Source organism: Salvelinus alpinus, chromosome 1 (genome assembly GCF_045679555.1).
Source record: "Salvelinus alpinus chromosome 1, SLU_Salpinus.1, whole genome shotgun sequence".
Classification (NCBI taxonomy): Eukaryota; Metazoa; Chordata; class Actinopteri; order Salmoniformes; family Salmonidae; genus Salvelinus; species Salvelinus alpinus.
The window spans coordinates 37,827,728-37,963,784 of NC_092086.1; the positions used below are offsets into that span (position 1 = coordinate 37,827,728).

Consider the following 136,057-nt stretch of genomic DNA (forward strand, 5'->3'; position numbering starts at 1 on the left):
CTGTTCTGAGTGCTGAGATTATGATGAACATATAACTAAGCACATTACTCATCTGTGATATGATGTGATATGATGTAACATAAACTAATATGACAAGTCCCTATGGCTAGCTCTGGTCCAGGGATACATGTGGACTATCTGCTCCGTCAGTCTGTTGGAGACTAGCTCTGGTCCAGTGCTACATGTGGACTGTCTTCCCTTTCAGTCTGTTGGAGGCTAGCTCTGGTCCAGAGCTACATGTGGACTTTCTTCCCTGTTGGTCTATTGGAAGCTAGCTCTGGTCCAGAGCTACATGTGGACTTTCTTCCCTGTTCGTCTATTGGAGGCTAGCTCTGGTCCAGAGCTACATGTGGACTTTCTTCCCTATTCGTCTATTGGAGGCTAGCTCTATTCCAGGGTTACATGTGGACTATCTTCCCTGTTTGTCTATTGTAGGCTAGCTCTATTCCAGGGTTACATGTGGACTATCTTCCGTGTTGGTCTGTTGGAGCCTTGGAGGCTAGCTCCCAATCCCACTGTTCAGGCCATTCCTACATTTCCTAGAGACGGAAAATAATCCCTTAGTCTAGGGAAGAAAAAGGATTTGCAACACGGCTACAGCAGGCTACAGGTCGCTGAGCATGTCACTGCAATTTATGCACTGTTCAATCTTCAGGATATATCCTCATTACATGATGCAGGATGCATCCTGACGTTTGGTAGGACAGTGGGTCGGGCATAGAGATCTTATTAAATTCCTACTGTATATGTCATTCTATGGGGTCGGGTCCTCTGTCTGACCTCCTCCAAGGTCTTAATACCCATCCTAAGAGCTGTAGACCTGGGCTGTAGACCTGGGCTGTAGACCTGGCACTACCATCCTACTGAACAAAGTATTGGCAATGAGATCTGTGTCCCAAAAGACACCCTTTCCCTTTATAGTGTACTACTTTTGGCCAGAGCCCTATGGGCCTGGGTCAATTGTACACTATATAGAGAAAAGATTGCTATTTGGGATGCACATAAACACTCTGTGTGTTCATTGGTCTACTCTGTGTTTTCTGAAGGTACAGTGATTCTACAGTTCATCAGATCATGGTGGGGTTTCTGACTCACACTCCAACAATAGGACTGCTGGGTAATTGGAGTACAGTACATTGTCTCCTGGATGTTTGTAAATTGTTCTTAATGTTAAGAATGAAATGAATTTTGCAAAGAGGATTGGTACAGTAACAGAAACAGGGAGCCCCTCCCCTTCCCCCCACCGCACAGTTCACACGGGATTATATCGGTCTGCTATCGAAACTTGGCAAGAGATTCCCCTCCCCCCAATTTTTTGTTGTTGCATTTGCTGGCAATCCCTCTTTATGCCCGGGCAGCAACTGTTGTTGGACTTTAAACGACAGATGAAGACAAGCTGATGAACAGAGCAGGGAAAGAGAGCACGATGGAGAGAAGCGAGGTCAAAGGGTGAGGTCCATAGAGAGTGGAGGAGGTAAAGAAGGAAGGAGAGAGGTAATAGAAGGAGGTTAGACTAGACTGGTCTACGTGCATTTTGGTGAGTGTTTTCTCTATTCTTCCTTATGTAGAAATGCCATCTGCATGGCTGATGAATTATAATCATGTGCGATTGTCCAGCGGAGGCGGTCTGTTTGTAAATGTGCCACTCAGGTTCCTGACGCTGACTTCACACACCGCCATGTTGCTCTCCAGATGTGTTTATCTCTGATGGGAGGGGGATTCATCATCCCTCTCTACACTCTGTTGGAGCTGGTGCTGCTGGTCACTGCATTGGAATACTGGAACAGACAGACTAGGCAGACTGAGTAGTTATTAGTTGAATATTATTATAATGTATCAAACCTGATCAGATTTACATTGCTTACATAATATTGGTGCTTTTATTTGGATTGCACGTCCACCTATTGTTTTGACTATGTTTGAACCTGTCTAGTCTGATATCTGATGTTAGGCTGGATGTTCCTTCTCTGGCAGAAGTGGGGGGTTTAGTTTAGGTTGTGATGTGGGGGTGACTTCAGTGATTCTCTGGTTGACTTGAATAGAATTGTGCACCATCACTCACATTGTCAGATTATCGTTGATCATTCCCATGACATGACTCTCAGATGATTGTCAGAGTGCTTTGTTACTCCGCCTCTCTCCGTCTCTCTCCCAATTGTTTTCCATCCACCTTTCTCCACCTCCATATCCTGTATTATTCAGGTTGTGAGTACATTCCTTCTCAATGTAATGACATTTATCAGACCATAACCTGACTGGTCTGTCAGATCTATGTTACTCATCTTAGTCAACAGCACCCAACGGTTTCGGTCTTTCCTTGGTATGGTGATGGTGTTAAACTGGTCTGAAAACAACTCCTCGCCTCTTCCCCCTCTGTCTTTGCAGATCTCAAGGAACCAGGTGTAAGACAACAATATGGTGTACGTTTCCCCAAGCCAATAGAAAGGCTAAGGGGAGCCACTGTAATGCTTACACCAGAGGAAGAGGCATGGGGCTGTTTTCTGACCAGGCAGATGTGTGCTCTCACAGTACACCTCCCTCTCTCACTGTCTCCCTCTCTACCACAGACAGGATGACGAATCAGCAGCCGGTCCACCAGTCTAACAAGGCCCATTATGATGAGGCACTGCCACCCATTGTTGGCGCTGGAGTGTTGGACTTGTTGGAACCCAAACTTCCCAATAGTTTCTTGGGAACCTACTGTGGCTTCCTCATCCGAAACTCACTGCTCGTCCTCACTATACTGGGTAGGTGCCTACCTCGCTTCATGGTGGTCAACTGTCAGGAAATCAATTATTTCATCGCCTTCAGTGGTTATAAAGTGTTACGCTGCATTTCAGCTCTCTGTATTACCTGCGCTATATATATATAAACATTTTATTAAAAGTTTTATTAGCCCATACCCCTCTTCGGACGACAATAATAAACTTTCTCTCCTATTTTTTTTACAGCTTTCACACACACATTTTACACACATGGCACTTCTCTCTAAGGTTTCTTCACCGTAGTTACATATCAAGAATATAGTTAGTACATACAGTGCATTCGGAAGTATAAAGACCCCTTCAATTTTTTCCACATTTTGTTAAGTTAGAGCCTTATTCTAAAATTGATAAAATAAAATAAAATTCTCATCAATCTACACATAAAACCCCATAATGACAAAGCAAACACACATTTTTAGACATTTTTGCAAATGTAGGAAACCCCAAAAATAGAAATATCACATTTACATAAGTATTCAGATACTTTACTCAGTACTTTGTTGAGGCACCTTTGGCAGCGATTACAGCCTTGAGTCTTCTTGGGTATGACGCTAAGCTTTGCACACCTGTATTTGGGGAGTTTCTCCCATTCTTCTCTGCAGATCCTCTCAAGTTCTGTCAGGTTGGATGGTAGCGTCGCTTCACAGCAATTTTCAGGTCTCCCTAGAGATGTTCAGTCGGGTTCAAGTCCGGGCTCTGGCTGGGCCACTCAAGGACATTCAGAAACGTGTCCCAAAGCCACTAGTGTGTTGTCTTGGCTGTGTGCTTAGGGTTGTTGTCCTGTTGGAAGGTGAACTTTCGCCCCAGTCTGAGGTCCTGAGCGCTCTGGAACAGGTTTTCATCAAGGATCTTTCTGTACTTTGCTCCGTTCATCTTTCCCTCATTCCTGACTAGTCTCCCAGTCCCTGCCGCTGAAAAACATCCCCACAGCATTATGCTGCCACCACCATGCTTCACTGTAGGGATGGTGCCAGGTTTCCTACAGACGTGACTCTTGGCATTCAGGCCAAAGGGTTCAATCTTGGTTTAATCAGAACAGAGAATCTTGTTTCTTATGGTCTGAGAGTCCTTTAGGTGCCTTTTGGCAAACTCCAAGCAGTCTGTCATGTGCCTTTTACTGAGGAGTGGCTTCCGTCTGGCCAGTCTACCATAAAGGCCTGATTGGTGGAGTGCTGCAGAGATGGTTGTCCTTCTGGAAGGTTCTACCATCTCCACAGAGGAACTCTGGAGCTTTGTCAGAGTGACCATCGGGTTCTTGGTCACCTCCCTGACCAAGGCCCTTCTCCCCCGATTGCTCAGTTTGGCCAGACGGACAGTTCTAGGAAGAGTCTTAGTGGTTTCAAACTTCTTCCATTTAATAATGATGGAGGCCACTGTGGTCTTGGGGACCTTCAATGCTGCAGAAATGTTTTGGTACCCTTCCCCAGATCTGTGCCTCGACACAGTCCTGTCTCGGAGCTCTACGGAAAATTCCTTCAACCTCATGGCTTGGTTTTTGCTCTGACATGCACTGTCAACCTGAATTTACCACAGGTGGACTCCAATCTAGTTGTAGAAACATCTCAAGGATGATCAATGGAAACAGGATTCGACCTGAGCCCAATTTCGAGTTTCATAGCAAAGGGTCTGAATACTTGTAGTTATGTTTTCGCTTTGTCATTATGGGGTATTGTGTGTAGATTAATGAGGATTTTTATTTTTAGTCCATTTTAGAAAAAGGCTGTAACGCAACAAAGTGTGGAAAAGGTAAAGGGGTCTGACTACTTTCCGAATGCACTGTACACATCACAAACTTGTAAATCCCCCTGGAATGGAAATGAAATCCAATGAGTCAGACGCTGTGATTATAAACCCTCTCGAAATGCTCTTCTGAAGCGTTTCACTGGAATCTCTTCTCTCTGCGCTCTCACGGAAGCTACAAGGGTGACAGAGGCAACCATTGTGTAACTGTTGTGCTTACTCCTCTCCTCTGTGAACTGTAACAGGTGTAATAGCGGGGTCGCTGTTTGGGATGCTGCTGCGGTATGTTTCTGTTACAGACCCCAACACCCTGATGCTGGTGTCCTTTCCTGGAGACATCCTCATGAGGATGCTGAAGATGCTCATCTTGCCCCTCATCATCTCCAGCCTCATCACAGGTACACTGTTGTAACACACACACACACACACACACACACACACACACACACACACACACACACACACACACACACACACACACACACACACACACACACACACACACACACACACACACACACACACACACACACACACACACACACACAGTCTTATACAGCTAACCTTGTGGGGACACACAATTCCATCCCATTCAAAATCCAATTTTCCCTAACCCCTAACTCTAAACCTAACCCAACCCTAACCCGTACTCTTACCCTTACCCTAACCATAACCCTAACCTTAACCTTAACCCTAACCCTAACCCTAACCCTAACCCTAACCCTAACCCTAACCTTAACCCAAAAACCTTAACCTTAAACCCTACCCTAACTCCTAATTCTAACCCTAAAACTAACCCTAGCCCCAAACCCTTAATGTAGTTCTAACCGTAGCACTAATTCTAACCTTAACCCTAAACCCCCTAGAAATAGCATTTGACCTCGTGCAGACTAACACCTGAATGTCCCCAGGTGGTCAAATTTGTTTTTGTTTACTATTCCTGTTGGGACTTCTGGTTCCCACAAGAATAGTTAAACACGTCCACACACACACACACACACGTGCGCGCGCGCACGCACGCACGCACGCACGCACACACAGACACGCACACACACACACACACACGCGCGCGCGCGCACGCACGCACGCACGCACGCACACACATACACGCACACACACACACACACACACACACACACACACACACACACACACACACACACACACACACACACACACACACACACACACACACACACACACACACACACACACACACACACACACACACACAGACACACACACACACACACACACACATACACACACACACACACACAATCACACACACACACACACACACACACACACACACACACACACACACACACACACACACACACACACACACACACACACACACACACACACACACACACACACACACAGACACACACACACACACACACACACACAGGTGCCCTGCTCATCAACCTGTCTCTCTCCCTCCCAGGTCTGGCTGGTCTGGATGCTCGTTCCAGTGGGAGGATGGGCTCCAGGGCCATGGTCTACTACATGTCCACTACGGTCATAGCTGCCATCCTGGGGGTCATCCTGGTCCTGGGGATCCACCCGGGAAACCCCAAACTCAGGAGCAGTCAGGAGCAGAACACGGCCCCCAAGAACCAGGAGGTCAGCAGTCTGGACGCCTTCCTGGACCTCATCAGGAACCTGTTCCCTGAAAACCTGGTGCAGGCCTGCTTCCAACAGGTAGGACCCAGACCCAGAACTAGAACTGGACCCAGACGCAGAACTAAACCCTGACCCCATCAAACAATGGATGATCAGTTGTTATTGTGAGATTTGGACCCTATCAAAGCCTGACTTTAATGACCAGCATTGGGAATGTGTGGCTTATGGGGCAATTGTGTCCAATTCGCAATTGATTGTTACAGTGCCTTCAGAAAGTATTACACCCCTTTACTTTTCCCACATTTTGTTGTGTTAAAAAGTGGGATTAAAATTGATTTAATTGTCTTTTTTTGGCAACGATCTACACTAAATACTCTGTAATGTCAAACTGGAAGAAAAATTTTAACATTTGTAAAATATTTGTGAAAAACAAAACAGTAATATATCTTGATTAGAAAAGTACTCAACCCCATTACATGTTAGTGTCACCGTTGGCAGTGATTACAGGTCAGAGTCTTTCTGGGTAAGTCTGTAAGAGCTTTGGATTGTACAATATTTGCACATTATTCTTTTTTAAATTCTTCAAGCTCTGTCAAAACTGTAACCAGGCCACTCAGGAACATTCAACGTCATCTTGGTAAGCAACTCCAGTGTTTATTTGGCCTTGTGTTTTAGGTTATTGTCCTGCTGAAAGGTGAATTTGTCTCCCAGTGTCTGTTGGAAAGAAGACTGAACCAGGTTTTCCTCTAGGATTTTGCCTGTGCTTAGCTCTATTCCGTTTCTTTTTATCCTAAAAAAAAAAACCTTAGTCATTGCCGATCACAAGCATACCCATAACATGATGCAGCCACCGCCATGCTTGAAAATATGAAGAGTGATTCTCAGTGATCTGTTCTGTTGGATTTGCCCCAAACATAAAACTTTGTATTCAGGACATAAAGGTAATTTCTTTGCCCCATTTTTTTGTAGTTTTACTTTAGTGCCTTACTGCAAACATGATGCATATTTTGGAATATTTGTATTCTGTCAGGCTTTCTTCTTTTCACTCTGTTGATTAGGTTAGTATTGTGGTGTAACTACAATGTTGTTGATCCATCCTCAGTTTTCTCCTATCACAGCTCATAAACTCTTGTCACGTTCTGACCTTAGTTCTTTTGTATTTTCTTTGTTTTAGTATGGTCAGGGCGTGGTTGGGTGGGTTATCTATGTTTTGTGTTTCTATGTTGTTGTTTTTCGTTTGGCCTGATATGGTTCTCAATCACAGGCAGGTGTTAGTCATTGTCTCTGATTGGGAACCATATTTAGGTAGCCTGTTTTCTGTTGTGTTTTGTGGGTGGGTGTCTTCTGTGTCAGTGTTTGTTCACGTTACGGGACTGTTTCGGTTTTCCTTATCTATGCACTTTGTTATTTTTGTATTGTTGTTGTGTTCAGTATTATTAAATAATATGGACACTTACCACGCTGCACATTGGTCTGACATTTCTTACTCCTCGTCAGATGAGGAGGACGAATTCCGTTACAGAACCACCCACCAACAAAGGACCAAGCAGCGTGGTATCGGGCAGCAGCGAGATCTGGACGATACAACTTGGGACGAAATAGAAAGGTGGTCGGTCGACCCAGGGAGAGTGCCGGAGCCCGCCTGGGATTCTCTGAAGCAGTGCGAGGAGGGTTACAGGAGAATGGAGTTGGCGACACGCACACGGCAACGCAACAGGCATGAGAGGCAGCCCCAAAAATGTATTGGGGGAAAAACACGGGGAGTGTAGCTAAGTCAGGTAGGAGACCTGAGCCAGCTCCCTGTGCTTACCGTGGAGAGCGAGCGTACGGGCTGACACCGTGTTATGCGGAAGAGCGCACGGTGTCTCCAGTACGTGTGCATAGCCCGGTGCGGTACATAGCAGCGCCTCGTATCGGCCGGGCTAGAGTGGGCATCGAGCCAGGTGCCATGAAGCCGGCTCTACGCATCTGGTCTCCAGTGCGTCTCCTCGGGCCGGGGTACATGGCACCAGCCCTACGCATGGTGTCTCCTGTACGTGTGCATAGCCCAGTGCGGCCTATTCCACCTCGCCGCACTAGCATGGCTACGGTGAGCATTCAGCCAGGTAGAGTTGGGCAGGCTCGGTGCTCGAGACCTGTAGTGCGCCTCCACGGTCCGGTCTATCCGGTGCCTTCTCCAAGCACCAGTCCTCCTGTGGAAGCCCCACGTACCAGGCCTCCAGTTCCAGCACCCCGCACTCGCCCTGGGTGTGTGTTCCCAGCCCGGTACCACCAGTTCCGGCACCACGCACCAGGCCTACTGTGCGCCTCAGCAGGCCTGAGTCTCCCGTCTGTCCAGCGCCGTCTGAGTCTCCCGTCTGTCCAGCGCCGCCTGGGTCTCCCATCTGTCCAGCGCCGCCGGAGTCTCCCGTCTGTCCAGCGCCGCCTGAGTCTCCCGTCTGTCCAGCGCCGCCTGAGCCGCCCGTCTGTCCAGCGCCGCCTGAGCCGCCCGTCTGTCCAGCGCCGCCTGAGCCGCCCGTCTGTCCAGCGCCGCCTGAGCCGCCCGTCTGTCCAGCGCCGCCTGAGCCGCCCGTCTGTCCAGCGCCGCCTGAGCCGCCCGCCAGTCAGGAGCCGCCAGAGCCGCCCACCAGTCAGGAGCTGCCAGAGCCGCCCGCCAGTCAGGAGCCGCCAGAGCCGCCCGCCAGTCAGGAGCCGCCAGAGCCGCCCGCCAGTCAGGAGCCGCCAGAGCCGCCCGCCAGTCAGGAGCCGCCAGAGCCGCCCGCCAATCAGGAGCTGCACCTCGGTCCGGAGCTGCCCTTCGGTCCGGAGCTGCCCTTCGGTCCGGAACTGCCCTTCGGTCCGGAGCTGCCCTTCGGTCCGGAGCTGCCCCTCGGTCCGGAGCTGCCCCTCGGTCCGGAGCTGCCCCTCGGTCCGGAGCTGCCCCTCGGTCCGGAGCTGCCCCTCAGTCCAGTGGGGCCCTTTTAGTAGGGTTGCCAGTCCTAGGTTGGTGGCGAGGGTCGCCACTCAAAGGACGCTACTAAAGCGGAATAAGACTATGGTGGAGTGGGGTCCACGTCCAGCGCTAGAGCCGCCACCGCGGACAGATGCCCACCCAGACCCTCCCCTATAGGTTCAGGTTTTGCGGCCGGAGTCCGCACCTTTGGGGGAGGATTACTGTCACGTTCTGACCTTAGTTCTTTTGTATTTTCTTTATTTTAGTATGGTCAGGGCGTGAGTTGGGTGGGTTATCTATGTTTTGTGTTTCTATGTTGGGTTTTTCGTTTGGCCTCATATGGTTCTCAATCAGAGGCAGGTGTCAGTCATTGTCTCTGATTGGGAACCATATTTAGGTAGCCTGTTTTCTGTTGTGTTTTGTGGGTGGGTGTCTTCCGTGTCAGTGTTTGTTCACGTTACGGGACTGTTTCGGTTTTCCTTATCTATGCACTTTGTTATTTTTGTATTGTTGTCGTGTTCAGTATTATTAAATAATATGGACACTTACCACGCTGCGCATTGGTCTGACATTTCTTATTCCTCGTCAGATGAGGAGGACGAATTCCGTTACAACTCTGTAACTGTTTTAAATAGGTGCCCCTCTTTGCGAGGCATTGGAAAGCCTGATCTTTGAGTCCATTGTGTGACTTATTAAGCTAATTTTGACTTTTTAATTTATTTAGGCTTGCCATAACAAAGGGGTTGAATACTTATTGACTCAACACATTTCAGCTTTTCATTTGTAATTAATATGTAAAAAATCTTAAAATATAATTCCACTTTGACATTATGGGGTATTGTTTGTAGGCCAGTGATCAACAATCTCTATTTAATCCATTTTAAATTCAGGCTGTAACACAACAAAATGTGGAAGAAGTTAAGGGGAGCAAATACTTTCGAAGGGACTGTATATGCACAAACTAGTTCATAAAAAGGAATGGCTTATGTCATCATGGAAGTAGAGTGTTGCTTTAGAGTAGAGAAGACAGTAGTACTATATACTGTAGGTAGAGAACATTGAACAGAACAACATGAATTGGGGTATTTACAGTACTATATAGGTAGAGAACATTTTGACAGAAATGCAGCTAGAACCTTAAAGTCCCAGGCGCTCCAAATTATGATCCTTCCATTTCCCAGAAAATGACGACTTTGCAGACCAACACATATGTGAGTGGTGTTAGCAGTGCAGATCCTAATTCCCTCTCTTTATTCCAAGCTTTTGTTGTTGCATTGGACATTTGATGTCTCCCTCTGAACATCTTTCCCCTTGCATTGACCAATAGCTGTTCTTGTGTTGACATTTTCACTTGACATTTTAGGAATTTATCAGAGGCTGTTATCCAGCGCGACTTACAGTTAATGTATTTATCTTAAGATAGCTAGGTGAGACAACCACACATCGTAGTCGTAGTGAGAACAGTTTTCCTCTGGAGAAGTTATCAGCAAAGTCAGTGCTAGTAGGAAAAGACAAGTGCAGGTTTGAATATTAAATTTTTAGGGGCGAGGAGGGAGGGAATGAGACGGAGTTGTCTTATTTAAGATACTCTTTGAAGAGGTAGGGTTTCAGACGTTTTTGGAAGATGAGCAGGGACTCTACTGTCCCAGCATCAAGGGGACATGATCCTGTACCTAGGTGGCTGACCACAGGACAGAACAGGAGAGGACAGGAGACTGCAGGACAGGATAGGACAGGAGACTGCAGGACAGGAGACTGCAGGACAGGATAGGACAGGAGACTGCAGGACAGGATAGGGCAGGACAAGACTGTGTGATTTGCAAGCAACGCTGCCTGGCAGATATGATTGCTGTTAATCCAAGCAGGCGGATCATTTTTAAGCGATAATCCAGGCCTCAATCATGTCGCAGCAGTTGCCTTCTTTTGTCCAAATCCTGTGTTTTTTCTCTCTCCTTATCGCTCTCATTCTCTCTCTCTCCTTATCGCTCTCATTCTCTCTCTCTCCTTATCGCTGTCATTCTCTCTCTCTCCTTATCGCTCTCATTCTCTCTCTCTCTTTATCGCTCTCATTCTCTCTCTCTCTTTCATGCGTGTGTGTCTGAATGATTAGAAATACTCTGTGTTAGACTGGGTGAGGGTCAGACCTTCTGTTGGTGCTAATCTCTTTACAGCTCCGTTGGGTTGTCTTCATTTACTACAGTAAGGCATCTGCCTAGTGTGACTGTGTGTGTGTGCGTGTGTGTGTGTGTGTGTGTGTGTGTGTGTGTGTGTGTGTGTGTGTGTGTGTGTGTGTGTGTGTGTGTGTGTGTGTGTGTGTGTGTGTGTGTGTGTGTGTGTGTGTGTGTGTGTGTGTGTGTGTGTGTGTGTGTGTGTGTGTGTGTGTGTGTGTGTGTGTGTGTGTGTGTGTGTGTGTGTGTGTGTATGTGTGTGTGCTTGTGTGCCTGTGAGTGTGTGTGCGTGTGCATGTGTGTGTGTGTGTGTGCTGTTCAGCCCTGGGCTTATAAGGATCCTTTCTCTCGTTGTGTGCTGTCACTGCGTTTGTCTTCATCAGAGATTAATTGATATTGTAATTGCTTTTGCAGATCAGCCAAGAAATTGCATGACGATCCCCAGCCCCCTTTTCCATATTTCCTCTTCTCTCTCCCTCTCTTTCTTTCTCTCTCTCTCTCTCCCCCTCTCTCTCTCCCTCCCCCTCTCTTCTTCTCTGTCTGCATAAAAATCTCTCTCATCTTTCTGGTGGTTGCTCTCGCTCTCTCTATTCTCCACCCCCCTCTCCACCCCACCTCTCTCTCTCTCTCTATTCTCCACCCCCCTCTCCACCCCACCTCTCTCTCTATTCTCCACCCCCTCTCCACCGCACCTCTCACTCTCTCTCTCTTCAGGTTCAAACAGTAGCAAAGAAAGTGTCAGTGATGCCCCCGAACCAGACAGAACCTGTCATAGTCAGCAAGAAGAAACTGGAGTTCAAATGGGGCATGAATGTTCTGGGTGAGAGAATGCTATGGTTCTTTCCTCTCTATTCACTGAGGGGGCAACAATGTCCTGTTCGGTTCAACTCTCTTTCTGTTGATTGGACGGAATACTATTATGTCAATTTCCTGTTGTTTCATTGGTTTAATTATATTCATCATATATTCATCATTCATATTGAGAGAGCACATTGGTTATTTATGAACAGATGATTTAATGTTGTAATGATGTTTTCTGAAGGTTTAATTGGGTTCTTCATCACATTTGGAATGTGCATGGGGAAGATGGGAGAGAAGGGGAAGCTCATGTCAGAGTTCTTCAACATCCTCAACGAGATCATCATGAAGATGGTGGGCATGATCATGTGGTACGTGTCTCTCTGTGACTTCCTGTCTGTGTCTTCCTGTCTGTGTCCTTGTCTGTGTCTCTCTCTGTGTCTTCCTGTCTGTGTTCCTGTCTGTGTCCTTGTCTGTGTCTCTCTCTGTGTCCATGTCTTGTCCCTGTCTGTGTCCTCCTGTCTGTGTCCCTATCTGTGTCCCTGTCTGTGTCCCTGTCTGTGTCCGTGTCTGTGTCCTCCTGTCTGTGTCCTCCTGTCTGTGTCTTCCCGTCTGTGTCCTCCTGTCTGTGTCTACCTGTCTGTGTCACTGTCTGTGTCTATCTGTCTGGTTCCCTGTCTGTGTCTTCCTGTCTGTGTCCCTGTCTGTGTCCCTATCTGTGTCCCTGTCTGTGTCTCTGTATGGGTAGGTTTTCCTCCAGTGGAATGCCATTCCTCCAATGGCTGCAATGCTGAAAAACATTCTATAGACAGTGATGAATTCACTGACAGTGATGAATAAGGGGAGGACTGCATACATGAGAAGAATGGTGGGAACTGGGACCAGGGGCAGAGAGAGGATTGGAAAGGGGAGAAATTTAGGGAGAAGAATTCCCTAAGACATGAAAGTGTGTGGAATGCTGAGGACTAGCAGGAGTAGGAGCAGAGCAGAAGCCTTTCTGGTTCCCAGGGAGGAGAGGGTGGAACAGGTCCAGAACGTAATGAATCCACAGACAGGAAAGGAGCCACTAGCTGCTCAGCAGGCCAGCACAAATCGGAGCGCAGACAGACTGATGCAGGGCGGGACAGAGGGACGTGGTGAGATCCATGTCCTTGGAGAGCGATGAAAGCCTTGATGCTTTGCAGGACAGTAGCAGACAGTCCAGTAGCACTGAAAGAGCGAGGGAAAAGAGAGAGAAAGGGGGAGAGACAGAGAGACTTCACACGACACTGGCCAATACCTCTGAGAGAGAGAAAAACACACATCCCCATCTCTCTCTCTCTCTCTCTCTCTCTCTATCTATCTCTCTCTCTCTCTCTCTCTCTCTCTCTCTCTCTCTCTCTCTCTCTCTCTCTCTCTCTCTCTCTCTCTCTCTCTTTCTCTTTCTCTTTCTCTTTCTCTAACTCTTTCTCTCTCTCTCTCCCTCTCCACCAAAAAGAAGCACATAGTCAGGGAACATCTTGATGTGCAGCACATTTTCCAAGGGAGCTGTGTTCTCCATACCACAAACCCAACGTAAATCACCCATTTTACACACTAAACACATGACTCACTACTAGGCCTACAGAGCTGGCCAAACAAACCGGCATGTATATACAAATGACATGTCATACACAGTACACTAAACACACTGGTCACACATAGTATACTACTTACTCTACCAAACAACTCTGGCTAAATGCCATCTTCCTCACAGATCAACACATAGTACACTAAACACACTGGTAATACACAGTATACTAACTACTCTACCAGACAACTCTGGCTAAATGACATCTTCCTAACAGATCAACACACAGTACATCCCTTACACCTCAGATGCTAAGCTTGTGTTGCTATGACCTATGACCCGCCCAGCTGTTGTTCCTTATCACCTAGTCCCACTGCCTCTTCAGTATTGATGCCATCGGTGGAGTGTGTCTCAATAGTCTAAAGTGGCTTCCTCTCCCCATATATTTTCCTACACCTGGAGAATTCTGGAAGAAGCCTCCTCATTAGCAATGTTGTGTCTCCAGGTACTCTCCAGTTGGTATCGCCTCTCTGATCTCAGGGAAGATAGCAGCCATCGGGGACCTGGAGGTGGTGGCTAGACAGCTGGGCATGTACATGGTGACAGTCATAGTGGGCTTAATGATCCACGGGGGCATTATCCTGCCACTCATCTTCTTCTCCATCACAAGGAAGAGCCCCTTCACCTTCTACTCCGGGATCTTCCAGGCCTGGATCACTGCCCTGGGCACCGCCAGCAGGTAGGGAAGGAACACTCTAGGGGGGATTGGGTGTGTGTGTGGGGGGGTGTATATACTATGTTTAGATCATTTGTGCTGGTGTGTATTTTCCTTAATAGCACTGCATGGTACTGTATGGCATCAGGTACCGTAGTAAATGTGATGGAGGGGTGTTATGTCACTGTGCATTGGTTGCTGGGCTATTTAGGTTAACCCAGAATAAGAGGGCTGACAAACCAGAGCTGCAGAGCCAACTGTGCATGAATCTGGGTGATCACAGACCAGCTCTGTCTGACAGACAGACAGACAGACAGACAGACAGACAGACAGACAGACAGACAGACAGACAGACAGACAGACAGACAGACAGACAGACAGACAGACAGACAGACAGACAGACAGACAGACAGACAGACAGACAGACAGACAGACAGACAGACAGACAGACAGACCCTGCGTTGTAAATGTCTGGGGCTCTGGATAAGGTTGTATGGGCCAAACTGGCCATGTTTCCGCTGCTTCTGAATCTGTCGTGCTGCTCAAACCAACTGTCATTTTGACGCATTAGGGAGGCTTTACAAAATAAGAGTAATCCTATCAACTTTCTCTAATTATATTATGACCTGGGCTTAGCTTAGGCTCAAATCAAATTCCTGCAATTCACATGTTGGATTGTAAAATACACTTGCTGTTATGATAATGCTGTTAGATTTCACCCCTTCTCTCACCCTCTCTGTCCCCCTCCCCTCTTTTTTAACTCTCACTTTGTACTCTCACCCTCCCTCTCCCTCACTCTCCCTCACAATTTCTGTCATTATTTTCTTTCTCAATACTTCTCTCTCTCTATAACATCTTTACACCCTCTCTCCCTATTTTTATTTTCTTCCCTTTATCTCTCTCTACCTGTCTATATCCCTTTCTTACCCACTCTCTCCTTCTCTCAGTGCGGGAACGTTACCTGTCACATTCCGCTGTCTGGAGGAGAATCTGAAGATCGATAAGCGCGTGACGCGTTTCGTGCTGCCCATCGGAGCCACCATCAACATGGACGGCACAGCCCTGTACGAGGCGGTGGCAGCCATCTTCATCGCTCAGATGAATGACATCAACCTGGACGCAGGACAGATCGTTACCGTCAGGTAGGCCTCTTCTTTACCACTAACAACCCTGGCCCAGGGGGTTTCTTAGGATACTTTTGTGTTGAGGTGTGTTACCTGGGTGTAATATATTATGCTTTAAGGTACAGTACTAAAGTGAAGTGATTGTTTTAAGGTTGTCATGCTCTGTATGTATGTAAGAGAAAGCTGTGTCACTTCCTCCATGGGTGTTTGTACCTTGAAATAGTCATCTAACTGTAGGTTTACTGTATGTATCAGTTGTGGTTGCTGATGACTTTTATGAGTCACATGCTAATGCATTCTGTGGTGACAATGTCTTGGAATGAGAAACGTATGTGTAACGTCAATTCCCTCTTCTCCTTCCTCTCCCTCACTCCTGCCCCTCCTCTCCTCTCAGTATGACAGCCACCCTGGCCAGTGTGGGAGCGGCCAGTATTCCCAGCGCAGGCCTGGTCACCATGCTGTTGATCCTTACAGCTGTGGGCCTGCCCACCCAGGACATCAGCCTGCTCATCGCTGTCGACTGGCTGCTGTGAGTCACATACACACAATGTGATGTTACACTTCAGATACTCTGGTCTTTGTTTTCAACAACATGATGACATTAGACTACAATGATTCAATGTTGCTGATTATCTCTATGAAAGAAAAGTAGGGTACGTCAAGCTCTGTCAAAATGCAACGCATATTGTCAACTGTAAAGGGCAGAGTGGTACTTAGCTGTAGATGGCATTGGTATTGTTGGCATCTACTCATCCATGAGAGCTCCTGTCTTGTAGTGTACCTGTAACACAGTGATCAGTCATGGCTGACTCTAGCATTGTCTGTCTGTTGGGTCAGTGACAGATTGCGTACCTCAATCAACGTGGTGGGCGACTCGTTTGGTGCTGGGATTGTGGACCACCTGTCCAGGGCAGAGCTAGCTGAGATTGATGCGGAGCTCCTCTCCCCTGAGGATGAGGAGTTCATCCCCCCGCCCCCTGTCCTCACCGAGATAGACCTGGTGGACCCCAAGAGACCCCCCGAGTTACCCCCCCGCTCCCCCCGCCCGCCCAAACTCAACCACCACGGCCACTCCAACCTGTCACAGATCTACTCCATCACAAACTCTCCCCGCTCCGTCCGCTCTCCGTCCCCCCGTTCTGTCCGCTCTCCCTCCCCACGCTCCAACTGTTCCCACTCCCACTCCCCACGACCCTCTGCCTTCCGTACCCACTCCCCACGCATCCTCCGCAGAACAGAGCCTGGCTACTGCGCCCTGCCAAGCCACGACAACCAGGTAGGCTTGCTTCCCATTGACTTACTGCAGGGTTACAGCTAGCACTAGTCCTAGGGCTCAATCCTAACTTCTTGTTTATCATGTATTGATATCAATGGAATATTTGTGTGAACGTTTGAGTTGGATGGTCCTTTGATGGCCTGTCTCTGACTATATTTCGCTTTGTCTTCCCAGATCCCCACACTCCCTCGCTCCCACAGAGAGAGAGACAGAGGGGATAGAGACAGAAGGGAAAGAGACAGGGAAAGAGACAGGGAAAGAGACAGGGAAAGAGACAGAGAGAGAGATAGAGGAAGAGAGAGGGAGAGACTGCGGGGGCGAGACAGCGACCGATATCAGAGCGAGACAGAGGAAGAGGAGGAGAGGGATAGGGTGCTGGATGAGGGGAGTGAAGGAGAAGAGAGTGACGACACTGCTTACGACCGCAGGAACACCATCCTGCCCTGCGACCTGCCCTGATTGGGACGCCTCTATGAAAACACTTCTGTTTTACTACACTTCCCCCAACTTACTGCACTCTACCACCTAGTACCACTGTGGTGTTTTTGATAGAGGTCTGGGTTGGTGGATGCAGTGCTCTACAAATGGTTACTATTTAGCAGTTGTCTGATTTGAGTGTTCTTGTGTGATTTGAGTCCTGTTTGACATGATCAGGGATCAATAAGCTTGCTTTGAGCGATGACGATATTTCTGTTGCTATGGCAACACCCTTTAATAATCTTTTAAAATAGAGCCCATGCCCTAACTTTTGCGCTTCAGTATGCTGCAGAAGGGAGCTTTTATTTAGTGTTGTGTCCTCTGTCAACCCAGCTCTATTCTCTGATAATCACTGTCTTGTTCTAATCATTTCAGCCAGCCAGTTCCTCAACCTAACCTCTACCCTCTAGCGTGGCTGAGAGAGATGCTGTACTGAGATCTTGGTGTTCAGTGTCAGTTAACGCACAATCAGAAATGTTCTCTTCTCAACTTCCAAAAGGTCATCTGTAGAACGTCATCCATCTCCAGCTGTACTGCATAGAATGATTCAACAAATAAATACTAATTCTACTTATATGTAAGTTAAAATGTAAGATAAACTTGCTAGCAACTATATGTAATTAAAGGTAACAAACACACTGTAGTCAAACTATTTTTATACTTTTCTACCTCCTCTCTCCCTCTTCTGTTCCTCTCATTGTCCTCTACAAACTCAACACTTCCCTCAACTTGTACCTCAACTTGTACCTCAACTTCTCCTGAAATGACAATCCTAATACGGTTGTTGTTGTTAATATTGTTATTTCTCAGTATTTATGTATATGGTTAGTCATTTTTTGTCATTGTCTGGTGTCTGAAATGATGGTTGTTAGTATTTTTATACATTTTTTCCAGCACCACAGTCTTCAGTCTGTGTAGCACAGCAGTCTGTTTTCATTTTGATTCATGTATTAATTTACTTGTTGTTTCATTACTCTTGTACTTTAATTATTTATTGGTTAATTAAGAGATATTCTTATTGGTTCTGTCATATTGATTTGTTTTCCTCTGTCCCTCTGAAATGCCTTTCGTTGAAGGTCATTACTGCCTACCCAAATCCTTCGTCTTAATGCAGGTTTGCAGATCCAGGTTGTGTGTATATTGTATGTAATAAAATCTTAGAGATTTATTTAAATTACAATGACAAAGATTTGGTTATTTCTGTACCTTGTGTAAAAACTGTGTACAGATTATTACTACAAAAAGGGGACACACGTCAATATTTTGTGACTAAAGACAGGGATGAAATCCAGTGGACAAGGATATTACTGGACGTTCAAGTTGCAACTGACACACCAAACCTCGAACACGCACACGCACACGCACACGCACACGCACACGCACACGCACACGCACACACACACACACACACACACACACACACACACACACACACACACACACACACACACACACACACACAGCATCACATTTACACATTGATGAGACAAAGACACACAGAGATATCAACACACTTAATCCTCCCAAAGAAGAGTTGGGGAGGGAGGGAGGGAGGGAGGGAGGGAGGGAGGGAGGGAGGGAGGGAGGGAGGGAGGGAGGGAGGGAGGGAGGGAGAGGAATAGAAGAATAGAAGAACGGCAGATGGCCAGAAAGACGTCAATCCAACTCATTCTTCCAGACAGCATAGGGCACTGTGGGTAATTGCAAACAGGACTGACGTTAGTGTTGGGACCCTGCACGTCACGGAGAGAGGAGGAGAGGATGAGAGAAACAGGTAGATAATAAGGGAAAGCTTCAGGCCACAACAGGCCACCACCACCTAGTGAAGCCAGTGAACAGGGACAGACATGCCTCGACTCTCTGGGTGAAGGTATTCAACAAAACAGACACACTATGATTACTTTCTTTTCGGCTCACATACAGGAATTCCTTACACAACAAGATTGCCACTTGTATTTTTTGTCAATTCAATGAATAGCAACCAAAAACAAGCATAAATCACTCAAAACCACAAAATGAGTTGTCCATATATTACACTAGAAACCTCGAACCCACAACACGACATCGGAATGTCAGCCTACCCGGGGGAGAGAGGGGTCAGGGTATGTAATCATTGGGACAGTCATCAAGCAGTGAGGGCATGAAGAGACTCATCGGCTCAAACCGTCAGTGTTGCTGAAAACCCATTAATTTCAACTTCACTTCAGTCTGGCTTTTCTCCAGTTTTATTTAGAAGCATTTAATTCTCTCTTTTAGCAACAGTCACTGAGTTTCCTCAGTCCTCCCTGGCAGAGTAGAGGGCATGGAACTGGTTGATGTTATTTCTATGTAGAGGATGGTAATTGATATCATTACATTAGTGTCACAGTTATCGCATGTTTATTTAATCCCACTTGCACAATTCACCATTTCTGCCAACTAGGCTTTTTTTCCCAGTAGCGCGGAGGGTGAAGAATGTTGCAGAAAGAAATGCATTACAGACATGAATCACTGTACTTATGGGAATGTTTTGTATGGTTGTCCCATAAAATGTATGTTGTTTGTATAATTCGTTATTGTTTACATAATTATTTCAATCTGCAAAATACACAGTACATGTTTCTTCTGGCTTCATGGCTCAGAAGAAGCAACCACAGAGTCATCAGTATGATGTCCCTGAGCTGGGATGACTGGGAGGATTTGCACTGAGTGCTTTGACCTCTAGAGACTAAAGAGATCGTTGCAAGGAGGGAAATCAACTCAATCCTTTGGGGTGCGTGTGAAGTGGGAACTCAAATGATCCAATCTGCTCTCTTACCAAATTAAACAGATGGTATCTAAATCTACCAAAAATATCAGACATTTAACATATTATGTCAACATTTTCAAAGACTTGACATTTTGGTTGTTGTTTTTTAGATAATTGTTTTGTGGTGAAGTGGGCATCTGTTAACAAAACAGGGACTCATTTAGATAACTGATAAAATACCATCTTTATTAAATACAACAAATATAAACAGGGTTCACAGTCATAGAACACATACTGGTAACCACACACATGTGCATACACACATACACGCACGCACACACACACACATATAAACAGGGCTCACAGTCATAGAACACATACTGGTAACCACACACACAGACACACAGACACACACACACACACACACATATAAACAGGGCTCACAGTCATAGAACACATACTGGTAACCACACACACAGACACACAGACACACACATATAAACAGGGCTCACAGTCATAGAACACATAATGGTAACCGCACACACGTGCATACACAGTCATAGAACACATACTGGTAAACACACACACACACACACACACACACACACACACACACACACACACACACACACACACACACACACACACACACACACACACACACACACACACACACACACACACACACACACACACACACACATACACACAGTCATAGAATACATACTGGTAATCACACACACACATATACATATACACATACACACACACACACACAACCTACTCTCTTATACAATCTGTGCAGCTCACAATCTCTGATCATAAGAACATATTTATAAAGCACAGTATAAACACTGTGCAAAGCATTTTGTTCAGACACATTCTAAGTAGGCAAGGTAATTGAGGCACCATGGTAACATGAACAGGGGCAGGGATGTGTCTTTGGATGACCAGTAAAGTACTTCTACCCAGTCGGGTGAGTATGGATTAAGGCCAGTGGTATCTACTAGTGTTAGCCCTGCACAGCCATTGGGAGGAAGGGTCAGCTGGAAGCCTGACAGGTCCAGGATCAGATTTCCCTGCCGCCCAGCCTAGCTGTCTCCATTACACACTGAAAACTCTCCACTGGCCCAGGACCAACACTTAGGGCTGCTCTCTGTTTGCACCACAGCCTCCAACCTGATTTCTTTGTGTTCCACGTCAACACAATATCACTGCAGAGCATTTCTGCCATAGCTTTCAGAGACGGGTGCCCAGTCCCATCAGGACATTCAGAGTGTTTTTACACATAGTCCTCTTTAAAAGAACTGATCTTTGAATGAGGACTCAACTCTTTTGTCAGTTCACTTCACCTATTTTGTGGTCCGAGTCCTCTTTGCATTGGCATTGCCATGTTTAGAAAAGAACCAAGATCTTTTTCCAAAATTCAGTCAATGCACTCTGGGTTTTTACAAAGTGCAGTGCAGGACAAGCCATTCCATCAAAACGTGTTATCGGACAGCTATATATACCTGCTTACATTTTGAAAGCTAATAGACTGCATTTAGTGAAAAAAAGGGAGAAATAATCATTTTAATCAGAAGACATTATTAACATGTAAATATTATTGGTAACAGAATAAATAGCAGAAGAATAACTGCAGATTAAATAATACTGTAATTGAAAATTATACACCCAATGTAAGCTACCACCCTTTTAAGAGCTAGAATTGATTTTGGACCGTATGTTGTGATTCTCACCAAATATGTTGTTGTCTTCTCACACTATTCAAACCCCACAATCAGATAAACAGTTTATGAACCTCTCTTAGCCTATAGATCACATATGGGAAACAAATCATCTGAACTAAAAACTAAACATTTCGGTGGATTCTTGACAATTGCTAATCAATATAAAAAAACATCACGTTTTTTTCCATAAACCTGCACATCCACTTCTCTCTTTTGTGGCACCAATGTGAGTGTTTAAGGCAGGGAAACAATGCTGCAGTAGTCTAGTGTGTCTCGCGGAAATAATGACAAGTGAACCTGGGGAGCTTTGTGTTCACATTGCCCTAAAAAAGGAACCGCACCTCGGAATTCAAGAGAACCGAACTCAGACCAGCTCTCGAGATGATCTCAGTTCGGTTCTCTTAGGGGGCTCTTCTGAGGGGGTCTGAGTTCGGTTCGCTTAGGGGGCTCTTCTGAGGGGGTCTGAGTTCGGTTCTCTTAGGGGGCTCTTCTGAGGGGGTCTGAGTTCGGTTCTCTTAGGGGGCTCTTCTGAGGGGGTCTGAGTTCGGTTCTCTTAGGGGGCTCTTCTGAGGGGGTCTGAGTTCCTTTGGGAGTGTTCACACAGCACAAAAAAAATTGCAAACTGCACTGGGTTCACAAAAATGTTAAAAACGCCCTTAGTCAACCCTACACACATTAAAAATGGCCCTGTGCATTTAGCTAGCTAGCACACAATAACAAATAAAATGGCACTGCAATTCACTCATGTCTTAAAAACACCAACATTTACAATTGCTAGAGTTGTATGTGCTGTATAGATTGTTATTACAATCTGGTAAATATATAATAAATAAATATACATTCTGTTTCAGCAGTTTTTATTGTCAATATGATGGCATCATACTCGATTCTCAGTGACATTAGCAAAAAGCAAGCTGTCACAATATCTCTGCCATGGTCTCATCAGTTCTGTTTGTAGTAAACGGTGTAAGCCATTGACGGTGCAAGCGTGCAAGTAAGTCCTTGAGTAAAATAGTAATTTTTTTGTATCTCTTCTCCTTTACTTTGCCATCCTCCTTGATCTTTCTCTCTATTTAACTTAGAGGCAAAGTACCAGGGTTGTATTCAGCAGATCCTCTGTCTATCTATCCATCCTGTCTCACACCTGAGTGACCAGGGGTTCCCTGAGGTACACGTTGCCTTTGTTCTCCCACCCGTCCTGCCCCGCACACAGTCCTGACAGCAGTGTCCTATTGAGGGGGTTACAGATTCCCTTGCAGTCGCCCACATACAGGGGAGTGTAATCTCCCTCCCCCTCGTCTCTCTCCTCGTCCTCACCCTCCCAGAGAGAGGTGCTGATGTGGGTGTACTCACTGATTTTCTCGAGACACTCCGTCTCTCGGTGATAGAAGTAGCTGAAGTTGGACACAATGACGGGGACTGGCAGGGAGATGGTGAGCACGCCAGCGATGGCACACATGGAGCCCACCAGCTTGCCCCCCAGAGTCGTAGGGTACATGTCCCCGTATCCCACTGTCGTCATGGAGACCACGGCCCACCAGAAGGCCTCGGGGATGCTGGTGAACACCGTGTCGGGACTGTCCGCCTCGGCGAAGTAGACAGCGCTGGAGAAGAGGATGACTCCGATGAAGAGGAAGAAGATGAGCAGGGCCAGCTCTCTCAGGCTGGCCTTCAGAGTCTGGCCCAGGATCTGCAGGCCCTTGGAGTGACGCGACAGCTTGAAGATCCTGAACACCCTGACCAGCCTAATGACCCTGATGATGGCCAAAGACATGCCCGGGTCCTTGTTGGAGGTTTTGTCCCTGGCCAGCTCTGTGCCCAGAGTGACGAAGAAGGGAATGATGGCGAGGAAGTCGATAGTGTTCATCACGTCCTTGAAGAAGTGGAGCTTACTGGGGGAGCTGGCTAAGCGCATAATGAGCTCAAAGGAGAACCAGAAGATACATATGGTCTCCACCTGGAAGAAGGGGTCATGGAAAGCACTGCCAGTGGGAGGGACCAGGATGGTGATGTTGGGGAGGGTAGGATGGGGCTGGTAGGTGAATTTCTGGAGGGAGAGAAGGAGAGAGGGAAAGTGAGTGGTAGAAATTAAGCAGGAGAGATTGAGGGGAGGTAGAACAGTGAAGGGGGGAATGCCTGTGGTTTAGACAAGAGATAACAAACAGGGTTGTAACGTCTGCTTCCAACTCACACCCTCCAACACGTAGATCCCCTGAACGCTGCTAACTTTCCAGCCCACTTTCCAGCTCACACTCTCAAACACCTAGATCCCCTGAACGCAGCTCACTCTCCAGATCCCAATCACCTGCATTCTAATCAACTGTTCGCAGACCTGTATGTCATTATCACACACTATTTAGTTCAGTTCTTTGCACCCCATCACTGTGAGTTATTGTTTGTTTTGTGACACACGTCTTATACGTCTTTCAGAGCACTGGTTTTCCTGTGATTTACGCCTCCCGTGTATGATAGATTTTGTTTTCCTAACAACGCCTTTTGCCTATTCCCTGCCTGTACTTTAGCCTATCAGATTTCCTGTTATCTACCTATTGCCTGATCTCCCGGACTACATTACTAGCCTTTTCCCTGCCTGTACTGTTGCCCTTTTGGACCCACTGTGTATGACCTTCTACCTGTCCCTGGACCCAGCTACCTGCCTCCTCCTGTGGACCTTTGCAATAAACACCTGCTGCGCCCTGCGCTTGAAACCAGCTCTCTGTCTCCCCTCGTGTTCATTACAAGGGTAATGAAGGACATCAATTAATAAGAAATAGTAAGGAGGGAAGGTTAGACAGAGATCGGGGAGAACCATGATGACTACAGTAAACATGAGAAGAAGGAGATAGGGAGGAGAAGTGATTATTTTAAAGGTGGCAAAGTCTTTCCTCAGCACATGTGGAAAATGTATCTGTCATCACGGTCTGATTAAGACTGTGATAACTGTAATACTGTGTTAACATAAATTCACTTGTGCAATCACACTCTTTTTCTTTCCGCAGACTTTGATACAAATGTGTTTGGTCTCTATATTTAAACAGAAGAAAAACATTATAGTGCATGACTGCATGTGACAAAGGCTAATGTTACAGCACAGCGTCTGGACTGACGGAGGAATCTGACACTTAATTTCATCCTGACAATGTTTTCTAAGAAGCAGTCTTGGGGTTCAAAGAGGTTCAAAGGTTCAAAGGTTTTATGGTATGTCCAGCCATGAGACGGATTGGAGTCAAATGGCTCAGAATCTTTTTTGCCTATGATAAAATTATAGTGAAGCAAAAGTCTATGATACTCTGTTTGTGTGTTAGTGCGTGTCCGTGTGCCTGCATGAGTGTGCCTGTGTGAGGTACATGTACAGCAGTTGTTTGTTTGTGCATATACTGCATATGTTAGTCTTTATGTAGAGGCCTGGAATGCTTTTACCAACTGAAATGACAATGACATTTGCTCTCACATTTGTCACCCACTTTAGTTCCATTTCTCCTCACCTTTATGAGGTTCAAAAGCCATGATCACACTGCCCCGGCAGACATTCTCACTCTTTGTCATCCAATAAGAAAGGTATAACAACTAGCCGCTCATTCCAAATGGTCACAGAACCATACAGCATGTCTGTCAATACTGTATGCAATGTCTAGAGCTACCGGTGCAACGAGAGGTGATCGTAAAATATTTATTTTCAGTTGCTGCCACCTATGCTGCCATTTTGAGTCTGTACAGAGCACTGTGTGTCTTATGTCAGATGTTCTGATCATGTGAGTGTGTGTGAGTGACTGAGTGAGTGTGAGAGGTCGGGTGTGTGCATATGCGCTTCGGTAAGACCCACCGTATACCTTGTGTTCTGTGCTTTTGCATGATCCCTCAGAATCCAAAGGCAGCTAAGCCAACCTTGTCGGTAAGCCACTTGGCGTGTGGGGTTCATTTCATTTTGTGCGAGTCATCAAATAGGTGTTCTGTACTACTCTTTCCATGCCTCTTTCAGTGGGTATGAGTCAGTGTGTTTATTAATGGGAACCAACGTTTACGTGTTGATGTGCTCTTAGGGTTGTCCTTACGCTATATATAGCTCCTTTAGATCTCTAAGGAGTAACGTGAGACACGCTCCTCTCCACTCTCCTCTGCATTCCACTCTTACTTACCCTCTTTCCCTCTCTCCCTCTCTCTCCCTCTCTCTCTCCCTCTCCCTCCCTCTCTCCCTCTCTCTCTCTCCCTCCCTCTCTCTCTCAGTTTATATGTTCCTATCAACTCCATCTATTCCCGTACGGAGTCGTCTTGGCAGTGATCCTGGATCACCAGTCAAAGTGAGACACAGATGGACAGTGATCTGGAGATACCATCAATAAAGCATAATGTTCTTTGTGCAGTCCATATTTACCCCTCCCTTCCTGCCCCTCATCTCTCTCTGTCCCACCCCTTTTTCTCTCCCGCTCTTACCTGCAACCTCCCTCTTTCTCTAGTTCCCTAACTGTGATTTTCTCTCTCCTCCAACCTATTTCTCTTGTCTTCCTACCACACTTTCGTTCCCCCTCTCCTCACCACGCTCTCTTCCCATTCCTTTCCCTCAATTTTAACGACATGACTAAAATATTCTCAGAAATGTCTATGTCTTGTGTGTGTGTGTGTGTGTGTGTGTGTGTGTGTGTGTGTGTGTGTGTGTGTGTGTGTGTGTGTGTGTGTGTGTGTGTGTGTGTGTGTGTGTGTGTGTGTGTGTGTGTGTGTGTGTGTGTGTGTGTGTGTGTGTGTGTGTGTGTGTGTGTGTGTGTGTGTGTGTGGCATGTTGTGTTTAACCCTGTAAGGGGCCTGTGTCGTCACACATGTAGTATTTATGTTCCACAGGGTGACATCTGTCATTGACTTTCACCAACTGTCATCCACTAACTGTCATCCTTCACTAACTGTCATCCTTTATTAATTGTCATTCTTCACTGACTGTTGACGATCACCCCATCATCAGTCTCCCAAAGTGCTAACCTCTGTTCTCTTAGCACCCTGTCGAGATGCATTCCTTACTCTTTCATCCTCTCTTCATTCCTCTCCTTCCTCTATCTGTGCTTTATGCACATCTCCCGCAGCCTCTCCTTTCTCCTGGTCCCTTTGTTTGTTTCCTTTTCTACTATTCTCTGTTTCTCTCTCATTCTCTCTCTCCTGTGTGTCATTTCTGTTTGGCCCTTAGGCCCCTGGCCCCACATCGGTCCCCTCTCACCTCTCGGAGCTCCTTCTCATTCCTGAAGTCAGGCAGCGTCTCCAAGCAGAAGATGGCGATGGACACCACAATGACCATGACGCTGATGATGGCGATGATGCGTGCGCCCGAGGAGGATTCTGGATGCTCAAAAAGCATCCAAACCTTCCTCTGCATCTCGTTCTCAGGCAGCGCAGGCACCTCCTCCTTGGGGAAGCCCTCATCCTCCTTGAAGCGTTCCATGATCTCCTCACCAAGCTCATAGAAGCGCAGCTCATCCAAGAACACATCCAGGGGCACGTTGGCAGGCCGCCGCAGCCGCCCGCCAGACTGGTAGAAGTAGAGGATGGCGTCGAAGCAGTTCCGGTTCCGGTCCAGGAACAGCTCATTGCGCAGAGGGTCAAAGTAGCGAATTCTGCGGTTAGGGTCCCCCAGGAGGGAGTCAGGGAACTGGGCCAGAGTGCGGAGCTGTGTCTCGTAGCGCATCCCCGACACGTTGATGGCTAGCCGCTCCGTCAGGGCCCAGCCCCCCCTCCACAGGGAGCCTGAGCGACGGCAGCTTTCCCTTTTCCCCTCAACCCTCTCCTTTTCACTGCCGTTGTTCTCTGTCTCCTTCTCTCCCTTCTCCGCCTTGTTGCGCTGGTCCTTGGTCTCCTTGTCGCTCTCGCTCACCTCCTCTGGGAGATGTTTCTTGTCTCCTTCTCCTCCTCCTTCACCTCCACCCTTGTCATGGTTCTCCATTCCTTGGTCTGTCATTCAACTTCTATTTAGTTCTTTGTGAGGACAGTTTGTCCCCTTATTCTAGAGAGAAATGCATAACGCTGCTGAAGTTATCAAGAAACATATCAGGTACTGCAGAAGAAGAGACATATCAGGTACTGCAGAAGAAGAGACATATCAGGTAATGGCAGATAAAGAAGTGGGAGGAGAAACAAACTCACATTATTGGCAATTTTAATACTCATAATTATTTAACAGAAATGTAAGCTTTAAGTAATTTACGCCAATTCACCCGCAAATACACTACCGGTCAAGAATTTTAGAACACCTACTCATTCAGGGGTTTTTCTTTATTTTTACTATTTTCTACATTGTAGAATAACAGCTTTGCACACTCTTGGCATTCTCTCAACCAGCTTCACATGGAATACTTTTCCAACAGTCTTTAAGGAGTTCCCACATATGCTGAGCAATTGTTGGCTGCTTTTCCTTCACTCTGCGGTCTGACTCATCCCAAACCATCTCAATTTGGTTGAGGTCGGGGGATTGTGGAGGCCAGATCATCTGATGCAGCACTCCATCACTCTCCTTCTTGGTCAAATAGCCCTTACACAGCCTGGAGGTGTGTTGGGTCATTGTAACTGACTTGCCTGGTTAAATGAAGGTTACATTTAAAAAAATAAAATAAAAATGTCCTGTTGAAAAACCAAATGATAGTCCCACGAAGCCCAAACCAGATGGGATGGTGTATCGCTACAGAATGCTGTAGTAGCCATGCTGGTTAAGTGTGCCTTACATTCTAAATAAATCACAGACAGTGTCACCAGGAAAGCACCCCCACACCATAACACCTCCTCCTCCATGCTTTATGGTGGGAAATACACATGCGGAGATCATCCGTTCACCCACACAGCGTCTCACAAAGACACGGCAGTTGGAACCAAAAATCGCCAATTTGGACTCCAGACCAAAGGACAATTTCCACCTGTCTAACGTCCATTGCTCGTGTTTCTTGGCCCAAGCAACCCTCTTCTTATTATTGGTGTCCTTTAGTCGTGGTTTCTTTGCAGTAATTTGACCATGAAGGCCTGATTCACGCAGTCTCCTCTGAACAGTTGATGTTGAGATGTGTCTGTTACTTGAACTCTGTGAAGCATTTATTTGGGCTGCAATTTCTGAGGCTGGTAACTCTAATGAACTTATCCTCTGCAGCAGAGGTAACTCTGGGTCTTCCATTCCTGTGGCGGTCCTCATGAGAGCCAGTTTCATCATAGCGCTTGATGGTTTTTGCGACTGCACTTGAAGAAACTTTCAAAATTCTTGAAATGTTCCGTATTGAGTGGCCTTCATGTCTTAAAGTAATGATGGACTGTCATTTCCCTTTGCTTATTTGAGCTGATCTTGCCATAATATGGACTTGGTCTTTTACCAAATAGGGCAATATTCTGTACACCCCGCCTACCTTGTCACAACACAACTGATTGGCTCACACACATTAAGAAAGATAGAAATTCCACAAAATAACTTTTAAGAAGGCACACCTGTTAATTGAAATGCATTCCAGGTAACTACCTTGTGAAGCTGGTGAGAGAATGTCAATAGTTTGCAAAGCTGTCAACAAGGCAAAGGGTGGCTATTTGAAGAAACTCAAATACAAAATATATTTTGATTTGTTTAACACTTTTTTGGTTACTACATGATTCCATATGTGTTATGTCATAATTGTGATGTGTTCACTATTATTCTACAATGTAGAAAATAGTTAAAATAAAGAAAAACCCTTGAATGAGTAGATGTTCTAAAATTCTTGACCGGTAGTATGCAAGACACATTTTACAACTACAGTACAGAATAACAAATAAAAGCATGAACTAGACAGGTGTTATTTCAATCAGAACCTATAACCTTTATGTTCGGTCAGAATTACTATTTCTTTAATCAGAAGGTTAGTCTTTACAGTCAACACAGCCATTATTAGAATAACACAGAGTCCTACTCATAAACATCCTAGTTACAAGCCATGCCCAAGCATGCTGCTGTGAAGTAAGAACCATATTATTGGTGTTATTTACAAGAAGCAGCCTGGACTGTTCCACTCACCCCTCTGTCAGTCAGCTACTGTTGATAGAGACTAATTACTCAAGAGAATCACGGTGCCTCCACTACTGTACCTCCACCACAGGGTATCTGTCTGGCTGTCTGTCTGTCTGTCTGTCTGGCCCTCCCTCTGGCCGTCTGTCTGTCCGTCCGGCCCTCCCTCTGGCCGTCTCTCTGTCTGTCTATCGCCTGTTTGATCTCTCCGTAAGTCTCTATCTCCCACCTCCCTAGCTGGGATGGGGGGGCACCATGGCTCCTTCAGGGGTAGTGTTAATCTGTCTGCTGATACCCCACCATGGGTGAAGTGAAGATAGTTAAGCTTGTTTGTAGGTCACAGCCTTCAGTCTCTCCCCTTTGCTCTCTCTCATGCCTACTATTTCTCTGGAGAATGCTGTCAGGTCGAAATTCAATCCTCTGCCTTCTCTCTACAACCTCAGCACGGTGTCCTCTTCATACCCCCACCCCCTAATGTCAGCCCCCTGCCTCTCTCTTAAAGTCTTTAATTTTCCCTCTCTCCCTGTCATAAACAAACACACAAAAACACACACACACTATCCTCAACACATGTACTGATGTCCTCACGAGACCCAAATGAACACCCATAAAACCCCAGTGAGAATGTATTTTGGAGTTCCATTCTGGCTTCAGTATTTATATTGCTCCTGACTAGGGCCCTGTGTTTTTCTGACCATGTCACCTTACCAGGAAACACACAGGGCGCTAAACGAGTTATGTAGCAGAGCCAATGCATTTCCTGGTGAGGTGTGGTCAGGAAAAATGTAGGGCCCAAGTCACATTTACAAACATGTTAACACATGTTGTGAGACCAAACAGTAAAACTGAAAGTCTACAACAAAAAACCATGACACTCCTTTTCTGATTATCCTTTCATAAGCCTTTATTCAGTTGGCTTAGTGTATAGTATAGTATAGGGTATGGTGCACACGTGTCAGACAGGTAATGACTCACAGGTGTTGTGTCAACAAAAATGTAAGTGACACATAGTGACCACTGTAAGATGTCAACAGCATTATTTCTGGGCTAGAAAAAGGTTACATGGGGCGGCATGTAGCCTAGCAGTTAAGAACTTTGAGCCAGTAACCGAAAGTTTGCTGGTTTGAATCCTGAGCCGACTAGGTAAAAAAATATGTTGATGTGCCCTTGAGCAAGGCACTTAACCCTAATTGCTCCGGTAAATCGCTCTGGATAAGATTGTAAGCTAAATGACTCAAATGTAAATGTAAAATAAGAATTGATGGTTGAGTTAACTATTTAGAGACGTGTGCCAGTTGGAAGGGGGGGGGGAAACAAGTAAAATGTATAACAGTTATAACACTGATATGAGGTGGATCTTACAGGAAAGTGAGCATTAAAGTATCTAAAGTATTTTTTTTATTATGCATTAAACAATTGCAAAAACCATCCCATTGGCTTCTTGGTTAATTGATGAATGTAATGGCTTATTTTTTCCATTTCAGAATATGCCTCATACATAGACTGAGATACCGGTATGCATGTTGACACAGCAGGTTGCAGCACCAGGATGTGCGTTAGAACTTGCATGGAGCTTAAACTACAAGTCCCACAAAGCCGCTCACCTGTCTTCACAGGCGACAACAAACCTCATGATTTTTGAGGAACTTGGAGGAGGGAAGAGAAAGTTAACGTAGAAATGTAAAAGACAAAAAGACAACGGGAGGGATGCAATTATATATTTTGCTGCATGTAAAGAAATATAATAAAAAAGTGTAGCTTGGAAAGAGGTCAAGTAACTTTGTTTGCGGCATTCGACCAACACAGTCAACCAGGTAGTGGCGGTTCTTTGCGAACGTATCATCACTGAAATTATCACCCGTGACGGGTTGGCTCTTGTGAACATGTCAGGCAGTACATTGCGTTACGGAGACAAAGTTGTCATTGTGACCGGCGGGTCCAAAGGGATTGGTAGAGGGATTGTCAGAGTATTCGGTAAGAATCAAAGTTGCTGATTTGAAGTTAGTTTGTTGAGATTTGAGCAGAGTGAGGTACTGGGGAAACAATAATATGCTATTCTGTTGTTTTTTCCCCAGTGGAGAATGGAGCCAAAGTTGTCTTCTGTGCAAGAGGGGGTGAGTGGCTGCACGTTTATTAGATATTTTTGCTCAGATTAAAGTATACCATTGCAGGTGTGGTGGAACTGGTGGCTTCTACGGTTGTGGCTAGATGGAGTACAGCTACGTACCAAAAGTTGCATGTTCGAGTTGCGTCGGTGACAACTGTAGGATTGTAGCTAAACCTAACCTTAAACTTTTTCTCCTAACTTGCTACGTTAATTCTCATAACCTGCTACTTTAATTCTCCTAACTTGCTGCATTAATTATCCTAACCTGCTGCATTAGTTCTCCTACCCATCTAGCCACAACCGTAGAAGCCATCAGTTCCAAGAAACCATCAGAATCACCACACAGGTATCAATAAAGTGTCTCAGAATCTTAATTAATCAGTAATCCATTGTTGAAGACTTTATGAATCATTTAAAAAATCCATCTGTACATCATCTTTACATTGCATATTCATAAGTTTACTGTATTCTTATTATATATATATATATATATATATATATATATATATATATATATATTTTTTTTACAGTGGCAGCAGGACAGGCTCTAGAGGCCGAGCTGAACAGGGCAGGGCCAGGGTCATGCAAATTTGTACCTTGTGACATCTCCAAAGAAGAGGACATCAAGGTAGGGCTTCTGGGCAATGACATCTTATAGGGCAGTGAAATGAGAGTCAAATGATCACTCATGTGCATAACATTTCAACAGAGTTTATATCCTCATTCCTCAATCGATCACATGACCTGTGGTTTATCAGAATGCTTACTATAACGTTTTGTATTGTAATCTACACTCCACCTATCTTTAGTCTTTGTTGGATTTTCCCTGTCTGTGAAAGGACTCTTCTCCACTGAGTTTACTCTAGCAAGCCCCTTGCTCCTCATTTGAAGGTCTGCTTATAAACTGCTTAGAAATCACTATTAAAGGCCCAGTTGGTCATTATTTGAAGCTCTCTGTGTTTCCTTTGCCCTGGTTTCCTGTTTTCTTCCCCTGTTTTTTGTGCTTGCCTCCCAGACTGAGAGTTCGCTCAGGCATTGAGGTCTGTGCTGACATACATTTATTAATTAGTATAAAAGATATATATATACACAGTTGAAGTCGGAAGTTTACATACACCATAGCCAAATACATTTAAACTCCGTTTTTCACAATTCCTGACATTTAATCCTAGTAAAACACTTTCCATAATGTTTTAAATTTACATTTAGGTCATTTAGCAGATGTTCTTATCCAGAGCGACTTCTTTTTTTTTCTACACATCCAATCATCAATCAGTGTCCAGACCCTGGTGCTTGTGAACAATAGTGACATTGCTATAACCTGTTTTGTGTGTTTGACTGAGGGATGTGTGTATGTTTCTATGTTATTTTAGTGGTATGTCTAGCTGGTTTTTCAGCTTAGGCTCTAGGTAGCAAGTTAGGTAGGTACATAGTTAATGGGATCATAGGTCCACATACCTGGAGATAGAAATTATAAACGTCTTACACAGTGTGGTGGTCAATGACAGAGTGCAGTCAACTCAACGTATGATATTCTCTCTGCAGAGGTTGATTTCAGTGACAGTGGAGCATTATGGTCAAATAGACTGTCTGGTCAACAATGCTGGGTGGCGTGAGTATCTGTTATCATTTTGTGTGCGCATTGATGTTGTTAAGGAAAGAAAGAAAGGAAATGATATATCCACAAATCAGCTGATAGTTGGTATACCAAGCCACGTCCAGGCACTTATTTTTATTGTTATATATATACTTTTTTTACCCCCTTTTTCTACCCAATTTTGTCATATCAAGCCGTACTGCTTCTTGACACAATGCACGCTTAACCCGGAAGCCAGCTGCACCAATGTGTCAGAGGAAACACCGAACAACTGTCAGTGTGCATGCACCCGGCCCGCCACAGGAGTCGCTAGAGCGCGATGTGACAAGGGCATCCCGGCCGGCCAAACCCTCCCCTAACCCGGACGGCGCTTGGCCAATTGTGCGTCGCCTCATGGGTCTCTCGGTCGCGACCGGCTGCGACTCAGCCCGGTATATAACCAGGATCTGTAGGAACACAGCTAACACTGCAATGCAGTGCCTTAGACCGCTGTGCTACTTCAGAGGCCCTGGCAAGCCATTATTTAAACAGGCATATTCAAGCATGAAAAACACATACACTGAGTGTACAAAACATTAAGAACACCTTCCTAATATTGAGTTGCACCCCTCCTTTTGCCCCCAGAACAGCCTGGACTCTACAAGGTGTCGAAAGCTTTCCACAGGAATGCTGGCCCATGTTGACTAATGCTTCCCAAAGTTGTCTGGATGTCATTTGGGTGGTGGACCATACTTTATACACACAGGAAACTATTTATGGTGAAAAACACAGCAGTGTTGCAGTTCTTGACACAAATCGGTGTGCCTGGCACCTACTACCATACCCTGTTTTAAAGGCAGTTAAATATTTTGTCTTGCCCATTCACCCTCTGAATGGCACACATACACAATCCATGTCTCAATTGTCTCAAGGCTTAAAAATACTTATTTAACCTGTCTTCTCCCCTTCATCTACACTGATTTGAAGTGACATCAATAAGGGATCATAGCTTTCACCTGTATTCACCCAGTCTGTCTGATGTGGAAAGAGCAGGTGTTCCTAATGTATTGTACTTAGTGTATACCCTTTGCAGCTTGCACCATCGAACCGATCACCTCCTGATCGTCACACCCTGACAAAGGTGCAAGTCGCAACGCGGATGTATTTTTAATGCTATACTGGTTTTCATCGTTTTTTAAGATCTGCATACGTTTTTGTACCACTTAACACTTTTTTTGTGGATATGAAATGCATGTTTTTTCCCCCTCTTCTACAATTCACATACTCCATAGACATTTGGTTAGTGTTTATGCTGTATTCATTGAGTTCCCTCACTTTCATCCCCTTTCAGACCCACCTCATAAACCCACAGATGACACTACTGCAGATGAGTTTAGAGATCTTTTGAATCTTAACCTCATCAGTTACTTCCTGGCCTCCAAAGTAAATAATTCACTCATTATATTTACTTTACTGAAAGCCTTCAGGTATAATGCTTTATTACTTGTTATAAGCATGTATGAGCCTTAATAATGGGTTATTATATAGCTTATAATATGTTTTATTCATCACGGGATCTCCCCACCTCTCTCCCCTCCTCAGTATGCCCTGCCCCACCTGCGACAGCGCCAGGGGAACATCATTAACTTGTCCAGTCTGGTGGGCTCCATTGGTCAGAAAAATGCAGCACCATATGTAGCCACTAAGGTGAACTAAAAATCGAGATAACAGTATGCATCAGTACTTTATCCCACTGTTTGGAGAAGTAGGCCTAACAGGGGTGATGTGTCTTTTTTCCTCCACAAGGGGGCGATCATTGCCATGACGAAAGCCATGGCTGTGGATGAGAGTCAGTACCAAGTGAGAGTCAACTGGTGAGTAGAACTGGCATCTGTCTCCTTTTACAAACTTTTAGGATTTTCTACAAAATGTTTTCTCTTGCCCTTTTGTCTGTCCTGTTTTAAAAATACTTTTGTATTTTTCCACTTTTTCTCTTATCTCTAGCTCTGTTTGCTGCAGTCTAAATGTGTATTATCTTGTAGCATCTCCCCTGGTAATGTGATGACACCTCTGTGGGAGGAGCTGGCTGGACAGACTGCAGATACCTTAGCTACCATTAAAGAGGGAGAGAACGCTCAGGCAAGTGCTCACTGGACAGGAGCCAATACAAGATATACGATGAAATATAAGATCTGTTACAATGACATATTTCAGAATGCATTGAAAAGGGAGGGTTGGTAGAGACTTCCTAATTTCACTTGCATCTCTCGTCTTGATGAACCTGATGCCTTATCTTTAACATTCTTCCTAATCTCCAACAGCTGCTTGGTCGAATGGGGACAGAAGCTGAGAGTGGGTTGGCTGCTCTGTACCTGGCTGCTGATGCTACGTTCTGCACTGGGATCGACCTGCTGCTTAGTGGAGGGGCAGAACTCAACTACGGCTACAAGAGCCAGGTCCCATGAGCAGGCCTGTCACTCCGGGCCTTGTGCCTACCTGACCAATAACAGGACCCGTTATGTTCTATTGCCGTCTTGCTTGAGATTATTGAACCAATCACCCTGTTTTATCCATAGCCATGGGATGTAGAGGTGCTGGAGATGGTACAGCACCCCCTGGTGGTGAGATGGTAAAGCTGCATTAATTTGTGTTGTTGCAATAAAAACGATTAAACTATTTTTTCCGTTGCATTGTTGATATAAATGATAATGGGATTGGGGTAGGGGAGAGAGAGAAAAAAACATGGGATATGTATATATGGGCCCTATTTTGCACGGAGAGCTCTCAGCTCTGTTTTGTAAGCTTTGCGCTCATGATATGCTCCTATCTATTCAGTGTGGTTGGTTTGGAGTTGGACACGCTCTGCTGTACGATAGACCGTTTAGGTTAATTCGGGTCTGACCCTCTCCACTCTCCATATTCTATTCTTGATATCAAGTGATCCGGAGCAGTTTTCGCAATAGTTTTCTACTTACATTTTCTATTAGTTTACCATTCTAAACTTGGCGTAAAGGGAATGGGAACAAAATCAAATTGCGTTCTCTCGCACTTGACTCGCAGGCCTGCTGCTGCCCATGTCAAACACATAGCCGTACTAGTCAACTAGTCTAGCAAGCAACACAGTGCTGGGCGCGGCCCAGCAAGTGACGCTTTCCACCCGCTGGTGCTGGATCGTGGTGAGCAATTTTCTCCGCGATGGATCGCATAGCTGTCCATTTGTGCTCAGTTTTAATTGGCACAATCTTAATTACAACGGCCCTCTAGTTATATTTCTCTTAACCCTCCTGTGTTCCGGTCGAATTGGACCACTTTACAAGTTTTCTCTCTGAAAAATGTACACTGCTCAAAAAAATAAAGGGAACACTTAAACAACACAATGTAACTCCAAGTCAATCACACTTCTGTGAAATCAAACTGTCCACTTAGGAAGCAACACTGATTGACAATAAATTTCACATGCTGTTGTGCAAATGGAATAGACAAAAGGTGGAAATTATAGGCAATTAGCAAGACACCCTCAATAAAGGAGTGGTTCTGCAGGTGGTGACCACAGACCACTTCTCAGTTCCTATGCTTCCTGGCTGATGTTTTGGTCACTTTTGAATGCTAGCGGTGCTTTCACTCTAGTGGTAGCATGAAATGGAGTCTACAACCCACACAAGTGGCTCAGGTAGTGCAGCTCATCCAGGATGGCACATCAATGAGAGCTGTGGCAAGAAGGTTTGCTGTGTCTGTCAGCGTAGTGTCCAGAGCATGGAGGCGCTACCAGGAGACAGGCCAGTACATCAGGAGACGTGGAGGAGGCCGTAGGAGGGCAACAACCCAGCAGCAGGACCGCTACCTCCGCCTTTGTGCAAGGAGGAGTACTGCCAGAGCCCTGCAAAATGACCTCCAGCAGGCCACAAATGTGCATGTGTCTGCTCAAACGGTCAGAAACAGACTCCGTGAGGGTGGTATGAGGGCCCGACGTCCACAGGTGGGGGTTGTGCTTACAGCCCAACACCGTGCAGGACGTTTGGCATTTTCCAGAGAACACCAAGATTGGCAAATTCGCCACTGGCGCCCTGTGCTCTTCACAGATGAAAGCAGGTTCACACTGAGCACATGAGCACATGTGACAGACGTGACAGAGTCTGGAGACGCCGTGGAGAACGTTCTGCTGCCTGCAACATCCTCCAGCATGACCGGTTTGGCGGTGAGTCAGTCATGGTGTGGGGTGGCATTTCTTTGTGGTGCCGCACAGCCCTCCATGTGCTCGCCAGAGGTAGCCTGACTGCCATTAGGTACCGAGATGAGATCCTCAGACCCCTTGTGAGACCATATGCTGGTGCGGTTGGCCCTGGGTTCCTCCTAATGCAAGACAATGCTAGACCTCATGTGGCTGGAGTGTGTCAGCAGTTCCTGCAAGAGGAAGGCATTGATGCTATGGACTGGCCCGCCCGTTCCCCAGACCTGAATCCAATTGAGCACATCTGGGACATCATGTCTCGCTCCATCCACCAACGCCACGTTGCACCACAGACTGTCCAGGAGTTGGCAGATGCTTTAGTCCAGGTCTGGGAGGAGATCCCTCAGGAGACCATCCGCCACCTCATCAGGAGCATGCCCAGGCGTTGTAGGGAGGTCATACAGGCACGTGGAGGCCACACACCCGACTGAGCCTCATTTTGACTTGTTTTAAGGACATTACATCAAAGTTAGATCAGCCTGTAGTGTGGTTTTCCACTTTAATTTTGAGTGTGACTCCAAATCCAGACCTCCATGGGTTGATAAATTTGATTTCCATTGATAATTTTTGTGTGATTTTGTTGTCAGCACATTCAACTATGTAAAGAAAAAAGTATTTAATAAGAATATTTCATTCATTCAGATCTAGGATGTGTTATTTTAGTGTTCCCTTTATTTTTTTGAGCAGTGTATGATCCCCAATTAGAGGCAACGATTATCAGCTGCCAACATAGAAATATTGAACTAGAGCACCCCCTAGTCATGCCCTGACCTACTACACCATAGAGAACCAAGGGCTCTCTATGGTCAGGGTGTGACAGTACTAAAGAACAGCTGTTGAAGGTTGCTGAACACTACAAGGTTGAAATTAGTGATAAACGTCTAAAATTCTATTAGTTTAATATTGAAGGCCAATCTGATGGAGAGTGGTATTCTTGAAGTTACCACTGGGGCAGCCTCTGCTGAGGACTCACCGTCTCCCCGTAACGTTACAATGGCCACTCCATCTGTTAGTCCTAGTAGTCTTCTTTTTGAACAGCAGAAAGAACGGCTTCTGTTACAGCTAGAGCATGATCGTGAGAAGCTAGAGCATGATCGTGAGAAGCTAGAGCATGATCGTGAGAAGCTAGAGCATGATCGTGAGAAGCTAGAGCATGATTGTGAGAAGCTAGAGCATGATCGTGTAAAGTATGAAAAATAATTGGCTGCTGATCGGTTAAAATATGAAAAGGAATTGGAATTTAAACAGGATATGGAGCGTGCTAAAATCAAGCTGCGACAAGAGCGGCTAGAGCTGGTTAGGGAAGGAAAGCTCTCAGGGTAGAGTTTGCTCTGGGAAGGTGATCCAGATTTACCTAGGGGTCGTTCCTCTTCTGGTCGTGCCCCGGACACATTTGATATTGTTGGGAACTTACGGTTGTTGCCTCAATTTAATGAAAAAGACCCTGATACATTCTTTTGTTGTTTGAGCGTGTTGCTGACGCTAGGAGTTGGCCTGATTCTGACCACACTTTAATGTTGCAGTGTGTGCTGACTGGTAAAGTGCAGGAAGCATATTCAGCTCTTAGTGTAGCCGACAGTGTCAGTTATGATAAGGTTAAAACGGCTGTGTTACAGATTTACGAATTGGTTCCTGAGATTTACCGCCAACAATTTAGAACTTTAAAAAGGGATGATAAACAGACTCATGTTGAGTTTGCGTGAAAATGATCTTCACAGTTTAATCGCTGGTGTTCCGCCTCTGCAGTTATGACTTTCCAAGGGCTGTGTGATCTGATTATGTTAGAGCAATTTAAGGACCCAATCCCTGATCGTATAGCCACGCACATTAACGAACGAAAAGTAAAGACTCGCTGAAGATGCGGTTTTGGCGGACGAGTATGTTTTGACTCACAAGTGTCTTTGCAGGGCCTCATATTCGGAGTGAGTGGGGGCGTTCAGAGAGATTTGGGCCTCGCTCACCGAGATACTTTGGTTCACGGGAAAAGTTTCATTCAACTAGGGTTGAGCCTGACTCCCGTGGTAAAGCTGACTTTGGTCAAGAGTGTCACTACTGTCAAGGTTCAGGTCATTGGAAAAACGAATATCCGGTTCTCAGGGCTAGGGGGAAATTCAGTACTTACGTTAAATCTAATTCTACGGCGTTAGCTGTGCCTGTTCCACAACAGTTCACTCCTGACACATTGTCTCAGGCCCAGGCGCATGTGAAAGTCCATATTGACCCAGACTATTTACCTTTCATTATGGAGGGTTTTGTGTCTGTTAGGTAAGGACCTAGTGCCAGTGAAGATCCTGAGAGACACAGGTGCCTCTGAATTGTTTGTGTTGGAGTCTGTTACCCTTCTCTGCTGAGACTGATTCGGGAATAGTGTTCTAATTAGGGGAATAGGTTTGAACACTGTCAGTCCCATTGCATAAACTGATGTTGGATTGTGGACTGGTGAAAGGTGGGGGTGTGTCCTTCGTTGCCAATTGAGTGTATCGACGTTATCTTTGGGAATAACTTGGCTGGTGAGCGTGTATGGCCTGTCGTGTTTCCATCTCTAGTGGTTTCCACTAAGCTGTTAGTTGCAGGGAATCCAGATGAGTGCGCAGAGTTTCCCAGAGGTGTTCTCTGCGTGCGCAGTTTTATTCACTGATTTAGCATACTTCGCCAACCCTGATGTCCTAGCCATGTCTGAATCCTGGCTTAGGAAGGCCACCAAAAATTCTGAAATTTCCATCCCCAACTACAATATTTTCTGCCAAGCTAGAACTGCCAAAAGGGATGGAGTTAATCTACTGCAGAGATAGTCTGCGGAGTTCTGTCATGCTATCCAATTCTATGCCCAAACAGTTGGAGCTTCTATTTTAAAAACCCACCTTTCCAGAAATAAGTCTCTCTCACTGTTGCTGCTTGTTATAGACCTAAATCTGGACCCCTACAAATCAGCTGGGCTAGATAATCTGGACCCTCTCTTTCTAAAATTATCCGCCGCAATTGTTGCAATCCCTATTACTAGCCTCTTCAACCTCTCTTTTGTATCGTCTGAGATCCCTAAAGATTGGAAAGCTGCTACTGTCATCCCCCTCTTCAAAGGGCGAGACACTCTAGACCCAAACTGTTACAGATATCTATCCTACCCTGCCTTTCTAAAGTCTTTGAAAGCCAAGTTAACAAACAGATCACCGACCATTTCGAATCACACCGTACCTTCTCCGCTATGCAATCTGGTTTCCGAGCTGGTCATTGGCTGGCGTTGGCTGGCCCTCGCTTCATATTCGTCGCCAAACCCACTGGCTCCAGGTCATCTAAAAGTCTTTGCTTGGTAAAGCCCCTCCTTATCTCAGCTCACTGATCACCATAGCAGCACCCACCTGTAGCACGTGCTCCAGCAAGTATATTTCACTGGTCATCCCCAAAGCCAACTCCTACTTTGGCCGCCTTTCCTTCCAGTTCTCTGCTGCCAATGACTGGAACGAATTGCAAAAATTACTGAAGCTGGAGTCTTATTTCTTCCTCACTAACTTTAAGCATCAGCTGTCAGAGCAGCTTACCGATCATTGCACCTGTACACAGCCCATCTGTAAATAGCAGAGATGTGGACTCGAGTCACATGACTTGGACTCGAGTTAGACTCGAGTCACAAATATGATAACTTGCAACTCGACTTTGACTTTAACACCAATGACTCGTGACTTGACTTGGACTTGAGCCTTATGACTCGACCTGATACCCTCCCCAAGCCCAAATATAAAAATTGATGCTATTAAAAAAAGTGTGCAGCGCATCAACTCTTCATTTAACGGATTACAGTTTGAATCGGACAGCAGCCAATCAAATTGTGCCAGCTGAGAAAAAGTTGTGCGTGCCAGTGCAGAGGAATGTCGGCGAGTGAATTCAGGTGGATCCCTTGGAAAGATGATACCCAAAATTATTATTTTCAGACATAAAGACGACGCTGTATCAACAAAAAACGGATTGCAACTTGCAAAACATGCGGGAAGAAAATTACAAACTGAGGCGCAAAAATGTCCAACTTTGTTCGACATTTGAAGCTGCACAAAGAATGCTAAGTCGTGGCTAATATAGCCGACAGCTATATATTTTATTACTTTTCTGGTGTATCATGTAGGCTAACGTAATGTTAAATCAATGAGCCTCCACACAGTCAGTCAGTGCGGGAACGTGATCATCGCACCCAAGATTGAGATACAACTGGCTAGGCAGTTGGTAGCCTAAATCCTGCCTGATGTTACTGCTGTTCCTAAAACCATTGACATACGTTAGCCTACTGTAACCACACAGAGAGAGTGTGTGTGTGTGTGTGTGTGTTAAGGTTGGGCGATTGTGTACAAGCCTACATAGCCCGATTGTGCCCCATAGCGATCGTCGATAGTCGATCACTTTTGGGGGGGTGTCTTTCTCATGGCTACTCATGTGTTTCCATGGAAATATAACGTTTATTTGGAAAGTAATAAATATATAGATATTTTTTAAATCATTCATGATTTGAGTAAATGTAATATACTATTACTCTTGTTAAAAATATGAAATGGTATTACATTTGGTGAAGAGCACATTATAACTTGTTTAGGACTCGAAACTCAAAGTTTAGGACTTGATACTTGACGGTCTTGACTTGAGACTTGACTTGGACTTGCCTGTCTTGACTTGGGACTTGACTTGGGACTTGAGTGCTAAGACTTGAGACTTACTTGTGACTTGTAAAACAATGACTTGGTCCCACCTCTGGTAAATAGTCCACCCAACTACCTCATCCCCATATTGTTTTTTTGTTTTTTTGCTCCTTTGCACCCCAGTATCTCTATTCGCACATTCATCTTCTGCACATCTACCATTCCAGTGTTAATTGCTAAATTGTAATTATTTCGCCACTATGGCCTATTTATTGCCTTACCTTCCTAATCTTACTACATTTGCACACACTGTATATAGATTTTTCTATTGTGTTATTGACTGTATGTTTGTTTATCCCATGTGTAACTCTGTGTTGTTTGTGTCGCACTGATTTTCTTTATCTTGGCCAGGTCGCAGTTGTAAATGAGAACTTGTTCTCAACTGGCCTACCTGGTTAAATAAAGGTGAAATAAAAAATACATTTAAAAAATGTTTTGCATGTCAGCACTCAAGTTTTCAAGATATGTTACTTTCAAAATACAGAAATCATCCCCACATGATGCATTTTTCTGTAAAATTACATGTCTTGAAAACTTGAGTGCTGACAAGCAAAACATTTTGGGATTATGTAATCAATGGACTAATTAAACAAATACCAAAATATTGTTTTTGGGTGGAATTGTCCTTTAACCCATGCATTAACCGAATTGAATGTAACCAAATGATGCAGATTAACGGTAAATGTACTACTGGTGACATATGTAAAGGTGAATTTATAAAAAAGAACACTCAACAGTCAAACAATTAATACAAACAAGGAATACGCAAGAATTGGCGGGAGACAGCTAATCACATTCTGGAGAGCTGAGCGCATTCTGGAGAGAGATGCACCAATATCGCCACATACCCCTCCCCTTCTTCTTGTCTCAACATTTCAAATGATAGTCAAGACACATTATCTTCACACATATTTTAGATGCATTGCTTTTCACTGACAGCCGCATCTCAATAATTAGCTAGGCCTATTGCTACATGCGCTGCCGAAATTGAAATGCTTCCCAACTAGGCATAAAGGCCTACATGCTTGTGATTTTAAACAATCCACAGCTATTTTTTAAATAAGCTAATGATCCTCTGTGGCTAAGTCATGCTTTCTGGTGAAGTATTTTGAATGATTTTAATGTTCTTCACAATGCTCCAAACTCCAGAGCACAAATCTCAGTGACATGGATTTGTCATTTGTTTTGCTACAGGGTAGAACAAATCCCCAGGAGAAATCCCCAGAGTAGGCCTAATTCAACATTAAATTAAACTAGACCATAGGTGATTCAGGCTCCACAAAACACAGATGCCCACATTGATTAAACTAAGGTTACTTGGAATAGATTATACAACCTCACTTATGCCAATATTTTTTATTTACAATACACACATTTTGAATACAGTAAAATACATTTGATTAGTAACAATTAGACATATATTAGACAAAATATTTTAGCATCCACTTGCATGTAAGGTAAATTCATTATTTTCAGTCAGTAGGCTTAGCTACATAGGTTCTGTGAGTGTGATAGCCGGGGGTGCCTAGTATTTAATATACTGTATATCTCAGTGGTGCACTAGAGGAAGTTGTGAAACCCAAAGGTCATAAAAAGTGTGCAACCGGGAAATGCTTCCCGGGAATTTGCATCAGCTTTCTATATGCACACCAGAGAGGAAAATGTGACGCAAGATGTTTTACTCAGCCCAAAATCTGTCAACGAAAATAAACCCACGAAGTTAGGAGTTTTTGTATGGAGGTCAATGAGAGAGTGTAGAATTTGGTCAATAAAAAAGGTAATTGCTCATTTGCTGCAAGAGGCTTGTTTATGGAATAGAAGTTTCATAATGGTTAGGTTGTTATGAATGCACTGATATAATTGGACGCAGGTGGCATTTCGGCAACTTTGAAAAAAATTTACTCTATATCTGAGGTATGCCTGTTGTCAAAGAGATGGATAGAGGACTCATCATGGATCTAACTCGTTTTGGCATGGGCATTGCCATTGAGGAGTGGGGATTCCTTTGAGTTGGGAGCAATCAGCCAATAAAGAAGAAGAAAATGTACTACTTTGAAATGGAGATAGCCTCAATTGTGCTGCCCATGCTGTCACAGACGCTATAATGGCACAGATACAAAGATGAGTCCTCTATCTATCTCTATGGCCTGTTGTTCACACGCATATCTGCCCTTTTAAATCAAATGAAATCAAATTGTATTTATCACATGCACCAACAGGTGTAGACCTTACCGTGAAATGCTTACTTACAAGCCCTTAATTAACAATGCAATGCAGTTCAAGAAATAGAGTTAATAACAGATTGACTAAATAAAGTCAAAAAATACTACTAATAATAAATCTATCAAAAGGTACACAAGAAATGTACATAACAACAATGAGGCTATAAACAGGGGGTACCGGTACCAAGTCAATGTGCGGGGGTACAGGTTAGTTGGAATAATTTGTAATGTGACTATACATAGATAATAAACAGCAGTGGGGGGTGGGCCTTCCTCTGACAACACCAGTTAGTATTTTTATTTAACTAGAACAAATTCTTATGTATAATGATGGCCTACCCCAGGCCAATTGTGCACAACCCTATCAAACTCCCAATCACAGCGATGTAATGCAGCCTGGATTTGGTACTGCAGTGATGCCTCTTGCACAGGGATGCAGTGTCTTAGACCTCTGCGCCACTCAGGAGCCCTGAGTATATAGGTCCTGGATGGAAGGAAGCTTGGCTCCAGTGATGTACTGGGCCGTACACACTACCCTCTGTAGCGCTTTACGGTCAGATGCCGAGCAGTTGTCATACCAGGCGGGGATGCAACCGGTCAGGATGCTCTCGATGGTGCAGCTGTAGAACTTTTTGAGGATCTGGGGACCCATGCTAAATCTTTTCATTCCCCTGAGGGGGAAAAGGTGTTGTCGGCCCTCATCACAACTGTTTTGGTGTGTTTGAACAATGATAGTTTGTTAGTGATGTGGACACCAAGGAACTTGAAACTCTTGACCCACTCCACTTCAGTCCTGTTGATATTAATGCGGGCCTATTCGGCCCTCCTTTTCCTCATTGGCTAGAATGGTCCCACCTGATCTCGCCTCCTCCCGCCTATCTTCCATCTTTGAGGACATACATTTCTATTGTTAGAGCTGCCACTTGACTATCTTTCAATATAATAGACAATCTTTGTGGACACGGTATTGGACAATGCAAGTGTGCTGAATGCTGATGGACAACATTGGCATGTAAAGAAAACGACAGGGTTCAACATATTATTATTACAAAGATTTAGACAATATTACAGGAGAAATTATGCATTATATAACAAATACACATCCAAACGATGGTTACGTTGTAGTATTTAAATGCCAATCCCACCGAAAGCACGACGTCCAGTCAAATAACAAGATTGCTACAACTCCCCATTCGTAGACCAATCGTGGCCATCTCCACTCTTGGTCGTTTGAATTTGATTAACCTCGTTTATTCGAACCCATCTAACCCTGTCTGTTTTGTCCAACCAGATGGCAGAGATTCGTCACGCATATGTCATCTTCAACAACACACTGCTGTGCTGACTATTATCATCTTCCATTATAATTTGCTGTATATTTTATTAACAATGAATTCAGTATTCATACCAGCATGTCTTCAGATGACGTCTTTATTATTTCGTGTAAAGGTAAAATAGCCTACTTGAAATTCAATGGAATTTGCAAACCTATTATTGCACAATTTACAAATGAAATATATAAGAAATATATATCACATACGATTTTGGACATGGTTGGTGTTTTATTATTTTAATCTCAAGAACATTGTTGTCATTATGCCAAGGTTCAATACGGAACACAAATGACCACTGCTTATAGTATTCGCTCCCACACGGACACATTTACCATTCATTAGCTACGTAGCGGCGATGGCAGCTCTGAGGACGGTGAGTCCAAAGATCACTCTCTTATATCGCTATTGTCTCTTTATCTCGATCGTCTCTGTAAATAGTTAACAATGCGGGGCTAATGTGTTGAACAAGTAAGAGTTAATGGACCTCCACTATTTACTTGTTTAACTGATGTCCTACTAGTCCCGCGCTGCTTTACCTTCAGTCTATCAGCTACACAAGCGCAGCTACTGCTTTTGGTGACGTTATTCATGTTGGCAGTGTCGACATAAAGCGTGCAGTCACAGATTAATAGGCCTAGGGGTGTCTTTGCGCCAGTATTCGGAGCAGGGTTGATAAATAAATGTGTGGCGTAAAAATACGATCCTTAACAGATTTTCATTGTTATGCAAAATAACAATGCAGTAATGAATATTTAGGGTGGATTACATTATTCCGAATCTTTAGCCAGTCAGAAACTACAGATGTAAGCTTTAAAATGTGAAGGGTGTTTTTTACGATAAAAGCGAAATCTCAATGCATGGAAATACAGTGTCAAATTACGTTTCATTGTAAAGAGGTGGTTTTCCCTAGAAATGGCATGGCATGCCTGCTATGAGGTGTTGGCTATGTCTCCAACACACACACGCTCTCTCCGCATACCTTCATCAGACAGGCCAAAACATACAGTATCAGTCAAAAGTTTGGACACCTACTCATTCAAAGGTTTTAATTTATTTTTACTATTGTAGATTTTCTACACTGTAGATTAATAGTGAAGACATTGACTATGAAATAACACACATTATGGAATCATGTAGTAACCTAAAAAGTGTTAAATAAATCAAAATATATTTGAGATTCTTCAAAGTAACCTCCCTTTGTGCAAAGCTGTCATCATGGCATTCTTGGCATTCTATCAACCAGCTTCATGAGGTAGTCACCTGGAATGCATTTCAATTAACAGGTGTGCCTTGTTAAAAGTGAATTTGTGGAATTTCTTTCCTTCTTAATGTGTTTGAGCCAATCAGTTGTTGTGACAAGGTAGGGGTGGTATACAGAAGATTGCCCTATTTGGTAAAAGACCAAGTCCATATTATGACAAGAACAGCTCAAATAAGCAAAGAGAAACAACAGTCCATCATTACTTTAGGACATGAAGGTCAGTCAATCTGGAAAATTTCAAGATCTTTGAAAGTTTCTTCAAGTGCAGTCGCAAAAACCATCAAGCGCTATGATGAAACTGGTTCTCATGAGGACCACCACAGGAAAGGAAGACCCAGCGTTACCTCTGCTGCAGAGGATAAGTTCATTAGAGTTAACTGCACCTCCGATTGCAACCTAAATAAATGCTTCACAGAGTTCAAGAAACAGACACATCTCAACATCAACTGTTCAGAGGAGACTGCGTGAATCGGGCCTTCATGGTGGAATTGCTGCAATGAACCAACTACTAAAGGACATCAATAATAAGAAGAGACTTGATGAGACCAAATTTGAGATTTTTGGTTCCAACCGCCGTGTCTTTGTGAGACGCAGAGTAGGTGAACGGATGATCTCTGCATGCGTGGTTCCCACCGTGAAGCATGTAGGAGATGTGATGGTGTGGGGTGCTTTGCTGGTGACACTGTCGGCGATTTATTTAGAATTCAAGGCATACTTAACCAGCATGGCTACCACAGCATTATGCTGGGATACGCCATCCCATCTGGTTTGGGCTTAGTCCCACTATCCTTTGTTTTTCAACAGGACAATAACCCAAAACAAACCTCCAGGTTGTGTAAGGGCTTCCAATTCATCCCAAAGTTGTTCAATGTGGTTGAGGTCAGGGCTCTGTGCAGGCCGGTCAAGTTCTTCCACACCGATCTCAACAAACCAGTTCTGTATGGACCACACTTTGTCATGCTGAAACAGGAAAGGGCCTTCCCCAAACTGTTGCCACAAAGTTGGAAGCACATAATCGTCTACAATGTCATTGTAGGCTGTAGCATTAAGATTTCCCTTCACTGGAACTAAGGGGCCTAGCCCGAACCATGAAAAACAGCCCCAGACCATTATTATTCCTCCTCCGCCGAACTTTACAGTTGGCACTATGCATTGGGGCAGGTAGCGTTCTCCTGGCATTGGCCAAACACAGATTTGTCCGTCGGACTGCCAGATGGTGAAGCGTGATTCATCACACCAGAGAACGCGTTTCCACTGCTCCAGAGTCCAATGGCGGCAAGCTTTACACCACTCCAGGCGACGCTTGGCATTGCGCATGGTGATTTTAGGCTTGTGTGCGGCTGCTCGGCCATGGAAACCCATTTCATGAAGCTCCCGACGAACAGTTCTGTGCTGTCGTTGCTTCCAGTGGCAGGTTGGAACTCGGTAGTGAGTTTTGCAACCGAGGACAGACGATTTTTACGTGCTTCAGCACTCGGCGGTCCCGTTCTGTGAGCTTGTGTGGTCTACCACTTCGCGGCTGAGCCGTTGTTGCTCCTAGACGTTTCTACTTCACAATAAGAGCACTTACAGTTGCCCGGGGAAGCTCTAGCAGGGCAGGAATTTGAAGAACTGACTTGTTGGAAAGGGTGCATCCTATGACGGAGCCACGTTGAAAGTCACTGAGCCCTTCCGTAAGGCCATTCTACTACCAATGTTTGTCTATGGAGATTGCATGGCTGTGTGCTCGATTTTTATACACGTGTCAGCAACGGGTGTGGCTGAAATAGCCAAATCCACTAGTTTTGAAGGGGTGTCCACATACCTTTTTTTGTGTGTGTATATATATTATTAGTGTATTTACAGCCTACTGCTTTGCTCCAGCTGTCCCTTACACAGACACAGTGCAGGTACTGAACAGAATACATATATATATATAAACGTCACGCCAGACACGTGTGGTGCTTTACTGGTTTACATCTATCTAGAAGAGGGGCAACATTGTCACCTTGGTTGAGAAGGCAAGTTTCCAATGTGGGAGTAGATTGTATTACAAGGCTCTTAGTAGGTTATTTGTCATAATGTGAGTTCTGGTAGCCTATATTCTTTTAACTTTACCGGGATTATTAAATGTAATGTTTTCTCTTGTTTATTAGGCACTTCATGGACGGTTCATTCAAGCCATCCCCTACTCTTTGGGGTCGTTGCGGTTTGCCAGCTCATTCAAGGTAATATATAAAGGAGAAGTAATGACCAGACACCTGAGACAGTTTCCTGAGTCATTGTATTACTCTCTATTGTCTGAGTCATCACAACCCCCAACACAGGAGGGTTTTAGGAGCTTGGCATGACTCTAAGGCACGGCTGTTTATTAACAGAGGCCGGCTGAAGCTTGTCTACAGGCAGAAGTGTCATTTGGCACCAGTTCAGTAGCCTACCAGTCAGCCCGGGGGTCTTTTGATCTAACTTTTTCTTAGTCCACCACGTGACTCTGTTCCCTTTCTTCCCTTCTCTCACTTCCTTGTGCTTTGATTATTTAATTCAGTTTAATTGAAGTGCTTAATTGGCTCCCAAGACCACCATTAATTTACGCTCCAAGCATGCCCTTTCATTACAATAAAGAAAATCATTGTGTTCGGCCCTCGCTCTGTTCCTTTCCCCTCGTCTGTCTGTCCGTCTGTCTCTTCTGCTCCGCCCCGCTTCCTCTCTCAGGCCGCAGACCTCACTATCGAGCGCAACACTGCGGGGAAGCCCAAGCCAGACCCCGCCTCCCTGGTGTTTGGCAAGCAGTTTTCAGACCACATGCTGACCATCTATTGGTCAGAGAAAGAGGGCTGGAAGGTTCCCCAGATCAAGCCCTTTCAGAACCTGTCGCTGCACCCTGCCACCTCTGCCCTGCACTACTCCATAGAGGTGAGAGAAGGAGCCATAGTGCAGACATAGGAGACATTTGGCTATGTTAGCCTCGTAAAACCAGACAGACGTCGCAATAGTTCACATTCTGTTTCATAAAGGAAATGTGAGCGCAGCGGTCAATTTTCCTGACGAGGCTAGCACTGTCTTACTAAGACGTCGGTCCTTGATACAAGTCACCTAGCTTATTCTTTCAGAGATGGTTCATTCTGCCAGATGTATGAACAGTGTGTGTGTCTCTCAGCTGTTTGAGGGCATGAAGGCGTTCAGAGGGGTGGACAACCACATCCGTCTGTTCAGACCCAACCTGAACATGGAGAGGATGCACCGCACTGCAGACCGCAGCTGTCTCCCTGTGAGTCTCTCAGACCTGGTCCTGAAGAACCCCATGTAAGCGCTGGTTTTCCACTCAACTGAACTGAGCCAAGTAGTTACAGGTCCTCTGTCCCTCCTGTGTCTGTGTAGTTGTTTGATAAGGTGGAGCTGTTGGAGTGCATCAGGAAGCTGGTGGAGGTGGACCAGGAGTGGGTCCCCTACTCCCTAGACGCCAGCCTCTACATCAGACCCACCTTCATTGGGATTGAGGTGAGCACTGCTCCCCCTCTCACAGACACAGGAGACAGTCTCCATGGTTTCACATTTCACATTTGGGGGGGGGGGGTAGCCTAGTGGTTAGAGCGTTGGGCCAGTAACTGAAAGGTTGCTAGATCGAATCCCTGAGCTGACAAGGTAAAAATCTATCGTTCTGCCCCTGAGCAAGGCAGTTAACCCACTGTTCGTAGGCCATCATTGTAAATAAGAACTGGTTCTTAACTGACTTGCCTAGTTAAATAAAAAATGATCATATCTATTTTTTAACCATCTACACTTAGCCCTAGCTAGTGACATAGCGCTGTCACTGTTTCCTCCAGTAACACCCCTCCTTCCTCCCCTCTCTCCCTCCTGGCCTTAGCCTTCCCTGGGTGTGTCGAGGGCCAGCCAAGCCCTACTATTTTGCATCGTGGGTCCTGTAGGGCCCTACTTTACCACAGGGGCCTTCAGCCCAGTCGCTCTGCTGGCAGACCCAAGCTATGTCAGGGCCTGGAGAGGGGGGGTCGGAGCCTACAAGATGGGGGGGTGAGTATCACACTAACACACACACTTCCAAGTAGAAGTGACTCAACAATTTGCGAAAGTAACAATGGGTTGCTTTGTTGCGTTGGAATTTCCGAAAAACGAGACAGTGGTTTCTTAATAGCTTATTAGCTATATAACAACTCTTGTATAACGTCATGGAATTATGAAGATATGGTTTGACTCTGGGGCCCCAAGTTTACTTCTGAATAGAGAAAGCTTGAGGCTTATAATGTAATTGTTTAGCTATTTTAACCATGCACATTCCTCTAGATTACAACATGTTGGCTGCATGTTAGCTGAACATGAACTTAATGTCCTGTCTGTCCTCTGGTAGCCATGTTGCTTTGACCTCTCTCACAAGGTCAGCCCCTCCAGCAGGAGGAGCTGTTTATGAGGGTTGTGTGTTTCCAAGGGAGCTGCCTGCTGAAATGAAATATTCCACCACCCCTCCTCTCTCCCATGTCTATTCCGCCCTTTCACTCTCATACTTTCCATCTCTCTCCCTCTCTGTCAGTAACTATGGGCCTACTATAGCAGTGCAGAATGAGGCTATAAAGCAGGGCTGTCAGCAGGTCCTGTGGCTGTATGGAGAACAGGAGGAGATCACAGAGGTCGGCACTATGAACCTCTTCATCTACTGGACGAATGAGGGAGGAGGTCTGTTTCACTGTCTATAGTCTGTACAGCGCCTTCAGAAAGTATTCACAACCCTTGACTTTTTCCAAATGTTGTTACAACCTGAATTTAAAATGGATTCAATTGAGATTTTATCACTGGCCTTATCACACAATAGGCCAGTGATAATGTCAAATTAAAATCCGAAATGTCTTGAGTCTAAGTATTCAATCCCTGGCAAGCCTAGATAAGTTCAAGTCACATAAGTTGCATGGACTCACTGTGTGCAATAATAGTAATCAACATGATTTATTAATGATTACCTCATCTCTGTACACCACACATACAATTATCTGTAAGGTCCTTCAGTTGAGCAGTGAATTTCAAACACAGATTCAACCACAAAGACCAGGGAGGTTGTCCAATGCCTCGCAAAGAAGGGCACCTATTGGTAGATGTGTAAAAAAAAAAAAAAAAGCAGACACTGAATATCCCTTTGCGCATGGTAAAGTTAGTAATTACACTTTGGATGGTGTATCAATACACCCAGTCAAACAAAGATGCAGGTGTCCCTCCTAACTCAGTTGCCGGAGAGGAAGGAAACCGCTCCGGGATTTCAACACGAGGCCAATGGTGACTTTAAAACAGTTACAGAGTTTAATGACTGTAATTAGGAGACCACTGAGGATGAATCGACAACTATGTAGTTACTCCACAATACTAACCTAAATGACAGAGTGGGAAAAAAGGAAGCCTGTACGAATAAAAAATATTCTAAAACATTCATCTTGTTTGCAACAAGGCACTTAAGTAATAAGGCAAAATATGTGGCAAAGCAATTAACTTTTTGTCCTGAATACAAAGTGTTGTGTTTAGGGCAAATCCAATACAACACATTACTGAGTACCACTCCATATTTTAAAGCATAGTGATGGCTGCATCATGTTATGGGTATGCTTGTAATTGTTAAGGACTGGGGAGGTTTTCAGGATAAAAAATAAATGGAGCTAAGCACAGGTAAAATCCTAGAGGACAACCTAGTTGTCTGCTTTCCACCAGACACTGGGAGATGAATTCACCTTTCAGCGGGACAATAACCTACAACACAAGGCCAACTCTACCTCAAAATAAGACTGTCAATGTTTCTGAGTGGCCGAGTTACAGTTTTGACATCTACTTGAAAGTCTACGGCAGGACCTGAAAGTGGTTGTCTAGCAATGATCAACAACCAATTTGACAGAGCTTGAAGAATTTTGAAAAGAATAATGGGCAAATGTTGCACAATCCAGGTGGGGAAAGGTCATAGAGACTGACCCAGAAAGACTCATTCACAGCTGTAATAACTGGCAAAGGTGCTTCAACAAAGTATTGACTCGGGTATGTACACGTAAATGAGATTTCTGTATTTCATTTTCAATAAATTAGGAAAAATGTGGTTTTCACTTTGTAATTGTGGGGTATTGTGTGTAGATTGAGAGATTTTTCTAATATTTTTGAATTCAGGCTGTAACACACAAAAATGCAGACTAGGTCAAGGGGTATGAATACTTTCTGAAGGTACCGTATGTCTGTTTGACTGTCTCTAGTCTGTATGTTTGTGCTTGTTTGCTTAGTGTCTGCCTGGACTGTCAAAATAGGCTGTGTCAGTGCTTCCCCCTGTTGGGTGTTAATGTTTCTGTTCAACTTGAAATTGTGAATTCTGTTCAACTCCAAACAATGGTGTACAGCTTATGTATGTGAGTAAGAGTACCTGTTTGTATGCAGAGAGAGAGTTGCTGACTCCTCCTCTGGATGGCATCATTCTCCCAGGAGTCACCAGACAGTCTCTGCTAGACCTGGCCAGAGAATGGGTAAGTAGGGGAGGAAGAGGAGGTTATAATGGGAAAAGATCGAAGTTATTTGAGAACGGATAGAGAGGATTTAAGACCAGTGTAATCCTTTGACGTAGAAGAAAGAAGATGGTTAGCAGAATTATTTTATTGGAATTATAGTGATGCACAGTCATACGGACTTGTTTTGTTTCCTTCAGGGAGAGTTCAAAGTGACAGAGCGCACCATGGGCATGAAGGAGCTGCTCGGTGCTCTGGACTCAGGCAAGATTACGGAGGTGTTTGGTGCCGGGACGGCCTGTGTCGTCTGTCCCGTCGGCAGCCTGCTCTACAAAGGGAAGGTAACCATAAGTCTTGGTGTATTTACATTTTTCTGAAACCCTTTTGTTTTGCCCTCAAACAAAATGCTCCAGATGATGTTCTCTCTCCCCTCCCTCAGACCTACCAAATTCCTACAATGCAGAATGGTCCAGACCTGGCCAAGCGATTCCACAAAGAGCTGACAGACATGCAGGTAAGCAGGTCTGCCCTAATGCTTGTTTTGACCCTTAAAACAGAGTACTTCCCTCTGATATTAATTTGAGCTAAATACATTTTGTCTGCTCTAAGCAACAAAATAAAGATGATGCTCTTTTTTTTGTTTCCACTCTTCACTTCTCCTGGCGCCCTCCACTCCTCAGTATGGCCGGAAACAGAGTGAATGGGCACCACTGGTCGTTTAATTGGCAGCTTGCACATGCCAATCATATCGCGACCAGTCCCCCGCTCCATCTTCAAGACCAGCAGCTTCAGCACAACCCATAATGCACTCCTTCTGATAGGCTGGCTGACCGGCAGAGATGAACAGGTCACGTCTGTTACTCTTGGTGTTCCTGCGGGGACTTGTAAAGGGATAGGGTTAGTCTGTCATTCAAATGTTGCAACTTGCATGGAATACCGACAGTTACACAATACTGTATAAGTAATGCTGTGAAACGGCCGCAGCTTCGGTTCAACCAACCTAGTCTGTATTTCTGTATTAGGAACAAAGTCAGTCTTTTTCCTATCCAGTCCTTTATCATACTGTAGCACAGGTTACAGAAGAAATCGTCCTCCAAGCTTTTTAATAAACACTACATGAGATGGTCTATAGGGTTGTCCATGCTATTAGGCACAAGCTGATGTATTGTTGTAATAGTTTAAATATGCAATACGCACAACTATTGTAGGTGATTACTGGTATGTTATATTGGTCATTTGCAATATGGGAATAACTTTTTACAGGTACTTAATAGGAACAATTGAGTCTGTTAGACATTTTCACTGGCTGACATCAGGAATGTGTTGACTGTACTGTTATTGTTAAGTGACTGTAGGAACAGATCAGATCAAAACCATGTCACAGGATTTGTTACTTTCTAAATGTCACTATATAACCTGAGGAAGTACAATATGATTTAAAATACTTTTTGTTGCTGTAGAACCCATGTATATCAGGCCAGGAATACAAATGGTTATACATACCATGCTTTTCAACAATTTCCTAGAAATGAGTTTACACTGACCTTAGTTTGATATAAGTGTGTGACTGAGCAGAAGAAAGTCAGTCAAGTGATCGGTGTGTCTTTCTGGATTGGAAAGGTGCCACTAAGAAAGTGATGTTGAAAAGATTGAGATTAAAATGGAGAGGTCAAAGTGAACTCAAGCATGCACAAAGAGGTTAGCTATAGCTACATGATATACTTAAGCAATAAGGCCCGAGTGGGCGAGGTATATGGCCAATATACCATGACTAGGGGCTGTTCATATGCGGAGTGCCTGGATTCAGCCCTTCGTCGTGATATATTGGCCATATACCACAAACCCCAGTGGTGTCTTATTAAGCAATAAGGCACGAGGGAGTGTGGTATATGGCCAATATACCACAGCTAAGGGCTGTTCTTAGGCACAACCCTAAGCCATGGTATATGGGCCATATACCACAAACCTGAGGTGCCGTATTATTTTAAACTGGTTACCAACTTAATTAGAGCAGTAAAAATACATGTTTTGTCATACCCGTGGTATACGGTCTGATATACCACGACTGTCAGCCAATCAGCATTCAAACCACCCAGTTTATAATTGCTATTATAAACTGGTTACCAACGTAATTACAGCAGTAAAAATAGTCATACCCGTCTGTTACCATAGCTGTCAGCCAACTAGTTTATAATGTAGCCTTCAGAGTACGAGAGAGACCGTAATCATCATGTAAACTTAAGGTAACAATGAGTAGTTATTTGTCTGTGGGTTTTTCTTGTCAATTGGAACAACCGTCTTCCCAATTATTAACTGTATATCCAGGTTTATGTCCTCACCCTGCTGCTTTCCTTTCTATTAATGTATTTGACTCTTTCATATCGCTTGGTTTTCTCCATTCCTCCCAAAGTGCCTGACCGGGTGTGTGGACTGTCGTTGTCCTGTGGATCTAACTTGTTTTTAGTAGTTGCACTAGGCTATCCTGCTGGATCTTTGTGTTTTTGTTGTGGGACAGTTACTAGATTTTTACAATAAACTCCATCTGTGTTCCATTGTCTGACTGGGTGTGGTTTTGCTAAACTATTTGTACTGCTTTGATGCTCATGCACTTTACTCGATTAACTTAAATCTCACATTGTCAGTGTAGTCCCTTCTCAGTATTAATGAACGAACCACACACACCATCGTAATGTCTGACATGGTCCATTGGACAGACTTTATTACAGTAACTGATTCTACCGTACAGGATTGCTCATTCAATACTAAGAATGACAGAAAACAATAGAACACCACAATTATAGAACACTAAATAGTGACACCTTTAGAGAGCTGTAGAATACACATTCCTTCTAAATGTTAACTTAAAGATATCTAAATTAGTCATGTCAAGCATAAGTTACATTTCTTTGGCAACTTTTGTTCTGAATAATTTTTCCTTCACTAAAAACATTTCACCCAAAATGATCTGCATACATAATCAGAAATTCTATATAAATAGATGGTTCTACCAAATTCTGTTTTGAAACAGGAAAAGACAATCTCAGACAAAAGCTTTGGCACAGTGCCAACCCCTAAGATTAGCAATTGATTGAAAGATTGAACATGCTGATAGCAGGCCAGGATTAGATCCCCAGGCTGGATTTAACTGATCCTGTACTAAGATGGGATAGATGAGCGGCAATAGAAAGGTGTCTGTTGAGCTCACTAGGGGGAGTGCTATCAGTGCCTGGCCCTCTCACTGGCTCTGGTCTTCAGTGGGACAGTCCTCCTCGAACAGGGCCAGGGTGTGCTGCCCCAGGGGGTTGTAGAGGAAGGCGTCCACCTCTCCCCCACCGTTACTGGTCTTCTGGAAGTGGATCTCCAGCAGGTCCTGCAGGTTCTCCTGCTCCATGACGGCAGGGATGCCAGTCAACAGCACAGTACGCCCACACGCTGACAGCCGTGTCTGGTAGAGGGGCAAGAGGGGTCAGATTGGAGGATATTGCCTTACTGCAGATAGCTTCTAGACACTAATGGTTGGACTAGCTTGTCTGTAAGTTCCAAACAATGAGTTGAGCACCTATTATCTAGTGTATAGGGCCTTGAGTTTCCTAATTGTATAACAATCCCATTGTAGTTGTAACTTGTAACCAAACTTGAATGGGCGCACAACCACAGACTGATACTGTGTACGGTTTATAACATTACTCTCCGAATTGATGATTTCACTAGGCATAAAGGTATTTCTGCTGATAGTGTAGTTGGCCTATGATAAATTGCTTTTTTTATAGTCTGGTTATCATGGAGTTAAAGGGATAAACTCACAGCCATGAACGTGAAATCTGCTTACCTGGAAACTTGTGATCTCTCCGTTCAGAAATGGAGTCACCTTCACACTGTGCTTCCTCCCTTTCTCAAACTCCACATCGTGGTACTGCTTGTCAGTCAGGCCTTTGGCAACTGTGGTAAACAATGCATAGTATGCTCAGTTAGTCAAAAGTTGTACATTTCTCATTATATAAAGTCAGAAAGAATGGACAGAAATAACAGTATGATGAAAATTCATTACTCTGAGCTTTTTCCCTTTATGAAGAAAACTACATTTTCTGACAGGAACTTGACTTGCGTACTATTGTTTTCTATAAAAGTGATGACCACGTTGCCAGAATCATGCAGCATGTCAGACTCTTCCACCTCCCCCCCTCCATTCTTGCTCTTGGCAAAGTGGATCTCCAGTTTGTCAAGTAAGCGGTCCTCCCCGGCCTTCTTGGGCAGGTTGGAAACCAGGATACGGCGGGAACATACCTCGGTGTCCATCTGAGGTAGAGAGACAGGTGCACACACAGACACTGGTTCACACAAAGGAATGCAATGACATACATACAAATTAAATAAACTAACTGGATGTAATCCAAGTTATTCTGCACATGACGCTGTTCATAACAGAGCCACAGTTGTTCAGGCCCTTGTATTGCACTCATTACATCATCTTCCTGACACCTAAACACTAGTGAATGGAGATGGGTCTCTGTGGTTGTACCTCTACTTGACAGGGCATCAGCAGCCGTACGAGTTTGGCCTCCAGAGTGATGGCACAATCCCCGCCCAGATCCACCTTATGCTCCCTCAGGCTCAGGATCTTCTGGGCCACTGGGGAGGAAAGGCGGTATAATAACCACCTAAATAAAAAAATAAAATAGGTGCTAGACAGAGTGAAGGTTTCGGTCTTACCTTCCTCATCCTCAAAAGTGATCAGTGCAGTGCCCTCCTCCATTGGATACACTATATGTGGCTTCACATCAAAATTGAGTGTGTTTGCACCATCACCCGTTTCTCCAGTGAACACAACCTTCTTTTCAGGCACTGCAGCAGTAGACACCTAAAACCAAGCGAGACAATCTTCAATAGTCAACTAAATCTCAACACACCTACTACAGTACACAGCCACACCAAGACTAATAATACAGCTCCTTAGTTTTGGGGTTTTGCCCTACATCAGTCTGCTGCTTGAGGTGGTGGGTGCTCTCCTCCTCAAGCTGCAGTTCTTTCTCTGCTCTCTGGATCTCCCTCTTCAGTCTGCTCTCCTCATCATGCAGGGCAGCTATCTTCTTCTGCAGAGAAACATTACTCCTATCAGTCATTCAGGCAGAATCCAAAACCTCGATCAAGACCTCTCTCAACCCCGCAAAAAGCCACTAAGTATAGGAAAAGCGAAATATAGCAATATCCTAAGACAAATGTTAATTCTAGTGTTGATCTTCGGTTTAGTGGTTTGCGAGAGGTTGTCATACCCTTTCAGAGTCTACATCTCTGGCTTGGTTGTTGTCATCCTCTTCCAGAGATATCCTCAGTTTGACTACGCGCTGTCTGAACTGTTTAGCAAGGTCCTCCTGGTCATCCCTGGCGCTGGACAGGTACTGCTGCTCCTTCAGCAACTGATTGTGTTGAACCTGAGAACACAGATTCTATGAGGCCCTTGAGCCATAGGCTACACTCACAAACCAAGGAGATTAAATATGCATTAATTATTATACAGTAGACAAAGCCTCTCTTTCTCTAACTCTCTCTATATATCTATATATACACACACACAGTGGCTTGCGAAAGTATTCACCCCCTTGGCATTTTTCCTATTTTGTTGCCTTACAACCTGGAATTAAAATAGATTTTTTGGGGTGTTTGTATAATTTGATTTACACAACATGCCTACCACTTTGAAAACAAACATGAAATAAGACAAAAAAAATAGAATATTTGAGCGTGCATAACTCTTCACCCCCCACAACGTCAAAACTTTGTAGAGCCACCTTTTGCAGCAATTAAAGCTGCAAGTCTCTTGGGGTATGTCTCTATAAGCTTGGCACATTTAGCCACTGGGATTTTTGCCCATTCTTCAAGGCAAAACTGCTCCAGCTCCAGCAAAACTGCTCCTAGTTGGATGGGTTCCGCTGGTGTTCAGCAATCTTTAAGTCATACCACAGATTCTCAGTTGGATTAAGGTCTGGGCTTTGACTAGGCCATTCCAAGACACTCAAGTGTTGCTTTAGCAGTATGCTTAGGGTCATTGTCCTGCTGGAAGGTGAACCTCCATCTCGGTCTCAAATCTCTGGAAGACTGAAACAGGTTTCCCTCAAGAATATCCCTGTATTTAGCGCCATCCATCATTCCTTCAATTCTGACCAGTTTCCCAGCCCCTGCCGATGAAAAACATCCCCACAGCATGATGCTGCCACCACCATGCTTCACTGTGGGGGTAGTGTACTCAGGGTGATGAGAGGTGTTGGGTTTGCGCCAGACATAGCGTTTTCCTTGATGGCCAAAAAGCTCAATTTTAGTCTCATCTGACCAGAGTACCTTCTTTCATATTTTTGGGGAGTCTCCCACATGCCGTTCGGCAAACACCAAACGTGTTAGCTTATTTTTTTATTTAAGCAATGGCTTTTTTCTTGCTACTCTTCCGTAAAGCCCAGCTCTGTTGAGTGTATGGCTTAAAGTCGTCCTATGGACAGATACTCCAATCTCCGCTGTGTAGCTTTGCAGCTCCTTCAGGGTTATCTTTGGTCTCTTTGTTGCCTCTGATTAATGCCCTCCTTGCCAGGTCTGTGAGTTTTGGTGGGCGGCCCTCTCTTGGCAGGTTTGTTGTGGTGCCATATTCTTTACATTTTTTAATAATGGATTTAATGGTGCTCCGTGGGATGTTCAAAATGTCTGATATTTTTTTATAACCCAACCCTGATCTGTGCTTCTCCACAACTTTGTCCCTGAACTGTTTGGAGAGCTCCTTGGTCTTCATGACGCCACTTGCTTGGTGGTACCACTTGCTTAGCAGTGTTGCAGACTCTGGGGCCTTTCAGAACAGTTGTATATATATACTTAGATCGTACACAGGTGGACTTTATTTAACTAATTATGTGACTTCTGGAGGTAATTGGTTACACCAGATCTTATTTAGGGGCTTCTTAGCAAAGGGGGTGAATACATATGCACCCACCACCTTTCCGTTTTTTATTTTATTTTTTAAACAAGATATTTTTTTCATTTCACTTCACCAATTTGGACTATTTTGTGTAGGTCCAGTACATGAAATCCAAATAAAAAACATTTAAATTACAGGTTGTATTGCAACAAAATAGGAAAAATGCCAAGGGGGATGAATACTTTTGCAAGGCACTGTATATATATATATATTTTTTTTATTTATTTATTCTGCAATTCAAATCAAACTTTGTCACATGCACCGAATACAACAGATGTAGGTAGACCTTACCGTGAAATGCTTATTTAACCAACAATGAGAAAGATTTAAGAAAATATTTACCAATTATAAAAAGTAACAATAAAATAACAATATGGAGGCATTATACAGGGGGTACCGGGTCAATGTGCAGAAGCACAGGTTAGTCGAGGAAATGTGTACATGTAGGTAGGGGTAAAGTGACTATGCATAGATAAACAGCGAGTAGCAGCAGTGTAAAAACAAATGTAAATATTATGTCTTATGGCTTTTCGGTAGAAGCAGTTAAGGAGCCTTTTGGTCCTAGACTTGGCGCTCGGGCACAGCTTGCCATGCGGTAGCAGAAAGAATAGTCTATGACTTGGGTGACTGGAGTCAGATAATTTTTGGGGCTTTCCCAATCAATATCCTTTCTTTGGTCAAATATACCTTGCATTTGCTGATAGCACGTAGGATTCCATCCAAGGTGTTTTGTGATACCTGGGTGTCTGTCATTAAGGAGAAATCCTGAAAAACAATTCCATTCCATTAGGTCAGCCGCCTGTTTATAAAAATGATAGGACTCACTGAAGATGGGGTCCCCCTTACCTCATCACACATGACTGTTGGAGAAATTGACGCTAATCTGTAAAGAGTATAAAATGTCGTGGAAAATGTGTTTATAATGAAAAAGAGCTGTGATAGATCAAAAGATCAATTAGTGAAAAAAATATCAGAATTGAGCTGGCTGTCTAAACGGAGCCAACGTCTCCACTGACTGGTGTAGGCTATATTTAAAAAATGATAAGTAGTTTGAAACGATCTAGTAAAAAGCTTTCGGTATTCATATAGGCTACACATTCCTTTTTGAGTCAGCCCAACTATCAACGCGTCCAAGTACCATTGACCGTTCATTTTAAATCTTTAATTAAAAAAGTATGACTCTTAACACATATCCAATCTATTTTAAATTAAAATTAGTTTAAAATAATTTAGTTAAGACAAAGCTGAGTAAACCACTTACCGTAGTTATCTGTTGTGTAATGGTACGTCTTTTTCTTTCAGTTTCAGTTTCTTCAATCCGACACGGCAGATTTCGACAAGAGGTAGGCGCTTGGGTAGCCCTGACGCGCACTCATTAAATCCTTGATTCTGCTCCAGCACAGCACTCAATACACCAACTTTTACTGAATATATATATATATATATAAACTCAGCAAAAAAAGAAACGTCCTCTCACTGTCAACTGCATTTATTTTCAGCAAACCTAACATGTAAATATGTGTATGAATATAACAAGATTCGACAACTGAGACATAAACTGAACAAGTTCCACACATGTGACTAACAGAAATGGAATAATGTGTCCCTGAACAAGGGGGGTCAAATCAAAAGTAACAGTCAGTAGCTGGTGTGGCCACCAGCTGCATTAAGTACTGCAGTGCATCTCCTCCTCATGGACTGCACCAGATTTGCCAGTTCTTGCTGTGAGATGTTACCTCACTCTTCCACCAAGGCACCAAGTTCCAGGACATTTCTGGGGGGAATGGCCCTAGCCCTCCGATCCAACAGGTCCCAGACGTGCTCAATAGGATTGAGATCTGGGCTCTTCGCTGGCCATGGCAGAACATTGACATTCCTGTCTTGCAGGAAATCACTCACAGAACGAGCAGTATGGCTGGTGGCATTGTCATGCTGGAGGGTCATGTCAGAATGAGCCTGCAGGAAGGGTACCACATGAGGGAGGAGGATGTCTTCCCTGTAACGCAGTGTTGAGATTGCCTGCAATGACAAACTCAGTCCGATGATGCTGTGACACACCGCCCCAGACCATGACGGACTCTCCACCTCCAAATCGATCCAACTCCAGAGTACAGGCCTCGGTGTAACGCTCATTCCTTCGACGATAAACGCGAATCCGACCATCACTCAAAACCGTGACTCGTCAGTGTAGAGCATGTTTCGCCAGTCCTGTCTGGTCCAGCGACGGTGGGTTTGCGCCCATAGGCGACGTTGTTGCCGGTGATGTCTGGTGAGGACCTGCCTTACATCAGGCCTACAAGCCCTCAGTCCAGCCTCTCTCAGCCTGCACTGATGGAGAGATTGTGCGTTCCTGGTGTAACTCGGGCAGTTGTTGGCATCCTGTACCTGTCCCGCAGGTGTGCTGTTCAGATGTACCGAGCCTGTGCAGGTGTTGTTACGCGGTCTGTCACTGCGAGGACGATCAGCTGTCCGTCCTGTCTCCGTTTTAGGCATCTCACAAAGTATTGCCCTGGCCACATCTCCTTGCAGCATGACTAAGGCACATTCACAGAGACCCTGGGCATCTTTCTTTGTTTTTCAGTCAGTAGAAAGGCCTCTTTAGTGTCCCAAGTTTTCATAACTGTGACCATAGTATCCAAACAACCGTTCCACAGGTGCATGTTTATGGTTCATTGAACAAGCATGGGAAAGTGTTTAAACCCTTTACAATGATCTGTAAAGTTATTTGGATTTTTACAAATTAACTTTGAAAAACCAGGTCCTGAAAAAAATTGACTTTTTTTTTTGCTGAATAGATTTCTCAGGTGTGCTAGTGGCTGGAAAACATGCATTCAGTAGCTTGGTGACCACAGTGCCATACTGATACCATTAGACCAATATGATAGTGTGGAAATGGATATGAGCAAAATGTTAAAGAACAAGCTTGAACTTTACTGCGTTTCCAACAAATTTCCACTTATGTTTTTACTTGTCAATGCCATGTTCACACAAGTCTGGTTGGGCCAATAAGTTAATTCATGACATTATCATTAACAAGCAGCTTTTGTAAACACCTTTCTATGAGGCAATAATCAGCTGTATTGCTTAATATCCAACACATCTTACACTTGTCAATAAAACCACAAATGAAAACACCAGTCAACATTTTTTATACATTTATTAGTGAAACCAATTAACGCCTAGAATCTAAGCTTCTGGAAGAACCATTTGTTCTTGCCCGTCTTGTACCTGTGGATAGAAAGAAAAACATGTTAGAAAAGGTTTACAATGGAGCTATTTTATTATCCTATAGTAGTTAAGCTACTTGTATCATGTGTCAGATATTATCAGGACAAAGAACCTGTGCATTTCTCACAAGTCCTGGTTCCTGGTATGGGAAAAGACTCACCTCTCCTCAAACTTAATCTTGGCCTCCCGTCTGGCTTTGCGTTTCAGGGCAGGGTCTCTGAAGACATCCTTGTTGACGACAGTTTTGTCCAGAGGAATGTCCACGGAGTATCTGAGCACAGGGAAAAACACAGCAAGAGGCTTAGTAAGACACCTACGTCAAATTCCTATAAAGGACACAAACGGATAAAACTTCATCAACTACTCTGAACATTCCAAGAATCAAGAATGAAAATCAAACCAAGCCATCTATCAAGTTTACTAATGTATGCAGAGTTGAAATGTGTTGAGAAGCCAGACTTCACTAGCGTGCTGACTTAAACTGTACTTTGCTGGCTCAGATTGCTCTTTCCAGCACAGCTACTGCAACTATGGTGGATATGGATACATAACCAGGCCAGCTCACTACAACATGGCTTAGGATTGTGAAAGGGTAGTTCACCACATCCAACAGAATAGGGTCCACTCTGTACACCATCTATACATTTCTTGACATTGCATCCTACTTAATAGATCCCTGTCAGTTTGGCCACTGCTAGAATACCATAAAAATGTAGACATGTTGCATGGATGCAATACTGCTAGTCATCTACAGTTTAGTCTCACATGTCAGCAGTTAGCCACCTAAACAACCATTACTCCCATGTCCACCTGGCACTGACCTGGTGGGCATGAGGTGATTGTAGTTGTACACCTTCACGAAGGCCTTGATCTTGGACCTCTTGGCAACCTTCTTCTTGCCCATGGTTGTGGTCACTTTGCGGGGGTAGCGGTCAATACCCGAGACCAGTGCGTGGCTATAAGGGCGGTCTGAGGTGCCATCATCAATGTTCTGTAGGAAGAGAATAAATATATAGTTAGCGCTTCAGTTACCAGTGTTTATGGACCACATTGTAAGAGGATTATCAAAGCAAATAGTAACTAATCAAACTGGGAGTGAACTATGCATATTTAGCAATAACTCAGGATCAAACTTACCTTGACTATAACAGCTTTACGACCAGCGTAGCGCCCAGCAAGGACCATCACCACCTTCCCAGGTTTCATGAACTTGCCCATCTCTGGGTGACAAGTGAGTTACAAAAGAAAAGCATTATTACTAAGACAAGACGCCATGGAATGGTCAATATTTACTGCTTCTAGATATCAGTAGTATCTTTGTTATCTACGGAATACCGGTATGCTATTAGCTAAACTAGCTACGTCAGCTTGGACGTCAGATGACCAATGACTGAACGCGATTGCAGGAGCAACAACGACGTAAATTAGCGAAGTCATGCAACGAAAAACAGTATTTTATGAAAAGTTAAATTACATGTCTTAACCAACGTTCTTTTGCTGTTTTTCAGCCTTGAGTAAATTTTGACTCGTTCTATTGTACATCCCAGCTAGACAGCCATCACTGTTTATTTACCTAGCTAGCTTATTAACGATACCATTCAGGTGAGATGTTGTATACATTCATGCAATTACATTTAAATAGGCAACCGAACGCCATTAACCGAGCACATTGTGGTTATCCGATTATATAAATGACATAACCGAAGTGGTTGGTTTTGAATCGACATGAACCTCATCAAGCCAGCTGCCATGTTGAAACGCTAGCTATATGGATAGCGGACACTATATAAAAGTACACCTTTTTCCAATTTAAATGTCAAATTAAGGGAAATTATCCCCAAACCCGGATCTTAAACGTATACTTTAGGGTAAAAAACAATTAAGAAGTATGTAAACGTCAGGATTTATCAAGATGGTTGAAGATTATTGTGTTGAGAAAATCACTCACTGGTGCTATTCTGTGGCCACCGCTAGCAGGAAAGGAAGTTGAGAAGATTTTCGTGACCTTTCACATCAAATCAACGATGCGTCATTTCCGCTGAGCGGAACACCTCCATGCTCAGAACTGGCATTGGAACGATTCTTTATTTTGGAACATCATTTTTTTATTTTTAAGGCAAGTCATTTAAGGACAAATTCTTATTTACAATGACGGCCTATCCTAACCCGGACCACCCTAGGCCAATTGTGGGACTCCCAATCACAGCCGGTTGTGATATAGCCCAGGATCGAACCAGGGTCTGCAGTGATGCTTCTAGCACTGAGACGCAGTGCCTTAAACCGCTGCGCCACTCAGGAGCCATTTATGTCAAGCTTATAAAAGGGAACCTAGTCAGCCCTATATTGAGTTTCTCTGTGACATGTGGCAATCAAGGTGTCCTATTCAGTTGTTGGCACAGTTGCCAGTGTTCTCTGATGCTGCTATGCAAAGTGAAGGCCTGCAACTTGACTAAAGACAAAAGTGGCAGGCATCCTTATTACCCCTGTATTTTATATGACTTATTAATGTGCATTGACAACAAGTGTGTTGAAAGCAATGAATGGATACAAATTGTGCATGGGCTGAAATAGGATTTTGAAATAGTTTATTTTCTCACATTCATCGTTATTGAACAACAACAATAAACAGCTGTATAACTTTTTCTCAATCTGACAAGTAGGGTATGCACAAAAAAACAAAAACAAATCAGAGACAGTAACTAAGTCTCATTTTTCATACAGAAATGTACATTCCTTAGTAGTAGTATTGTGATGTGTGCGTGTCTATGTTTGTGTTAACAGTAGTTTTGACATGAGCTCAGTTTCCTTTCAAAAAGTGAAAGTAACAATGCAGGCTAAATGAAGGGGGTATTGATATTCACATTAACACCTCAGAAGTATGCAAACCAAAGTATCCCTTTCGATGTAGGACAACCTGTCCTCCCATACACTACATGGAGATGCACAACAGTAAAGCACAGACCAGATCCAAGCATAGTCTGGTAGTGGTCCGGCTGAGGCATTTGCAATTTACTATACAACAAAATAGAAATAGATCTCAATACAATACCATAAGAGAATAGAACAGAAAGTCTGGGAATAGCACTTAACCAGTAACAAAGTAGGTTATACCTTAATATGAGGAGGGTTGGAAAAACCATACCAGGGATGATAACAGTTTTCACTCATGTGGAAATGAACAGTATCTATGGTTTGTACATTCAGCTTTTCAGGATACACCCCATGTGATTCACATGTAATAGGAAGATTTCACTTCAAGTGGTTTTCATTCACCATTCAAAAAACAAATAGAAACAGATTAAACGATCACATCCCACAACCATCTTAAATATTGGACGATTAAATATATAATTACATATAAGCTAAATAGTTAAATCATAAATGTTATTATTATTATTTTTGAATCACTTCCATTTGGACCAGTAAAGAAGCAGCAGTTAATACAGGGTCTCTACGTTATCCACCTTCTTTAAGACACGTTAGGCAGGTTCTGCTTATTTCTCAACAGAGAGACACTACATGCTGCATGAGTGATCATTTTGATTTTCAGAACACTTGTGACATCTTTAGAATTTTGACCTCTCTTGTACATTCATTGGTGAGAGCATACACTGTTGCCATGTTCATTTGACCTGAGTGCATTGAATAGTGCGCGTCTTCTGTGAACACAACAGGGGAGCGATGAGTAACCACAGACAGAGAGCAATGCTCAGTGAATGTGAACTGTAGTAACCCATATTATTCTCTTCCGTAGAGAACACAGAATATACAGTTTAGTGACAGTGCAGGATACTGGTCTGTTTTTGCCCATACTACAGAGTATGGGGAGGGAATGACTATACATTTGGTCACATTGATGATCACGCATTCTATAGGTAATCATTATACAGTAGTGAATTACTGTAAAAGGCCAACCTCACGATATTATCTGCATAGGTCTGAGCTACTGTATCTCATCTCCATAGGGACAAGTCAAACAACATCACATAAAGGAAGTGTTTCCTAAGGGGAGGCAACAAGCTCCATATAATGCAATGTAACAAGTAATTAAGATCTTGATATGCTCCCTTTGAGTGGTTATGGGGGGGGGGGCATTGATAAATTAAATGTTAGTTACAGATTTGCTATATAAAAATCAGATTTGCTATATAATGCATCTCAACATTGCACACTTGATTTTTGTTGAACAGCTTTGCACGGAATTCATGCCATGTTTTTAGACAGGATGCTAACAAAAATGTTTTGACCCAATGACCCAAGATACATTTAAAGTAAAACGGATAAAGCAACATTAGCACAAATCTTTTATGCCAATTATAATTTCAGCACTTGAGGGAGACCCAAACCATGCCTTCCGGTCCTCAAAGGCCAGTTGATTGTATTATTTTTTACCCTTAAATCAGGCCTGGTAACCATGTGAGCTGAAAGCATGGTTTTAGGTGTCTCTCGACAGTCCCTTCTCAGAAGGCATCCTTGATGTTCTTGAGCTGCCTCACAGCCAGGTCCACCGGCAGGTTAAACTTGAGGTGGCTGATACGTCCCAGGATGCGCAGGGCTCCCTCGAAGCCTGTCTGGGCCATGTAGCTCCAGTGCTGGTAGTGCGGATGCACCAAGGCCCCTGACTTGCACAGCAGGTTAAGCCATGACACTAGCCTCTGCTCGTTCAGAGCCATGCATACCAGAGCCTTGAACTCTGAGTCTGCTCCTCGCTTGTAGCGATCATGCTCCAGCAACACTGAGTGAATAGCCCAGAGCAGAGACTGCTTGGGTGTGACAGTGACCGGATTGCCCACAACAGGTAGGCTGAAGGACTGCGAGAGTTGGCGGGCTGGCGACTCCACGAAAGCCTTGCCATTTTTGGAGTGGTAGTACTTGACAAAGAGCTCCCAGGGGTGGATGGTTGTTGGGCCAGGTCTGTAGGGCAGCAGGCAGGAGATAGGGGCCAGCACCAGACTCATGCCCTGGGAGGGGGAGTAGAGACCGTGGGCTAGCAGGTCTCTCAGAGCCATGGCCAGCTCCTTCCTCACTGAGGCAGTGAGCTCATCACGGGACCCCAGGGCCAAGCTGCTGTTGTAGCTGACCACGTGATCTACTGAGGGCTGTCTGCACGAGGCCTGCACTCGAACCCGGTCTACAGCCCCCTCCAGACGCTGCAGCAGAGGGCCGTAGTCCTGGCCCCCTTCCCCCTGCGACCACATGCTCTGGGGAACGTGGCCAGCAGCACAGCCAAACTGGCTCACTGCAAAGATCTGCAGCACAGCCAGGGCCCGCTGGATCAGCTGCAAGCCTGTCTGCCTCATCTTCTGGGCCTGCTCTGGGTCCACTATGAGCAGGAGAAGATAATCGTTAGAACAGATGTATTGTGAGTGATGTTGTAGAGCCTATGATAATAATGCTGGGTGATAACTGACTTTTCTTCCTCCCTCCAGGGGCTCTGGTGTTGGGCCCTGCTGTCCTCGGTTGCTGGCTGGGTTTACCATCAGACAGAAGAGGGTTCCCTACCTCATCTGTTGGGTAAAGGGAAAATACAGTAGTAAGTCAGAATATTGGTGGAATATTTCAGTAAAAAAGTGTGTATTAGTGAGCTTCCAAGACACCTAACCACAGCCAACATGGCATCCCAGGCCCACTGCCACCTACCCTGGATGAAGTTGATGAACATCTCTAGGTCCCTGATCTGGGTCTTGAGCTGGTCCACCAGCTGCTCCTTGACCCTGGCTGGGTTGACTATTTGAGCGATGGCAGCGTCCACTCTCTGTCTTAGCTCCTCAGGCGTCAGGTTCCCTATGTCCTCATTGAAGTTCACATCCAGCTTCTTGATCAACTCGTCAATGATTACCTGGCAGTGGAAGAGTGGAACCGTCATGAGTATTACCAGGACATTACACATGGGGAGGAAACAACATTGTATCGAATAGACTTTTAGGAGACTTCTGGTACATGAACGGAGCCCTACCTTCTGTCTCTCCATGACCACAGACTGGGGCAGGGAGTCGTAGCTGCCCTCCTGGTAGGCATAGCGCTCCAGGTCATCCAACTGGGTCTTCAGCTGGACGATGAGCTCCTTCTGCTTCTCCCTCTGGACCTCCAGACGCTCCCTCTTCTCCCTCTCACTCTGTGTGGAGAAGAGAGAACACAGAATACACTGTCAGTGGAGGACTGGGGTGTACAAAGGGGACAGGGAGTGATGGGGAGGGTCTATACACAGCCCTTATTCATCATGCATGTTTACTAAAGACAGACAGACGAAACAGATGCTGGAGAGGAACAGAGAGCTGTAGCCATACTCACCAGGTCCTCCTACAAGTAAAGCATGTAGACACAGAGGAAATCAGAAAAAGAAAACCTTTAATCAAAGACAGTATTACATAAGCAGGCATTATCTCGAAGGTAAATGGAGAGCTGCAGGGAGTAAACAATGGGGTTTGGTTTAGTTGTGCATACAGAAGCTATTATTACAGAGATAATGATCTTCTGGAAGATGTTAACTGAGCCTGTGAGTCACTTATTCTGTTGATGAGATACCACCCTTTTCTATCTTCCTCTGGAGATAACAGATCTCAGGGAACAGAACAGAGAGCACAGCCTTGGTGTTTCGATGCAAACCAAAGCCTTAATCAAAAGCCAGGTAGCCGCAGGATAATTTCATTTCCTGTGAGATGTTTGACAAGACGGTGGCTGCTACTGCCTGTGTGTGTGTGTGTGTGTGCACATGTTTCCGAGTGTTGCATCCCAGGGTGTGTCTGAGTCTATATGTGTCCAGTGGTCATCCTCACAGCTGTCCTACTGACACTGAATGATGACCAGCCTACGTAAGGGTAGCAACTAATGTGACCACCACAATCACCCCCATCCCATCACCAGGTATTACTGGTGGAACACTGTACCGACATTGGTGTAGGCCTAAATTGGTGTCTGTCTGTGGTCTGTTTTGTGGGGGACTAACATAACCTATTTTTCTACACGTAATGGATAGCTTATAGCTTGCATAATCACACAACCTCAAGCAATTGAGTGTTTGTGTTGACATCATTTTTCCACTTACTGAAGAGGAACCATTGTTTACATTCTTAGATCTACCAAGTCTGACCAGCCGTGGGCTAGATGGACTACTTACCGCGTTTTCAAGCTGTTGAGTATCCTGTGGCCTGCATCCCACAACGTGAGGACAGCCTTTGAAGGCAAACTCCTCGAGTTCTACCAGCATCCTCTCCTTCTCATCAGTCGGAGCGTGAACTATCTGCTTCAAGCGGAACTGCACTTGTGCAAAATGAGATGTCAACGCGAGGAGCGAGGAATTCAGCAGGCCCTGTTCGTCCTCCAGTTTCCTCAATCTTGCGGTCATCTCCGTCTCACCAGACACAGCTGAGCCTTTCCTCCTCGGCTCGACCGCGTTTCCCTTCCCGCTCTCATCCTCCGGACTGGCTACAGCGCCGACGGGCGCCCATCGCTTGCCAGCCCCAGCAACAGCAGCTTCGCTGTCCGAGGTTGACAGTTCCTCTGTCGACATGTTTGAAAGGTAATAAAGACAACGTTGTCCTCCGATGTTATTGTCAACTGGAAACGACGCTTTGTTTTATCGTTTATGTACACCGTTTTAGAAATTAAAAGAATTACCACCGATGAAGCAGGTGCATCGCCATCTTGAAAGATTCATAAGTCAAAGGGAGAGGCGGGCTTCCAGACGTCATAAACAGTGCCACGTCATCGTAAAAGCACTGATCTGGTGTGCATATGAACTGCCTGCAAGAAACAGGAATATGCCATTTTAACCTATCCGTAGCATAACTTCCAGTGGGGCACAATGACGAGAATAGTAGGAGTACGGTTTGTTGTTGTTTAATCCGGTGGTTGAGCAGAGTACCAATCTTGAAGAAACCATTTGAGTTATTCAAACTGGTGGAGAGAGTATTGGGTAAAGTGAAGGTTGTGAGGATCACGAGAGGCGGGCTTGTTTTGATTCTGCGGATCAGAAGGAACGTGCCTTAATCGATTTTCTAAGTTGCTAGCCCATCCAACTAACTCATCCCATACTGTATTTATTTATTTATCTTGCTCCTTTGCACCCCAGTATCTCTACTTGCACATTCATCTACTGCACATCAATCACCCCAGTGTTTAATTTGTATATTGTAATTACTTCGCCACCATGGCCTATTTATTGCCTTACTTCCCTTATTTTACCTCAATTGCACACACTGTATGTAGACTTTTTCTACTGCATTATTGACTGTATGTTTGTTTATTCCATGTGTAACTCTGTGTTGTTGTATGTGTCGAACTGCTTTGCTTTATTCTTGGCCAGGTCGCAGTTGTAAATGAGAACTTGTTTTCAACTAGCCTACCTGGTTAAATAAAGGTGAAATAAAATAAACAAGTTTAAAGTGTCGTGTGTGTCTTCGGAACAGGGCAACTCTCAAGGGGGTTATATCAGGCCGTCGCAGGCGTCTCGTGGGAAGTTGATTTTGAAGAGATGAAAAATATTCCTGGAGTAATTGAAGCACGTTGGATGAATCATGTGATGAATGGTGAAAAAATGAAGTCTATTTGTTCTTTTGTTTTTTTGATGTGGAGTCTCCCTACTCAAGTGCAGTTAGGGTATATTTACTACAGAGTCAGAGCATTTATACCAAGACCAATGCAGTGTGATCATTGTGAAGCTCTTGGTCATGTAGCAAGTGTTTGCAGAAGGGAGAAGCCGAGATGTCCAAGTGGAAGGGACCATATGTTTATAAAAGTGATGAAAATGTGACATATTGCAATTGCGGTGGGAACAATGAAGCCACGTCGTCCAAATGCCCCACAAGGGTGAAAGAGAATGAGGTGGCTTAGTCAGGGTTGCACAGAGTATTTCATATGCAGCAGCTATGAAAAGGTTTGAATGGTGCTCCAGAAGAGTCCAAGGTAGTGGATAGGCCTAGCCTGCAGGGGTTGCCTTTCACCAGCAGGACCCTGATGTTTTAAAGGTTAAGAAGGTGGACTTTGTGGCATTTATAGCTATGGTAATTATTGGCACTGCCAATGTGGGGAGAAGGTTCAGGAAGATAGAAATCATAGTGATTGAGGCGGAGCGGTTCCTGGGGCAGAAAGATTTCACAGCAAAGGAGTTATGGAATATTGCCCCAAGCCGTACCACCCTCTCAGGTCCTAGAGCCTAAGGGAGATATGGGGATCTAAAATAGAAGTGGGAGTTTGTTTTGTCTATATACTATTTTTTTATTAGGGTGGATTAAGTTAGTATCATTATTACGTATGGATTTATTCATTTTATTTTATTGGTTTCAAACCGTCCAGTTGGTGGCGCCAATACACCTTTTTGGGTGTAAATCAAATCAAATCAAATGTATTTATATAGCCCTTCGTACATCAGCTGATATCTCGAAGTGCTGTACAGAAACCGAGCCTAAAACCCCAAACAGCAAGCAATGCAGGTGTAGAAGCACGGTGGCTAGGAAAAACTCCCTAGAAAGGCCAAAACCTAGGAAGAAACCTAGAGAGGAACCAGGCTATGAGGGCTGGCCAGTCCTCTTCTGGCTGTGCCGGGTGGAGATTATAACAGAACATGGCCAAGATGTTCAAAATGTTCATAAATTACCAGCATGGTCAAATAATAATCAGGAATAAATGTCAGTTGGCTTTTCATAGCCGATCATTAAGAGTTGAAAACAGCAGGTCTGGGACAGGTAGCACGTCCGGTGGACAGGTCAGGGTTCCATAACCGCAGGCAGAACAGTTGAAACTGGAACAGCAGCAAGGCCAGGTGGACTGGGGACAGCAAGGAGTCATCATGCCCGGTCGTCCTGACGCATGGTCCTAGGGCTCAGGTCCTCCGAGAGAGAGAAAGAAAGAGAGAAGGAGAGAATTAGAGAGAGCATACTTAAATTCACACAGGACACTGGATAAGACAGGAGAAGTACTCCAGATATAACCAACTGACCCTAGCCCCCCGACACATAAACTACTGCAGCATAAATACTGGAGGCTGAGACAGGAGGGGTCAGGAGACACTGTGGCCCCATCCAATGATACCCCCGGACAGGGCCAAACAGGAAGGATATAACCCCACCCACTTTGCCAAAGCACAGCCACCGCACCACTAGAGGGATATCTTCAACCACCAACTTACAATCCTGAGACAAGGCCGAGTATAGCCCACAAAGATCTCCACCACAGCACAAACCAAGGGGGGGCGCCAACCCAGACAGGAAGATCACGTCAGTAACTCAACCCACTCAAGTGACGCACCCCTCCTAGGAACGGCATGAAAGAGCACCAGTAAGCCAGTGACTCAGCCCCTGTAATAGGGTTAGAGGCAGAGAATCCCAGTGGAGAGAGGGGAACCGGCCAGGCAGAGACAGCAAGGGCGGTTCGTTGCTCCAGAGCCTTTCCGTTCACCTTCACACTCCTGGGCCAGACTACACTCAATCATAAGACCTACTGAAGAGATAAGTCTTCAGTAAAGACTTAAAGGTTGAGACCGAGTCTGCGTCTCTCACATGGGTAGGCAGACCATTCCATAAAAATGGAGATCTATAGGAGAAAGCCCTGCCTCCAGCTATTTGCTTAGAAATTCTAGGGACAATTAGGAGGCCTGCGTCTTGTGACCGTAGCGTACGTGTAGGTATGTACGGCAGGACCAACTCGGAAAGATAGGTAGGAGCAAGCCCATGTAACGCTTTATAGGTTAACAGTAAAACCTTGAAATCAGCCCTTGCCTTAACAGGAAGCCAGTGTAGGGAAGCTAGCACTGGAGTAATATGATCAAATTTCTTGGTTCTAGTCAGGATTCTAGCAGCCGTATTTAGCACTAACTGAAGTTTATTTAGTGCTTTATCCGGGTAGCCGGATTCAAGTTTATTTTATATAGCCCTTCGTACATCAGCTAATATCTCGAAGTGCTGTACAGAAACCCAGCCTAAAACCCCAAACAGCAAGCAATGCAGGTGTAGAAGCACGGTGGCTGGGAAAAACTCCCTAGAAAGACCAAAACCTAGGAAGAAACCTAGAGAGGAACCAGGCTATGAGGGGTGGCCAGTCCTCTTCTGACTGTGCCGGGTGGAGATTATAACAGAACATGGCCAAGATGTTCAAAATGTTCATAAAGACCAGCATGGTCAAATAATAATCAGGAATAAATGTCAAATAATAAACAGACATTATGACAAATGTTTTTAGTTTTTAGGGGTGCAACTGCATCTAGGGTATTGCGCAAGGTTAAATTGAGTTCCTCAGTTAAGTGGTTAACTGATGTTTGGGTAGGCAGAAGGAGTCTGGAAGGGCATCAAGGAATCTTTGTGCTGTCTGAGAATTTATAGCACGACTTTTGATGCTCCTTGGTTGGGGTCTGAGCAGATTATTTGTTGCGATTGCAAACGTAATAAAATGGTGGTCCGATAGTCCAGGATTATGAGGAAAAACATTAAGAACTACAACATTTATTACATGGGACAAAACTAGGTCCAGAGTATGACTGTGGCAGTGAGTAGGTCCGCCATAAAACCCACAGAAACCTTCCCAGTGATTGTTAATTAGTATCAGACGTTGAATGTGTTTTTTCTCCAACTGTAGTCCACTCGGTACTCACCTTTATCACCTCTTGAATTTTTACCTTTTTACTTGCAAGGCCTACTATAGTTACATCCTGGGCACAGATTTGAGTGAACACTGACCACAAACCAACACATGCATAGTGTACAATTGATTTGGCAATGACTTATTTTTTATTCAAATTTTACAGAAAATTAATTCCCTTTGGTAGCAACAGCCAGAATCATTACGGACTATTTAAAATGGCATAATTTCTAAAACACAAGGAAGTGGGATAATCCATCTCTTACTTAAAACGTGGTAGCAACAAGACGGAGGGCATATGGCGCAGCAGGTAGCCTAGTGGTTAGAGTGTTGGACTAGACAGAGGGCATATGAGGCGGCAGGTAGCCTAGTGGTTAGAACGTTGGACTAGTAACCGAAAGGTTGCAAGTTCGAATCCCTGAGTTGACAAGGTACAAATCTGTCGTTCTGTCCCTGAACAAGGCAGTAAACCCACTAGACCGTCATTGAAAATAAGAATTTGTTTTTAACTGACTTTCCTAGTTAAATAAAGGTTAAAAAAAATGAGGGAGGGTCATGTTTCAAGTTTTCCCAAGTAGACAGTATCAGTTCAGCCACAGGGTGGCATATTTATTTTATTTAACCTTTATTTAGCTAGGCAAGTCAGTTAAGAACAAATTCTTATTTACAATGACAGACTAATGTAAAAGGCATTTCAAAGGTATACCTGAAACTATGAGGCACAATGCACTTCACATGGTCAACTAAAAAACACAACACTCTTCCTGTTTAAAAGGTAACATCAAACATTGTAAAACAGTACTAAGTTCTTGTCATTTATATGCTCCTCTGTGTCAATCTTGATAGTAGCTTACAACTAGTTTTATATCACATTCCAATCCTTCCCTGAGCCACAACCAAAAAAGATTGTTCAACATTGGTATCTCATTTTTGGAGTGATTTCAAATCCTTGATAGTTTCTGTTCATGAGCAAGCATGGGAATTTCTTGAAGTAAATGTAGTAACATTCCAAGCACCTACCAATGGCGCAAAATGTTACTTATTTTCACTTCCCTTTCCTATATATACACACTATTTTTCCTCTGTAAAAAACACAATTTGATATACTGTAACAGTGATATTAAGTTCCTGCGTCCCTTCATTAGTGCAATGCGTCTGGTTGGACTGATAGGTCTAGCCCAAAGTTGTCACACACGCAGGGCTCTCTTCTTGTTGGAGAAGAACACCTGCCAGTGGTCCCATTTGAAGCCAGTGGACTGGGTGCAGGACCGTCCCTCACCACAGGAGTAGCCTGTAGTGCAGCAGTGCTTCATGTCACTGCAGCACACCGCCTAGGAGGACAGGTGGAGGAAGACAGGGATAAGGTGGAAGGGAGAGTAAAAAAAGAGATCGAGGAAGCAATGAGAGAAACCATATAGGAATTTGACTATTCAATAGAAGGAGAGTAGATGCCTTAGTCTTGAACTTCACTAACATTAGTATGACATTTTCATTTCTAGAAGTGTTTGTGGTGTCTGGTGAGAGGGCAGAGGAGTATATCATACATTTGGAACGGGACAGCAGGCCCATGTAGTGGCGGAGACCTTGCAGCATGTCTCCTCATTATTGCAGACAAACGGCCCCCCACAGTGGATTTCCTTCTCCTGTGAGGTCGGGGGCTCAGGCGCAGACACCCGAGTTAGGGGTACCGTCTGGAACTGAAGAAACATTAGCTTCTGGCAAGTCCCTGAGCCCATGTTACAGCTGTAGCCCTGTGGACAGCAGTGCTCCTCATCTGCACAGCACACAGCCTATAAGACAAGACAGAGAATTATTTTTTATTTAATTTAACTAGGCAATTTACAATGACAGCCTACACTGGCCAAACCTGGACAAATGCTGGGCCAATTGTGCACTGCCCTATGGGACTCCCAATCACGGCCAGATGTGGTACAGACATGAAAGGTTCCCCATGTGAGATAGCAGAGCAAAACTGTTTCTAGGGTTCTCTATATGCATGTGCATACCAACACACACCCTCGCTCACACAAACACACACCTTGCGCAGGGGGCAGCAGCCCCACTGTCCTGTGGAAAGTTGGCAGCAGCTGGAGCCTTCAGGGCATCTGTTCTGGGTGTCACACTTCACAGAGAGGGGGGCAGTGAGGGCACTGTCATCTGGCTCAGCTGCCAGCTTGTTGTACCATGGGATCACCACCCCACCCTTAGAGCAGGAGGTCTTGCGCATATCACATATGTAGTCTTTGGGACAGCAGTGCTCTCCATCAGCACAGCACACTGCCTGGGGAAGAGGGAACAGCGAGTAGTGAGGGAAAGGGCTTTCATTCCCTAAAATCCTTCCTCACTAGTTGGGAACACCATTAATAGTGCTGAGTGATTGACCAACATTTTGGTTATCAAGCAACTAATTGACCGATGTCAGTTAAATTATTTAAATTCCATTTCGTTCAGTTTTTGTTTTATGAGCTCAATGCGCACGTTGCAGTTTCTTTAGAGATAAATCAGATCCAGCCTGAACTGTGAGATCTTGTGGGGGGTTGTTTCCAACAGGCCAATATTCTACATAGTTTAGCGCATAAAACATTGTAATTAACTACAATGACTATAATCCATTGCGCATTGACTTGTCCGGTCTGTGTTTCTTTTATGCCTGCTATAGAAGGGATATAGAGAGCGCTTGAGAAGCAGACCAGGCTGGGGTTTTAGAAGTCACTGGGACAAGTAAAAAAAGTGTCCTTACATTTTTTTTTCTTCTCCAAATCAAATAAAAAAATGTTTTCTCCAAATCTAAAGGTACAACCCAGATTCGAGCCAATGTCTTACGTAGTTGAACATGTTATTACTCCAACCTCGTGAAAGTGACAATCTTACACGTTTCAATTTTTATAAAAAATTACTATATTGAAGAAGTGCCTTTGATTTGATGGCATGAACAGGTGCAGTTTGGCACGTGATGCCCGTTAGACCCATTGGCATTTCTGCGCATGAGCTTAGCTAGCCAACGTCGCCATGACATCGTCTACAAGCGTGATTGGATATTTCTATTGGTGAAGCAGTTTCTGCCCATCTTCATACTGTACTGTCTTTGGAGCAGCTGTTGCTTCGCGAGGTATCTCTACCTGAAAATACATGATCAAAGTGATTGCTAGTTGGTAAATAAGTATGCCTTATTTATGTTGAAGAACTACAAAATAGTGATTTTGTCAGACAGCATAGGCAGCAGCTCTATAGAGATGAAATGATTAATTGGAATGAAATAACAAAGTTATAAATTAAAACAAATGTAATACACACAAAACCTAATATTTTATTAAAGTAAAGCAATGTGATAAGCAGTAAATGGGCAGTCACTTCCACCATGGGACTTTTATTGTTTTATTCTGTGCTGTTACAGCATTCAACCCAAATAATCAAAACCGAAATCCGTTATTATTTTTTTATAATCGAACCGAAACCGAACAGACCTCAAAAGCACCAATTGCTCAGCACTAACCATTACTGTAACACTCACCTGTGGCAGTGGGCAGCAGCCCCATTTCTGGGTGGATTTCATAAAGCAGCAGGTGGCGTCCTTTGGGCAGCTGGTGTGGGCGTCACACTGTGTCCTGTGCAACTCCTCGTCTTCATCACTTTCATCATCCTCTGTAGGCAGCTCCATGTCGTCCATCTGCACCCCCTGGTGGTCTGCGGGTGCCTCCTCATGATCAGGTGCCTGGGTTGTGAGGGCGGGCACCTTCCCCACCATTGGCTCTGGCCCTGAGGGGCCATCACAGGTGAGGGTAGCCAGATCACAGGTGCTGCCATGGGGGCAACAATGCTCGTGGTCCTCACAGCAAACAGCCTTAAGGAAGGGAAAGGACACACAACAAGCCTTTATAGAAATTATGTAGAAGTATTGCTGGTAGCAGAAGAGATTATGCAAGGTTAGAGAAAAGTTGTGACTCCCTATATTACCCAGTTTCCCAGTTCCACTTTTCAATGAAACATAGCCCCTCTTGCTATAAAAACAACATGTGGTTCAAGCTCCAAAACCCCTTTACAAGGCAGAAGAAAGGTTAAGATCACAAGCAGCAGCAAGCTGACAGGAGTGAAGAATGAGGATGTGATACTGGGATGTCGTAAAGACCAAAACTAAGTGCCTCTTTGTTAGCCATACAGAATCTCTCACTGCATCGCAGAGCAGTCAAGTTAAGAGGCCATTCATTAATTTGCCTATCCACAGCAGTATTAGCCACATCTCTCTGTCCCTACCTCAGGCAAGGGGCAGCAGGACCAGTCTCCTGACGCTGTCTTGCAGCAGGTGGTGTTGTCGGGACACACATGGGTGGGGTCACAGGTAACATCCCCTGGCAATTTACCCTCCCGAGGCACGGCAGGAACCTTCTTCAGCCAGGGCTCAGAGGGGGAGCCTGAGGGGTCGTCACACGTCTGGGCAGCCAGGTTGCACTTCTTACCATGAGGGCAGCAGTGGACCAAGTCACTGCAGCAAACTGCCTGGAAGGAAGAAGAGCCCAAACAAAAAGGAGAAGCTGTCACGGGACAAGCAAAAGACATGCAATCAGGTTGATCTATCTTGAAGAAATGGATTAGCTAAGAGAATGAATGGGCCCCTACAGTATGAGACATAGTATACCTGTGGCAGAGGACAGCATGCCCATCCTCCTTCCTGTGTTTTACAACATGTGGTTCCATCCGAACAGGCCGTTGACTCATCACAGGGAACGTCTGGAGAGACAGCAGGGTGTTAGCGATCAACACAACTGGACGAGCTAACAACATATTTAATAAAGCAGCAGGTGGTGTGGGCGTCATACTGTGTCCTGGGCCCCTCATCTTCATCACCTTTGTCATCTTCTGTAGGCAGCTCCATGTCATCCATCTGCACCCCTTGCTGGTCTGTGGCTGCCTCTTCATGATCAGATGCCAGGGTTGTGAGAGCTGGCACCTTCCCCACCATGGGCTCCGACCCTGAGGGACCATCACAGGTGAGGCCAGCCAGGTCACAGGTGGTGCCATGGGGGCAGCAGTGCTCGTGGTCCTCACAGCAAACAGCCTGGAGGGAGGAAGGGATAGACACACAACAAACATTTTCTGTCATTTAAGACTGTCACAAGCCTTTATAGAAATTATGTAGAGGTATTGCTGGTAGCAGAAGAGATTATGCAAGTTAGAGAAAAGTTGTGACTGCCTAGATTACCCAGTTTCCCAGTTCTACTTTTCAATGCTATAAAAACAACATGTGGTTCAAGCTCAAAATCCCCTTAACAAGGCAGAAGAAAGGTTAAGATCACAAGCAGCAGCAAGCTGACAGGAGTGAAGAATGAGGATGTGATACTGGGATGTCGTAAAGACCAAAACTAAGTGCCTCTTTGTTAGCCATACAGAATCTCTCACCGCATCGCAGAGCAGTCAATTTAAGAGGCCATTCATTAATTTGCCTATCCACAGCAGTATTAGCCACATCTCTCTGTCCCTACCTCAGGCAAGGGGCAGCAGGACCAGTCTCCTGACGCTGTCTTGCAGCAGGTGGTGTTGTCGGGACACACATGGGTGGGGTCACAGGTAACATCCCCTGGCAATTTACCCTCCCGAGGCACGGCAGGAACCTTCTTCAGCCAGGGCTCAGAGGGGGAGCCTGAGGGGTCGTCACACGTCTGGGCAGCCAGGTTGCACTTCTTACCATGAGGGCAGCAGTGGACCAAGTCACTGCAGCAAACTGCCTGGAAGGAAGAAGAGCCCAAACAAAAAGGAGAAGCTGTCACGGGACAAGCAAAAGACATGCAATCAGGTTGATCTATCTTGAAGAAATGGATTAGCTAAGAGAATGAATGGGCCCCTACAGTATGAGACATAGTATACCTGTGGCAGAGGACAGCATGCCCATCCTCCTTCCTGTGTTTTACAACATGTGGTTCCATCCGAACAGGCCGTTGACTCATCACAGGGAACGTCTGGAGAGACAGCAGGGTGTTAGCGATCAACACAACTGGACGAGCTAACAAAATATTCCACAGCACTATTGTATTGTTCTAAGAAGAAGTGTAATGTCATACCTCCTGTCCTAATGAAGGGTGGAGAAGTACCCTCCCAAAGAGAAGCAGGACTCCTATTGGCTGAGGTGGTAGTGTCTGGAATAGGTGTTGTCACTTGGGCAACTTCTGAAAGCACGTACAGCAAAATAATCATATACACATTAACATCCAGACAGTGATTGGTACAAAAATAGACCAGGAAAATATGCCTTTTTTGGGGGGGGGGGTGAAACCTACCATTCTGGTTTTCCCACTCTGCCCTCTTGCGGGCAGGGAACTTAGCCCACATGGGCATTTCCTTGTTGGTAGTGGATATACACTTGGATTGCTTGATGTCACAGGTGCTGCCCTCAGGACAACAGTGAATCTTATCCTCACAGCACACAGCCTGGTCAGTACACACAGACACACAGAGAATCACCTCATGAGATGACCATATATAAACAAAGGGTTATCACATAGGCCATGCAAATCCTTGATTAGACATCTCTCCATGGAGTGATTACAGACACTGGAGAGTGTACATGTCACACATTCAAAGAACCAATATTATTCCTGACTCGCAAATCCATGATGGTAACCCCCTAACCCCCTCCATATAGCCCCCCTGTACCTTGGGCATGGGGCAGCATCCCCAACTCCCATCTGGAGTCTCACAGCATGTGGTTCCCTCTGGGCACTCAGACTCTTTGTCACTGCACATCACTGCAACAACAGGCTCTGCCGGGGTGGAAGAAGGCAGAGGGGTTAGTGATGATGTTGCAACAGAAGCATAAGATGGCAACATGTGACTCCACAAGAGTCTAACCTGTCTGTTTGATGCAGGAGCTGCAGTCTGTGCTGCACTGGTGGCCTTCAGGACAGCAATGTTTCCCATCAGAGCAAGGCACAGCCTGTGTGTACAATAGATCAATTTACTATTCACTCAGGCCTGCATCCTAACTTGATATCTGTGCACATAACTCCAGTTTTTCCATTGACACCAATGTATGTTTATGTGAACCGCATAACAGTATGAATCTGGCGCAAAAGGCTAGATTGCAGCAGTGGTTAGGTTATTACATGAGCGACAGGACAGCAACCATAGCCTGTAGTGGCCTTCAGACAGGAGAACTCTTCGGGGCAGTGGGACTTGTCAGGGCAGATGTTATCATCCTCATCCCCGGCATATGCACTGATCATTCTGAAAGACTAGAGGGGTAGAAAAAATACATTAGACTTTTTCAATGACAAAAAACATGACTGATCATAGTATTTTTGATTTCCTTACGTTCATCTAGGTTAATTACGTTGTTGGGTGAAAATGGTTTTGTTACAGTCTAATGCTATGTAAATGCTTGAGTTGAATAGTACTGTATGTACTTTTCACTGTTAATTTTCAGTACCCTCTTCACACACCGCACAAAGGATTGATTTGTTTTTGGCTCCTTATCTCTGGGGCACTAAAGGCATAACCAGGCTGAATTCTAGTTCTGTCTATTTAGGCTCTAAAGATCTTATCACTCCCCTATCTTAGGCTGTGAGAACTGGTTAGAACCAATTATTGTTTGTATAAAGCTTTAAGAGAGGGGTAAGCAGTTCTTTGTGTAGATGAAGAATATAAATGACTGTGTGATTCTGGACATTTTAAAGTTCCTCTCCAGTTTCATCCAGAAAGTGATCTGTTGCTTTCTTGCAGTTGCTTGAATAAACTCTTATTGCTGATAAATGAGTTCTGCCTGATTCCTCCAATGTGTTTTCCTCAACAATGTGAATGATTGAAAACAGGAACACATATTGCCATGAAAGTTAACTGGTGTCATTGTTACAGTGCATTTCAACGTTGTCAATAGTCAGCTAAACTTTCTTCCTGGATTCACTGACATTCTTACTTTAGGATATATGGACTGTTTAGCAGAGACTCTCTCCACCCATGGCAGGGAGACAGTTCCATTCACACACATGGACTCATTCACAACGCAGAGTGTTCCCTCAGGGCAGCAGTGGGTATGATCCTCACAGCACTCAGCCTGAGATAAATGGTAAGAGTAGTTTGATTAACAAAGTGTGTTAGAATCTCACATCTTACAGACCAAACAGATACTACGAGAGAATGCTAGCACAAGGGTGCAATTAAAGAGGTATCTATTTCAGGGTAAGACACAATGACACCATAGTCTACCTATTTGGTTTGTACACTTCTAATAGATATAAGTCAGTGTACAAGGGTTAGGGAACTCGGGTTCAGGCTGCAAATAAAGCTAAGGGCTAAGCTCTGCAGGCACCACCCCATACATACCTGATACATTGGGCAACATTCATAGCCATTGGAGGGGACCTTGCAGCAGGTGTTGCCCTCCTCACACGCCTCTCCACCTGGGCAGTCATCAGCAGAGACCTGGGCCAGCAGGGCCATACAGAGCACCAGATACCTCTGCATCTGGAGAGAAAGAGAGAGACAGAAATAACTTGTAACACAAACTGTATATTATATACATTTATTGTACAATCAATAACTGACAAATGTTATAAAGCTCTTTTGTACAGAAATGCATAAAATCACAACAATGGAGTCATCAGAACTAAATCTAGACAGAACTCTCACTTTCCTCTTAACTAGAGTAACTTTCAGACAATCTCCTGAGGTAGTGCTGTAGCCTACTAAAGTATATCAAAATTCCCCAAGCTATTTTCATAGATTCACTTCCTCTTTTATGTTCCATGGGGTGAGCTTCAGAAAGTTAACAGTTCCACATTCTTACCAAGACAAAGCCTTCCTCATATGCAACCACATTTAAAGAATGAATCTATGATGCAGAAAAGGGGATATGATTATACTGTTACTAAGTGTTGAGCTTCATAGGGGAGATCATTAAAGCAGTCTACCATTGTTTCAATGTTGTCTAGGCTACTAGACACAAAAATGATGCAGCATTCTACTTTCAGTTTACCTGTTTTTATGAAAGGAAAATTCCCCTTAATCTGAGCCAAGTACCTCCCATAAGAGATACTTTCCTTCATTGTGGTATCAAGAGCAATAGGGAACACAGGTTAACCACCAACAATATTCACCTGACAATCAGTACTGTTCACTTAATGTATTTTGTGACAAGGTGGTTTCAAAAGGAGAAGAAAATGGGCTTTAACAGTTCCAGAAGAACTGTGGACCCCGACATATCATTTATATTGGCACACACACAATCATGTTGGTCAGAATGTGCATTTAGAATTTTAAAAGATCGACCCACCCACCTAGGTCCATATTAAATTATTTGTAATTGTTATCACAAAAGACAATGACAACAATTTGAAAGCAATGACAAGGATAGCATAAACAATAAATGCAATTTAATTTGAAGTAGAACATTTGGTGCAATTTCACTTGAGAAGTTTAGAATTTAATATATTTGTCATTGAGATCTTGCCACTATCTAAATAAAAAAAAGTTGACCTTACCTCTATCTCAGTGACTTTACAGGTGTCAGCGCTCCTTGACAATGTAGCCGACTTCTGAACGCGCTGAAGTTTCTCAACAACAAAATGTCGAGTAGAGGAAATATGTTCACGCCCCTAAATGTCTTCCTAGCTATTCGACATTCTGAATGGTTTACATAGGTGTCAATCTACCACACACGCGCCACTGACAGGTACTAGAAAAGCGTCAGTAGTTCAACAACTGAACAATTGAACAACTGCAGTAGTTCAAAGGACAAATACAAATACTGTCATTGGGACAAACCAATAATAACAGATAGGTTGGAGGAGAAACAAGCAAGGGCAAGGACTCAGATAATGTAGTGGGGCGTTTCGGGCCTCACCAGTGGCTGCGTTACAGGTGTAGATGGGGGATATGACATTGTAGATTAGGAGACAGCTGTTGGCAATTCATTATTGGGTCAACAGGGACATGGGGTGTCTCATCCTGCAAAGGGATTTTACAGGCATGCTGGGAACATGAGCGAAGACAGAACACAAGTTTTAGGTGGGTAATACCCAGTCGAAGGAGATGGGACTGTAATGAAGGGAGTTCAGTCTGACGGTAGTTATTCCTGTAAATCCACAATGGCTACTCCGGTCTCCAGTAGTTGATCTAGAAGTGCTGGAAAGACTACAGAATGATAGGGAGGGTGTTGATCCATCTGATTTGTTTAAGAGATGTCTGGATACTGTGTATCAGGATATTGTGAGGCCATTTACACAGATGGTTCAGGACGTACTGGGTCAGCGTTTTCGGTGCAGGAATGTGGGGTGGCAGTCAGGAAACATTTGACAGATTATCTGGCTGTATATAAGGCAGAGTTGATAGCCATACTGTTGGCCTTGCAGTGGGTGGAGGAAGTCAAGCCAGACAGAATAGTTATTTGCTCTGATTCATGTGCAGTGTTGATGAGTCTCCAATCCTTTAGGTCACGTAGCAGACAATGCCATGTTTAATGAGGGTCTACAAACCCTTGGCAAGATTAGACAGATGGGTATACAGATAAGATTTACTTGGGTCCCAGCCCATGTGGGGGTGGAGGGGAACGAGGCAGTTGATGTACTGGCTAAACAAGCACTTAGTAGTGGGGATGTTGTAGTTTCACTGAGCAAGGCAGAGGCAACAAGCCTGATATGGACAGTGATGGTGTAGAGATGGCAGGAACAGTGGAATAGAGATACGAAGGGCAGGCATTTATTTCAAGTACAGAGGCAAGTCGGGGAGGGGAGGACGCACATCTATAATTCTAACAGCTTTTTTGTTGGCAGAGTATTTAATTGTCTTAAAATATAGTTCAATTTCGTTTAGCAAGGGAAGAAGTAAAATAACCAAGCAAGAACCGTGGTCAGACTAATGGAAGGCGTGTCTTGTCACGGCAGACGAATCAGGGGTTGGTTTACTAGTGCCTATCTCGATAGCTTTGTCAAGTTAGCTAACAGCAGCTCACGTCTGTCAACAGCATGTCCACTCAACATTTAGGGAAACAGGCAACATGCCATGAAATCCCATCAAATTCACAACGCAGATAGATACCCTTTATAGCTACGCTATAAACTAGAGGTGAGTATCACGCTTTGACATGTTTTATCTTCTGTTTTGCGATATTTAGTCAGCTAGCTAGCTAGTGTCTGTTAGCCAGCTAGCTAGCCTTAGCTATCAAGCATCTTGAATTGGGGAGGGCTGGCGTGTGTTCCTGTTTTGCCGTTAGATTAGCTACTGTACATGCATGATCGCTCATGTCTAGCTAACGTTAGTTAGCTACCTAGGTAGGTTCCACAACAAATGTTTTGTGAGCGTTTTATAATTTGAGAAAGGAGCACGACAACATGTTTAAATAAAAAAAATTGAGTTTGACAACATGTCGGTGATGTAATCATCATTACATCACCACGCCAACAAAACTACAAGGTCAGATTTGCAGACTGGGTGGAGATGTCACAAAGTATCTTTGTAGATGTGCATGTAGTGCAAACATGAGATGCAGTACAGTGCAATATTGCAGTTACTTAGCTAGCTACAGTTTGTTGTCCTGCACCAGAATATAACTTTAGCTGGGTCATTCCTACTGAGCGGTGCCTTTTGGACCTAATAACTTTTGGGGAAATAAATTATCTATTTTTTTTTCTATCAGAAAAAGGACATGTTTGACTTTCAGAAAAACAAATTGATCAAACTCAGGCACTTTCATCAGGTGCATTTTCCAATCTGTTATGTGCATAATCCCAACAGGGTGGAAATGTAAAGACTAAATTAGCCATAGCTATGTGAGTGAGAGATTGAACCAGCACAGTGGTTCCCAAACTTTTTATAGTCCCGTACCCCTTCAAACATTCACATTCAACCTCCAGCTGCGTACCCCCTCTGGCACCAGGGTCAGTGCACTCTCAAATGTTGTTTTTGTTGCCATAATTGTAAGCCTGCCACACACACACACACACTATACGATACATTTATTAAACATAAGAATAAGTATGAGTTTGTCACAACCCGGCTTGTGGGAAGTGACAAAGAGCTCTTATAGGACCAGGGCACAAATAATAATATAATTTATCTCTTTATTTAACCATCTTACATATAAAACCTTATTTGTTCATCGAAAATTGTGACTAACTCATCACAGGTTAATGAGAAGGTTGTGCTTGAAAGGATGTTGGGTTGTATTGGAGAGAGTCTGTCTTAAATAATTTTCCACATACAGTCTGTGCCTGTATTTAGTTTTCATGCTGGTGAGGGCCGACAATCCACTCTCACATAGGTACGTGGTTGCAAAGGGCATCAGTGTCTTAACAGCGCAATTTGCCAAGGCAGGATACTCTGAGCACAGCCCAATCCAGAAATCTTCAATTTCAATGAGGCTCTCTTGTTCAGATATTGGTAAGTGGACTGGAGGCAGGGCATGAAAGGGATAACGAATCCAGTTGTTTTTGTCATCTGTTTTGGGAAGGTACCTGCATAATTGCGCACCCAACTCACTCAGGTGCTTCGCTATATCACATTTGACATGGTCTGTAAGCTTGAGTTAATTTGCACACAAAAAATCATACAATGATGGAAAGACCTGTGTGTTGTCCTTGTTAATGCAGACAGAGAAGAGCTCCAACTTCTTAATCATAGCTTCAATTTTGTCCTGCACATTGAATATAGTTGCAGAGAGTCCCTGTAATCCTAGATTCAGATCATTCAGGTGAGAAAAAACATCACCCAGATAGGCCAGTCATGTGAGAAACTCATCATCATGCAAGCGGTCAGATAAGTGAAAATGATGGTCAGTAAAGAACTTTAAGCTTATCTCTCAATTTAAAAAAAATAATAAAGGTCAATACTTTATCCCTTGATAACCAGCGCACTTCTGTATGTTGTAAAAGTTTTGCGTTGGCTCTGCCCATATCATTGCATATTGCAGAATATACATCAGAGTTCAGAGAGTTCATGCACATTTGTGGCCTGCTGGAGGTCATTTTGCAGGGCTCTGGCATTGCTCCTCCTTGCACAAAGGCGGAGGTAGCGGTCCTGCTGCTGGGTTGTTGCCCTCCTACGGCCTCCTCCACGTCTCCTGATGTACTGGCCTGTCTCCTGGTAGCGCCTCCATGCTCTGGACACTACGCTGACAGACACAGCAAACCTTCTTGCCACAGCTCGCATTGATGTGCCATCCTGGATGAGCTGCACTACCTGAGCCACTTGTGTGGGTTGTAGACTCCGTCTCATGCTACCACTAGAGTGAGAGCACCGCCAGCATTCTAACCACTAGGCTACCTGCCGCCCCAGATGCAGTGCCTTAGTTGCTCCCGAGTAGCGCAGCGTTCTAACAGGGTGGAAAGTGATATCAGGGACACGCATAATCTTAAATAAAATAATAAATACAAAAATCATGAAGAAAACATTATTGTTGAGAGAATTTAACTAGGACTATAAAATAATGAAATAAGATATTTATTTTATGGCATATTTCTCGTGGAAGTTGATGAGTAACACCCTTTTGGACATGGTAAAAATGCCTACATCCACTGAAAAGTTTTCAAAATGCATAACATTCCCTTTCAAGATCCATATTTTTGAGTTTAAGGTAAAGGACAGCTGACCTTATCTCTAACGCCTTTTGGAATCCACCTTTTACACAAAATAAGAAGTTATATTTCCTGGGGACAGAAAAGGCACCATTGTAGGAATCACCCTGCCATTTATCACACAACACAGGGCAAGATTGATGAAGCACATGGATTAGAAATATTATGCATAATAATCAGATGCATGAGCCATAGAGGAAGTAGTTATCATTTTTACTCTTAACAACTTGCTATAACCAATGCTGTCTTAATTCTGTGAAATTAGCATAGACAATGTTGTAAATGTAGGAACCAGTTCCTGGCCTGTGTTCATGTTTTTGCTGAGGGTCGGGATATGGTGGGATTTGTTTTAGGGTAATCCTGCCACAGTCAGCTGCAGTAGGGGGAGGTGATAGTCAGGGAAATTGGAACGTGATCGTCTGCAGTACGAGACATTCGGCATGGCTTGATAAGTGCTCAGTTCCTCTGCAGTGCACAAACGCATTCAGCAACACATTCGATCATATGCTTGAGATGGCTCCCTCTGATCAAGAACTGGGCTCAGAAACAATTAGCCCTTTACAGGGCTATGTTAGTGGTACTGTAAAGAGAGAGGTAGATGTTCTCTCTTGTTGCTTTCTAGACTCTTTCATTCATAATCTGCCAATTATTAATTTATCTTAGTAAACACATTTGATATCACCCATTTCAATTTGCCAGGTTCTAATCCCCCCCCCCCCCCACTGTCTGTATTGAATGTGGGCTTAGTCAATATTCTGTGGATAGTAGTTTTTATGTTACCAGACGTGCTATTGTATCAGTGAGGTGTTGTGGGGTTTGAAAACTGGGTGTAGTAGCTAGGAGAGGGGAGACGTACACATAACAGATACCTTATCTTAGTGTGTCAAGCTCTCTATTATAACCCCTCCTATCCCACATGAATGAGGCTACTGTACGTCTAGTCACTATCACTTAGAAATAGACTCCTGAATAACAAGCTGTTTGTCATTTGGACTAGTAGTGGCTGTGGCTATTCAAGGACCCCTAAGACACACGTTTGGATAATATGCAGGAGCCTAGGGTTAGGCTAAGCTCAAGCTTTACAATAGCCATGCTGTTGTCCAGGCAGTGACCAGGCTGGCCGTCTTGCCCTGAGGACATTCTGTATTTTGTCTCAGTAATCAAGCACAGTTTGACAGAGTATAGCCTAGCTCAAAGCAGAGGCACTCCCCAACAGCCTTGTTTATTTCACATATAATGGAATCTGTCAAGCACTAACTAGCCTCATTAGAAGAGAAAATTAAAGTAACACTATGACAATGACATTTGAGAAGTGTGGTTAAAGTTGATGTTTTCTGTCTCCCTGTCTGTCTGAGGTGGTCAGGATGGGGGAGAGGCCTGTTGTTACCCCCTCAGCTGGGATCACTCCAGTGCAGCAGATGCTGGCCTCTGGCACTGGGGCGCTGCTCACATCAGTGTTCGGTAAGATCAATGTCCAATAGAGGGGCACAACAACAAACATGTCCTCTCTCTGCCAATAAATAAATAAACCTACCTAGGGAAATTTAGGGGAACCAGTAAAAGCACAGATTGCAAACACCAAGATGGTGGACTGAACACAGCTATGTAGACCACCTCAAGATAAAAACGTAATATTCAAAATCGGTAAGTTAGGCTAAATATTAGCACTACACAATCTGGTGGGGAATAACCTTCAATCTGGATAACAACACAAAACAAGTCCATAAGACTAGAGAAATGTATCAACAAATATGATGAAAACAAGCAACACCCAAACATGGCAGAGAGTAAGACAAAGGAACCTATTTCAAAACGAAAACGTGACTCTTCTACAGAGACGGACGATTTAATATTTTCACGACCGGGAATGGTAAAGGACAAAACCGATCTGTTAAAATCAATAAATGAAAAACTGGATATACTTGAACTAGTCAGTGTTGGTCAATTTCTTGAACAGATGATCAGGTCTATATAATTATCAAACTTATATATACAGTTGAAGTCGGAAGTTTACATACACCTTAGCCAAATACATTTAAACTCAGTTTTTCACAATTCCTGACATTTAATCCTAGTAAGAATTCCCTGTCTTAGGTCAGTTAGGATCACCACTTTATTTTAAGAATGTGAAATGTCAGAATAATAGTAGAGTGATTTATTTCAGCTTTTATTTCTTTCATCACATTCCCAGTGTGTCAGAAGTTTACATACACTCAATTAGTATTTGGTAGCATTGCCTTAACTTGGGTCAAATGTTTCGGGTAGCCTTCCACAAGCTTCCCACAATACGTTGGGTGAATTTTGGCCCATTCCTCCTGACAGAGCTGGTGTAACTGTCAGGTTTGTAGGCTTCCTTGCTCGCACACGCTTTTTCCAGTTCTGCCCACAAATTTTCTATAGGATTGAGGTCAGGGCTTTGTGATGGCCACTCCAATACCTTGACCTTGACTTCTATCTCAAGGCCATCAGACTGTTAAACAGCCACCACTAACATTGAGTGGCTGCTGCCAACATACTGACTCAACTCCAGCTCACTTTAATAATGGAAATTGATCAAAAATGTATCACTAGCCACGTTAAACAATGCCACTTAATATAATGTATATGTATATACTGTACTCTATCATCTACTGCATCTTGCCATCTTTATGTAATACATGTATCACTAGCCACTTTAAACTATGCACTTTTATGTTTACATATCCTACATTACTCATCTCATGTTAATACTGTACTCGATACCATCTACTGCATGTTGCCTATGCCGTTCTGTACCATCACTCATTCATATATCTTTATGTACATAATCTTTATCCCTTTACACTTGTGTGTATAATGTAGTAGTTGTGGAATTGTTAGGTTAGATTACTCGTTAGTTATTACTGCATTGTCGGAACTAGAAGCACAAGCATTTCACTACACTCGCATTAACATCTGCTAACCATGTGTATGTTACAAATAAAATTTGATTTGATTTTACTTTGTTGTCCTTTGGCCATTTTGCTACAACTTTGGAAGTATGCTTAGGGTCATTGTCCATTTGGAAGACTCATTTGCGACCAAGCTTTAACTTCCTGACTGATGTGAGATGTTGCTTCAATATAGCCATATAATTTTCCAACCTCATGATGCCATCTATTTTGTGAAGTGCACCAGTCCCTCCTGCAGCAAAGCACCCCCACAACATGATGCTGCCACCCCCATGCTTCACAGTAGGGATGGTGTTCTTCGGCTTGCAAGCCTCCCCCTTTTTCCTCCAAACATAACGATGGTCATTATGGTCAAACAGTTCTATTTTTGTTTCATCAGACCAGAGGAAATTTCTCAGAAAAGTATGATCTTTGTGCCCATTTCTTTTAATTTTCCCATAATGTCAAGCAAAGAGGCACTGAGTTTGAAGGTAGGCCTTGAAATACATCCACAGGTACACCTCCAATTGACTCAAATGATGTCAATTAGCCTATCAGAAGCTTCTAAAGCCATGACATCATTTCCGGGAATTTTCCAAGCTGTGTAAAGGCACAGTCAACTCAGTGTATGTAAACTTCTGATCCACTGGAATTGTGATAGATTATTTCACTCTGTCTGTAAACAATTGTTGGAAAAATTACTTGTCATGCACAAAGTAGATGTCCTAACCGACTTGCCAAAACTATAGTTTGTTAACAAGAAATTTGTGGAGTGGTTGAAAAACAAGTTTTAACGACTCCAACCTAAGTGTATATAAACTTCCGACTTCAACTGTATTTCTCCCATGGGCAAAGAAATTCAAAAGGGGTGATGATATTAATTAACAGTAATTTTGATCCAAATGTGCACATCGTCCAAACAGATCGTCAAGGTAGATGGATTATTTTAAATATGTTATTGGACAATAAACAGATAAGAATCTATCAACTCTACAAGCAACACTAGACTCTATTATTATGGTAGGGGATTTTAATACGGTTTTAAATACCTCTATGGACCGTAAAGGAAATCACACTACAAACTATCACCTTCAGGCACTTAAGGAAATCATGAATGTCATGGATATATGGAGGCTTAAATACCCTGACCTAGTGAGATATACATGGCGGAGGCTTAATCAAGCTAGTCGTCTTGATTACTTTCTTAGCTAAATGCTTGGCGCATAGATTATATTCATCCTAATCAGACAGGTTTTTTACATGGATGATACATTGGAGATAATATAAGACAAGTACTGGAAACAATAGAATACTATGAAATATCGGGGAAACCAGGCCTGGTTTCCATAGCTGATTTTGAAAATGCTTTTGATAAAGTATGACTGGAGTTTATATATAAATGCATCGAATATTTCAATTTTGGATAGTCTCTTATAAAATGGGTTTGTTATGTATAGTAACCCTAGGTGTAAAATAGTAAATAATGGCTACATCTCAGAAAGTTGTAGCCATGTCAAGAGGAGTAAAACAAGGTTGTCCACTCAGTATATCCATTTATTATTGCCATCGAAATGTAAGCTGTTAAAATTAGATCCAACAATAATATTTAGGGATTAGAAATCCCTGGCTTAAAAACAAAGGTGTCATTTTACGCTGACGATTTCATGTTTTCTTTTAAAACCACAATTAGAATCCCTCCACAGCCTCAGAGAGGATCTAGATACTTTTGCTAACCTCTCTGGATTAAAACCAAATTATGATAAGTGTACTACGTACTATTACGTATTAGATCACAAAAAAATTCAACTTTTACATTTACAGTGTAGTTTACCAATAAAATGGTCTGTCGGGGATGTGGACATACTCTGTATACAAATCCAGAAAGAAAGAAATTCTCACTCCAATAAATTTGTATAGAAAGTTAGCAAAAATAGATAAGATCTTGCTACAGTTGAAGTCGGATGTTTACGTACACTTAGGTTGGAGTCATTAAAACTTGTTTTTCAACCACTCCACAAATTTCTTGTTAACAAACTATTGTTTTGGCAAGTCTGTTAGGACATCTACTTTTGTGCATGAAACAAGTAATTTTTCCAACAATTGTTTACAGACAGATTATTTCACTTATAATTCACTGTATCACAATTCCAGTGAAGTTTACATACACTAAGTTGACTGTGCCTTTTAAACAGCTTGGAAAATTCCCAGAAATTATGTCATTGCTTTGGAAGCTTCTAATAGGCTAATTGACATCATTTGAGTCAATTGGAGGTGTACCTGTGGATGTATTTCAAGGCCTACCTTCAAACTCAGTGCCTCTTTGCTTGACATTATGGGAAAATCAAAAGAAATCAGCCAAGACCTCAGAAAAAAAATTGTTTACCTCCACAAGTCTGGTTCATCCTCATCCAAGCATGGGAAACAGTATTTAAACCTTTTAGAATGAAGATCTGTGAAGTTATTTGGATTTTTACACCGGCAACAACGTCGCCTATGGGCACAAAGCTACCGTCGCTGGACCAGACAGGACTGGCAAAAAGTGCTCTTCACTGACGAGTCGCGGTTTTGTCTCACCAGGGGTGATGGTCGGATTTGCGTTTATTGTCGAAGGAATGTGCGTTACACCGAGGCCTGTACTCTGGAGCGGGATCGATTTGGAGGTGGAGGGTCCGTCATGGTCTGGGGGCGGTGTGTCACAGCATCATCGGACTGAGCTTGTTGTCATTGCAGGCAATCTCAACACTGTGCGTTACAGGGAAGACATCCTCCTCCCTCATGTGGTACCCTTCCTGCAGGCTCATCCTGGCATGACCCTCCAGCATGACAATGCCACCAGCCATACTGCTCGTTCTGTGTGTGATTTCCTGCAAGACAGGAATGTCAGTGTTCTGCTATGGCCAGCGAAGAGCGCAGATCTCAATCCCATTGAGCACGTCTGGGACCTGTTGGATCTGAGGGCTAGGGCCATTCCCCCCCCCCAGAAATGTCCTGGAACTTGCAGGTGCCTTGGAGGAAGAGTGGGGTAGCATCTCACAGCAAGTTTTGGCAAATCTGGTACAGTCCATGAGGAGGAGATGCACTGCAGTTCATAATGCAGCTGGTGCCCACACCAGATACTGACTGTTATTTTTGATTTTGACCCCCCCATTTGTCCAGGGACACATTTTTTCATTTCTGTTAGTCACATGTCTGTGGAACTTGTTCAGTTTGTGTCTCAGTTGTTGAATCTTATGTTCATACAAATATTTACACATGTTTAGTTTTGCTGAAAATAAACGCAGTTGACAGTGAGAGGACGTTTCTATTTTTGCTGAGTTTATATATACACACACACACACACACACACTACCGTTCAAAAGTTTGGGGTCACTTAGAAATTTTCTTGTTTTTGAAAGAAAAGCCCTTTTTTTTTGTCAATTTTAAAATAACATCAAATTGATCAGAAATACAGTGTATACATTAATGTTGTAAATGACTATTGTAGCTGGAAACGGCAGATTTTTTTAATGGAATATCTACGAAGGCGTACAGAGGCCCATTATCAGCAACCATCACTCCTGTGTTCCAATGGCACTTTGTGTTAGCTAATCCAAGTTTATAATTTTAAAAGGCTAATTGATCATTAGAAAACCCTTTTGCAATTATGAAAACTGTTGATCTGATTCAAGAAGCAATAAAACTGGCCTTTAGACTAGTTTAGTATCTGGAGCATCAGCATTTGTGGGTTCGATTACAGGCTCAAAATGTCCAGAAACAAAGACCTTTCTTCTGAAACTTGTCAGTCTATTCTTGTTCTGAGAAATGAAGGCTATTCCATGCGAGAAATTGCCAAGAAACTGAAGATCTCATACAATGCTGTGTTCTACTCTGTTCACAGAACAAACTGTCTCTAACCAGAATAGAAAGAGGAGTAGGAGGCCCCGGTGCACAACTAGTCCTCAACTGGCAGCTTCATTAAATAGTGCCTGTAAAACACCAGTATAAATGTCAACAGTGATGAGGCGACTCCAGGATGCTGGCCTTCATGAATATCTTGTATGCTGTGTGATGGCACGAACAAATTAATGATTGATTGATGCAGTAGCCTATATAACTATTGAAATATAGGCGTAAGAAAGTTACAGTACACAGGATGTGGTCTTAGGCCTACAGCTCGATGGTGGTTATACAAGGCTGCTATTCTAAGCCTACTAATTATGTCATTACTTATTATTATATTGATGATCATAATAATAGTAATGATAACAATAAGGGGATTCAGAAATAGGAGGGTTATTATTATAAATATAATTTTCCTGACAATTTTGAACAGTGTAAACAACACTAAATAATACCAGAGAAGTTCGATTTAATCAACGATAGTCAGTGTAAGTAAAGGTACAAGACTGTGTACATATCTGGCTGTGTCACAGTTCCAAGACCAGTCAGAAACGTCCAGGTAACCCTACGCCAATGACGCCGATGAATCTGAAAACTGATGTTGGGTCCGTTTTAAGTAGCAATGATATCCTTCTCCACCGTCTTACGACAGATTTCACAAACCAGTCATGACTGTTCAACAATTTATTTTTATTTTTAATGTACTTTCCAGCAAATTATAACTATTGTAGCAAAGGAGTTTTGAAGTTGAGGGTGCAGTATTTCTGAAGTTTGGCAATGAGGACAAAAACTAGCATAGTTCAGTAGCCAGCTAGTTTAGCCAAATGAGCTCGGACCTAGTGCGCATGTGCACCAAGCAAATTCAGGAGACAGATTATAGATTTTATGCCCTGATATCAGGAGCAGGTGGTGAAAAGTGAGATGAAACAATTCAGAGACTGAAGCAAATAAATCAGATAACAACTATTTAAGGAGAGTGAATTGATATACAGTACTGAAATCAGCTGTAACTGTCAATTGTAACAAAGATATATTAGATACTGTCTCTACAGAATTAGCTAGCTTGTTGACCACGCTGATTTTCATCAGGTTACGGGCAGGATTACGATTCATGATATCAAGACTTGATCTGCACTCTTAGCTGTTGAAAAATAAAATGTTTGTAAAAAGTATTTGTATAAAACGATTAAATGTTATTAAATATATACAGAATTTACATGAGATCTCTGCCTAGCCTGCCACTAGGTGCCATGGCAACTGTAGAACTAGGATGAAATGTTCCATCATGGGTGACCGAGGCCTCCACGACAACACAGGAGTCTGCCACAACTGCATCAGAGGCTGTCACTGGTTCAGTTTGTGTGTCAGTCTGTGTTCATCTGAGCTCCAGTCTGGTTGTACAGGTTGAGGTCTGACCAGACTCCAAAGCCTGCAGAACAAGTGTCCAAGCCTTGTGTGTAGGAACACCCCCTCCCCCCCACAGATTTCTTTCAGAGAAGACACCGTTCTTGTAGAACACTATTCCATTTTCCCAGATCCACACACACACACTGCACCACACACAAACACACGCTCACACTCGTGTATGCATATGTTCCTCATTGACGAGGCCCATGATGGGTGTAAATAGATCAGTATAATTGACTCTGTCTCTCTTTCACAGTCACACCACTGGACGTGGTGAAGATAAGGCTGCAGGCCCAGCAAACACCATTCTATCAAGGTAGAACACTAACAGATAACATTCACTGCTTATACGATGAGTCTGCTTATTGCTTCTTACCATTGCGGGGATAGCCTAAGTCAGGGGTGTCAAACTCAAATACCCAGTGGGCCAAAATGTAAAACCTGAACAAAGTCGCGGGCCAACATTGAACAAATGAACCTTTTAATATGGACCCAAACAAGTTTTGCTTTAACATTGAATATGGAACAAGCATCGCTTATTACCATACAATATATAATTTAATAGTGGAGACATGCAAAATCGAATTTCAAATGAAAAAACACATCAATGGCATTCATTTATTAAATAAATAAAATTTAAATAAAAATCGTATGCCTCTTTTCTATTTGCAGCCTTCTGATTTAAATACCAAAATAAACTTTTTCCAGATGCGTCGCAGCTCTCATCCACAGCGAGGGAGAACGCAACGAAATCTTTTCCCTTTTCCATCAGCTGGTCATACAGATTGGTGGCAAGATCACATGTGCGATCAGCTACTGTGTTCCTGCTCAGGCTCACGTTTGAAAATGCTTGCTTTTTCTCTGGGCATACGAGGTCACAAACTTTCATCATGCACTTTTTCACGAACTCTCCCTCATTAAAGGGCCGGGCTGATTTTGCGATCTCTGCTGCCACTATATAACTAGCCTTTACAGCAGCCTCACTTTGTGATGTGGCTTTTTTGAACATATTCTGTTGTGAAACCAAACTTCTTTTCATCTCCTCTACTTTCTGGCTCCTTTGAGTCATGTCCATGTCCTTGTATTTGTCATGGTGTTTCGTTTCATAGTGTCGTCTAATGTTGTACTCCTTACTTACAGCCACGTTGACTCCACAAACAAGACAAACAGGTTTGTCTTTTACATATGTAAACAGATATTCTGCCTCCCACTTGTCCAGAAAGCTCCTGTTTTCTGCCTTTCTTTTCGCCATTTTTGGGAAGGGATAGCGCGCTGACAGTTGTAGCGTCTATGTTGCTATGACTACTGTCACAGAGGGCGTTTCTGGGTCCTGTCCTGATTGGCGCGCGAAAACAACAGCAGAGCATTATGGGATTCGTAGTATTAGCGGTGAATGCGCTGTATAATACCGGCGGGCCAGCTCTAGTAGTAATTTGGTATTGTCTCGCGGGCCAAATATAATTACCCCAAGGGCCAAATTTGGCCCGCGGGCCAGAGTTTGACACCCATGGCCTAAGTATTAGATGTTTATGTCCCCACTCCCCACCCCTGAAAACTGGGGAGCCAGGTAGCCTAGTGGTTAGCGCATTGGGCCAGTAACCGAAAGGTTGCTAGATCGAATCCCCGAGCTTACGTGGTACAAATCTGTTGTTCTGCCCCTGAACAAGCCACTGTTCCTAGGCCATCATTGTAAATAAGAATTTGTTCTTAACTGACTTGCCTAGTTAAATAAAACATTTATAAATGAAATGTAAAAAAAACCTCAACTGCACTGTCATTGCTTTCACTGTGAGAGACTACATTCAGCCTCTTGCCCATCTGCTCCCTAAGCCTAAATAATAGAATAGGGGTTGAGGTAAAGGGGGTTTAGAAGTCCTTATGTCGGCAATGTTGACCTTCGGCAGCCATGTCAGGCTACATTTAGTGGAATGTGAGACGTGCTTTAGCTTTTCTCTGCTCAAATGCTTATTTTGTGTGTCTTGTCCTCTTTCATTGTCTCTCTCTCTCTTTGCTTTGTTTCATAGCTTTAGCTGCTGACTCTGCTTCATGGAGTGGTGTAATCCGCCCCGCCAAATGTGAGTATAACTCTCCGGCGCTGCTTGCTGCATGCCCAGACTTTGCCCAGTCTTACTGACTACATGTGCCTATCTGGCACTGCTCTGCCAATATGACCTAACAAACTGGGTTTCCTGGGAAAACAAAACAAATGCAATTTAACCATAGTCTGAGCAAATTGATTTTGAAGTATTTGGCATTTATATGTACCCTCTATGTCTATATATGTAACCTCATACTCTTCTTCAGTGCACCCTCATACTCTTCCTCAGTGCACCCTCATACTCTCAGCTGAATGATTATATGGGCTATAGCCTTGGCGCTCTCTCTCTATCTCTCTCCACTCAGCTACACCATGACTCACTCTGAACATTTTATAAAGAAAACTAAGGACAATTAGCCCAGATAGTGCAACCAGCTAGTTATTATTAGCATATTGAACTTCGCAACGAAATGATGTGGTAACAATGAGTGCTTTCTGGTACTTGAAAGAATTCAACATGATTCATAGCTACCGGGTATCAAATTGTGCCTTGTGGTACTTGTGTTTATGAATTTCAAAGAAACAAACAAGTAGTTCATAGGTTATACTGTATAACACCCATTTTACTATGTAATTTTCTATTACTAGAGGAGCTCGTTTGTTTGTTTATAGATTTTCTCCTAAAATCCTTTGCCTTGGATTGACCATTTGCCAATACCTAAAATAAGGCAAACACTAGTAGTCCAGAGCAGGCCTTGGCTAGAGCATCCTTGGGGTTATCGTCCCCAGTGTCTGTCTGACCGGTTTACCTCTGTTATTAATAGCTTATCTAACCTCTGTCATGGACACCCTCACATCAATATAAGTTAAACTATTGACTGAAAAACAAACTGTTAAAGTATTTTTTTTTTTTTACCAATGTCATTATTTTATAGAACTATTGAATATCCATTAATTTGACATAGAACTAGAAGCTATAGATCAAATGGACATACTGTAATTACACATGAATGTGTGCCCTACAGAGACGCCAACGTTTGGCATTACTCTCAGTATGTTCACATTTACCTATTTATAGTCTAGATAGAAGTAGAGCTTCATGTCTCATACAGTAACGTATTAACCAGTATGGTTATGTTTTGGTGACCCTGTTCTTGTGTTTTGTCTCAGGGAAGTGCTTCCTGTATTGTAATGGCCTGATGGATCACATCTATGTGTGTCAGTATGGGGCCAGCTGCACCAGCTGGTACAAAACACCAACCCACTTCAGTGGCACCCTGGTAAGAGACTCAGAACCCTCTTATTCGCTCCCACCAACACAGCACAACATCACCTGGCTTGACATAGTTAAAGCACTGGATGGGGAACGACCTGTCTTTTGAAGTCCCAAATGTTTGTATTTTTTTGGAACTCCACAGTTCCCAAGGACAAACACAGTGTGGTGTTTGTTTTTCTCAGGATGCTTTTGTGAAGATCACGCGCAACGAGGGGGTCAGGTCTCTGTGGAGCGGGCTGCCTCCCACACTGTGAGTCACTGTGGTAGTTCAAGTACATGTATTTGTAATAAAGAACGGTAACAAGAGCAATCAGTCCTTGATTGTATAAAAGAGAAACTCAGAACTATGACTTCATGGTTTCAATTTCAGTTTGTTGTTTTGCACCTAATCAAGTAACAGCTTGCAGAGCTTTGAGATTGACAGTCTCTTGCTGTTTGTGTACAGGGTGATGGCGGTGCCTGCCACGGTCATCTACTTTACCTGCTATGACCAGCTCAGAGACTTACTGCGCTACGGCATGGGGTTCCAAGGCAACTACATCCCCCTGGTGGCAGGGGGTCTCGCTAGACGTAAGTGGACTACATGGGACGGGGGGGTCACAATGTCTGGAAGCTGATTAAGTCTTGATTATGATACAGTTCAGTTGTCACACACCACACTAAGAATGTAGATGTATAATAATGCCATTATTACATTGTTCCCTTCTGTAACATATTGTGTTTGTTGCTGCCCCTCTTCCGTTGACTCCCCCGTGTCTGTGTTCTCCAGTGGGAGCAGTGAGTGTGATCAGCCCATTAGAGCTGGTGCGTACCAAGATGCAGTCCCAGAAGCTGACCTACAGCGAGCTGAGGGTGTGTATCCGCTCTAGTGTTGCCCAGGATGGCTGGCTGTCCCTGTGGAGGGGTTGGGGACCCACCGTCCTACGAGACGTCCCCTTCTCAGGTGAGACGTTATGTCACTAACCATCTATCTGTCACTGCTAGGGCTTAGTTGGACTGGTTGATAGTAGTTGGGGGTTACATAATGAAGACCGCCTGTGTGGGTGAATAGTAAATACTATCTTCGGTGTGATAATGTTTCTCAGTGACTTTTCAACCTGACTGTTTTTCTGTGTGTGCAGCCCTGTACTGGTTTAACTATGAGCTGGTGAAGGCCCAGCTGTGTGATCAGTACGATGTGTCTCAGGCCACCTTCTCCATCAGCTTCACAGCAGGGGCCATCTCTGGAGCTGTGAGTATCTCATTAATACATATACTGGGAATTTACAATGTAAAGCAGATGTCTTCTATTAGATTTCATGAAGAAGATGATGAATGGTTTGTACATTGCAAGGTGTATACAGTTAAATAGTCAAACTCTTTTTTTCCGCTCCTATTCTTTTCCGTTTCCTGTGAGTGAGGCAGAGGTGTGTTTTATTATAGGTAGATCATTGACAAATATGGATAAGATTTCAGTGTGCTATCTCTCACCAGGAAAGGAAAGCCAGTTGTAACACAGATGTTATTTGTATTTATGACAGAAAGAGGCCATGATAAATAAAACCAAATGCCTCTCCCTGCTGAAAACAGGCCTATGTTTGTTTAGAGAGATTCTCTCATATGTGAGAGAAGTGGACACACTTAATTAGCCTAGATCTGTAGTAAAACAGGAAGTTCCCTGTCAAATCTTGGCAGTTCTACAGTCCTCTCATTAGTTATTATAAGGGTTGAGTTGACACCCCAAAAAAATTGAGAATTGCTGTGTGATTGTGACGACCATTAGACTGTTGATAATTGACTGTTGATAATTGATAGATCAGGGGGTAAGTTATGTTGATTTCACTGGGTATTGCTGTTGATTACCCTGGGTATCTCCCGGGTGGCGCAGTGGTCTAGGGCACTGCATCGCAGTGCTAGCTGCGCCACCAGAGTCTCTGGGTTCGCGCCCAGGCTCTGTCGCAGCCGGCCGCAACCGGGAGATCCGTGGGGCGACGCACAATTGGCATAGCGTCGTCCGGGTTAGGGAGGGTTTGGCCGTTAGGGATGGTTCGGCCGGTAGGGATATCATTGTCTCAGTATGTAAAAAAATAAAGAAAAATAATAATATGTAATAAAATGTATGCACTCTACTGTAAGTCGCTCTGGATAAGAGCGTCTGCTCTTGGCCGGTAGGGATATCCTTGTCTCAGTATGTAAAAATGTAATAAAATGTATGCACTCTACTGTAAGTCGCTCTGGATAAGAGCGTCTGCTAAATGACTAAAATGTAAAATGTAAAAATGTATTGCTTAGAGAGTGTGTCTATTGTCTTCTGTCCCAGGTGGCTGCCATCATGACCCTACCTTTTGACGTGGTGAAGACGCGAAGACAGATCCAACTGGGAGAGATGGAGACACTGGGAGGTGTGTATTTACAGGGGTCTTATGTACCCATATGGCCATTCTCGTCTGAAATCGTATTTTATCCTCTCTGATAGAACGTAGGATTGCCCACTAAATCTCTGTCTTTCTCCCCTTCCTCCTAGTCCCTATGAAGAATCCCACATCCACATGGCATATCATGAGGGGAATTTGGACTGAATCGGGATACAGGGGGCTCTTTGCAGGTAAGTCCAAAAGGATATATAAAAATTATATATTTGCAATGCCTGCAGCGCTGGTATAGTAAGCAGTCTGAATGGAGGACTAAATCAGGTAAATTGTGTCTCTTTATCCCCCTCAGGTTTCCTACCCAGGGTGATCAAAGTGGCCCCAGCCTGTGCTGTCATGATCAGCACCTATGAGTTTGGGAAGATCTTCTTCCAGAAGATGAACCTTGACCGGGAGCAACAGGCCTGCTGAGGGGCTGTGTGTGTGGAGAAGCAGGGTTGGTTGCCTTCTTCTGGGGCAGAATGGGAAGAGACTATTAGCAGCTGCCAATGCACGCTCACATGCACGCTGTGCAAGACTGCTCCTGGTTAAGACTGCACCTAGAAACCTGAGCTTCAAATCACCCTGGAGGAGTCTCTGTCTCTCAATTCAGACAAAGGCAAAGACATGAGGAATGGGCTTTTTTTGTCTGTTTTCTAGCCCTTTCTATTGGCCCACAGGGAGGCTACTCCTACAACTGTGAACACTGTCATACGTGTATCCATGAATGTGTCCATTAGTTAAATTCAGAACTGTGGGGGAACAGCCCTGTGACCTAAGGCTTATTCAGACTTTAGCATGCTTTCCTTGCACGCTAAAAGGTGTTCATTTGTAAGTCGCTCTGGATAAGAGCGTCTGCTAAATGACTTAAATGTAAATGTAATCTTTGCTAGTACAGCCCCCTGCTGTTCATACTTGGGAGAACACTTCTAACAACAACCCTAAAAAAACTGCATGCAACCTAATCCATTCAATCAAGACCTTCCCTTCAACTACTAGCCCAGACCAAATGCATGGCTGAGCTGGGATGAGTAGATATTCTTAATGTAGCATTCTCTCATATTGATTTATCATCTGACCAATGGTAGCCTACTATTCAATGTCCATTTTTGTGATGGGAATAAACACAATACTTATGTAGGTGGGTTACCATGGCTCATTCCCCTAGGATGAGAACTGGGTTTTATGAGTTAATTTGGTACATGTTATTCAATCAAATTAAATACTTCAGACAAAACAGCTGACAAATTGACTATGCAATCTAAAAGGGGTTGACATACATTTTATTTATTTTTTACATGATTGAATGTATGCAGGTGTTCTGTTGATCCATTTCAGAACTGGGCTGAGTCAATATAGTTTTTTGAAGAATGTTCATTAGATTTTTTTTCAGCATTTCAGAAAGATCTGGAGTTCTACTAACTAGGCTACTGGACAGAACTGAGTTGTTGCCTTGATCTTAAATTTGTGTGTTTATTATTTCTTGTGTACATTACATGGATGTATAGAATGTTTTATATGCTGTGACTGGTTTTACTCTTTTTATTCAGTCAGAGGGATACAGATCATCTAACAGAATGCCTAATTGGATTCAAAGACATTTAAAAATATATATATATTATTTCACCTTTATTTAACCAGGTAGGCTAGTTGAGAACAAGTTGAGATGGACAGTTGTAAAATAAAAAAGGTGTTGCACCAATCACAAGAGCTTTTGCCTTATCTATTACCTGATGCATTTCTGTTACACTAGAATTCTAGATTTTGAGCAAGCGTTTATACAGCAGGAAGGCGGAGCCATGATGCTGGTTGGCGACGTTAATCACGTGACGGGTCACGTCCTTGTATAAATACCAAACATCCCCTTACATAGGCCTCTTTTTCAATCGGCCCTGAGACGAAATGGTGAGTTCGTCTTTCTTATTTGAGACTTGCGGTTTCAATCCGTTTTGTAATCCTTATATGTTCCCCCTCTAAGTCAATAGGTAAGATACAGTTGTACGATGTTAGACCTTACCATAATAACATGGTCTTAGATTGTTACAGAATGAATGTATGCAGTAATCGTTGGCATACTGGTAGTTTAAAATGGCTGATACACTGAGGCCTAGCATGCTTCCTTGCTCAAATACATTTTTAAATAAAAATGTGTAACGTTAGTTCACAATCAAACTTGTTTAAAACTGACAACGTGCTAGTTAAGTTTCTACTGTTCACCTTATGAGGCCTGACACCCATTAGCCCGCCCAACAGTAACTAGTCAAGGTCCTCCGAACCGCTAACGACTGACGTTACACATGTTTATTCCAAGACGCTGTTTACATCGTCAGTTGGGATTTATTTAGTGAGGTTGCTACTCAGGTTATTGATTAAATATCCAATAGGTACAAATCATTGAATAGGGGTGACGATTGCCTCGACGGGCGGACAGAATGGTTGGCCTCGTGCTGTTCCTGTTCAATGTCGAGTTCTGACAAACTGACTCGCGTGCGTTCATATCGTTTTGTATGCCTCATGGACAATGTGCTGAATTGCGTTGTCTTCACAGTCCCACCGTAAATTTTCGGCTCCCCGCCACGGATCCTTGGGCTTCCTGCCCCGTAAGAGGAGCAGACGTCACCGTGGTAAGGTGAAGAGCTTCCCCAAGGATGACCCCAGCAAGCCAGTCCACTTGACTGCCTTCCTTGGCTACAAGGCTGGCATGACTCACATCGTGCGTGAAGTCGACAGACCTGGCTCAAGTGAGTATTTGGCTTCATGCTCTTATGTTAGTTTAATTTACTGGGTGAATATATAACCAAGCCATATTAGCTTCTGTCTTACAGTACTGTAGTTTGTCTTATTTGTTTCTGCCTATGATGATCCCCTCGACGGGCGGACATATTGGGTCTAACCCTTGATGAATGTCGAGCACTGAGCGCAGTCAATGAGCTTTGACACTTTGCTATTTAAGTCTACTGTGGAACTCCTGTATTACAAACCTTTATACCTGACTATTTTGCTACAGAGGTCAACAAGAAGGAAGTGGTTGAGGCTGTGACCATTGTGGAGACTCCTCCCATGGTTGTGGTGGGTGTTGTGGGCTATGTCGAGACCCCCCGTGGCCTGCGTTCCTTCAAGACCATCTTCGCTGAGCACATCAGTGATGAGTGCAAGCGTCGTTTCTACAGGAACTGGTGAGTCAATATACACATGAAAAAGTAATAGACATTTACACAAACATTTTGACTATTGGTTGAATGTGGTGTATAATGTTTAGATAGGAGCTTTGAAGCATGATGTTGCTCGACGTATAAAACATGTCGTGTTTTACTGAGCGAGTCTTAACATCCGGTGCCCCCCCTGGTGGCAGCTCCGCTCGGGTACCTCGTGGCCTGATGAGCTCCGGGCTCCTCTGGCCGGTGGAAAGTGCTTCTTAGAAACCGCGCCATGAGCCGAAACCCCTTCTGAAGCTGTAACTGCCCCCTTCGCCCCTGTGAAGGCTGGGTGAGCAGCTGAGTGCAGTGTTCTTCCGCTGGCCCCCTGGGGTTATGAAGGACCTGTGCCAACCCGTTTGCCTCTTCCCTACCCTCCGGTCACGCTGCATGATCTCAGGTACAAGTCCAAGAAGAAGGCCTTCACAAAGTACTGTAAGAAGTGGCAGGATGACGAGGGCAAGAAGCAGCTGGAGAAGGACTTCGCCTCCATGAAGAAGTACTGCCAGGTCGTCCGCATCATCGCCCACACTCAGGTGAGTCTGAGCAGGATAGAATACAATGCAATGCCCCATAGTTTTAATGAATCAGATCTCCCTTTGTCTGTGATGAGACCACGGAACACTGCGTCAGGCATGACGTCCGACACGCATGAGGATACATTCCATGCTGCCTTCCTTCTGAGACAATGTCCCTAGTATCACATTTTAACCCAATTTTGGGTTGAATACATAGTGTTTGTACTAGCTATACTGGTCCTTGTTCCAGGACTAGCAGGCTCACCTGCCTCTCTCCTCCCCCTCCAGATGAGGCTGCTGCCCCTGAAGCAAAAGAAGTCCCACTTGATGGAGGTGCAGCTCAATGGAGGCTCCATCTCTGACAAGGTGGACTGGGCCCGTGAGAAGCTGGAGCAGTCTATCCCCATCACCAACGTCTTCACCCAGGATGAGATGATCGATGTCATCGGTGTCACAAAGGGTCACGGATACAAAGGTATGCGTGTTAAGTAGGGCTTTGTGTCTGTGATGAGACCACGGAACACTGCGTCAGGCATGGCGTCCGACACGCATGAGGATACATTCCATGCTGCCTTCCTTCTGGGACCACAACCAACTAATGACCATGTAGTTAACCACGGTTCAGTTATTCATGCCAAGTCCTCAGGTACTTAACATTGAAATTTCCCCTTTAGGTGTCACCAGCCGTTGGCACACAAAGAAGCTCCCCCGTAAGACCCATCGTGGTCTGCGTAAGGTGGCCTGTATCGGGGCCTGGCATCCCTCCCGTGTGGCCTTCTCTGTGGCCCGCGCTGGTCAGAAGGGTTACCACCACCGCACAGAGATCAACAAGAAGATCTACAAGATCGGCCAGGGATACCACACCAAGGATGGTAAGCTGGTGAAGAACAACGCTGCCACTGAGTACGATCTGTCCAACAAGAGCATCACCCCTTTGGGTGGCTTCGTCCACTACGGAGAGGTGACCAATGACTTTGTCATGCTGAAGGGCTGCACGATTGGAGTCAAGAAGAGGGTGCTAACCCTGCGCAAGGTGAGGAAAGAGGCAATTCCATCTTATACATGCTTATTCCAATGCATTGTCAGTTGGGATTTAGGTACTTATAAGTTGGATAAACTGAATAGGTACATATTAAATATGGGTGGTTCCTTCCCTGGGCCGACTGAACGAATGGCCATGTGCTGTCCTTGCATGTAGAGTTCTGACGTATACTGACTCCAGGACATTTGTTTCATACCAGATGGACAAGGCGCAAAATATTGTTGTCCTGTATGGCCCGTTAAAAGGAATGCATCAGTAATCTTTAAAAAATAAAAAATTATACTTCTGTTTTCAGTCTCTGTTGGTGCAGTCAAGCCGTCGTGCCACGGAGAAGATCGACCTCAAGTTCATCGACACCACCTCCAAGTTTGGCCACGGCCGCTTCCAGACATTGGAGGAAAAGAAGGCGTTCATGGTGTGTTCAGTTTCCATGACATTTACTTTTGTCTTCACTCTGTTTCACAAGTCCCCTGGCTCAATGTAGTGGACCCACCCTAGTTCACATACAACCGGCATTGCAGCTCATTCCCCTATGCCCATAGTGCACTTATCGTAACCTGGTTCACTCTTGGTATGAATTTGGGTTCCATTCAGGTGCTAGATCAAACTTCAGTGAGGCAGGGGAGCGGCATCATTTTTTTGCTGTTCCCTGTTCACTCTCTGGGAACATCACCCCTGGAGCCACAGATGGCGTAGAGGTTGCTTATTAAACTCTCTATATGCATTGTCACTGACCACTTGTCCTTTCTGTCTACAGGGACCACTCAAGAAGGACCGCATTGCCAAGGAAGAGACCGCCTAAATGCCATGTCCTCTAGCTCTGTCTGGTGGTATGAGTACTGCACTGCGGAGTTGTTTAATAATAAAACAAGTGAAAACTCCTTTCTCGTTTCTTATGATATGCATAGGGACTGTCTCAAACTTTAATCTGAGGTGATGTGAGGACTAACTGGGCCCAGCAAGTTGAGTTTTTGTATCAAGGTCAATGCGTGAATTTGTTTAACAAAAAATAGAAACCTTATTTGCTACACGTGGCTTGATCAAATTGAGTGTCCTGATAAGTAGGACCGTTGACTGCCCAGAAGCTTTCAGGGAAATTCAACTAGCTTATTTTTGTGACACAGTTGTGTAGATACTGTTTGTACCACCTAAACCGCTGTAATACTGTCGGACACTGGTGTACAAAGACTCAAACTGAATAGATGCATGGAACAGATCAACCCCTTAGACTTGCTTTCGATGAGTGCCTCTAACTCACATTTCTATGTGAATTTGGTCGCGTTGCCCAAGAAGTTAAATAATGCGGTTTAAAATTAAGGCAAATGTTCATGCATTTTACACAGTCAATTTTGACTGCATGCTGCCTGTTGATCTGCCCCAGTGGGCAAGAACAGTTCCACATCTTGCCACCAATTTGACGACTTTTTTCAGTGTTTGCCGCCTAGAGTTAGTATCTTGTTACGTGAGTAATTTGTTACTGAAGGTAATGTACAAGCTCTATGCGGTTGCACCTGTTGGCAGTATACTTGTCAAGGTCAACATGGCTCATGAAATTAGCTGACTTCAAAAGGACTGCTTTCCTGTGGTTCAGTGGAGCGGTTGCCTACCTTTGAGCTGAAGGATGTTGATGCATTTGGGCAGTACTGGTGCCCATGTACCGCTGCAGATGACAGCTCGGTGAATAATGAAAACAGCAGATGTGGTTAATTACTACAGTTCAAGGCTAATAGATGGTTTGCGAATCTCATTACTACCTGCATAGTTACACGGCAAGATGTACGTATTGCTCTCCGCTAAAATCATTTTTGTGCTTGTGAGTACGTAATGGGGATTTGGTCAGGGTAACAGATCCCGGCACTTATTCCATCAACACTGAGAAAGTGCCAGGGCTAATGTGATATGGCCCACAGCTGCAGGCTGTCCAGATTTTCGAGGGAACAACACAACAGTGCACTGAGCAGGATGATGGTATGTCTGTAGATAAAGTACGTGTCAGTTTTAGACCATTATTGATTTACATGAATGTGAAAGTATACAGCCACATGTCTTTTTAAATGCAAGTCATTTTCCATTCAGCCAACAGTGGCTATACACTACAAAACATTAGGAGCACCTTTCTAATATTGAGTTTTGCCCTCAACAGCCTCAATTTGTTGTCATGGCCCATGTTGACTCCTGTGCCTCCCACACATGTTACGTTTTTATTTAACTAGGCAAGTCCGTTAAGAGCAAATTCTTATTTACAATGACGGCATACCAAAAGGCCTGTGGGAACGGGCTGCGATTAAAAATATAAAAGAGAAATATAGGACAGAACACATCACGACGAGAGACACTACATCAAAAAAGACCCAAGACAACATACCATGGCAGCAACACATGACAACACAGCATGGTAGCAACACATGGCAGCAGGACAACATGGTGCAAATATTATTGGGCACAGACAACAGCACAAAGGGAAAGAAGGTAGAGATAACAATACATCACGGGAAGCAGCCACAACTGTCAGTAAGAGTGTCCATGATTGAGTCTTTGAATGAAGAGATGGAAATAAAACGGTCCAGTTTGAGTGTTTGTTGCAGCTCGTTCCAGTCGCTAGCTGCAGCCAACTGAAAAGACAACCAACCCAGGAATGTTTCTGCTTGTGGCAACTTTTGCACAATGTCACTGGCGGAATGGGTGTTGTATGTGGAGGATGAGGGCTGCAGTAGATACCTCGGATAGGGGGCCGTGAGGCCTAAGAGGGTTTTATAAATATGCGACGGGTATACATAGATGACCCGTTTACAGAGTATAGAGTGTCCTATAAGAAGCATTGGTGGCAAATCTGATGGCCGAATGGTAAAGAACATCTAGCCGCTCGAGAGCACCCTTAACTGCCGATCTATAAATTACGTCTCCGTAATCTAGCTTGGGTAGGATGGTCATCTGAATCAGGGTTAGTTTGGCAGCTGGGGTGAAAGAGGAGCGATTACGATAGAGGAAACCAAGTCTAGATTTAACCTACATACACATGCAGCGTTGATATGTGCTGAGAGAAGGACAGTGCACCATCTAGCCATACTCCCAAGTACTTGTATGAGGTGACTACTTCAAGCTCTAAACCCTCAGAGGTAGTAATCACACAGGTGGGGAGAGGGGCATTCTTCTTACCAAACTACATGACCTTTGTTTTGGAGATGTTCAGAACAAGGTTAAGGGTAGAGAAAGCTTGTTGGACACTAAGAAAGCTTTGTTGTACAGCATTTAACACAACATCTGGAGAGGGGCCAGCTGAGGATAAAACTGTATCATCTGTATATAAATGGATGAGAGAGCTTCCTACTGGCTGAGCTATGTTGTTGATGTAAATTTAGAATAGCGTGGGGCCTAGGATCAAGCCTTGGGGTACTCCCTTGGTGACAGGCAGTGGCTGAGACAGCAGATGTTCTGACTTTATACACTGCACTCTTTGAGAGAGGTAGTTAGCAAACCAGGCCAAAGACCCCTCAGAGACACCAATAGTCCTTAGCCGGCCCACAAGAATGGAATGGTCTACCGTATCAAAAGCTTTGGCCAAGTCAATAAAAATAGCAGCACAACGTTGCTTAGAATCAAGGGCAATGGTGACATTATTTAGGACCTTTAAGGTTGCGGTTACACACCCATAACCTGAGCGGAAACCAGATTGCATACCAGAGAGAATACTATAAACATCAAGAAAGCCAGTCAGTTGACAGGCTTATCCAACAGTTGGCTGGAAGTCCATTGGGTGGTGGACCATTCTTGATACCCACAGGAAACCGTTGAACATGTAAAACACAGCAGCATTGCAGTTCTTGACACAAACTGGTGCGCCTGGTACCTACTACCATACCTAGCTCTGTACAGCAATTAAGCCTTCCACTCTGACTCATCTCAAAAGTGCTTTCACCTCCACTTTAGCAGGTAATGAGGAGGACCCTGAGGGCCTCGCACTCCATTTAGACGTCCCTCACATCTCCCGCTAGACACATCTCTGCATAATATTCTGCACCCTTTGCAAAAAAATTGATTTTCAGAAGGATTTTCAAGGTCCTTATTTCCTATTTACTTAAAGATGTCCTCCAGTGATTTTTTAACTTTTCCCAAGTATAAAGACAGTAAAGTACACACACTAAAGGGTAAACAAATATGTTTTGATTAAAATAGGGTTTTTTAGACACAACTGCAAACTACATGGAGGAGGGCATTCAAGGAGTTGGTTTGATGGGAAGTCCATTGATCTTCCCCTTGCTCGAGGAACAATTGAAGAGCAGTAGAGAACTTGTGCCACTTGTGCCATGTCAGACTTACCTGGACCACCTATTGAGATGTCCCTTTTGTTAAGTAAATCAGGTGTCCAATGAGGTGAGAATGAGACTGGAGTGCTACTTTAAGTCTTTGGAGCATTGTTCACATAATAGCACATTTCAGTTTTTCAAAACTTTCCCCAATGGAAGCATTTCTCGTCGTTGAGGCCCAAGGAGGGAAACAAATCCGAAAGAATGTGATATGAACATGATGCATCCACTGAAAGAAGTGATACAGTGTCTGGGATGACTGTTAGTGAGAAAGACAGAGAGGCAGAGCAGTATGCCATTGTATCTGGAGGGAGAGTCATGGAGATGGCCTGTGTTATGTAATAATAACCTCCAGAGGCACTGACCCTCACTGCAGTGCAAGCACAGATACGTCCAGTCCCAACACCTACAGCGCTCGTATACATAATATCACTTCTTTCTCCAAATCAGCCAGTAACACTGTAAAATACAGAACTAATTACTCCCTGCCTTTCTAATGGAGGTGAGGTCAACTGTTCAGGTAATGGCCTCGTTCTGGAAGAATCTCTCCATCTGCTCCGAAGTACCTTATCAAATATGAAACAGCACATTTCTGCCTCTGCTATTATTTTTTTTTACCCCTTTTTCTACCCAATTTCGTGGTATCCAATTGGTACAGTGGCGAAAGTATTCATCCCCTTAGCATTTTTCCTATTTTGTTGCCTTACAACCTGGAATTAAAATGGATTTTTTTGTTGGTTTATATCATTTGATTTACACAACATGCCTACCACTTTGAAGATGCTAAATATTTTTTATTATGAAACAAACAAGAAATAAGACAAAAAAAGCGTGCATAACTATTCACCCCCCAAAGTCAATATTTTGTAGAGCCACCTTTTGCAGCAATTACAGCTGCAAGTCCCTTGGGGTATGTCTCTATCAGCTTGGCACATCTAGCCACTGGAATTTTTGCCCATTCTTCAAGGCAAAACTGCTCCGGCTCCTTCAAGTTGGATGGGTTCCGCTGGTGTACTGCAATCTTTAAGTCATACCACAGATTCTCAATTGGATTGAGGTCTGGGCTTTGACTAGTCCATTCCAAGACATTTACATGTTTCCCCTTAAACCACTCAAGTGTTGCATTAGCAGTATGCTTAGGGTCATTGTCCTGCTGGAAGGTGAACCTCTGTCCCAATCTCAATTCTCTGGAAGACTGAAACCAGAATACCAAGAATGTCCCTGTATTTAGCGCCATCCATCATTCCTTCAATTCTGACCAGTTTCCCAGTCACTGCCGATGAAAAACATCCCTACAGCATGATGGTGCCACCACCATGCTTCACTGTGGGGATGGTATTCTTGGGGTAATGAGAGGTGTTGGGTTTGTGCCAGACATAGCGTTTTCCTTGATGGCCAAAAAGCTCCATTTTAGTATCATCTGACCAGAGTACCTTCTTCCATATGTTTGTGGAGTCTCCACATGTCTTTTGGCAAACACCAAACGTGTTTGCTTATTTTTTTCTTTAACCAATGGATTTTTTCTGGCCACTCTTCCGTAAAGCCCAACTCTGTGGAGTGTACGACTTAAAGTGGTCGTATGAACAGATACTCCACTCTCCGCTGTGGAGCTTTGCAGCTCCTTCAGGGTTATCTTTGGTCTCTTTGTTGCCTCTCTGATTAATGCCCTCCTTGCCTTGTCTGTGAGTTTTGGTGGGCGGCCCTCTCTTCGCAGGTTTGTTGTGGTGCCATATTATTTACATTTTTTAATAATGGATTTAATGGTGCTCCGTGGGATGTTCAAAGTTTCTGATATTTTTTTATAACCCAACCCTGATCTGTACTTCTCCAGAACTTTGTCCCTGACCTGTTTTGAGAGCTCCTTGGTCTTCATGGTGCCGCTTCCTTGGTGGTGCCCCTCAATTAGTGGTGTTGCAGACTCTGGGGCCTTTCAGAACAGTTGTATATATACTGAGATAATGTGACACTTAGATTGCACACAGGTGGACTTTATTGAACTAATTATGTGACTTCTGAAAGTAATTGGTTGCACCAGATCTTATTTAGGGGCTTCTTAGCAAAGGGGGTGAATACATATGCACGCATCACATTTCCGTTTTATATTTTTTCAAATTTTTTGAAACAAGTCATTTTTTTCATTTCACTTCACCAATTTGGACTACTTTGTGTATGTCCATTACATGAAATCCAAATCCAAATCTAGGTTGTAATGCAACAAAATAGGAAAAACACCAAGGGGGATGAATACTTTCACAAGGCACTGTAGTTACAGTCTTGTCTCATCGCTGCAACTCCCGTACGGACTCGGGAGAGGCAAGGTCGGGAGCAGTGTGTCCTCTGAAACACAAACCAACCAAACCACATTGCTTACACAATGCCCATTTAACCAGGAAGCCAGCCACACCAATGTATCAGAAGAAACACCGCACACCTGGTGACCGTGTCAGCGTGCACTGCACCCAGCCCACCACAGGAGTCACTAGTGTGTGAAGGGACAAGGACATCCCTGCCAGCCAAACCCTCCCCTAACCAGGACGACGCTGGGCCAATTGTGTGCCGCCCCATGGGTCTCCCAGTCGCGGCCGGCTGCGACAGAACCTGGACTCAAACTCAGAATCTCTAGCAGTACAGCTAGCACTGTGATGCAGTGCCTTAGACCACTGTGCCACTCAGGAGGCCCTGCCTCTGCTCTTCTACTGTAATGATGTTTTATTATTTTTTAAACTGGTGTGTTATGTAGGTTTGTCTCAGATAACCTGGTATGTAATTGTTGTGCCAGTCAGAGCAGTAAGGTTGTTTGTTGTTGTCCTGGGCTGGACTGGGCTGGGGCTTTGGGCCTGGAGCAGTGGAACCTCCAGTCCAGTACAGTGGGACCGGGCCCCAGGCCTGAGGCAGCAGCTGTTAGTAATGGGACTGGAGCCATCTAGCCAGGGAGCATGCTGGGACAGGAGAGAGGAGGGCCAAGCCTTGTGTTGAGTGTGTGTGTTTGTGCACGCTCGTGTGCCTGTGTGTAGGTGTGTGAGGGGTGTCCTGGCCTGGGCCTGGCAGATAGGCTGGCAGAGAGTCAGTGTTGTCCTGCAGGGTGAGGGAACTGACTGCGGCACTATGGCAGGGAGTCTGACAGCCAGGGAGACAGACCATCATGGAGGACCTCACACTCAGGATCAGGTCCCATGGAAAGGATGGGGTCAGGAGTCTGTCTGTCTGAAGGAGGCCCTGACTCCCCCGTCCCTCATCCAGCAGGTAATAGAGGGACGATACAGTACTATATTTCAACATGCTGAAACATGAACTGTTGAAGACAGTTGAAGAATAAAAACATGGAAGCTCATTAGTAGATGGCGGATCACAAATCATACACCTATATATGTGAAAGGTATGTGTGGTTGCAAAATGTCATATTGATTAACTTCTGTTTTCAGTCTCTGTTGGTGCAGTCGAGCCGTCGTGCCCTGGAGAAGATCGACCTCAAGTTCATCGACACCACCTCCAAGTTTGGCAAAGGCCGCTTCCAGTGGAGGAAAAGAACGAGTTCATTGTGCATTTTAGTCTAATGTCTCTTTACTTTCAACATTTAGAGACAGTGTCCCTTATGGGGACCAAAAGGACTGACTGGGGACTTTGACAAGCTTAGTGGCAAACGCAATGTGGACATGATGAGAGACTATTTCACTGCTGCTATTTGATCAATGTTGTATTATTATCTTTAAGATATTCACAATCGAATAATAGTGACAGGGGGTACCTTGTAAGCCCAGTTTTGACAAAAGGGCAATATTTGATGATAGCCTTCAGACATTTAGAGGACAGCTGTAATGAGAATACCTAAGGCCTTAGCCTGAGCTTGCCAGAATAGACTGCAGCTCCAATGCACCCCTGCACTGTGGCATCAGTATTCCAAGCCCGTTCCCATGGACACAGCTTTCCTTTCTTCCCCAAGCTTATAGGAGCAGGAGTGCTCTTCCTCCCTGCACAAAGTACTGCCTCTCACCACCAGAGTGCAGTGTGGGTAGGATATCATGGCCCATTTCCTCCACTGCCTTTTTTTAAATCCCTGTCATGCTGTCTAGTGGTTCTACTGTTTCTTTATGAGGAACCTGCTTCTTTTCTACTACTGTTTCTTTATCAGGAACCTGTTTCTTTTCTACTACTGTTTCTTTATCAGGAACCTGTTTCTTTTCTACTACTGTTTCTTCATGAGGAAGCTGTTTCTTTTCTACTACTGTTTCTTTATGAGGAACCTGTTTCTTTTCTACTACTGTTTCTTTATGAGGAACCTGTTTCTTTTCTACTACTGTTTCTTTATGAGGAACCTGCTTCTTTTCTACTACTGTTTCTTTATCAGGAACCTGTTTCTTTTCTACTACTGTTTCTTCATGAGGAACCTGTTTCTTTTCTACTACTGTTTCTTTATGAGGAACCTGTTTCTTTTCTACTACTGTTTCTTTATGAGGAACCTGTTTCTTTTCTACTACTGTTTCTTCATGAGGAACCTGTTTCTTTTCTACTACTGTTTCTTTATCAGGAACCTGTTTCTTTTCTACTACTGTTTCTTTATGAGGAACCTGCTTCTTTTCTACTACTGTTTCTTTATCAGGAACCTGTTTCTTTTCTACTACTGTTTCTTCATGAGGAACCTGTTTCTTTTCTACTACTGTTTCTTTATGAGGAACCTGTTTCTTTTCTACTACTGTTTCTTCATGAGGAACCTGTTTCTTTTCTACTACTGTTTCTTTATCAGGAACCTGTTTCTTTTCTACTACTGTTTCTTTATGAGGAACCTGCTTCTTTTCTACTACTGTTTCTTTATCAGGAACCTGTTTATTTTCTACTACTGTTTCTTCATGAGGAACCTGTTTCTTTTCTACTACTGTTTCTTTATGAGGAACCTGTTTCTTTTCTACTACTGTTTCTTTATGAGGAACCTGTTTCTTCATGAGGAACCTGTTTCTTTTCTACTACTGTTTCTTTATCAGGAACCTGTTTCTTTTCTACTACTGTTTCTTCATGAGGAACCTGTTTCTTTTCTACTACTGTTTCTTTATGAGGAACCTGTTTCTTTTCTACTACTGTTTCTTCATGAGGAACCTGTTTCTTTTCTACTACTGTTTCTTTATGAGGAACCTGTTTCTTTTCTACTACTGTTTCAAACGCTTTTGTGAAAGTACAGATTGCGCATTTAACTATTGTTTCTTCCCTCTGTTTTGAGTATAGCGGTTGTTGTGACGATGTAGTGATTTTTGAATTTGTCATTTTGAACTCAGTGTTTATTTGTCTTCGTGACATGTCCTGTAGAGAAGCCATGCCTAGCTATCTGTAGCCTCTCACCTCTCCCTGACCCAAAAATAACCTAGGTGAGCGCAGTCAGCAACTCTCTGGTCAGCATAAACAAGAGGCGCTCTCTCTCTCTCACGCACACGCACACGCACACACACACACGCACACACTCACACAGTCTTGTACAGCTAACCTTGTGGTGTCACTCTTCAGCTGAACAGTTTCCAGCCGTGCTCAACCGAGCCCTTCTCTTGCGGTGGCCTTTTCGTTGGGGATAAGAGGCGAGTCTCCACGTGACGTGCCTGACGGTCCCATGGGGTGCTCTGTCCCAGAACACTGGCTGCTAAAGTCAGATAAAGGTCATTGTTGATTTGATGCGAGGTTATGTAACCTTGGAGACTGCTGTACTTAGACACAAAGACAGCCCAGAGAAGAGGATGGTCTCTTAGTATTCCCAGCCAGAAGGGGACAGTATGTTCCTCCGGCCTCATCTCCCCCCCACACACACTTCTCTGATCACACAGCACTGCAGAGACACACCAGGCACTTTGATCACAACACCGGGAGAGAGAGAAAAGGGAATGGAGGGATAGAGGGAGAGGTACACAGAGAAAGGGAGACGCTCAGAGTGAGAGGCTAATTTCTTGCATGCTAAAATGCAGATATTGACACACAGTAAGAGAGTCGAGAAACAGCGAAAGGGAGGGTAGAGAGAGAGAACCACACACACAATTAGAGTGTGAGAAATCTCTCCCTCCTCTGGCTCCATTTCAGATATGACACTTTGTAACCTTCAGCGACAGAGCATGGTAAACCCAGCCTATGATGCGAGCCGTGTTGCCGGAGCCTTGCTCTCCTCTCACTGCGGTGGGCGAGGAGAGTTAACCCTCCATGACGTCACCACGGAATGTCCAACTCTGTCAGGCTGCCAAGAAAGGACTTGACTCTTCAAGGGCACATCTAGCCACTCCAGACTCTAACTCTCCACTGTCAGGATGGGAGACGGGGATAGAGGGATGAAGAGAGGATGGCTGTTGAAGCCACAGAGAATCCAGTGGTAAGGAGCTCATTAGGAGTGTGGCCCACAAATGCATCTTCCCCCGCAGTGAGCTGGGACTCTCGTATGGACGGATACCACCGCCACACTGTCAATTAGATTTCAGTGATGTCAACAGCACTTCCCTCCTTTCATCACATATCCTGCAATCTAAGACAGAGAGAGAGCGATAAATAGAGGGATGGATGAAGAGGGAAGGAGAGATAGAGGGAGAGAGATGTTCTGCATTCATGAGAGCAAGCAAAAACAACAGAAGATGGAGAGAACATAGAGAGACAGACAGAGAGAGAGCGGGAGGAAGAGGAAAGAGATGAGAAAGTAGAGGAGAGGGGGCATATAAGCGGGAAGTGGCATGGTGATAGCAAGAGTCAATGGGGGAAGACGGGTGGGAGAATGGAGGAGATAGTATGTGAGTGTGTAAGTCACAGAGGGATAGAGAACGAGAGATTGTGCAGAAGAGGCAAATTAAGGACAAGCATGTCAGCCAGACAAGATGGAGGAAGTGAGAGAGGGAGGGACAGAGACAGAGATGAAAGAGAGAGGGAGAACGTCCATTCCCAAAACATAAAAAACTGACGTGTGTGTATGTGTACGGCTAGTAGGACTCGATGTGGCTTCATGGTAATGTCAGTATCTCCTCTCCTCCACTTAGGATTTAATGTAATCCAGCCTTGTAAAATGGCTGCTCCTTATGAATTCTGAATAAAAATGCCTATACTGTACATAAAAAGCCGTATTCATTCAGAGTGCTTCGTGGACACATTCTTAGACAAATTTATGGAGAGAAGCTTTTGTCAGTGAACTCAGATAATACAGTGAATCAAGATCTCAGCACTTTGTCTAATAGAAACAGTTTGGGGTCTTTTTCTTTTCCCCATGAACCTGCTGGCCGTTTAATTTGAATGGAGTTGTAACCCAAATAGATTGCAGATGGCTCATTGCTCCCACACTGCACAGAGACCATAATAGGATCCCTTGAAGTTATCAGCAAAGTTAGTGCTAGTAGTAAAATACAAAAAAATAAAATAAATTGGGCAGGGACTCTGCTGTCCTAGCATCAGGGGAAACTGGTTCCACCATTGGAGTAATGGGACAGAGAAGGGCTTTGACTGGCCTGTGCAGGAGCTGATCCCATACTCTTCATTGGCTCTCCTGGAGACCCATTTCATGAGCCATGCTGGAAAGAGAGACCACCATATTACTCCCTCTTCATGAGCCATGCTGGATAGAAAGACCACTATATTACTCCCTCTTCATGAGCCATGCTGGATAGAGAGACCACTATATTACTCCCTCTTCATGAGCCATGCTGGATAGAAAGACCACTATATTACTCCCTCTTCATGAGCCATGCTGGATAGAGAGACCACTATATTACTCCCTCTTCATGAGCCATGCTGGACAGAGAGACCACTATATTACTCCCTCTTCATGAGCCATGCTGGATAGAGAGACCCCCATATTATTCCCTCTTCATGAGCCATGCTGGATAGAGAGACCACTATATTACTCCCTCTTCATGAGCCATGCTGGATAGAGAGACCACCATATTACTCCCTCTTCATGAGCCATGCTGGATAGAGAGACCACTATATTACTCCCTCTTCATGAGCCATGCTGGATAGAGAGACCACTATATTACTCCCTCTTCATGAGCCATGCTGGACAGAGAGACCACCATATTACTCCCTCTTCATGAGCCATGCTGGACAGAGAGACCACTATATTACTCCCTCTTCATGAGCCATGCTGAATAGAGAGACCACTATATTACTCCCTCTTCATGAGCCATGCTGGACAGAGAGACCACTATATTACTCCCTCTTCATGAGCCATGCTGAACAGAGAGACCACTATATTACTCCCTCTTCATGAGCCATGCTGGACAGAGAGACCACTAAATTACTCCCTCTTCATGAGCCATGCTGGACAGAGACCACTATATTACTCCCTCTTCATGAGCCATGCTGGATAGAGAGACCACTATATTACTCCCTCTTCATGAGCCATGCTGGACAGAGAGACCACTATATTACTCCCTCTTCATGAGCCATGCTGGATAGAGACCACTATATTACTCCCTCTTCATGAGCCATGCTGGACAGAGAGACCACTATATTACTCCCTCTTCATGAGCCATGCTGGACAGAGAGACCCCTATATTACTCCCTCTTCATGAGCCATGCTGGACAGAGAGACCACTATATTACTCCCTCTTCATGAGCCATGCTGGATAGAGTCCACCACATTACTCCCTCTTCATGAGCCATAATGGATAAGACCACTATATTACTCCATCTTCATGAGCCATGCTGGACAGAGAGACCACTATATTACTCCCTCTTCATGAGCCATGCTGGATAAGACCACTATATTACTCCCTCTTCATGAGCCATGCTGGACAGAGAGACCACTATATTACTCCATCTTCATGAGCCATGCTGGACAGAGAGACCACTATATTACTCCCTCTTCATGAGCCATGCTGGATAAGACCACTATATTACTCCCTCTTCATGAGCCATGCTGGACAGAGAGACCACTATATTACTCCATCTTCATGAGCCATGCTGGACAGAGAGACAACTATATTACTCCCTCTTCATGAGCCATGCTGGACAGAGAGACCACTATATTACTCCCTCTTCATGAGCCATGCTGGATAAGACCACTATATTACTCCCTCTTCATGAGCCATGCTGGACAGAGAGACCACCATATTACTCCCTCTTCATGAGCCATGCTGGACAGAGAGACCACTATATTACTCCCTCTTCATGAGCCATGCTGAATAGAGAGACCACTATATTACTCCCTCTTCATGAGCCATGCTGGACAGAGAGACCACTATATTACTCCCTCTTCATGAGCCATGCTGAACAGAGAGACCACTATATTACTCCCTCTTCATGAGCCATGCTGGACAGAGAGACCACTATATTACTCCCTCTTCATGAGCCATGCTGGATAGAGAGACCACTATATTACTCCCTCTTCATGAGCCATGCTGGACAGAGAGACCACTATATTACTCCCTCTTCATGAGCCATGCTGGATAGAGACCACTATATTACTCCCTCTTCATGAGCCATGCTGGACAGAGAGACCACTATATTACTCCCTCTTCATGAGCCATGCTGGACAGAGAGACCCCTATATTACTCCCTCTTCATGAGCCATGCTGGACAGAGAGACCACTATATTACTCCCTCTTCATGAGCCATGCTGGATAGAGACCACCACATTACTCCCTCTTCATGAGCCATAATGGATAAGACCACTATATTACTCCCTCTTCATGAGCCATGCTGGACAGAGAGACCACTATATTACTCCCTCTTCATGAGCCATGCTGGATAAGACCACTATATTACTCCCTCTTCATGAGCCATGCTGGACAGAGAGACCACTATATTACTCCATCTTCATGAGCCATGCTGGACAGAGAGACTACTATATTACTCCCTCTTCATGAGCCATGCTGGATAGAGAGACCACTATATTACTCCCTCTTCATGAGCCATGCTGGACAGAGATACCACTATATTACTCCCTCTTCATGAGCCATGCTGGATAGAGAGACCACTATATTACTCCCTCTTCATGAGCCATACTGGACAGAGAGACCACTATATTACTCCCTCTTCATGAGCCATGCTGGATAGAGAGACCACCATATTACTCCCTCTTCATGAGCCATGCTGGACAGAGAGACCACTATATTACTCCCTCTTCATGAGCCACGCTGGACAGAGAGACCACTATATTACTCCCTCTTCATGAGCCATGCTGGATAGAGAGACCACTATATTACTCCCTCTTCATGAACCATGCTGGATAGAAAGACCACTATATTACTCCCTCTTCATGAGCCATGCTGAATAGAGAGACCACTATATTACTCCCTCTTCATGAGCCATGCTGGACAGAGAGACCACCATATTACTCCCTCTTCATGAGCCATGCTGGACAGAGAGACCACTATATTACTCCCTCTTCATGAGCCATGCTGAACAGAGAGACCACTATATTACTCCCTCTTCATGAGCCATGCTGGACAGAGAGACCACTAAATTACTCCCTCTTCATGAGCCATGCTGGACAGAGAGACCACTATATTACTCCCTCTTCATGAGCCATGCTGGATAGATAGACCACTATATTACTCCCTCTTCATGAGCCATGCTGGACAGAGAGACCACTATATTACTCCCTCTTCATGAGCCATGCTGGATAGAGACCACTATATTACTCCCTCTTCATGAGCCATGCTGGACAGAGAGACCACTATATTACTCCCTCTTCATGAGCCATGCTGGACAGAGAGACCCCTATATTACTCCCTCTTCATGAGCCATGCTGGACAGAGAGACCACTATATTACTCCCTCTTCATGAGCCATGCTGGATAGAGACCACCACATTACTCCCTCTTCATGAGCCATAATGGATAAGACCACTATATTACTCCCTCTTCATGAGCCATGCTGGACAGAGAGACCACTATATTACTCCCTCTTCATGAGCCATGCTGGATAAGACCACTATATTACTCCCTCTTCATGAGCCATGCTGGACAGAGAGACCACTATATTACTCCATCTTCATGAGCCATGCTGGACAGAGAGACTACTATATTACTCCCTCTTCATGAGCCATGCTGGATAGAGAGACCACTATATTACTCCCTCTTCATGAGCCATGCTGGACAGAGATACCACTATATTACTCCCTCTTCATGAGCCATGCTGGATAGAGAGACCACTATATTACTCCCTCTTCATGAGCCATACTGGACAGAGAGACCACTATATTACTCCCTCTTCATGAGCCATGCTGGATAGAGAGACCACCATATTACTCCCTCTTCATGAGCCATGCTGGACAGAGAGACCACTATATTACTCCCTCTTCATGAGCCACGCTGGACAGAGAGACCACTATATTACTCCCTCTTCATGAGCCATGCTGGATAGAGAGACCACTATATTACTCCCTCTTCATGAACCATGCTGGATAGAAAGACCACTATATTACTCCCTCTTCATGAGCCATGCTGAATAGAGAGACCACTATATTACTCCCTCTTCATGAGCCATGCTGGACAGAGAGACCACCATATTACTCCCTCTTCATGAGCCATGCTGGACAGAGAGACCACTATATTACTCCCTCTTCATGAGCCATGCTGAACAGAGAGACCACTATATTACTCCCTCTTCATGAGCCATGCTGGACAGAGAGACCACTAAATTACTCCCTCTTCATGAGCCATGCTGGACAGAGACCACTATATTACTCCCTCTTCATGAGCCATGCTGGATAGAGAGACCACTATATTACTCCCTCTTCATGAGCCATGCTGGACAGAGAGACCACTATATTACTCCCTCTTCATGAGCCATGCTGGATAGAGACCACTATATTACTCCCTCTTCATGAGCCATGCTGGACAGAGAGACCACTATATTACTCCCTCTTCATGAGCCATGCTGGACAGAGAGACCACTATATTACTCCCTCTTCATGAGCCATGCTGGACAGAGAGACCCCTATATTACTCCCTCTTCATGAGCCATGCTGGACAGAGAGACCACTATATTACTCCCTCTTCATGAGCCACGCTGGACAGAGAGACCACTATATTACTCCCTCTTCATGAGCCATGCTGGATAAGACCACTATATTACTCCCTCTTCATGAGCCATGCTGGACAGAGAGACCACTATATTACTCCATCTTCATGAGCCATGCTGGACAGAGAGACTACTATATTACTCCCTCTTCATGAGCCATGCTGGATAGAGAGACCACTATATTACTCCCTCTTCATGAGCCATGCTGGACAGAGATACCACTATATTACTCCCTCTTCATGAGCCATGCTGGATAGAGAGACCACTATATTACTCCCTCTTCATGAGCCATACTGGACAGAGAGACCACTATATTACTCCCTCTTCATGAGCCATGCTGGATAGAGAGACCACCATATTACTCCCTCTTCATGAGCCATGCTGGACAGAGAGACCACTATATTACTCCCTCTTCATGAGCCACGCTGGACAGAGAGACCACTATATTACTCCCTCTTCATGAGCCAAGCTGGATAGAGAGACCACTATATTACTCCCTCTTCATGAACCATGCTGGATAGAAAGACCACTATATTACTCCCTCTTCATGAGCCATGCTGGATAGAGAGACCACTATATTACTCCCTCTTCATGAGCCATGCTGGACAGAGAGACCACTATATTACTCCCTCTTCATGAGCCATGCTGGATAGAGAGACCACTATATTACTCCCTCTTCATGAGCCATGCTGGACAGAGAGACCACTATATTACTCCCTCTTCATGAGCCATGCTGGACAGAGAGACCACTATATTACTCCCTCTTCATGAGCCATGCTGGACAGAGAGACCACTATATTACTCCCTCTTCATGAGCCATGCTGGACAGAGAGACCACCATATTACTCCCTCTTCATGAGCCATGCTGGACAGAGAGACCACTATATTACTCCCTCTTCATGAGCCATGCTGAATAGAGAGACCACTATATTACTCCCTCTTCATGAGCCATGCTGGACAGAGAGACCACTATATTACTCCCTCTTCATGAGCCATGCTGAACAGAGAGACCACTATATTACTCCCTCTTCATGAGCCATGCTGGACAGAGAGACCACTAAATTACTCCCTCTTCATGAGCCATGCTGGACAGAGACCACTATATTACTCCCTCTTCATGAGCCATGCTGGATAGAGAGACCACTATATTACTCCCTCTTCATGAGCCATGCTGGACAGAGAGACCACTATATTACTCCCTCTTCATGAGCCATGCTGGATAGAGACCACTATATTACTCCCTCTTCATGAGCCATGCTGGACAGAGAGACCACTATATTACTCCCTCTTCATGAGCCATGCTGGACAGAGAGACCACTATATTACTCCCTCTTCATGAGCCATGCTGAATAGAGAGACCACTATATTACTCCCTCTTCATGAGCCATGCTGGACAGAGAGACCACTATATTACTCCCTCTTCATGAGCCATGCTGAACAGAGAGACCACTATATTACTCCCTCTTCATGAGCCATGCTGGACAGAGAGACCACTAAATTACTCCCTCTTCATGAGCCATGCTGGACAGAGACCACTATATTACTCCCTCTTCATGAGCCATGCTGGATAGAGAGACCACTATATTACTCCCTCTTCATGAGCCATGCTGGACAGAGAGACCACTATATTACTCCCTCTTCATGAGCCATGCTGGATAGAGACCACTATATTACTCCCTCTTCATGAGCCATGCTGGACAGAGAGACCACTATATTACTCCCTCTTCATGAGCCATGCTGGACAGAGAGACCCCTATATTACTCCCTCTTCATGAGCCATGCTGGATAGAGTCCACCACATTACTCCCTCTTCATGAGCCATAATGGATAAGACCACTATATTACTCCCTCTTCATGAGCCATGCTGGACAGAGAGACCACTATATTACTCCCTCTTCATGAGCCATGCTGGATAAGACCACTATATTACTCCCTCTTCATGAGCCATGCTGGACAGAGAGACCACTATATTACTCCATCTTCATGAGCCATGCTGGACAGAGAGACAACTATATTACTCCCTCTTCATGAGCCATGCTGGACAGAGAGACCACTATATTACTCCCTCTTCATGAGCCATGCTGGATAAGACCACTATATTACTCCCTCTTCATGAGCCATGCTGGACAGAGAGACCACCATATTACTCCCTCTTCATGAGCCATGCTGGACAGAGAGACCACTATATTACTCCCTCTTCATGAGCCATGCTGAATAGAGAGACCACTATATTACTCCCTCTTCATGAGCCATGCTGGACAGAGAGACCACTATATTACTCCCTCTTCATGAGCCATGCTGAACAGAGAGACCACTATATTACTCCCTCTTCATGAGCCATGCTGGACAGAGAGACCACTAAATTACTCCCTCTTCATGAGCCATGCTGGACAGAGACCACTATATTACTCCCTCTTCATGAGCCATGCTGGATAGAGAGACCACTATATTACTCCCTCTTCATGAGCCATGCTGGACAGAGAGACCACTATATTACTCCCTCTTCATGAGCCATGCTGGATAGAGACCACTATATTACTCCCTCTTCATGAGCCATGCTGGACAGAGAGACCACTATATTACTCCCTCTTCATGAGCCATGCTGGACAGAGAGACCCCTATATTACTCCCTCTTCATGAGCCATGCTGGACAGAGAGACCACTATATTACTCCCTCTTCATGAGCCATGCTGGATAGAGACCACCACATTACTCCCTCTTCATGAGCCATAATGGATAAGACCACTATATTACTCCCTCTTCATGAGCCATGCTGGACAGAGAGACCACTATATTACTCCCTCTTCATGAGCCATGCTGGATAAGACCACTATATTACTCCCTCTTCATGAGCCATGCTGGACAGAGAGACCACCATATTACTCCCTCTTCATGAGCCATGCTGGACAGAGAGACCACTATATTACTCCCTCTTCATGAGCCATGCAGAATAGAGAGACCACTATATTACTCCCTCTTCATGAGCCATGCTGGACAGAGAGACCACTATATTACTCCCTCTTCATGAGCCATGCTGAACAGAGAGACCACTATATTACTCCCTCTTCATGAGCCATGCTGGACAGAGAGACCACTAAATTACTCCCTCTTCATGAGCCATGCTGGACAGAGACCACTATATTACTCCCTCTTCATGAGCCATGCTGGATAGAGAGACCACTATATTACTCCCTCTTCATGAGCCATGCTGGACAGAGAGACCACTATATTACTCCCTCTTCATGAGCCATGCTGGATAGAGACCACTATATTACTCCCTCTTCATGAGCCATGCTGGACAGAGAGACCACTATATTACTCCCTCTTCATGAGCCATGCTGGACAGAGAGACCCCTATATTACTCCCTCTTCATGAGCCATGCTGGACAGAGAGACCACTATATTACTCCCTCTTCATGAGCCATGCTGGATAGAGACCACCACATTACTCCCTCTTCATGAGCCATAATGGATAAGACCACTATATTACTCCCTCTTCATGAGCCATGCTGGACAGAGAGACCACTATATTACTCCCTCTTCATGAGCCATGCTGGATAAGACCACTATATTACTCCCTCTTCATGAGCCATGCTGGACAGAGAGACCACTATATTACTCCATCTTCATGAGCCATGCTGGACAGAGAGACTACTATATTACTCCCTCTTCATGAGCCATGCTGGATAGAGAGACCACTATATTACTCCCTCTTCATGAGCCATGCTGGACAGAGATACCACTATATTACTCCCTCTTCATGAGCCATGCTGGATAGAGAGACCACTATATTACTCCCTCTTCATGAGCCATACTGGACAGAGAGACCACTATATTACTCCCTCTTCATGAGCCATGCTGGATAGAGAGACCACCATATTACTCCCTCTTCATGAGCCATGCTGGACAGAGAGACCACTATATTACTCCCTCTTCATGAGCCACGCTGGACAGAGAGACCACTATATTACTCCCTCTTCATGAGCCATGCTGGATAGAGAGACCACTATATTACTCCCTCTTCATGAACCATGCTGGATAGAAAGACCACTATATTACTCCCTCTTCATGAGCCATGCTGGATAGAGAGACCACTATATTACTCCCTCTTCATGAGCCATGCTGGACAGAGAGACCACTATATTACTCCCTCTTCATGAGCCATGCTGGATAGAGAGACCACTATATTACTCCCTCTTCATGAGCCATGCTGGACAGAGAGACCACTATATTACTCCCTCTTCATGAGCCATGCTGGACAGAGAGACCACTATATTACTCCCTCTTCATGAGCCATGCTGGACAGAGAGACCACTATATTACTCCCTCTTCATGAGCCATGCTGGACAGAGAGACCACCATATTACTCCCTCTTCATGAGCCATGCTGGACAGAGAGACCACTATATTACTCCCTCTTCATGAGCCATGCTGAATAGAGAGACCACTATATTACTCCCTCTTCATGAGCCATGCTGGACAGAGAGACCACTATATTACTCCCTCTTCATGAGCCATGCTGAACAGAGAGACCACTATATTACTCCCTCTTCATGAGCCATGCTGGACAGAGAGACCACTAAATTACTCCCTCTTCATGAGCCATGCTGGACAGAGACCACTATATTACTCCCTCTTCATGAGCCATGCTGGATAGAGAGACCACTATATTACTCCCTCTTCATGAGCCATGCTGGACAGAGAGACCACTATATTACTCCCTCTTCATGAGCCATGCTGGATAGAGACCACTATATTACTCCCTCTTCATGAGCCATGCTGGACAGAGAGACCACTATATTACTCCCTCTTCATGAGCCATGCTGGACAGAGAGACCCCTATATTACTCCCTCTTCATGAGCCATGCTGGACAGAGAGACCACTATATTACTCCCTCTTCATGAGCCATGCTGGATAGAGACCACCACATTACTCCCTCTTCATGAGCCATAATGGATAAGACCACTATATTACTCCCTCTTCATGAGCCATGCTGGACAGAGAGACCACTATATTACTCCCTCTTCATGAGCCATGCTGGATAAGACCACTATATTACTCCCTCTTCATGAGCCATGCTGGACAGAGAGACCACTATATTACTCCATCTTCATGAGCCATGCTGGACAGAGAGACTACTATATTACTCCCTCTTCATGAGCCATGCTGGATAGAGACCACCACATTACTCCCTCTTCATGAGCCATAATGGATAAGACCACTATATTACTCCCTCTTCATGAGCCATGCTGGACAGAGAGACCACTATATTACTCCATCTTCATGAGCCATGCTGGACAGAGAGACTACTATATTACTCCCTCTTCATGAGCCATGCTGGATAGAGAGACCACTATATTACTCCCTCTTCATGAGCCATGCTGGACAGAGATACCACTATATTACTCCCTCTTCATGAGCCATGCTGGATAGAGAGACCACTATATTACTCCCTCTTCATGAGCCATACTGGACAGAGAGACCACTATATTACTCCCTCTTCATGAGCCATGCTGGATAGAGAGACCACCATATTACTCCCTCTTCATGAGCCATGCTGGACAGAGAGACCACTATATTACTCCCTCTTCATGAGCCACGCTGGACAGAGAGACCACTATATTACTCCCTCTTCATGAGCCATGCTGGATAGAGAGACCACTATATTACTCCCTCTTCATGAACCATGCTGGATAGAAAGACCACTATATTACTCCCTCTTCATGAGCCATGCTGAATAGAGAGACCACTATATTACTCCCTCTTCATGAGCCATGCTGGACAGAGAGACCACCATATTACTCCCTCTTCATGAGCCATGCTGGACAGAGAGACCACTATATTACTCCCTCTTCATGAGCCATGCTGAATAGAGAGACCACTATATTACTCCCTCTTCATGAGCCATGCTGGACAGAGAGACCACTATATTACTCCCTCTTCATGAGCCATGCTGAACAGAGAGACCACTATATTACTCCCTCTTCATGAGCCATGCTGAACAGAGACCACTAAATTACTCCCTCTTCATGAGCCATGCTGGACAGAGACCACTATATTACTCCCTCTTCATGAGCCATGCTGGATAGAGAGACCACAATATTACTCCCTCTTCATGAGCCATGCTGGACAGAGAGACCACTATATTACTCCCTCTTCATGAGCCATGCTGGACAGAGAGACCCCTATATTACTCCCTCTTCATGAGCCATGCTGGACAGAGAGACCACTATATTACTCCCTCTTCATGAGCCATGCTGGATAGAGTCCACCACATTACTCCCTCTTCATGAGCCATAATGGATAAGATCACTATATTACTCCCTCTTCATGAGCCATGCTGGACAGAGAGACCACTATATTACTCCCTCTTCATGAGCCATGCTGGATAAGACCACTATATTACTCCCTCTTCATGAGCCATGCTGGACAGAGAGACCACTATATTACTCCATCTTCATGAGCCATGCTGGACAGAGAGACAACTATATTACTCCCTCTTCATGAGCCATGCTGGACAGAGAGACCACTATATTACTCCCTCTTCATGAGCCATGCTGGATAAGACCACTATATTACTCCCTCTTCATGAGCCATGCTGGACAGAGAGACCACCATATTACTCCCTCTTCATGAGCCATGCTGGACAGAGATACCACTATATTACTCCCTCTTCATGAGCCATGCAGAATAGAGAGACCACTATATTACTCCCTCTTCATGAGCCATGCTGGACAGAGAGACCACTATATTACTCCCTCTTCATGAGCCATGCTGGACAGAGAGACCACTATATTACTCCCTCTTCATGAGCCATGCTGGACAGAGAGACCACTAAATTACTCCCTCTTCATGAGCCATGCTGGACAGAGACCACTATATTACTCCCTCTTCATGAGCCATGCTGGATAGAGAGACCACTATATTACTCCCTCTTCATGAGCCATGCTGGACAGAGAGACCACTATATTACTCCCTCTTCATGAGCCATGCTGGATAGAGACCACTATATTACTCCCTCTTCATGAGCCATGCTGGACAGAGAGACCACTATATTACTCCCTCTTCATGAGCCATGCTGGACAGAGAGACCCCTATATTACTCCCTCTTCATGAGCCATGCTGGACAGAGAGACCACTATATTACTCCCTCTTCATGAGCCATGCTGGATAGAGACCACCACATTACTCCCTCTTCATGAGCCATAATGGATAAGACCACTATATTACTCCCTCTTCATGTGCCATGCTGGACAGAGAGACCACTATATTACTCCCTCTTCATGAGCCATGCTGGATAAGACCACTATATTACTCCCTCTTCATGAGCCATGCTGGACAGAGAGACCACTATATTACTCCATCTTCATGAGCCATGCTGGACAGAGAGACTACTATATTACTCCCTCTTCATGAGCCATGCTGGATAGAGAGACCACTATATTACCCCCTCTTCATGAGCCATGCTGGACAGAGATACCACTATATTACTCCCTCTTCATGAGCCATGCTGGATAGAGAGACCACTATATTACTCCCTCTTCATGAGCCATACTGGACAGAGAGACCACTATATTACTCCCTCTTCATGAGCCATGCTGGATAGAGAGACCACCATATTACTCCCTCTTCATGAGCCATGCTGGACAGAGAGACCACTATATTACTCCCTCTTCATGAGCCACGCTGGACAGAGAGACCACTATATTACTCCCTCTTCATGAGCCATGCTGGATAGAGAGACCACTATATTACTCCCTCTTCATGAACCATGCTGGATAGAAAGACCACTATATTACTCCCTCTTCATGAGCCATGCTGGATAGAGAGACCACTATATTACTCCCTCTTCATGAGCCATGCTGGACAGAGAGACCACTATATTACTCCCTCTTCATGAGCCATGCTGGAGAGAGAGACCACTATATTACTCCCTCTTCATGAGCCATGCTGGACAGAGAGACCACTATATTACTCCCTCTTCATGAGCCATGCTGGACAGAGAGACCACTATATTACTCCCTCTTCATGAGCCATGCTGGACAGAGAGACCACTATATTACTCCCTCTTCATGAGCCATGCTGGACAGAGAGACCACCATATTACTCCCTCTTCATGAGCCATGCTGGACAGAGAGACCACTATATTACTCCCTCTTCATGAGCCATGCTGAATAGAGAGACCACTATATTACTCCCTCTTCATGAGCCATGCTGGACAGAGAGACCACTATATTACTCCCTCTTCATGAGCCATGCTGAACAGAGAGACCACTATATTACTCCCTCTTCATGAGCCATGCTGGACAGAGAGACCACTAAATTACTCCCTCTTCATGAGCCATGCTGGACAGAGACCACTATATTACTCCCTCTTCATGAGCCATGCTGGATAGAGAGACCACTATATTACTCCCTCTTCATGAGCCATGCTGGACAGAGAGACCACTATATTACTCCCTCTTCATGAGCCATGCTGGATAGAGACCACTATATTACTCCCTCTTCATGAGCCATGCTGGACAGAGAGACCACTATATTACTCCCTCTTCATGAGCCATGCTGGACAGAGAGACCCCTATATTACTCCCTCTTCATGAGCCATGCTGGACAGAGAGACCACTATATTACTCCCTCTTCATGAGCCATGCTGGATAGAGACCACCACATTACTCCCTCTTCATGAGCCATAATGGATAAGACCACTATATTACTCCCTCTTCATGAGCCATGCTGGACAGAGAGACCACTATATTACTCCCTCTTCATGAGCCATGCTGGATAAGACCACTATATTACTCCCTCTTCATGAGCCATGCTGGACAGAGAGACCACTATATTACTCCATCTTCATGAGCCATGCTGGACAGAGAGACTACTATATTACTCCCTCTTCATGAGCCATGCTGGATAGAGAGACCACTATATTACTCCCTCTTCCTGAGCCATGCTGGACAGAGATACCACTATATTACTCCCTCTTCATGAGCCATGCTGGATAGAGAGACCACTATATTACTCCCTCTTCATGAGCCATACTGGACAGAGAGACCACTATATTACTCCCTCTTCATGAGCCATGCTGGATAGAGAGACCACCATATTACTCCCTCTTCATGAGCCATGCTGGACAGAGAGACCACTATATTACTCCCTCTTCATGAGCCACGCTGGACAGAGAGACCACTATATTACTCCCTCTTCATGAGCCATGCTGGATAGAGAGACCACTATATTACTCCCTCTTCATGAACCATGCTGGATAGAAAGACCACTATATTACTCCCTCTTCATGAGCCATGCTGGACAGAGAGACCACTATATTACTCCCTCTTCATGAGCCATGCTGGATAGAGAGACCACTATATTACTCCCTCTTCATGAGCCATGCTGGACAGAGAGACCACTATATTACTCCCTCTTCATGAGCCATGCTGGACAGAGAGACCACTATATTACTCCCTCTTCATGAGCCATGCTGGACAGAGAGACCACTATATTACTCCCTCTTCATGAGCCATGCTGGACAGAGAGACCACCATATTACTCCCTCTTCATGAGCCATGCTGGACAGAGAGACCACTATATTACTCCCTCTTCATGAGCCATGCTGAATAGAGAGACCACTATATTACTCCCTCTTCATGAGCCATGCTGGACAGAGAGACCACTATATTACTCCCTCTTCATGAGCCATGCTGGACAGAGAGACCACTAAATTACTCCCTCTTCATGAGCCATGCTGGACAGAGACCACTATATTACTCCCTCTTCATGAGCCATGCTGGATAGAGAGACCACTATATTACTCCCTCTTCATGAGCCATGCTGGACAGAGAGACCACTATATTACTCCCTCTTCATGAGCCATGCTGGATAGAGACCACTATATTACTCCCTCTTCATGAGCCATGCTGGACAGAGAGACCACTATATTACTCCCTCTTCATGAGCCATGCTGGACAGAGAGACCCCTATATTACTCCCTCTTCATGAGCCATGCTGGACAGAGAGACCACTATATTACTCCCTCTTCATGAGCCATGCTGGATAGAGACCACCACATTACTCCCTCTTCATGAGCCATAATGGATAAGACCACTATATTACTCCCTCTTCATGAGCCATGCTGGACAGAGAGACCACTATATTACTCCCTCTTCATGAGCCATGCTGGATAAGACCACTATATTACTCCCTCTTCATGAGCCATACTGGACAGAGAGACCACTATATTACTCCCTCTTCATGAGCCATGCTGGATAGAGAGACCACCATATTACTCCCTCTTCATGAGCCATGCTGGACAGAGAGACCACTATATTACTCCCTCTTCATGAGCCACGCTGGACAGAGAGACCACTATATTACTCCCTCTTCATGAGCCATGCTGGATAGAGAGACCACTATATTACTCCCTCTTCATGAACCATGCTGGATAGAAAGACCACTATATTACTCCCTCTTCATGAGCCATGCTGGATAGAGAGACCACTATATTACTCCCTCTTCATGAGCCATGCTGGACAGAGAGACCACTATATTACTCCCTCTTCATGAGCCATGCTGGATAGAGAGACCACTATATTACTCCCTCTTCATGAGCCATGCTGGACAGAGAGACCACTATATTACTCCCTCTTCATGAGCCATGCTGGACAGAGAGACCACTATATTACTCCCTCTTCATGAGCCATGCTGGACAGAGAGACCACTATATTACTCCCTCTTCATGAGCCATGCTGGACAGAGAGACCACTATATTACTCCCTCTTCATGAGCCATGCTGGACAGAGAGACCACCATATTACTCCCTCTTCATGAGCCATGCTGGACAGAGAGACCACTATATTACTCCCTCTTCATGAGCCATGCTGAATAGAGAGACCACTATATTACTCCCTCTTCATGAGCCATGCTGGACAGAGAGACCACTATATTACTCCCTCTTCATGAGCCATGCTGAACAGAGAGACCACTATATTACTCCCTCTTCATGAGCCATGCTGGACAGAGAGACCACTAAATTACTCCCTCTTCATGAGCCATGCTGGACAGAGACCACTATATTACTCCCTCTTCATGAGCCATGCTGGATAGAGAGACCACTATATTACTCCCTCTTCATGAGCCATGCTGGACAGAGAGACCACTATATTACTCCCTCTTCATGAGCCATGCTGGATAGAGACCACTATATTACTCCCTCTTCATGAGCCATGCTGGACAGAGAGACCACTATATTACTCCCTCTTCATGAGCCATGCTGGACAGAGAGACCCCTATATTACTCCCTCTTCATGAGCCATGCTGGACAGAGAGACCACTATATTACTCCCTCTTCATGAGCCATGCTGGATAGAGACCACCACATTACTCCCTCTTCATGAGCCATAATGGATAAGACCACTATATTACTCCCTCTTCATGAGCCATGCTGGACAGAGAGACCACTATATTACTCCCTCTTCATGAGCCATGCTGGATAAGACCACTATATTACTCCCTCTTCATGAGCCATGCTGGACAGAGAGACCACTATATTACTCCATCTTCATGAGCCATGCTGGACAGAGAGACAACTATATTACTCCCTCTTCATGAGCCATGCTGGACAGAGATACCACTATATTACTCCCTCTTCATGAGCCATGCTGGATAGAGAGACCACTATATTACTCCCTCTTCATGAGCCATGCTGGATAGAGAGACCACTATATTACTCCCTCTTCATGAGCCATGCTGGACAGAGAGACCACTATATTACTCCCTCTTCATGAGCCATGCTGGACAGAGAGACCCCTATATTACTCCCTCTTCATGAGCCATGCTGGACAGAGAGACCACTAAATTACTCCCTCTTCATGAGCCATGCTGGACAGAGACCACTATATTACTCCCTCTTCATGAGCCATGCTGGATAGAGAGACCACTATATTACTCCCTCTTCATGAGCCATGCTGGACAGAGAGACCACTATATTACTCCCTCTTCATGAGCCATGCTGGATAGAGACCACTATATTACTCCCTCTTCATGAGCCATGCTGGACAGAGAGACCCCTATATTACTCCCTCTTCATGAGCCATGCTGGACAGAGAGACCACTATATTACTCCCTCTTCATGAGCCATGCTGGATAGAGACCACCACATTACTCCCTCTTCATGAGCCATAATGGATAAGACCACTATATTACTCCCTCTTCATGAGCCATGCTGGACAGAGAGACCACTATATTACTCCCTCTTCATGAGCCATGCTGGATAAGACCACTATATTACTCCCTCTTCATGAGCCATGCTGGACAGAGAGACCACTATATTACTCCATCTTCATGAG

General features: G+C 44.4%; 10 protein-coding genes and 3 non-coding genes across 23 annotated transcripts; 8 read left to right on the plus strand and 5 right to left on the minus strand.

Moving 5' to 3' along the window:
- The first annotated feature begins 1,362 nt into the window (after nucleotides 1-1,362).
- Nucleotides 1,363-18,344, plus strand: LOC139575055 (excitatory amino acid transporter 2-like). Its single transcript, XM_071400021.1, has 11 exons — nucleotides 1,363-1,537; nucleotides 2,568-2,747; nucleotides 4,751-4,903; nucleotides 5,959-6,215; nucleotides 11,952-12,057; nucleotides 12,280-12,406; nucleotides 14,090-14,323; nucleotides 15,247-15,441; nucleotides 15,818-15,952; nucleotides 16,261-16,699; nucleotides 16,874-18,344. Exons 2-11 carry the CDS (start codon nucleotides 2,573-2,575, stop codon nucleotides 17,156-17,158), a joined length of 2,106 nt encoding a protein of 701 aa, XP_071256122.1. The 5' UTR covers nucleotides 1,363-1,537; nucleotides 2,568-2,572; the 3' UTR covers nucleotides 17,159-18,344.
- Nucleotides 18,345-20,153: 1,809 nt separating this feature from the next.
- On the minus strand, nucleotides 20,154-29,871 carry LOC139575058 (potassium voltage-gated channel subfamily A member 1-like). Of its 2 annotated transcripts, XM_071400033.1 has the most exons (3): nucleotides 29,634-29,871; nucleotides 26,835-27,614; nucleotides 20,154-23,681 (listed from the first exon to the last, which is right to left on the minus strand). In XM_071400033.1, exons 2-3 carry the CDS (start codon nucleotides 27,567-27,569, stop codon nucleotides 22,773-22,775), a joined length of 1,644 nt encoding a protein of 547 aa, XP_071256134.1. In that variant the 5' UTR covers nucleotides 27,570-27,614; nucleotides 29,634-29,871; the 3' UTR covers nucleotides 20,154-22,772. The 2 variants fall into 2 exon arrangements, with proteins under 2 accessions (XP_071256134.1, XP_071256140.1); XM_071400039.1 differs by lacking the exon at nucleotides 29,634-29,871 and having other exon boundaries at nucleotides 26,835-27,698.
- A 1,368-nt stretch (nucleotides 29,872-31,239) lies between these two features.
- LOC139575068 (17-beta-hydroxysteroid dehydrogenase 14-like) lies at nucleotides 31,240-35,985 on the plus strand. Its single transcript, XM_071400050.1, has 9 exons — nucleotides 31,240-31,598; nucleotides 31,700-31,738; nucleotides 32,262-32,359; nucleotides 33,277-33,343; nucleotides 34,659-34,750; nucleotides 34,910-35,014; nucleotides 35,114-35,181; nucleotides 35,350-35,446; nucleotides 35,629-35,985. Exons 1-9 carry the CDS (start codon nucleotides 31,508-31,510, stop codon nucleotides 35,770-35,772), a joined length of 801 nt encoding a protein of 266 aa, XP_071256151.1. The 5' UTR covers nucleotides 31,240-31,507; the 3' UTR covers nucleotides 35,773-35,985.
- Nucleotides 35,986-46,050: 10,065 nt separating this feature from the next.
- On the plus strand, nucleotides 46,051-56,033 carry LOC139575076 (branched-chain-amino-acid aminotransferase, cytosolic-like). The gene is made up of 11 exons (XM_071400062.1): nucleotides 46,051-46,143; nucleotides 49,167-49,238; nucleotides 49,723-49,923; nucleotides 50,168-50,278; nucleotides 50,389-50,508; nucleotides 50,876-51,039; nucleotides 51,554-51,696; nucleotides 53,419-53,504; nucleotides 53,684-53,824; nucleotides 53,923-53,997; nucleotides 54,164-56,033. The coding sequence occupies exons 1-11, from the start codon at nucleotides 46,126-46,128 to the stop codon at nucleotides 54,203-54,205; spliced, it is 1,173 nt and encodes a 390-aa protein (XP_071256163.1). The 5' UTR covers nucleotides 46,051-46,125; the 3' UTR covers nucleotides 54,206-56,033.
- A 137-nt stretch (nucleotides 56,034-56,170) lies between these two features.
- On the minus strand, nucleotides 56,171-61,792 carry LOC139530908 (interferon-induced 35 kDa protein homolog). Of its 2 annotated transcripts, XM_071327739.1 has the most exons (10): nucleotides 61,700-61,792; nucleotides 61,285-61,321; nucleotides 61,126-61,203; nucleotides 58,754-58,912; nucleotides 58,457-58,573; nucleotides 58,194-58,341; nucleotides 58,003-58,112; nucleotides 57,593-57,779; nucleotides 57,313-57,422; nucleotides 56,171-56,928 (listed from the first exon to the last, which is right to left on the minus strand). In XM_071327739.1, exons 2-10 carry the CDS (start codon nucleotides 61,294-61,296, stop codon nucleotides 56,719-56,721), a joined length of 1,131 nt encoding a protein of 376 aa, XP_071183840.1. In that variant the 5' UTR covers nucleotides 61,297-61,321; nucleotides 61,700-61,792; the 3' UTR covers nucleotides 56,171-56,718. The 2 variants fall into 2 exon arrangements, with proteins under 2 accessions (XP_071183840.1, XP_071183874.1); XM_071327773.1 differs by lacking the exon at nucleotides 61,285-61,321 and having other exon boundaries at nucleotides 61,700-61,775.
- A 1,784-nt stretch (nucleotides 61,793-63,576) lies between these two features.
- Nucleotides 63,577-65,725, minus strand: LOC139531067 (large ribosomal subunit protein eL27). The gene is made up of 5 exons (XM_071327789.1): nucleotides 65,615-65,725; nucleotides 64,804-64,886; nucleotides 64,488-64,657; nucleotides 63,827-63,937; nucleotides 63,577-63,666 (listed from the first exon to the last, which is right to left on the minus strand). The coding sequence occupies exons 2-5, from the start codon at nucleotides 64,882-64,884 to the stop codon at nucleotides 63,618-63,620; spliced, it is 411 nt and encodes a 136-aa protein (XP_071183890.1). The 5' UTR covers nucleotides 64,885-64,886; nucleotides 65,615-65,725; the 3' UTR covers nucleotides 63,577-63,617.
- A 509-nt stretch (nucleotides 65,726-66,234) lies between these two features.
- LOC139530843 (RUN domain-containing protein 1-like) lies at nucleotides 66,235-71,334 on the minus strand. The gene is made up of 5 exons (XM_071327625.1): nucleotides 70,784-71,334; nucleotides 69,623-69,781; nucleotides 69,307-69,505; nucleotides 69,078-69,173; nucleotides 66,235-68,989 (listed from the first exon to the last, which is right to left on the minus strand). The coding sequence occupies exons 1-5, from the start codon at nucleotides 71,174-71,176 to the stop codon at nucleotides 68,127-68,129; spliced, it is 1,710 nt and encodes a 569-aa protein (XP_071183726.1). The 5' UTR covers nucleotides 71,177-71,334; the 3' UTR covers nucleotides 66,235-68,126.
- A 4,029-nt stretch (nucleotides 71,335-75,363) lies between these two features.
- Nucleotides 75,364-84,840, minus strand: LOC139575082 (progranulin-like). 2 transcript variants are annotated; one of them, XM_071400085.1, is made up of 17 exons: nucleotides 84,705-84,840; nucleotides 83,548-83,688; nucleotides 83,141-83,278; nucleotides 82,332-82,460; nucleotides 82,078-82,162; nucleotides 81,883-81,989; nucleotides 81,507-81,657; nucleotides 81,291-81,392; nucleotides 81,097-81,188; nucleotides 80,715-80,957; nucleotides 80,080-80,290; nucleotides 79,871-79,962; nucleotides 79,489-79,731; nucleotides 78,749-79,078; nucleotides 77,276-77,518; nucleotides 76,782-77,027; nucleotides 75,364-76,568 (listed from the first exon to the last, which is right to left on the minus strand). In XM_071400085.1, the coding sequence occupies exons 2-17, from the start codon at nucleotides 83,686-83,688 to the stop codon at nucleotides 76,425-76,427; spliced, it is 2,697 nt and encodes an 898-aa protein (XP_071256186.1). In that variant the 5' UTR covers nucleotides 84,705-84,840; the 3' UTR covers nucleotides 75,364-76,424. The 2 variants fall into 2 exon arrangements, with proteins under 2 accessions (XP_071256186.1, XP_071256177.1); XM_071400076.1 differs by having other exon boundaries at nucleotides 81,291-81,395.
- A 1,294-nt stretch (nucleotides 84,841-86,134) lies between these two features.
- On the plus strand, nucleotides 86,135-104,399 carry LOC139575103 (mitochondrial glutathione transporter SLC25A39-like). Of its 8 annotated transcripts, none has more exons than XM_071400103.1 (13): nucleotides 86,143-86,286; nucleotides 90,149-90,254; nucleotides 97,245-97,304; nucleotides 98,129-98,158; nucleotides 99,013-99,063; nucleotides 100,197-100,306; nucleotides 100,485-100,552; nucleotides 100,748-100,872; nucleotides 101,072-101,245; nucleotides 101,424-101,533; nucleotides 102,602-102,683; nucleotides 102,806-102,886; nucleotides 103,003-104,399. In XM_071400103.1, the coding sequence occupies exons 2-13, from the start codon at nucleotides 90,158-90,160 to the stop codon at nucleotides 103,119-103,121; spliced, it is 1,107 nt and encodes a 368-aa protein (XP_071256204.1). In that variant the 5' UTR covers nucleotides 86,143-86,286; nucleotides 90,149-90,157; the 3' UTR covers nucleotides 103,122-104,399. The 8 variants fall into 8 exon arrangements, with proteins under 8 accessions (XP_071256222.1, XP_071256204.1, XP_071256229.1 ...); XM_071400112.1 differs by having other exon boundaries at nucleotides 86,149-86,286; nucleotides 90,157-90,254; XM_071400121.1 differs by lacking the exon at nucleotides 98,129-98,158 and having other exon boundaries at nucleotides 86,135-86,286.
- Nucleotides 104,400-104,533: 134 nt separating this feature from the next.
- On the plus strand, nucleotides 104,534-108,324 carry LOC139575094 (large ribosomal subunit protein uL3). Its single transcript, XM_071400099.1, has 8 exons — nucleotides 104,534-104,594; nucleotides 105,238-105,430; nucleotides 105,697-105,865; nucleotides 106,284-106,419; nucleotides 106,690-106,876; nucleotides 107,076-107,434; nucleotides 107,739-107,858; nucleotides 108,201-108,324. The coding sequence occupies exons 1-8, from the start codon at nucleotides 104,592-104,594 to the stop codon at nucleotides 108,243-108,245; spliced, it is 1,212 nt and encodes a 403-aa protein (XP_071256200.1). The 5' UTR covers nucleotides 104,534-104,591; the 3' UTR covers nucleotides 108,246-108,324.
- LOC139540102 (small nucleolar RNA U83B) lies at nucleotides 106,481-106,574 on the plus strand. Its single transcript, XR_011668081.1, has one exon. It is a non-coding gene; the product is annotated as a small nucleolar RNA U83B (small nucleolar RNA).
- Nucleotides 106,899-106,991, plus strand: LOC139540106 (small nucleolar RNA U83B). Its single transcript, XR_011668083.1, has one exon. It is a non-coding gene; the product is annotated as a small nucleolar RNA U83B (small nucleolar RNA).
- LOC139540296 (small nucleolar RNA SNORA54) lies at nucleotides 107,985-108,115 on the plus strand. Its single transcript, XR_011668156.1, has one exon. It is a non-coding gene; the product is annotated as a small nucleolar RNA SNORA54 (small nucleolar RNA).
- Nucleotides 108,325-136,057: the final 27,733 nt, after the last annotated feature.

Coding starts and splice junctions, on each gene's coding strand:
- LOC139575082 (XM_071400076.1), bottom strand. CDS start 83,688: ATGCAGAGGTATCTGGTGCTCTGTATGGCCCTGCTGGCCCAGGTCTCT. Junction 81,990..82,077: donor CTCCTGCATCAAACAGACAG/GTTAGACTCTTG, acceptor CCACCCCGGCAG/AGCCTGTTGTTGCAGTGATG. Junction 77,028..77,275: donor GCTGCTGCCCCCTGCGCAAG/GTGTGTGTTTGT, acceptor CTTGTCTTATAG/GCTGTGTGCTGTGCAGATGA.
- LOC139575058 (XM_071400033.1), bottom strand. CDS start 27,569: ATGACAGACCAAGGAATGGAGAACCATGACAAGGGTGGAGGTGAAGGA. Junction 23,682..26,834: donor ATGAGAAGGAGCTCCGAGAG/GTGAGAGGGGAC, acceptor CTCTCCCTCCAG/AAATTCACCTACCAGCCCCA.
- LOC139575094 (XM_071400099.1), top strand. Junction 106,420..106,689: donor GCATCATCGCCCACACTCAG/GTGAGTCTGAGC, acceptor CTCCCCCTCCAG/ATGAGGCTGCTGCCCCTGAA. Junction 106,877..107,075: donor AAAGGGTCACGGATACAAAG/GTATGCGTGTTA, acceptor TTTCCCCTTTAG/GTGTCACCAGCCGTTGGCAC.
- LOC139530843 (XM_071327625.1), bottom strand. CDS start 71,176: ATGTCGACAGAGGAACTGTCAACCTCGGACAGCGAAGCTGCTGTTGCT. Junction 69,782..70,783: donor CTCAACAGCTTGAAAACGCG/GTAAGTAGTCCA, acceptor TTCTCCACACAG/AGTGAGAGGGAGAAGAGGGA. Junction 69,506..69,622: donor TGGTCATGGAGAGACAGAAG/GTAGGGCTCCGT, acceptor TTCCACTGCCAG/GTAATCATTGACGAGTTGAT.
- LOC139531067 (XM_071327789.1), bottom strand. CDS start 64,884: ATGGGCAAGTTCATGAAACCTGGGAAGGTGGTGATGGTCCTTGCTGGG. Junction 64,658..64,803: donor GTAAAGCTGTTATAGTCAAG/GTAAGTTTGATC, acceptor CTCTTCCTACAG/AACATTGATGATGGCACCTC. Junction 63,938..64,487: donor AATCACCTCATGCCCACCAG/GTCAGTGCCAGG, acceptor CCCTGTGCTCAG/ATACTCCGTGGACATTCCTC.
- LOC139575103 (XM_071400103.1), top strand. CDS start 90,158: ATGGGGGAGAGGCCTGTTGTTACCCCCTCAGCTGGGATCACTCCAGTG. Junction 100,873..101,071: donor GGCAGGGGGTCTCGCTAGAC/GTAAGTGGACTA, acceptor TGTGTTCTCCAG/TGGGAGCAGTGAGTGTGATC. Junction 102,887..103,002: donor ATACAGGGGGCTCTTTGCAG/GTAAGTCCAAAA, acceptor TATCCCCCTCAG/GTTTCCTACCCAGGGTGATC.
- LOC139575055 (XM_071400021.1), top strand. CDS start 2,573: ATGACGAATCAGCAGCCGGTCCACCAGTCTAACAAGGCCCATTATGAT. Junction 15,953..16,260: donor ATCGCTGTCGACTGGCTGCT/GTGAGTCACATA, acceptor CTGTTGGGTCAG/TGACAGATTGCGTACCTCAA. Junction 16,700..16,873: donor TGCCAAGCCACGACAACCAG/GTAGGCTTGCTT, acceptor TTGTCTTCCCAG/ATCCCCACACTCCCTCGCTC.
- LOC139575068 (XM_071400050.1), top strand. CDS start 31,508: ATGTCAGGCAGTACATTGCGTTACGGAGACAAAGTTGTCATTGTGACC. Junction 31,739..32,261: donor TGTCTTCTGTGCAAGAGGGG/GTGAGTGGCTGC, acceptor TTTTTTTTACAG/TGGCAGCAGGACAGGCTCTA. Junction 33,344..34,658: donor GGTCAACAATGCTGGGTGGC/GTGAGTATCTGT, acceptor ATCCCCTTTCAG/ACCCACCTCATAAACCCACA.
- LOC139530908 (XM_071327739.1), bottom strand. Junction 57,780..58,002: donor TGATGCCCTGTCAAGTAGAG/GTACAACCACAG, acceptor TCTCTACCTCAG/ATGGACACCGAGGTATGTTC. Junction 57,423..57,592: donor CACTTTTATAGAAAACAATA/GTACGCAAGTCA, acceptor TGTTTACCACAG/TTGCCAAAGGCCTGACTGAC.
- LOC139575076 (XM_071400062.1), top strand. Junction 53,505..53,683: donor TAGACCTGGCCAGAGAATGG/GTAAGTAGGGGA, acceptor TGTTTCCTTCAG/GGAGAGTTCAAAGTGACAGA. Junction 53,998..54,163: donor AAGAGCTGACAGACATGCAG/GTAAGCAGGTCT, acceptor TCCACTCCTCAG/TATGGCCGGAAACAGAGTGA.